This window comes from Panicum hallii, chromosome 5 (assembly GCF_002211085.1).
Source record: "Panicum hallii strain FIL2 chromosome 5, PHallii_v3.1, whole genome shotgun sequence".
Taxonomy (NCBI): Eukaryota; Viridiplantae; Streptophyta; class Magnoliopsida; order Poales; family Poaceae; genus Panicum; species Panicum hallii.
The window spans coordinates 54053673-54189067 of NC_038046.1; the positions used below are offsets into that span (position 1 = coordinate 54053673).

Sequence of the window (135395 nt, forward strand, 5' to 3'; positions counted from 1 at the left end):
CTTTTGGCTCTCGGTAAACATTTTGCCGAGAGCCCGTGGAGAAGCTCTCGGCAAAGTATCCTTTGCCGACCCCGGCTTCCCCGGGAGCCCTTTGCCGAGTGGGGCTCTCGGCAAAATGTTTGCCGAGTGCCTTTACGTCTTTGCCGAGTGCTCGGGGCACTCGGCAAATCAGCCGCGTCCGGTAGTGTATTGTCAAAGTCAGGATAATCCCTAAACTATATTTTAGTTCAATTTAGCCCCTAAAGTATATCATTTGGTGCAATTTACCCTTTAATAAAATTAATCTTTTTTATTTATCCATGCACAAGAGAAGTCTTGAGTTAAAATTTTGCAAGATGATAGCAGACATCATAACATGTTTTAGAAAAAATATGTCAATAATTTTTCATCGTTATTTTGATAGGGCAAGATATTTAATAATAAATTAACTCTGATGCAAAATTATAAAAAAATAATAAAAAATCATGATATATTTTTGACATAAATTGTGATCCCCCTCTAACCTGCAAAATCATAAATTAAGATTCCACTTGTATGTGGAGAAATAAAATAGACAAATTGTATTATAAGGTAAATTGAACTAAATGATATATTTATGGTGCAAATTGAACCAAAAGATAGTTAAGGGAGTGATTTGGACTTTTTCCAATAAAATATGGGATAGTTGAATATAGAGGGCCAAATATGAGAGGTTTGTTCAAGTTCACTGTAAAATAGGAGAGAAACTAGATGAAAGATCCTCATAATGTTGGAATAGGGATCAAAAGTAGGGGGTAACTGGAGTTGTCCCAAGGTCTCAGCCTTGGGTGATTCTCAACTCGTGGTCGCATCTTTGTTGTGTTGCTGTGTGCTGCCATGGTCGTGTTCATGGCTGCTCTATTTACTGTTTTACTTTTATGCATGCAACATCCGTCTTATCATCATGTGCTCATGTGGACCCTATGTGGGTTTGAGCAAACACAATAATGTCATGGATTTTTCAGTGGTTAATTGAGCTTGATAATAAAACGTTTCTAGGAATTAGCTTAGCTAGATGCCTTGTCGATCGTGCCATCTCATGCTTTGCCACGATACTCCTAGGAGTGCCACAGTACCATAATATCCCAGGAACCAGGATTCTATATTACTGGTCTAAATTTCTGATGGGGTTGTTCATATCTTCTGATTGGTGCATGTTTGTTCAGAATCAAACGGAATTTGAAACAAACCAGCAATGCATGGAAACCATATATTACTTGACAAATATAGAGTCCTTGATGTCACGGGAAAAAAACGAAAAAAGTCCGAGATGTAATCCTTTCCGGAAAATCAGTACTACTTATCTTATCCGCCACGATCTCCTTCGAAAACCGATCCGCTATCTCCAGGAACCCGGGCTATAAAACCTCCAGCACCGGCGAGATCTTCCTCCAAAACATCAAACCCCTCGCGCCAGCCGGGAGCGCGAGCGATCGAGACGCCGAGATGAGCATCGTCGACGGCAAGGACCGGAGGCCCGTCGCCTCGCGCTGGGACGGCCCCGCGCGCAGGCGTGGGAAGGCGAAGCGCGACCGCGACGTCCTCAGGTCGCCGTCGTACCTGGCGCTGCGTAACCATGGGGTCGTCAGCGACGGGGGGAGCGACCGCCGCAGCCGCAGCCCCAGCCCCGCCCGTAGGCGTGCGCGTCCCAGCCGCTACTTCGACGGCAATGTAGATCGTCGTCTCAGCCGCAGCCCCAGCCCCAGGCGTCGGCGCGCGCGCTCTAACAGCTACCGCAGCGAGGAGGACGGAGACGAATCAGATCGCCCCAGCCCTAGCCGTCGTCGACGTGCGCGTTCTAACAGCTTCCGCGGCGGGGACGACGAACCAGATCGCCGCAGCCGCAGCCGCACCCCCATTCGTCGCCGTCGTGGTCGCTTTAACAGCGACCTGGACGAGTACGACGAGCAAGCAGATCGCCGCAGCCGCAGCCGCACCCCCAGACGTCGGCCCGCGCCTAGGAGTTGCCGCAGCCGCAGCCGCAGCCGAACCCGCAGCCAGGAGTGCGAGGACAGGGGTTGCTGCCGGCCGAGGCCGGCAGACGACGACGACTACAGGCCGCCAGACGAAGACGACTTCTACGTGCGCATCGAGAGCCCGGACCATCTGTTCAAGTGCGTCCGGTGCCGCGACCTGCTCTCCTCTCCCGTCTACGAGGTGGCCCATCGATCCAAACCATGCCTTATTACTATTTTTAGATTTCTTCCTCATCTTCCCTGACCGTCGTGTCATCGTCGTCGATTTGCAGTGCGCCGCGGGGCACGTCACCTGCGCTACCTGCCACGACTCTGCCAACGGCGGCGGGGGCGGCGACCACAAGTGCAGCCACTGCGGCTCGTCGGACTACACCCCCAGCCGCGCCGTGGCCGACTGGCTGAGGTCCGTCCGGTTCTCGTGCCCGAACTACGGGCACGGCTGCCCGTCCTTCCTCCCGAGGCACGAGATGGAGGCCGCTCACGAGGGCACCTGCCGCTACGCGCCGATCTTCTGCCCCGACCGGAGCTGCTACTTCGACGGCTGCCCGCCGGACGAGCTCGAGCGCCACCTCACGACGCGCCACGCCTGGAACGTCGTCAGCTTCCGCTACGGCCAGCCGTTCAGCGTGCGCGTCCAGCCGTCGCGGTCCTTGCTCCGCGCCGAGGACGGCGAGATCTTCCACCTCCGCTCCGAGCTGGCGCGTGGCGGCACCGCGCTGTCCATGATCCGCATCCGCCCCGAGAACGCGGCCGCGGCGGAGTTCACCTACGAGCTGAAGACGCCGGCGGCGGCGGGGCTGCAGCATCGGATGCAGATGCAGTCGACGGTGTGGGCCACGTCGCTGGGGCACGGGGCGGAGGACGCCAACCCCGTCAGCGTCACGGTGCCGGACGACATGTTCCCGCTTGAAGGCCCCGAGCAAGACTCCGTCGAGGTGCGCGTCCACAAGGTGGCGCCTGCCCCTGCCCCTGCCAGGGACAACTAGTTTGGCCATGTTTAGCACGGATCATCTCGCATGATTCATCGATTTTTTCTCTCAATCTACACATATAGAAACTTAAATATTTAAGTTAGGTCCAGTTTGAAACACGTTGAAACTTTAAAATTTCTTCAATTCATGTGAGAATTCAAATGTCTCATCAAATTCCTATTGTGCAAATGCACACTTGTTTCAAACTTATATCAGTTTTTTTTTCCCACGTTTGTAGTTAAAAGCCAATTTGTCAAACTGATATCTTTTTTTATGTGTATTCCAATTTCTGTCCAAATTTCTTTCATCACACACTGCTAAGGGGAAAAAATGATAGTATGCCCGTTAGGATTGTTCTGGTTCTAACCTGAATTCAGAACTTCCAAATCGAAATACTGTAACACAACTACTCAAATTTCTAACATTCAGGTTGCAAAGGAAAAACTAATCATGAAATCGGAATTCTTAGCTAGACAGGTTATTCGAAAGTCTCAATGGAACAATTCTTTTCAGTGAATGAAGGATTATCTTGCCAAACAATATTTTTTGTTCCAAACCGTGTTCAGAAACTTCCAACTCTGATTGAAATATCATGAAACTTAAAACAAAATTCAAATTCCTAAATTTCGGTTGTAAGGGAAACTTAATCACAAAATTGAAATTACAAATTAGAAAGATAGAATAGCACTTCTATAACATAGAAAAAAGTTGTCTATGGTACCAACCTCATGCGTAGGAGATCGGCTTACAATATTAGAGCTACAACTTATCCATCCTCCTGCTTCGCTTTCACACTGTCAGTAGGAGGTAGGGTGACTCTTTGTGGTCTAGTTTCCACAAAAACCGACCAAACTACAATAGAATTAGCACATTTCCCACCAAACAAATATAATCTAGAACGAGGTTTAAATACCAAATTGTTAAAAATAAAATCAGCCTAGACCAATACCAGCTTTAAATCATAGACTATCCAATTCGCACTAGATAAATATATTGGTACTGTCTAATAGGTGGTCTCATGATATGGCACGTAATCTTAAGACGATCAACAAAAAATCTCTATAGTGGGTTGTCCTTTAAATTGTCACATATAGTAATTGCCCAATTCCTCAATTTGTACATAAATAAAGGAACATTATGAGTTGTATGACTAACAACACGGGTAATTGTGAGAAAGTGATGAATCCCTTCGCGTAATAACTATCTATTATCTCTTCATCCTATTTCGAAAGAGCGCAACAGCAGGTTGTTTAATCGACGATCACATACTGTCTTGGAGGTGTTGGACTATCAAATCAAAGATCCTCCTCTGGGTGCAGGCCGGCGCAGCTAGGTTAGGTTGTCTTAGGAGTGAGTAGTACTTATTGTTGTAAACTTAGGCCATTGTTCTTTGGAATCATGGAGTTTCGCCGAAGTGGTCTTGGAAGGGTGTTCCAATTTGTAAAACTTTAAAGTTTTTTCTCCTTCCGCAGCTCTCCTTCATATTCGAGGAAAAAATACTACTTACATGTATTAAAATCGATTTTTATTAATTGATATGAAAAGGTGGCAAATCATACGCGTTGGCGTGTTGTGACCAGCATCAATCCGTTGAGCATGGCGTTGCCGTCACTGGGTCTTTTAGGCTATGGCGGGCTGTGAAGAGAGGGCCATAGCCGATAAGAGGCCCACATCTACAGGGCAGCTAAGCCATTTAGCGTCAAGAGCACCAACTTGTCCGACGGGATGCTGTCGGACTCGGACTCTCGGAGGTCGTCCCGCTCGTGCTGCCCGATCCTTCTAGCCGGTGGCTAGCCAGGGGCGGCGTGCTCGTAGTCACCGTCAAGAAAGCCGTTGCCCCGGCCGGCGGCCTGATCCGGCGTGCATGCTCACGCCATGGCTGACGCGGCTCCGTCTCAAAGGGATCAAGATTTTTTTTCCATAGAGAGCTGTAGATCTTTGTTTCAAGTTCCAAGCGAGATATGGGTATCTTTGTTAGGCTCTGATGCTCTCTGAACCTGAGTTTGTGGACTTGGTATAGCATGTACGCTTCCTTTGACCGAATGTTCTTCTTGCCAAAAAAAGAGAGAGAGAGAGAGAGAGAGAGAGAGAGAGAGAGAGAGAGAGAGAGAGAGAGAGAGAGAGAGAGAGAGAGAGAGAGAGAGAGAGAGAGAGAGAGAGAGAGAGAAGAACTTCACATTTGTGCTATTTTCATGTAGTCTGTTTTTCTCCTTATAAGGCGTTCAATTATGGAAACAAAGTTGAACTATGGCAGTAAATTTGGAGCAAATTTACATTCCGCTCTCATGATCTCATCTGCAAATGCAATCGAATCTTTTCTTCGTCCACGGAATTGAAGGCTTCTTTACTCTCTTCTCCACACGCTGACACGCCTCCTCCCTCCCCATATATAATAATCAGGAAACATTCTTCCGGGCTCCCCGGCAACCCCAAACTGAAGGATCGTGCGCCGTTCGTATCGACGGGCTCATGCTCATCCAGCTCGTGCGCCGGGTGCTCAGGGGCAGTTCGGAGGCGAGCAGCAGCTCCGCGGAGAGACGAAGCAGAGGGCAGCTGCAGTGAGCGGAGGTGGAGGAAACGGGCGGCACCATGAGGAGCGGCGCCGCCGCCACCAGCGTCACCTTGGAGCTGGACGTCCTCGACTGCACCGTCTGCTGGCTGCCCTTGTGCCGTCCAGTATTCCAGTATTACATTCGTGAACCCCCAAATTCCCAAAATCTTGGTTTTCTTTCTCTTTTGCTTTTAAGTGCCGCAATCTCCTTGTGGTGCCGGTGCAAATTTTGAGTTCTTTGGAGCGTTGATTTTTTTATGAGAGTTTAGTTAGGGCTGGATTTGGTTGCTTACTGAAATAGTACTAGCTAGGCTAGACAACAATACTGTCGAGGTAAAAGCTTTTTTAATTTCTCTTTGTTTTTTAGGTTCGTTTGTGTGCTGGATTTAAAATCCCCTTTTCAGGATAGGCTCTAGTTAGACTCCAACCAACCATATGTTACTATGTATTTGATGCCGTTAGTACAATCTGCCATTGTTTTGACTTTTGAAAAGGCAACAAAATTTTGATTCATGGTTAGTTTTGATGACCGCATTATCGATGCTGCTTTAGAGTTTAAAGAATAGCCAACAATTTCAACATGTGCCAGAAACCCATGACTAATCTTTTTCTTTTTTGAATGAGCCATTCCTGTAAGAGTAACAAAAAAACATTATATTTTATACAAACTAAATACAGGTAACAAGTCTTGAAAAGAAAATACCACTTTGATTCACCTAAAGACCAATATTAGATATTGGTGTAATGCATTTTATGCTAGTTCCATATATAGCGTTTATCTTGAATCTTAAACTTAACTACTTGACCATTCAGCTACACTATATATTGCAAGTTCACTCGGGAATTGAGTTAGATGTGTCTATTTCGTCAAAAGACAGTGGTTTCAGTTATAGCAGAGAGATGTTCATAGCTCTAGCACTTCTGCTATTTAAAGTATCAACAACTGACAGCTCTATGCCTCTATTGCTAGGTACCCACTACTCCATATGACAAACATTGCCATCTATGAAATCTTTTTTTCAAGGAACTATTCTAATGCCATACTCCTACTTAGGAATATGAATGTAGATGCTCACCATTGCAAAAAAAAAAGATAAATAATGTTTTGGAGCAAATTTGTCGATTATGATCTGAACAGAATAGGAGCCATTCCAGTAACCAAATAGAGCTTACAACAAAATTCTATCTGATATGGGCACCCAGTTCCATACTTCCATGCAACTAAAGTACCAAATGTTTGCTGTCCTACTGGATTCTCAACATGGGAATAACTTTGTATTTTGTTCGTCCAAGGTGGCTGTGCATCTATTGTTACTTTATGCATTACTACATGCTTAGGAGTTAGGATGTGAGCTCATATTGTTTTATCTCCATTCATTTGTCAGTGTGCCGTGGGGCATCTCATACGCTCATCCTGCCTTGCCAAGCTCCCAAACAGGAAGAAATGCCACACCTGCTCCCGCAAAGGCTACTACAACCGCTGCTACTCCATGGAAAAAGTCCTCGGATCTATGCAGGTTCCTTGCTCCAACGCCAGGTATGGCTGCACCGTGAAGACCAGCTACCACCAGAAGCAGGACCACGAGGCGACATGCCCCCATGAGCTCTGCTTCTGCCCCGGAAGCGGTTGCGACTTCAGCGGACGATCACCCGCGACGCTCCTTCGCCACTTCACCGACCACGGCTGGCCCTCCACCGAGTTCAGCTACGGGGCCTCCTTCCGCGTCGCCGCGCAGGAAGAGGTTCGCGTCCTCGTCGGCGACGACGACCACCTGTTCCTGCTCGCCGTGGAGCCGTCGGAGCCGTCCGGCTGTGTCCTCGTCTCGGTGGTCTCCGTGCGGCCTCGCGACGCCAAGCCCGAGTTCCGGTGTTCCATGTACTTGGGCTCCTGGAAGAACCGGAGCCGCACCGAGTCCAAGTTCCAGGTGCCAAGCACGACGTTCTCTGGCGGGATGGGGACGCCACAGGACTGCGTCATGTTCAGCGTGCCCAAGTTCTACCTGGAGAAGGACAGCAAGATCAGTGTCATGTCATCATGCACAAAGACCACGGCTGAAGCCTCTCTAGAGTGCTCAGCGGTGGACCAGCAGATCAGCTGATCTAATCAATTGGGAACTAGGCTGTCATAGTATGTTTTTATTCCCCTTTTGGATGCTGATAGGCGTGTCAAAATGTCACCTCGTCTAAGCAGTAGTGTTTACTGTTTAGTTTCAAGTACACCAATAGTCAGTAGCTTGATTTTCGTGTTGTCTAACAGACAAGAAAAACCAAAATACAGATTGCGAGTTACGTCCACTTTAAATTCCGGTAGCCATTCCTGTGATCAGTAGCTATAAATACTTTACACGGCCGATTACTAGGATTTTTCGTAAGCCTGGAATTTCTTAGAATTTATTTGAAGTGGCTCCTTGTTCTTTTTAGGGAAAAATTAGAATATATAAATCTCAGATAGCGGGCCGTGTCCATCCCTCTCTCCAGCCCCACTCATCTTTTGCTTCTTGGGCTCTTGGCCCATCTTCACCTTCACTCTATACTTGGCCCAACACCAGCGGCCGACGCCGCCCGTGCGGCCAGTCCCCTCCCCTCCACCCCACCTCCGCTGCACCCTCCTCTCCACGCTGGGACGCGACAGGAGAACGGAGATCACCGCGGCTGCGTAGCCGCCACCGGATTGCCGTAGTTCCGGTGAGCAAATTCGCACATCACGTTGCGTCGCGCTACACCCTGTACTAGCTGCCGTATCCAAAAATTGATTTTGTTCTTTTTCTCCGTGGCCGTAAAAATTGATTCTTTTCCTCTTCCGGCCCTATCACCGCCGCCGTGCGTCCCGTGCCCCTCGGTGAGCAGCTCGTGCCTGATTGGTGGGTTTCGGGCGGTTGAGGGATGAGCGACACCGCCCCCGGTAAACGAAGAGCGGATGCGGAACCGCAGCAAGAAGAGAGTTGCCGCAAGAGGAAGGATGGCGCCGCCACCAGCGTCACCGTGGAGCTAGAGGTCCTCGACTGCCCCGCCTGCTATGAGCCCCTGCGGCCTCCAATATTTCAGGTGCATTCGTTGTGCCCCCCAAAGTCATCACCAGCTTTTCTTTTCCTTTGTTGCAGTATCCTTTCGTTAATGGTCGGAAATTCAGACGAGAGTTCATTGAATCTTTTGGTCTATTTGATAATATAGTGCTAAAAATGCTTTCTGACCATCTGATCTATTGGTCTTCAAAAAAGAAGACCATTTGATCTATTTGACTATGTAATTGTTGCACAAACTAAGCATCATTAGGAACACATTAATTTCACGGTAAACTATTGGTTTGAGGACTTCTATAGATATGCGGCATAATCTCCCTTTCCAATTAGGTCCTAATATTTTGAGTAAGCAGCACAACTTTGGACTGGGTAGTAGGCTTCATAACCTCCTTATTAATGGTGCTGTGCTTTGATCTTAAGATATTAGAAAACGACAAGAAGGAAAGCTAGAGTTTAGTTTAAAAAAAAAAAAGAAAGCTAGAGTTAGTAGCGTCTTTCTTTCGAACAGGCACGGCAGACCCCCTATTAATAATCCGATCTGTGAATGAGCCACTGCAGAACCCAAAGTACATTTTAGACAAATATTGAGTGCACAGATAAACAGGTCTTACAGAAAAAAAAAAATGGTGCATTAAAGAAATACTACTTTGATACACCTTAAATCCACTATTACCATTTATCAATCTTCATGTAATTCACGTATGCTAGTGCCAATGTGCCATAGCACCGATCTTGAATCTTAACTTCTTAAATGTAACCGTGTAAGTTGTTGATCGTTCAATAAATAATATATTGCAATTTCATCCAGAAGAAAAGGCTATGTTGAGTTAGATGCTTTGTGGTCCTAGACAATACTTTTAGCTATAACAGACCAGAGCTCTAGTACTTTGGCTAGGTACACATAACTGACTGCTAACTGATAGAAACTTGATTCTAACATTCTACCAAATAGAGACCACACTGCTAAATTTAGCCTCTTGAACCTACAAATTTTGTGTTGAAATTTTTCTGCTGTAATTTATGCTCCCTCCACAAGCGATGTTAGAATTCCCCACTTCTCTGTATGCCTAAACATCGCCCTTGATGAACTTTCTATTTCAAGGAACTATTCTAAGGTCATACTTATGGACCTATGTGATGCCCTTTGTTGAAAAGAACACCATACGATGTTTTAAACATGTATGCTATGATCAGAACAACCCAGGAGTATCCTACTCTCGGCTTGCATTTCTATCTTCTATGCTCATACCTACTTATTAGTTCGAGCGTATGACTAGCAGTTAAAAAGCAATGTGATGTGCTTACTGCAATCTTTTTAAATGGGACCAAGTTCAGTTCCATGCAATTTCAAGCACCTGATATTTGTCGCCCTACAAGTTTATCAACCAATAAGTGCATAATAAATGAATTCTACTTGTTCATCCATGTTGACCTTGCATGTATAGTTACTTTGTGCATTACATATATGATCTGCTTAAGTCTTCTAACTACCAACCTTAGTTACGTTGTCTCAGAGCCGTTTGGCTGTGTCATCTCGGTGTTCTGCGTGCGGCCTCATGTCACTGACCTGAAATTCCGGTGTGCTCTGTCCTTCAACTTCCAGAAGGGCAACTTGCGCCATTCCCAGTATTCAGACTTCCATGTGCCTAGCACGACCCCCTCTGATGGTTTACCAAGGGATTGCTTCCTGTTCATTGTGCCCAAGTTCTATCTAGATGAGGACAGCAAAATCTGTGTCATTATCAGGAAGGCTTGACTTGAGCATGAAAAACCTGACTCCCTGCCCTCGGTGCTCGCTGTCACATGTAATCCTTTTTTGCTTCGGGACAAGTGACAGCTATCGTAGTGATGGTTTTATCAACCACCATATCTAAACTTCTCGTGTTTAGTGGCAAGTATCCCTATTATGTACCGGTGTTATTTTGGTCGAATATTAGGCGCTCTGGTATGGATATAAAGTTGTAACAGCACAAGTGTCAGTTCCGGCTTGCTAGTGATACTCTTGGTAGAATTACGTGAAGATGGGGTTTGGTGCACAAGATCTCTATTTTATTGCATTCTTGTTTACTTATACTGTTTCCGCGAGTCGTTTATGCATGTCTTTTGTGAAGGATGAGAACTAGTAGTTCTTTGACTTTGGTCTTCTGAGCTCTGCATTTCTTCAGTTACGGCTAATTACTGAAGCAGCTTTGGTTTTGTGCATTTATGCATTTGCTCGACTTGCTCCTCACCTTGGTTAACAGGCATCTTCTGTCAACCTTTTCAAATCTTGAACTTTTGAATTGAGTAGAAACGTTTTTCTGCTCTTTCAACAAATAGTAGTTCAATGGACTGGATTCAGACTTCCAGATAATGGTAGGAAATGCAAACATGTGCAATTCAGAAAATGTGGACCGGCTAACTTGGACTCGCTGCACATAATGTTTGGAGGTGCCCATGTTAGCGGGGCAACTGCATAAACTCCGGGAGACTTGTCTAGTAATTCAAGTGATGATGATGTGCAGGAGATAGAGAACAACCCCTTGGATGTCAAGTTGTCCACATTGCAAAACAAAAAAAAGAAGAAGCGCAAGGCCTCTTCTTCTTGTAATGAAGAGAATGATGATAAAAACACAAGCCCGTTCTTGCGGTTATACAAGCAAACTTGCAGCAAGATAGAAGGAGTGGAGAAGATAACCACAAGTGTTGAAGCTTCATCAGCTCCTCCTATGCATAGCACAGTTCCTCCTATGCATAGCACAGTTCCTTCAATTGCAGAGACTATGAAGCTGTTGAAAGAGTGTGGAGTGGAAGAAAAAACTGCACTTATGCATACATCCGCGATGCTCATCATGAAGCCTGAAATTAGAGAGCTCCTCAACTCATTTGAAACGATCGAAGGGAGACTTGATTGGTTGAAGAGGGAACACGAGATGAAGCAGCTGCCATGATCCTTTATGTTTTCCCTTTTTTTTAATTATCTATCATGCATAAACTATTGTGTTTGGAACCATTGTGGTTGGAACTATTGTGTTTGGAAGTATTGTGTTCCTGATTGCTGATTTGGACATTTTGGCCATTTGGTGGGCTGCATGCAGGATATGTTGAAATATTTTGTCTCGTTTAAGCTCTTAGTAGAACAATGCTTTGTTTGAAATGAGCTGTTCATTCATGTTTAACTCAAAATGACCTACCTAGTTGTTCCAGTGTCCCCGTTCATGTTACAATTTCCAATAACCTCGTAGTAGACATGAATGTATTTAAATCTTTCATGTAAGTCGTGCCCCATAGCAACATCAATGGTGGAGGTTTAATTATGTCAATTCTAGGTTCAACTAGAGATAGAACAGGGAGTGAATGATTCAAGAAGCTATATTCAAATTTTAACACTTCCCCCCTAAATACAAAACGTAATTACACCTCGTCTTAATATTTTGGCAGATTATTGTTTTATTACTAAGGGTGGTGTAGATTTGTTCCATAACTCTGATTGACCTCAAACTTTGATAAAATATAAAATAGATAAAATTCTTTAACTAATCCAACAAGAATCACATCAGTCTGACTTAGATTATGAGATATATATCAACTTTGCAAGTTAACCGTTTGAAATTGTGATGAAAACCAATTCAGCCTATCTTTGAGATGAAACAGTAACAATAGGAACATAATAAGCAAATTAAACTTCTTAAATCGATAACGTGATGACATAGCAAAGATTTGAAGGATTAAATGAAGCATAAACTAGCTTGAATGCAAGAATTTAAACTAAACCTAAAGATTTGGATCATGAGTGGATGGAGAGGAACGAGATTATCATTCAATAATCTTGCAAAAACGTGGTCTTTATTATGAAGATAATGTCCACGTAAAGTTTCGGCCCCGTAATGGTACACACATTCAATACAAAAGGAAAAATAAAAGAAAGAGAATGAAGCAACATAGGGTTTCAAACTCATAACATAACTACCTATCAACCCGCGTTCCATCTGCGGAGAAATAGCTTGACATTGTGGCTCCTATTCTCTTATACTACAAATAAAGTCCTCAAAACTCCATCGTAGGATCTATAGTTCAGCTATGAGAAAATTCTAATCCAGAAAATAATGTAACAGGGAAACATATATATTTAATAGGAAAAAGTCCGGTTTACACCCTCGAACTATCACAAAAGTTCGATTTTCAACCTTCAACTATAAAATTGGGTAATATAAGCCATCCAACTATCAAAACCATGCAAATTTGGCCCTTTAGGTTTTATATTTTAAAAAATTAAAAAAATTCTTATTAGATCTAAAAAATAAAAAATAATCCATTTTAAATCAGAAAATATGAAACTAGTATCAAAATTTTTCTAAAAATATAGCCTATCTACTATTGCTCTATTTGAAATTTATTTATTCAAAAATAATAGGCATAACTACAAGCAACCAAATACTATGAACATAAAAAATTGGATCCGAATAACTGACCAGTAGAGTGTCAATAGATAGGTTATATGTTTAGAAAATTTTTATACCCATTTTGTATTTTTTATTAAAAATAAATTACTTATGAGTTTTTTAGTTTAAAATTGTATATTTTTAATTTTCACAAAATGAAAAACCAACTTTCAAACCACCCAAAGGGCCAAATTTGCACAGCTTCGATAGTTGGATGGCCTATGTTACCCGTTTTATAGTTGAAGGTTGAAAATCGGATTTTTGCAATAGTTCGAGGGTGTAAATCGGACACTTGGATCCACCTTTCAAACATATGATCAAATTACAAAAGGTTATAGTTTGAGAAAATATCACATATCACTAATTTGATACATCCGCACATGCTCAAAGTGAACCCGTACCAAGACCATCCACACCACGGCTCGATCGAGAACAAGGATGGGACAGATAGTGGCAGATCTACGCAGTAAGTGAATAGGCCAACATCCTCCCAATTCACAAGAGGCCGACGACAAAAAGCAAATGCTAGAGCTGTAGTTGCCTCGTTCACTTTGTTCGTCAAATTCTTTTGCGTACAGGACGAGAAGTAGAAAGGGTTGTATGCTACGATCCTTGGAACACCATTGTTGAGGCTGCTCTCTCCCTTGGGCTGCACTGCCACGCTTCTGGGATGCGATGCATGCTCATTCTAGTATGTTTGTTTTCAAATAATGTTCCTATTTTCATTTTGACTACGTGTCCGTTTTGTTAAGATATGTGGCCCCTGGCCCATCAGCAGTTCAGTTCAGCACTCTTCTCTTTAAACCGCACCAGGACGGGCCAAACGCCGTCCACACGTGTACCCGTGACGAGAAAACCAAAAGTCTATTGAATTCTCGTAGCTCTTTGACTCCTCGATTTACTCCTAGGCAGTAATTAGCACCCCTTTCTAAAAAATAATTAACCGGCTAACAATATGAAAGTCTGAATAGCTTCCATCCACCGGATCCACATGAGCATATATACCTGGAGCTCATCGAGGCTAGCTCCACACAATGCAAGCAGAAGCAGCACCAATGGAGGGAGACGGCAACACCGCCGGCAAGAGAAAGGGAGAAGCTAAGGAACATGGAGGGAGCAGCGCCAAGAGGCTCGCGTGCAGCATAGAGTCGTGCGATTACTGCGAGAAGAAGATCCTGAAGCCTCCAATATTCCAGGTAAACTCATCATATCTTGTTCTTTCTTTTCTTCCTCTGTTTTTTTTTTTTTGAAACGAGCGTCTGAGCATTTAGACTATTCATTTGACATTGTTTTTGTCTTCTCCAAAATCTGCTCTAACGCAAGTCGATCTCTGTACTGTGTGCGCTTCTGCTTCCTTCTGCTATCTAGTGTCAAGAGGGGCACTTCATCTGCTCGTCCTGCTCGCGGCGAGCTGCCAACAGAAGCGAAGTGCACGTTCAGTCGAAAATGCTCCGGCACCCTCGCGCGCAGCCACGGCATGGAGCGCGCCGTCCAGTCCATCCTCGTCGACTGCGGCCCCGGGTGCACCGAGAGCGAGAAGACCGTCTACTACGACAGCCTGCGCCACAGGTCGAAGTGTCCCTACGCGCCGTTCTAATGCCCGGAGCCCAGCTGCGGCTTCGCCGGGACGGCGGCGGAACTCCTGGACCACCTCACCGGCCATCACAAGTGGCCGTCGACGGCGTTCCGGTACCGGGTGCCCTTCGACATGCACGTCGCCGAGCCAGCTACGCACGTGTTCCACTGCAAGGACGACGGGCAGCTCCTCCTTGTGAGCGTGCAGTCGGCGGCGGGGCCGCCCGGGCGCGCCGTCTCCATCTGCCGCGTCCGGCACCGTAAGGTGGCCTGTTGCTCGATCGGTGTCTTTCTCGTGCTCCACACGCCACCGCGGCACCGCGTGGTCTCCGTTGGAGTTTGGTTGGCCGCCGAGATACATCTGTCTTGTCCCCAAGGTCTCGGGAGCACCTGACCACGCTGGCGTCGTGCTCACGATCAACATCCATAGCCTTGATGTGGATGATTTTGATGAAGAAGATGACCCGGACGACAGTAGCTACGCCAAGAGCGACGAGGATGATGACGGTATAGCTCGTGATTGGTTGGTCACTGATGGTACCTTTGCCACCGTCCAGCCGTTGCCGTTCACTATTGGGTCTCTGTCTTGGTGTCGCGTTTGGGATTTTCTTTTTTGGTCATTGGGTGGGTTTCAAGCAGGATATGTTGAGGCACCTCACATGTTCTCGTGTCAGGTAGCAGTATGATCCAGTTATCTCGTGCTAAGTACTATGCTTTGTTTCAAATACAATTGGTTTTTTGCTTAGCTGCAAAAGTATCGTCATGAAAGAGTTTAGTGATCGAATAAGATGAATCGTGTTGAAAATGGACTGAAGTTGTGCTCACACTGACTTTTACGCGGTTCCTTTCCCTGCTGTGCTTGGTGCGCTGTTCAGTGCTCACCTGGTGGATGTTTTTTAGGCTTCGTCAAATTAGGTGGGGGGTGTGCCGCGAGGTTGGCCCAGCTTGCCAGGGCGCCCACTCGCTTCGAAGCCCAAAAACGCCGGCCAGCATCCTGATGGGCCGTGCGGTTTCCTTTGCTCACCGGGATGCCAAGGCCAGCTTCGAATTGGGCCACCTGACATGTGACCCGGTGCCAACGGATCCAGCAGACGAGGTGTGATCCAAGTGGCCGCCTCCCCCCGGCCCGGCTGATCGGCGGCCCCCAACCGAATATTGCTTGCGTCACCGCCTCGCCGGCCGCTGGCTCAGGTCATGAACGCGCCCGCCTTTTAACGCCGGCAACCTGCAGCCGCTCGCTCGCTCTTGCTGCCATGATGCCGGCCAAAAGCACGCATGCCACCCGGGCGCATCCCTGCCGGCTACCGCAACAGCATAGCCGTGCCTGCGGGCTGCCTGCCTCGCCAGTCGCCATTGGAAAAGCTAGCGGTGGCGGGGCGCGCTCCTTGACGGTTGCCGGTTGGATTGGATTTGACCGCATCATGACGTCGCGGGGGCCGCCCGCCACCCAATCGCGAACGCCCGGCCGGCCGGCCGTCGCGTCGCGCACCGAAAGCGAAAGGCGGGAGGGAGAGCCGGAGAGGAAAGAAAGCAACGGCGACGCCGACGCGCTCGCCGGCCGGCACGCCTGCGTGCACAAGCCACAAAGCCTATCTAGTATACTCCTATACTAGCACCGAACAGTGCGTCTCAACTCTCAATGCTACTGCTAGCCAAGCCACCTCCATCTCCCCACCCACCTTCCTACTCCTACGGCCGGCGTGCTCCTACTAGCTACTACCACCCGCCCGGCACAAAGGACAGAGACCTGCCCGGCGCCCACACGCACCGCCTTCCTCCGTGACCTCACCGGCCTGTACGCGCACAACAGGGGCGCGCGTCGTCGTCGCCGTCCCGTCGATACGGGCGCGCCGCACGCACGTACGCGTACGCATGTCGCCGCCGCCGTCCCGTCGACCCGGCCACGGACGCATACGCATGTCGTCGCCGGCGTCGTCGCATGCTGCCGTGCTGTTGCAATCACACACGAGGCAAGTACAGACACAGTAGCACGACGTGTGTTCGACGGGGGCGGCCATGAGTGAGTGACCGCTCGGTCGACAGCGCCACGCCACGCCGAGCCAGGTTCGCGCAGCGCGGCGCGGCGCGGCGCAGGCAGGCAGCAGGGGCGTCGGTTTCTTTCTTCGTACCGCGGCCCTGCGAGGGGCGCTGCACCTGCACGTCGTAACTGTGTCGAAAAGACCTGTGCATGGCCGAGATCTCTCAAGTCCTTTTGGTTTGCTTGCTAGTTGCTACAGGGCGCTAGAGAGGCGGACGCGGCGTCAGCTGTCACGGATGGGAATGGCTACGGCCTACGGCCTAGGCCAGCGAAACTTGCTTTGCATTGCTCCAAGAAATTTTTTTTTGAAAGGCATTGCTCCAAGAATTGAGTGGCATTTCTCACGGTTTAGATCGCAAATATTTATAATATTTGAAACTTTTTGCTACTGTAGCGTTTTCGTTTGTATTTGACAAATTTTATCTAATCATGGTCTAACTAGGCTTAAAAGATTCGTCTCGTGATGTACAATTAAACTGTGCAATTAGTTATTTTTTTATATACATTTACTGCTCCATGCATGTGTTCTAAAATTGATGTGATGGAGAGAGTGTAAAAATTTGGAACTTTGAATGCATCTAAACGGGGCCCTAGACATGTTTTTCAAGGTCCAAAATGGGGAACAGATTACCGCCCATGGTGATGCTAAGCACGCTCTTGCCTTCCAAAATGACAGTGGCCTGGATTGCAAGTTTTTTTTCTCCCCTCAATCGCCAGGACTCCAATCTTGTAAGTACTCCTCTAGCAGTGACTGGCCTTGTTTAGATGCACTTCAAATTGCAAATGTTATAAATTGGAATACGCTTTGGTTTGATGTGATCTAAGCAGCCCCTTGGCCAACCAACTCCAAAAAAAATTCGTTAGAACAGGGTCTACTAGGAGTCCGGGAGAACACCAAAAAACGTAGCCTACACACGCTCTTGCAGACTCGCAGGGGCGCCCACGCTCCTACCGATGCGAACGTGACGTCCGTATGAATGTTGCTGGAGCCTAGGGTGTAGAGCTGCACGTGTTGCGTGCGGCATCTGCCTCTCATCTCCATGTGGGCACTGGGCAGGGCAGTGCCACTGTTCGGGGCTGAGCTCACTGTATATCTGCTCTGCTCACTTCAGTCTGCGGACACGCTACTACTGGGGGCGAGCTCGCGGTACTTGCTGTCTCTCTGATTGACTGACGATTGTGCACGACGAGCACGTATGATGCTACCGCAAAAATGTTTTACCTTAGGCTGAACACGAGTAGTATTAGACGATACGGTAGACAAAACCAGACACCTGACCGGCAAATGTCCAGCCATTTGGCGAAGTGCCCAGCAAACGGCATCGACGACAAACATGCACACCCTTGTATCGAGATCGAGACGAGACATCCGCCATGATGCTTCGTCTGAATCTTTGTTATCCTCAGCTAAGCCGAGACCCTCAGTCACATCGACACGGAGAGATCAGGGATCAGAGGGAGCACGACATCTAGAACCTCAGCAATCCATCCCATCAACAGCACGGACGGGACTGCCGTTTAGTACGCGCCAATGGAAACGAAACGAGCGCGCCCAGCTTCGCGCAGCAGGCAGGTATGCTCACTGTTGCGTCTTTTCAACAGGACCCAGGCACATTACCCACTCCCACTCTGGCACGCTCACCTGCCTTCCCGGCGTCCCAGATCGACACTCCAACTCTGCAACTGCGACCCTTTCAAATCACCTTCAACTCCCCGGCAACCGGACAAGAAATCAATCCGGGTTTCTTCAAAAAAAGAAATCAATCCGGCAACCAAGTTCAGAGAACCAGCTAGCTGCCCGTGCCCGGTGGTAAAAGTGATTGCTGGCTTCCTGCAGGTTGAATCACACATCACCTCTGCAGTCGACTAGCCAACCGAACCCAGAAAACAGGAGCCTTTTCCTCTGATCAAAAACATTAACTGACTAACACCAGGAGTTACCAACCATCCATGGCACGCGTTGTCACGGACGACATTCTGTGTGTGTGTGTGTGGTCCGAACAGGGGGATTACGAGAAGCCGTTGCCGGTTGCCCCGCCGCGCCGTACCACGGGGGAACAGCCCTCTGCCCAACTGTTGGCTCGCCCTCACCCCGCCTGCACGGCGAAACCGGCCCGGAGGCAGGCCGTGTCGGCACGCGCTTGTGCGGACGCGAGCAATGGCGCGGCCAACGGGGAGACGCCAAGGGCGAGCCCTGAAATACAGCACGAACTCGCTCGCTCGCTGTTGGGTGCTGTCACGGGCCCTACGCTGCACGCACTGCAAGTCCCTCTCGCTCGCTCCCCATCCATCCAGGGCCGTGCCCCCGCTCGCTTTTACCCTCCCCTCCGTCGGCTTTCACCGCCCCGGGAGGGGCAGGCCAGTGCACGCGCAAAGGGCGGCACTGCAGGCAGCCGCGTCGGCGACGGGCGGTGGCTGCGCGGCGCGAGGACACGGACGACAGCTAGCCGTCATTGGAGGCGCGGCCAGCGAGGGGCCCCAGGGCTCCTGGTGGGCTCCTGCCGGCTGCCGCCGCTGCGCCCTTTTACCCGTTGGAGGGAGCAGGGCACTGCCGATCGATGCAGGTCGAGGCTGCAGCCAGGAGCAGGAGGAGCGGCTGGCTGATCAAGGAGTTTGGATCGCCCGCCCGTCGCCGGCACGCTGCTGTGGCGCCAGTGCCGGAGCAGTGCGGCCGGCGCGGCGCCCATGCCGCCCTCATCCACTCCTAGGCTCCCAGCCGTCACGGCCTCGCCTAGTCGCCTTTGCGCATGCACGCATCACGCATGCATTGGAGTGGAGCGAAGTGGCATGGTTCTGCGATGAGTGTAGGGTTGTACACCTGGCAACCTTCACTGGAGGAGACAGTTATCCGATTCAGAAAAACTGGAGGGAACAGTTTTTTTTGAGCAAACAGTTGCGCAGCAAAAGTGGAGGATCGAGGGCTGCGCTGGGGATCCGCATCGAATTCTCACCAGAAACTCAAGTGCCTGTGTGCAATTCCTTCCCTGCTGCGCATCTATCTACACAGAAATCTTTCGCAAACCAAGGCAGCAGCGGCCAGCAGCTGCTGCCGAGAATCTACGGTTCAGCGCGGTACAGCGGCGCGGATCACGTTCGGTTTCGTTTTACGACTCCCCAGACCCAGAGCATTTAACGCGAGTTCACCGGCGTGCGCAGATGCACCGGGAGGTCGATCTCCGAGGCACGATCGATGCGATGCAGATGAGCAGATCCTTGCTGGGCTGGGCAAGGCAGTGGCAGTGGCAGTCATGACTCCTGAGTCCTGAACCCCCTGCGGCCCTGCCTGCATCTTCAGTAGCGTGAGGCAAAGATCTACGTGCAGCAGCGGCGTCGTGCCCGCGGGCGCCACCGGGGACTGGGGCGAGCGGACAGCGGAGGTCATCGTCGCGTCGCAGTTCGCTGGCTTCTGCCTCCCAGCTTTCAATTCCTCCGTCCCCTTCTTCCCCTTCCTCCTCGCCTCGCTGGAGCACCGGCTCTCCAAATCCCCTCTCGGTATTAAACGTCCCCATCGCCCACCTGCTCTCCCACCACCTCTTTTCTCTCTGTACTCTCCATGCAAAGCTCACTGCACCCAAACAGTGAGCTGCGAGGCACGGCTACTGTTCCGCGGCCGACACGTGGGGCCACGTTAGTATCCCCCGGCGTACGTGCGCCCTGTTCTCCACAGTTGCCGTCGTGCGGTGCGGACGGGACGACCTTGCATTGCATGGCTGCGTAGCGCGTACCTCCAATAAATCGCGTACTGTACGCGGCAACATGCAATTTATGGAAAATGCAGCAACTTGAGCGGAGCGCCATGGTTGTTGGCTTGTCTTTTTTGCTTTCTGAACATGCAGCGGCATCGATTTGGAGTACGGTTTTCCCCGAGGACGATGGCACGAGTCTGAAGAAGATTGGGCAGCGGCTGGCTGCTCACATCACAACACATGCTAGAAAATCTTGGTATACTGTACAATACGTTTAGCAGAAGTAACACCCTACCTAACAGTAAATGGTAGTACTGCTGTACCAGCACCATCTTCTCATCCACGGCGAGCATAAAGCCTGCGGCTATGGCAACCGCTATAGCGTGTTCTTCTTCACCGGAAGCTAGTCAGAGAGCGCCAGAAACTGCTACTGTTTGCAACACTTGCAGCTGAAAAATGCTGTATCTTTCAAAAAAAAATGCTGAAAGGGGGAAAACGTTAAAGCAACAGCAAAAGATAAAAACAATATTTTCGTTCGCTGGGCCGTGGTGCTCCGCGCTCCCTCCTCCTTGGCCTCGCTTTTCGGATACAGGCAGCGGTATACTTTTGGTTTTTGCTGCGGGAGCCCAAACTCCGACGCGCAGGCGCAGGCGCAGGCCTCCCTCCCATCACGCACACACGCGGAGACACGGCGGCAAGCCGAGGACCACGTCACCCTCGTCGCTCCCTGCGCTCTCCTCTGACGGGTTTGCCATGCGCCCACCGCCCTCTGCATCGAGCCTCGCCAGGGAGGGGGAAGGGAAGAGCGCTCGCGACGCGAACAGAGAGAGCTGGGCACTGGTTGGTGGTACGTGGCACGCTCGCAGTTTCCTCCCTCCTCGATGGCCACTTCGCAGTTCGCACCCCCCCTCCCCCTCCCCCTCCTCTGAAAGGTAGTAGTGCACTTGGAATTTCCAGGCGGGTATATAATAATATTATATTATGCAGGGGGGTCCCTAATGATGAATTAGCCTGCAAATCGCACGCGCGCTCTGGAGTGTGACCCTCGCGCGAGACAATGTCCTGGAGGGGCTACAAAGGCCAGGTTTCACCGCGCTATTCTATTCCAGCGGGAGGAGAGAGGGAGAGACAGTGGAATGGCCTGCGATATTTTCTACCCCCGGCGGTGGGGCCAGGGCAGGGAGGGCGTGAGGGTGAGGGAGGAGAAGGCCAGGCCGGGCCATGTGGGTGGGGGTGCGGGAGGGAGGGTGAAGGTCAGGGAGATATATAGAAGTGGCAGGACCGACCCCAGGCCCCCAGGAGAGCGAGAGCGAGCGGTAGAGGAGTGACCGTCACCGTCTGACCGAGCAAGCGAGGAGCGGGGGCAGGGGAGGAGCCAACCAGCCCGGCCGGGCTCCCATTCTTAAATGCGGGAGGGAAGTGAGTAGGAGTGGCTTCTCCTGCACCGCAACGGCACAACAAGAACCACCACCACCACCACCATCACTCCTCCCCCACTCCTCCACTGAGCCACCGCTGCTGCTGCGAGCTCGGCTGCAGCCCCAGGCCTCCAGCCTCCTCCTCTCCTCCTCCTCCCGGCAGCCAGAGCAATCTCTGTGGACGGTGCAGCGACTCGCGAGCAGTGCCCCGCCCGGACAGAATGACCAAAGATGAGGAGTTCAAGCTGGTCAAGATCCAGGTCTCTTTCCCCCTCCCTCCCTCCTCCCATTCCTTTCTTTCTCATGCCAACATGTGGCTTCTCGAGTGAGAGCTGACCGAACTGTTCTTGGGTCTTTGCCTTGCTTCTTCCTTCTCGCAGAACCATGTGCTGAGGGTGAACATACACTGCGACGGGTGCAAGCACAAGGTCAAGAAGCTGCTTCAGAAGATTGAAGGTACTCCTCCCCTCCACTCTCTCACATGCACACCCTCAGCTTTGCTGTTTCGCCGTGCCCCATTTCTCGGCCTCCTGCAGAAGAGCGCTCTCTCGCTCTAAGCTGGTGGTTGGTACTTGTTTTTTTTGAAGAAATTGTAGGTACTTGTTTTTCAGTTCTCCCTTTTTCTTGACACGAGCACTTTACTGGAAATTTTCTTTCTTTCTTTCTTTTTTCTGTCCTGCCATAAAAACTGAAGACTTTGTCCACTTGCAACTGAAAGCACCACCCTGTGTCTTGCTCAATGCGTTGACACGACAAGAAATCCCGGCTTTTCATGTACCTCGCACATAATGTTCAGACCAAAATCATGTCCTGCTAGTATTGTAGTTTGGAGAAAAACAAAGAACAGAACTGATTAAAACCTTGCTTGCCACTTCACCAGCTTGTGCTGATGTGCATTTTACCGATAACTGTGGTAAATAGGCCCTGGAGTTTTACCTCAGGTTGAGGTGAAATTTCCTGCCAATCTTTCAAATATGTGACATGAAAAGACTCTGGATCGCAACCCCACTTGTGGCTCACCGCACAAGCCACACATCTTGTGATCCCTATAACGTAATAGGTGACCAGTACTTGGTAATTTACCGTGGCTCACGAGCCGCCTGTGAACCATCTCTGTTGCATCTCATGCAGGCGTGTACTCGGTGGCCATCGATGTGGACAACCACAAGGTCTTGGTGACGGGGGACGTGGACGCGGAGACCTTGATCCGGAAGCTCACCAGAGGCGGCAAGCACGCCGAGCTGTGGTCGCAGCAGAAGTGCGGCGGCAACCAGGGCCACAAGGGCAATAACCAGCAGAAGCAGCAGCAGAACCACCAGCACCAGCAGCATCAGCAGCAGCAGAAGCAAGGTGCCAATCTGAGCAAGGATGGCCACAACAACAAGAACAACAATGGCGGGCAGAAGGACCAGGGCAAGCAGGGGGGAGGGGTTGGAAGCCTCATGCAGGGCCTCAAGGCGTTCAAGAGCCAGCACAACAACAAGCACCAGCTCCCTGACCTCAGCTCCGAGGATGATGACCTTTATGATGATGAGGATGACGAGTTCGATGATGACTATGAGGAGGAGCTCCGCTTCCTCGGGGACAAGATGAGCCAGCTCGGGTTCCACAGCAATAACCACCACCAGAACCAGAACAAGAACGGCAACAATGCGGCTGTCAACAATAACCATAACAATGGCAAGAAAGGTAACGGCGCTGGAGGCGGCGGAGCCAATCACCACCAGAACCAGAAGAATGCGAATGTGATCAACATGGCAGCGGCAAATGCCAAGATGGGTGGTGGCGTCCAGAACCAGAAGAATGCGAATGTGATCAATATGGCGGCAGCAGCAAACGCCAAGATGGCCAATGGTGCCCAGAGGAACACTGGTGCCATGTCCGGCATGCTGGGCCTGAGCCATGGCCTGGGAGCGGGCAATGCCGCTCCTGGCTTCCAAGGCTACACAGGCTTCAACCATCCGTCCTATGCTGCTGGCGGCTATGGAGGTCTTCAGCAACAGCACCACCTCCAGCAGCAGCAGAGCAACAACCTCATGGCGAGCATGCAGGGGTACCATCATCACCCAGCAGCGACGGCGGCGATGATGAACAATTTAAGGGGCCTGAACAGCAATATGATGATGATGCATCAGCCCCAGCAGCAGCCGCAGATGATGTACCACTCCTCTCCCCAGATCAGCCCCTACACTGGCTACTACAACCCTTACAACTACTACTACCATCCCCATCCTGGCAGCGCTGGTTACCCGGCCAGCAATGGGGATGTGGAGACCATGTTCAGTGATGAGAACACCAAGGGATGTGTTGTCATGTAGGGATGTTGCTAGAATCTAGAGGTTGTTGATGAAGGATGGTTAATGGTGATGCAGTCCTGCTACCTTTTCTTTTCTTTTCTTTTTTTTCCTTTCATTATTTTTCTGCTCTTATGGTTTCGCCTGTATCAAGAATGAATCATGGTGTTGACTTAGATGTGCTGTTGAAAGTAGGGGCAACTTGAGAGGGTGATCAAACAGTGTAATGTAATACCTTTTACTGCCTAGTGCTTTGCCCTGACTGGCTTGCTATAATTTGTATATTGTACATCTGGTGTGGACTTGTATCCTGTGGCATGTGATCGGTGATCATGGCATCAGACTAACAGTGGAGAGGTTGAACAACTGTTAGCAGTCAAACATCGGGGGTGATGTATTACTGGCAGAATTTGTCCCGCACCACCCTACAGATGGTCATGGCATTGGAGTGGAGCTGGTGAGCGTGCCATTTGAGGAGAATTTAAAGATTAACTGGCTAATTAAGCATAGATGACTTGTGAGTTTTTAAGGCCTGACACCATACTTTAGGCAGCACAATTTCCCATAGTAGCGTTTTAAGGTTGAAAATATTGGGAGAATAGACATACATATTGCAAATGGATTTCAAGAACCAAAAGGGGAAGGTTGCAAACATGTAACACTGGATGCAGTTTTCCTTGCAAAGAAATAAAGCTGTGAGCCTGCGGAACCCAAAGATGCCAACCATGATCAAATTCCATGATGAAAGTGTATGCTGGTAAAGGTGGTTGAAAATGAATGCGCATCATAATGGTTGTGGCTCACTCCATTGGTCCCTAACGAAAATAAATTCTGATTTCTCATCAGTCCTCCTTACCACTTTTGACAGACTACAGTACAGATACCATAAAATGCACCCAGACATATAGACAATTGATAACTGTTGAGATAAAAAAAATAGAAACGCTGGTACTAAAATTGTTATTCTAAAGGTCCTGGTAAGTTCGACTTCCCAGTATTATACTACAAATGGAATTTTTGTGACTGAGGTGAGCATGGCACAAAAGGTGGAATGAACAAACCTACCTGTCCCTGTATTTTTATTCTTAAGAATTCCATGGACTTTTAGTGCCACAGTTTATCCAGTTTTCAAGTACAGTTAGCTAACTGTACGAACTGCAAAAGGCAATACTTTTGTGGTGCATACAGTAGGCAGTTCGCCCACTTCACATGTATAAAGTATGTATAGGATTCTCGGAAAGGGGAGGTCGGCAGACATATGGCTTGTTTATTCTTCCCTGGATGGGTGGAATGGTTGATGTGTGTATAATATTGCAAACACTTGCAGGGGGCGTGCGGCATCTCCGCCTGCACGGCTGCAGTAGCAATGATGGTCAACTCAATGCAAGATCTTGATGGATAGTGCAATGCAACAGCAGCTGAACCTGTAAGGTGCAGATTAACCTGCAGGAAAAGGAAACACATAAACTGGACTATTGGAGTTGAAGTGCACGGATGGAAGCTGGAGTCGGTGTTTTTACCACCAACGTGGTGAGTCCGTGTTTTTACCACCAACGTGGCAAGGTAGGTGATTATTTTACGAGGGACCGTCGAATCTAAATTTAAAGGTAAAAATGAGAATACATGATACAGGTTTATACAGGTTTGGGTTGCCAGAGTATCATAATACCCTACGTCCTATTTGAAGTATTGTATATTATATCCTGCGCTTGGGTGGATCTAGGCAGTTAAGTTGACTGCCCTTCTTTATAAATCTCAGAGGGTGGATTTCTAGTTGGTTATAATATAGGAGTCTTAATAGGATTATATAGTAGAGTTCTAGTAAGATTAGAGAAATTTTAGTAGGAGTCCAACTTTATTTTTCCTGCGAGCAGCTTCCACGTGTATGAAACAAGAATTAGGATGCAGGTATGCAGCTTATTTCAGCGAAAAAATAAATATGCACGGTAACAAGCACATTGACCCAACAAGTATGCATAAATTAGTAGATCGATTTTCCACCAAACTAATCGTCCTGAATGGTTAAAGTGAAATGGTCAAGGACAAAGACATATGCGGCCACCAAACAAGCCAAACCTGGATCACCACCCAGTTTTCTTTCCGTCAGGAATGTAACTAGGGCTACGTGCCCCTTGCCGTATTGATACCCAACACACTAGCTCTGTGGAAAAGAGGTTTTTCCCCAACAGAAAAAGTTGAGAGAGACACTAAAGCAGCCAGTACATCATGCTAGTGTTAGTTGAGATGAGGCTTTTCTCCATTTCAGTCAACATCTCTCCCTTACACACACATATGCACATTGTGTGTGTGAGAGAGGTACTCCAACAGCCATGTGAGGCTGAGGCATGTACAGCAGACCTCTCAGCGAGCTTGGCAGTGAGGACTGAGGAGGGACCAGAACACAGGGAGCAGTGGACAAAAGCTGGAACACAGCTGAGGGTATGGAAAGCCATGCACAGCAAACTATAAACACAAACGATCATCTTTAGACTTTATCAAGCAGCTTTGGTATATAACTAGAATAAAATTGATGCTTGCTTTTAGTACAAGGGATTATGATGACGGGGGAAGCATTTAAAGGAAAAAAACAAATTTGTTCAAGAAAGAGGGAGCTCTGTCTGTGACGGCAAGGCCTGAGCAGGGGCACCATGATTTTTTGACCTGCATGAGTGAAGCACAGTGAAATGGTGCTTGCAACAACCAAGAAAACTTGGCCCCTGCGAGATGAACAAGCGAGCAGAGAACCATTGGGAGAGGTGATGAGATTCTCTCTGGAATGCAACATTCACCTCAACAGACATGCCAGCCTTTTGATTCAGAGCTTTGGTATTTGGGTGATGTTTCCAGTTGTATAATAGTGGAACTTCGGAATTTGGGCAGTTTAAGCAGTATGGGGACCTTAACTGTAAAAGCAGCTGCTGGGGTCGTGTCATTTCTGAAAAATTTAAGCGATAGCACTGTCCTAAAGAAGATCAGTTACCATAACTCATTACCATGACTCGAAATATTACTATATTACCAATGAACAACTGGAATTCTAAAGAAGCTCAGTTAAAACTCAGAACAAAGCTTCAACAATAAAAAATCCTTTTATAAATAAACATAAAAGAATGATTTGCAGTTTCAGGGGTACATACCTTATTTTGAAGAAAGCATTACTTGTTCAACACGAATAAACAGATCTCCTGGGTTCAAAGTAACTTGCCTTTTTGTCAATTAAAAACCATAGATGAATCCTTGCTGTACGCTATTTGTTCGCCGTCTTATTGTATACTTTTGGTTTAGCTTTATGTGAGTAAAAGTGGAAGATGAAACTTTATGTTCCCAATGAAAGAAGTCTGAAAGCCTACAGTGGATCATTAGGTTGTGGAGCCAGCCAACTACAATACTCAAAGGGAAACTTCAGCAGTGGATGCTTTTAACTTCAGAAGTGGATGCTTTTCAGACCGACTAATAGCGTTTCAGCAGTAGCAACAGGTTCAAGAACTTTAATATTGATCCGTCACCCATGCTTCCAGATAATAAACTAGCACAGTGAATCTTATAATTCTGATCGGCAGCAATTAAATATGAGCAGAGCTATAATTGAGGCGAGATGGGTAATAAAGTAAAGATTAACTAAAGTACAGCAACAAGAAGCCCACCTGCATGATCCAGCAAGAAGCTTCCTTTCCTTTGATCTTCCTGAAAAGGAGAAGTGAACAAAAGAAGGTAAATTATTTGCATGACACACTTTCATAGTCCCAAGCACTCCAGATCAAATATACAACAAGCAATCGTTTTTCAAACCTTTATGCTAACATCGCAACTTCTCATAATAAATCCTTGTGCTAGGTGGTACAAAATAAAGGATGCCATGCCACACCAAAAGTTTGATGGCTTTGTTGGCACAATATTTTGATGCAAATCTGTAACCTTTGGCTAGCTTAGTTTTGTGCTCAGTTGTGGTTGGCACAAGAATCAGATCCAGCCAGCATGATATGCAGGGTTTAGCGACCATGGATTGCTCTAGAACAAATTAAACTTTTCAATATGCAGGCTGAATCTCCAATTTATCAAAAAACAGGTTAGTGGAATGACAGCATTAGTCTTTACACGACAATTACATTAGTAATAATCTATTATATGGATTACAAATAAAGTGGGTAACCATAGATCATATTTCAGTGACCAAACATCCAAAAAAAAAATGTTGTTTGCCATAGGATCGACAATTATTGTATGATCTTCCTAGAGCATAAGCGTACTACATGGGACAAATAAAAAGGCCAAAAACCCAGTGGTAACCAGTCAGTTTGAAACAAGTCCGGAACAAGTCACTGAAGTCTAGCCAGTTACAGGTCACACCTGGATGGTAAACATTGTAAGGATGGTTTCAATTGGTTTTGACATAATCTTAGTATTAATGTTTATGAAAGACCAAACAAAAATAATATTTTGAGAAAAAGATATCATTGCATAATACAGAAGTAAACAACGAGATGTAAATGTAATTCTGCTCATTTGCATGCATCTGCACAAGTGCATTCAAACAATACGAAGAAACAAATTTACATCCATGGAACTATTATGGAAGATAAACAGATAGTTTGTAATGACAACAGAAGGGAGAAATGTAGATAGCTAGTAGGTTATACAAGTCTGCAATGTAAAGCCTGACCTCCATAATCCTCACTTCCTCAGTCAACCAACACCAAGTCAGCAAGTACTACCACAAAGGTTACTGATAAATCTGTCACTGTAATACTATAGTTGATCCCACTAACATACCCTGTGAGGCTTTCGAAGGACATTAGTTATTCGTGTCAAATGCAAGAGAAGCTATAAAAAATCAACAATTTGAGAATATCATCTCCTCCCATGTTCCAATCCATAAAAAAACGATTGACAACATCAAGATAGTCATGTGTTGAAGAGTGAAGAGAATAGAGAAACTTCAAGTCTGACATGAGTTGCAGACTAAACTCGCATCACTCGTGTGAATGGACAATCACTCCCTGCTTCTTACTGAACTTGGATAGACTACGCAATCCAGAACTTCTCTAAATCGCCAAACAGAACAGACATCAAATGGGAATCATACGAACATATATGGTATTTGTAAGTGCTTCTGCCATACACTACAGATAATACATCTACCATCTGAAGAAAGCATTCAGATGATAGGAAAAAAAGATGAATACATTACAATGTACGATGTCAGCTCAACGTCTGTCATTTTTCCTCTTCCTTGCTTTTGCTTTCTGCCACTTTTTCCTAGATACTAACTTACTCTTTGGTTTTAACTTCAACTCTGGAGAAAACTTGAAATTTGGGTCCCTCATGCGTGCTTGTATATCCTTAAAGAACTGTATATTGAGCTTTTTTGGTCCACCCTCCCGCAGCTCTGCATATTCTGGTCCTGAAACAATATTCTCAAATGCTCCAATAAGGATATCTATATCAGTGACAACATCGAATACGTTAATGTAGCGTCCATCAGGGCCTTTCTTCAACTTCTTAAGAGCATTTTCTACGGCAAGTTTTCTTGCTTGCTTTCCTGGAGACAGCTCTGGTGGTTCATTCTCTGCTTTCAACAGCTCTGAAATTGTGCGGTACTTTGGTGACTCATCAAATTCAAACACCTTATCAATATATGAATCGCTGCGTTCACTGGGATGTGCCTCGGAGGGAATATCATCCTCATCATCGTCTTCACTGCCACTCCAGAGAGTCATATCGTCTTCATCACTCTCAGGGCATATGCTTCTTAACTCATCACTGTCATCAGCATCAATAAGATTTGCATTTTCCTTGGCTTGCCTCTTTACTTTCTTAATTTCCCTCTCCAATTTTGTATCACTATCTTCCTCATCATCGTCATCTTCACTACCTGTCCACAGGCAGTCTTCCTCATCAATATCCTCTTGCCAAGCTTTTCTGAACTCTTCATCCCCCGGTCTTCTTTTACCAAACAGATCGTAGTGTGAGCGATTGTCGGCAACGTATCGTGTTCCTGGACAAAGAAGATCCCTTCAGTATAAATTATACTCCTCAAAGGTTCATTCATCCATTGACACCAAAACTACACTATGTTCATTCATCCATTGACACCAAAACTACACTATTCTAGACTGATCAAATATGAAATATCTATTAGTTGCCTCTACAGCCACTTTAATATTATCTAATGCTCCTTTTATTAAATCAATTTACCATTTGGCAAGTTATCATTCTTTAACTGAAGCAGTGGAAGATTTCAAACAAATTCCTTACCTTCTGGAGCTGTGGAGCATATGTAATGGCCAATGAATGGCAATATTATAAGCTCCTGAATTTTATAGCGCATTGCGCACATATGTACTATCTCTATGCATCAACCACCCAGTACTTCAAAAGAAATAGAGCAGGGAAAAATGCACTACCAAATAACTTACAAGCGCAGGTAATTGATATACTACAAGCAGTGTAAATCCATTTTGCCAGAAAGGAAGAAAGTGCTGAGGTTTACTAATGACGTATTCCCCATTTTAAACTTGTGATGTGCATATATATGTTCTGTTACCTTTTTTTTCATCTTGCCTGGGAAATAAGTCCAACATTCTGTTGTCTTAAAAAAAATACATAGAGTCATTTTCTCCCCAACAGGGAATGTACAGTCTAGAGTGAGAGTTTCAGACTTTCAGTTGTATAGCATCTTTTCCCAAATTAGGTAAACACAATGTAACCAACCACATAACTTCGGCATGCACTGAGCACACAGCAACTAAGCATAAAGCCCCAATCAATAGACTCAACAAAACTGATTTTCCACTACACGATTAGAGTTTAGGGTTTAGGTGGTTTTCTGTACAGAATACAGTTGCTTTTTGAAGAAAAACTATGGGGCAATTTCACACGCAGAACATCATTTTACAGATTTTTAATATGTAAAAAAGAGTAAAAGCATGTGCAGAAAAGAAAACAGAAAAAGATCAGACTATAAAATTGTTTCTAGCCATTGAAAAATCTGAGGTCTAATTTCCTCTCCAACTCAGTGCATCTGGAGCACTACTTGTTCATTGAATTTCACAACCCTACGATCATGACTAACGCTGCAATATAGATTTCCATGAAGAAAGGCAGCAGGCTAGAATTTCTAGTGAAAATTATTCCCCTATATGATTATCAGCAACATTAGTCCATTGAAAACCCAAGCAATGTGCAGGCAGTTTCAGGTGCAGGTGGCGGCAACGATGCATACGTCTACTGGTGCTCATCACACTAACTCACATGATTCATCACCACAAGAGGTTAAAGAGGGAAGAAGGTGGAAGTGGTCAAATTCGAACAACCCGCACCTTGAGGCGCCAGAACTGGAGAAGACGACGGGCCAACACAGCGCGTAATCATGCCCAGAGCCAGTGGTGGAATAGGCAGGGGCCGCGGCGCCTGCAGGCGCAGGTGCGGGAGGAAGTGGCGCGCGACGAGGCTGCGAGCCATGGATAAGAGGGGTCCTGACATCGGTACTGAAAGTGGAGGAAAATCGTGTCATGAATGGCGGACCCAGGATTTGAAACTAGGGTAGTCCTGGTCAAAAATTTCAAAGCGCAATCCAGTATAATCTAATAGCAATTCAATAAGAATACAGTATATAATAACCAAATTTACAATAACATAGTTAGAAGGGCCGCATAATATGTTCAATTCAACAGATTGGTTCGGAACTCGAATAAATTACAATATAAAGAGTTGCAATACACACCAATTCATCACTGAATGTATGAATTCAGAAGTGAAATTAAGATAGAGCAGAGAGAAAGAGGAACAATACACACAAGTGGATTTGCCGTTGTTGTCTTGCTGATTGCTATTGGGCGTGCCCCTGCCCCTCACGCGTGCCGTGTAGTACGTGCGCCTGCTGCAGTACTGCTGCGCGTCGGGGACCACTGCTCAGGGCAGGAGGCAGCAGGCGGCGACGCCGCGGCGGGAGGCGACGAGCGGCGCCGCGGTGGCACGCGGCAGCCTGGGCCTCCAGCCAGCGCGGCCGCGCAAGGCGCAGGTGTGCAACTGGGCCGGCGGCCGGCAGGTGGAGCCGCTAGTAGGGCGCAGGAGTAGGGGGAGCCGGGAGGGAAGTGCGGCCGGCGCCCGGCGGTGGCCGGCTGGTGGAGCCGCCAGTGTGGGCTTGGGCCGGGGGTGCCAGGAAGGGGAGGGCGGCTGGCGGCTGGCGGGGAGGGGACTCGAGGTCGAGCGGAGGCGACTGGCGAGGAGTGCGGTCTGCGGCTGCGGGGTCGAGGCGTAAGGCGTCGCGAGCCCCAGGGTGCGTTTGGTTAGCTGTAAAAAAAAGTGCCGCCACGCATGTATGGCGTGAAAAAGCTGACAAATTTGAAAAAGCTGCTTGGTACAACCTAATTTCAAATTTGTACTGTAGAAAAGCAGCTTTTTCAAAGCAGCTGCAGAAAAGCTGAACCAAAAGGGTTCAGCTTCTGCTTTCAGAAAGCTGAACCAAACACAGCCCAAATTGGGTTACGATTAGTTTGTTGGACTTTTTTTTGCCAAAATTTAGGGTAGTTCTGGACTATCTTTGAATCCACTATTTTAGGATGGAGGATTGGCGTAGATGGATATAAAGGGGAGCGGAGGCGTCAATCCTTCGTCAATTCTATCTGGTTTCCGGTAGCTAGATGGTTATTTGGCTTCCGCATGCTTTAAGATTCGTGCCCGAGATAGAGGTCGTATGATCCCCTTCTTCTCTTTCTCTCCTCTTCTTCCTCCTTTTCCGTGGTGCGCTGCCTCCCGCACCGCTGAGGAGTCGAGTCCTGGGCGATAGGTTGGGGGAGCGGCCGGCGGCGCCGGCCGGGGTGGTGGTCGAGGTCGGCGGGGTTAGGGTTAGGGTTTCTGGGTATCCGGGGAGGGGGGAGGGGGGCTCCAATGACTGACGGTTATAGAGGAGGAGGTTGGCGGCGGCGGCCTGGCGGTGGTGGCGGTGCGTCCGACGACGGAGGCGAAGCAACACGGTGGCCGGTGGCGGGCCGAAGATGGCCGGTAGGTTACGAAGGGCGAGTAGGCGGGCGGGGACGGTTTGTGGGCGGTCGGCGCGGCAGCGGAAGTGGGGGGGTGCAGCTCGTTGGGGAAGACGATGGGGAGACGAAGATGGGCTGAATGGGCCTAATCCATCTTCACTATTTGGCTTGTAGAAGCCAGATGGTAGCCCCCTCGATTCTTACCTAGGTTCTCCGGTAGCTTCAGGAATCAGCTGGAGAGTTTTTCTGGCGGCGGGTGGCGCTGTGGTGGCCACATCAGTCCGTGTCGGTCTACTCGTGGTGGCTTGGCGTCCGGCAGATGAGGAGGGTGGGGGGTGGGGAACAAGTACGACGTCTGACAAAGAAGGAAGGGATAGAGAGAGACGGAGAGTTGAAGACGCGCCGCAGCCCGCATGTGGCAGGCCGCAAGCTGAAGTGGCGGAGGGTCTTGGATTACGGGAAAGAAGCCGTTGGACCGATGATGATGGACTTTACCCATTTTTTTTGCTAATGGTGATGGTTTTTTATCCATGGTGGTGAGAACTTGCATACGGGCCTGGCCCATGGATAATTATCTTTTTTTCTTCTTAATCTCCCATTTTCACCATTTTTTCCCTAAGTGGAATGCAGGTTAGAAATAGCTGAATATTATGTGAAATGCTAAAATCAATTCTCGTATTCCAGCGATTTAGAAAACAAAACGATAATTTGTGTTACAAACTCACCATCCTTTAATGGAAAGATCAAGCAATGGCCGCTCCAAGGTTCCACTTTAGTAAATTCTAGAGACAATTTGTGTTTTTTTTATAGTATGTGATCTGTGTTTCTTTTGATACAAGGCTTCGTTCAGCTGCTTCTAAAAATATCCATATCGCAAACATAAAAATAGAGACAAACTAACAAGCATGTTTGTAGTGCAGAGAATTACTGGACCCATTGCTGGGAAAGTAGCAAGAACCTTGCTGTATTTATCATCTTCGATAGTTCCATCAAGGGCTAGATAACCTACAATACAACAATGCAAAAGCCCTAAATAAAGAGGCAAAAGGTCAAGACAAAATCCCAAGCCCCCATAACTATAATACACAAACATCATAGTATCTTTTTCTAAATGAAACAAACGTCACATCCTCCCATATTATTTGTCTCTTTGTTAAACTATTTAGGATAAAACGCACCAAACCAAGAGCAGGCACCACCATTTATAGTGTTGCTATAAAAAGTGACTCCTCGCGTCCCGTGAGTTGCCCATTACATGTTTATTGTTGCCACTCGTTCCGGTTGCAACCTCATTGCGACATGCTATATTAAAGATCTTAGCCATGTAACAAAGTCATCAACGTTTTTTCCTCAACCTAGTTGATGCATGTGCCTCTTATATAGTCCACTTTACTCTCATGTGACTCTATTTCCTTTTCCAAAATTAAACTATTGAATGATTCTAGTCATTCAGCAATCAGCACAACCAATCATGCTTGCATTTAGCTTTCATTGCATGCTAAATGATTTGTACAGAAACGCATAATTTTAATTAGTGAAAAAAGAGGGGCACATGCTAGCCACTTTTGAGTGCATCACGGTACAGCTTCATATAATGTATTTTTGGACAAAATCGTGTCGAGTCCAATCAATTCCCATTCCATGAACTTCCTGTCTCTCACTGAAGTGCGGGCCCACTCCTCTCGGCCCCACCTGTCATTTACAACAATAGAATTGCTATACGGAGCACATTCGTTCGTACACACAGATCACCCCGGTAACCGTATTACCACCTCGGCCTCCACTCCGCCGCTCCCGTTCCGTCTCGCGAGTCGCGACCTCAGATCACGCGAAGAAAAAGGGGAAGGGAAAAAAATGGCGCAGCTGGTGGAGACGTACGCGTGCTCGCCGGCGACGGAGCGCGGCCGTGGGATCCTCCTTGCCGGGGACCCGAAGACGGACACGATCGCCTACTGCACCGGCCGCAGCGTCATCATCCGCCGCCTCGACGCGCCCCTCGACGCCTGGGCCTACCAGGACCACGCCTACCCCACCACCGTCGCCCGCTTCTCCCCCAACGGCGAGTGGGTCGCCTCCGCCGACGCCTCCGGCTGCGTCCGCGTCTGGGGCCGCTACGGCGACCGCGCGCTCAAGGCCGAGTTCCGCCCCCTCTCGGGACGCGTCGACGACCTCCGCTGGTCCCCCGATGGCCTCCGCATCGTCGTCTCCGGGGACGGCAAGGGCAAGTCCTTCGTCCGCGCATTCGTGTGAGTAGAAACCGTAGATGCTCTTCCTGCCCTTCCACCTCGATCTCGTTTGAAGGATTTAGTGGTAGGGAAAAAAATCAACGACGCCTCCCTTTTTGTGGGATGGTTGTGATCGGGATTCGGATGCGAACATATCAACCGTTCAATGATTATAATTGGGATTGGCCGTTGCCTGGTGATCTGGCAGTATGAGGTCGTTTGGGGCATGTTTTCTATTAAGTGCTTTACAATAGGGATAACGGAATAGCCTTCGTCACCAGTAGTTCTTCTGGTGGAAATGAATTGTTTGGGCTTTTGTGAATTGGATGAGGTATTTGATGAAATCTGGCTGTTTTGATGGATTCTGCACGATCAAACTGTTTTGAGCAAAACTGGAACGTGAAACTGGACTACTGGAGCCTATCAGTTTTAGAGACCAGAGGTAGATTAGCCTCCTGCCACCCCGAGGAACGTGGTATGGGGACCGAGATTTAAATCCTAGCCGGTCCGTCCCACACTATACCAGAGACGCAACCCGCGGGATTCGAACTCTGGTCGCCAGCCTCGCACCCACGAGGGCGGACCAACCGAGCTGAGCCCCACTCCCGAGCCTATCAGTTTTAGTCCCTGACAGTTGACACTTCCATATGTTCCTTGTCTCATTTCGTATAACCTCCTCAGACCAGAAGGATAATTGTCAATTGGTTTTAGTTTAGACTATGCACGTATTTTTGTTTGTTTGAATATGATGACTTGGTTGGAATTTAGTGCAACATAATACTTAATTGTATAAAAATCCTTCCTCATAGGAACAGGCACAGGCTTCGGCCGTAACAATTTTGTCTTGTGTGTTTTGACTTGTTTTATACTTATTCAAGTTCTCTGCATTATGTAGGTGGGATTCTGGCAGCACGGTTGGTGAGTTTGACGGGCACTCAAAGAGGGTTCTGAGCTGCGACTTTAAACCAACACGGCCATTTCGCATCGTTACATGTGGTGAAGATTTTCTGGCTAACTTTTACGAAGGACCACCATTCAAATTCAAGCATTCCATAAGGTCAGTAATGACTGCTGATTCATGGACCTACTTAACAGTGTGCTGCTGTTGCTCTTCTGGCATATTTGTTTGCTTCGTTCTTCCTTGTGTTTTGCAATGAACTGGATATATTCACGTGATATGTCTTACCATACTACATTAGTTATCAATTGTGTGAATCAAAAACTTCATTTGCTTCTGTATCAGTCATGCATTCATGTCTTGACAGAGGGTGGTATCTACCAGAATGGCAGAATTACTTCTGTTCTGCATCTGCTTACAATATAACCTATCTCAATATAGTTTTACCTTTTTATTTAATTCTTTTTGTCTTGTTTTGGATAATACTATGTGATCTTTATGACTTTGCATATATGAAGCTGAGCGATTAAGAGAAAAAGCAATTGGAATCTGACAACATGTCCTGAGCACAGATTTTGATTACTGCAGGATCTGTTTTGAACACCTGTATGCTATAGCAATGTCTTTTTCCATTCATCTTTACTTCTTGGGCTATGTAGAATAGCAATTTGATTTTTGCAGCATTAAGGTTTTCAACACCTGTATGTCTGTAGTCGTGAACTGATTGTACGCTCCAGTATGGTAATTGAAGCTGATACAGTGGAATGACTGGAGTACGTAGAATTGCTCTCCATGCATTTAACGAGAATGTACTTCCTGTTGTACATGCTTTGTAGGAATAATGTTCGCTAGTTATTTCACAAGCATTTCTTTTAGTTGTACATGCATCATCTTGTAGCATTAATTACTTATAGCACTCATTGCGATATATTTCACATTTCCCTGTTCACTCTGAATTTCAGGGATCACTCGAACTTTGTTAACTGTATCCGGTATTCTCCTGATGGAAGTAAGTTTATCACTGTGAGTTCTGATAAGAAGGGTTTGATATATGATGGCAAAACTGGAGAAAAGATCGGAGAGCTTTCCGCTGAAGGCGGTCACACAGGGAGCATATATGCTGTTAGCTGGAGTCTTGACAGTAAACAAGTAATTTTATATTAATTGTTCATCTGTTCTCTGTTTTTCTTTATTGTACCATAATACTAACGTCCTTATTTATGGCGTGTCCAGATTGTCTTGGGTTCGATGTAGAATTCTTTGTTAGGCATGATTGAGGAATGACACATGAATTCAGAAAACACCCTTCCCAAAATGGCAAAATGTAACATTGTTGATGGTATAACATGATCCACCTATAAGGGTATTGGATCATCTATAAAGTATTTTCTTTCAACAGAGATATAAGAATTATCTAGCCTGTATATTACAAAAAAATCTTTGAATATGCATCATCTCATCTCTAGATGGAATTATTGTCTGCACAGCTTCTAGATTGCATGGAACTAAAGCCTTGTAGTCCCTTTTCAATGGATATTTGGTGAAAAGGGATATTTGGTCCGCGTAACCCATGCATGTCTATCTAAGCACCTTCATCCCTTTGCAATGGATGTTTGGCACAGATAACCCTTGTACGTCTATCTAAGCAACTTCATATGATTGGCGATGTGTATCCGCTTCTAATGGTTCTCTCTTCTTTTATTGGTGCGTTTAGGTTCTAACTGTTTCTGCCGATAAAACTGCAAAAGTATGGGATATCATGGAAGATGCAAGTGGGAAATTGAATAGAACTTTGGCTTGTCCTGGTACAGGAGGTGTGGATGACATGCTTGTAGGCTGCCTCTGGCAGAATGATCATCTCGTGACAGTCTCTCTTGGTGGGACATTTACTGTGTTCTCTGCAAGTAATCTGGACAAAGAACCAGTTACGTTTGCAGGACATTTGAAGACTATTAGTTCTTTGGTTTTGTTTCCTCAAAGTAGCCCAAGAACTATACTTTCTACAAGTTATGATGGTGTCATCATGAGGTGGATACAGGGCGTTGGATATGGTGGAAGATTGATGCGCAAGAACAATACCCAGATCAAATGCTTTGCTGCAGTCGAAGAAGAGCTTGTTACCTCAGGGTATGATAATAAGGTAAGTAAAATCAACAGGCTGTTCATATACCTAGAGTTTATCTGAATATTTAATGGATATAAACGCATTTTTTTATCTGGGGTTTGTTTGGATAAACAGTGATTACACTAGTTCCTTCATTATAATTGTTTTCAATACCCTTCTAATTTGAAGGGTTTTAGCTTACCCGTACCTATCTAAATAAGATCGACTGCTTCCTCTTGATGGTAATGGTATTGTAGGTTTCAATCCAAGGTGGTGATAATTTGTGTGTATGCTTTTATATGCTAGGTTTATTTAGTATCATGCCTTAGCTTTTTAGCTTATATGAGAAATTTTGTAAGAGGCTAATATGTACAAATCTCACTATTGAAAATTGATTATTATCTAACTTGGAAAGTGCTAGGCGGAAAGTGCAAGTAATACCTATGAACCTTCTGTGAGTTATCACTAAATAGTAGTAACTTGAAATAGCTAGAAGCTCTATCATTCTTTAAGACTATATTTACATGAGTGCATCTCTAGTCAGGACACGATGAGAGGTATCTAATTAGATGTTTAGCAATTTACTTTAAATCCTGTCATGAGAAGAATAGAATGAAAGTGTGTTTTTGAAGTATTATCTTATTAACACTTGCGAAATCAACTATTGAGTTTAAGCTTCGAGTGCCATATTTCCTTTTTGTTTTAATGGTTGAAACATGGTTAGACTCAGTTACTATGGGCAATTTACAGTTTTCCCTCGAAAGCAGGTGTTCAGAATTCCTGTTAATGGAGACCAGTGTGGAGATGCCGAGTCAGTTGATGTTGGAGGTCAGCCAAATGCTTTGAACCTTGCAATTCAGAAACCTGAATTTGCACTGATTACCACAGATTCCGGGATCTTACTGCTTCAAAACTCCAAAGTTATTTCTACAACAAAAGTCAATTATACTATCACTTCATCTTCTGTTTCTCCTGATGGCACTGAAGCTGTTGTGGGTGCACAAGATGGGAAACTGCGAATATATTCCATCAATGGGGATACAGTTACAGAAGAAGCTGTGCTTGAGAAGCACCGAGGTGCTATTACTTCCATACATTATTCACCAGATGTTTCTATGTTTGCTTCTGCTGATGTCAACAGGGAAGCTGTTGTGTGGGATCGGGCAAGTAGAGAGGTAATGCCAGTTTTCAACTAGTTCTTTTTTCAGTTGTTAAATAATGAATATTGGACTCCCGAATTTCTTGTTACTTATGAGTTTATATTTGGGACATGTCCAGTAATGCACTACGTAGTGTCCACATTATTTGTTTGTTGTTAGTGACTTAGTTCATTCATAAAACTTCATACTCCTGCACTGCCATTTTCGCTGTTTTTTTTCCCATCGCTTTATAGTTTGCTGGACTCCGTGCGGATATTTCTTTTGGTAAACACTCCTCATGGTTAGGTACACCTTACTGTGCTTTGTTGTGTCACATGAACTGAAATTATAGCTATCTCTTGATTATTAATTTTGTTCATCACGATTTCATAACCATATAATAGTTGCTAAAGTAAATCGAAAATTTGTTAGGCTCTTTATCTAAGGAGAGGTGGAAGGCTATGTGCCCCTCGTACGATTTTCATTTGGGTCTTTTCATTCAGTTGCATAGCAGTTGTTGTCTATTGGGATTGCGATAAGTTTAATATATAAATATTTTTTTCTTGAGCAGATCAAGCTGAAGAACATGCTGTACCACACAGCTCGGATCAACACCGTGGCCTGGTCACCTGACAGCCGTTTGGTTGCCACTGGCTCCCTAGACACCTGCGCTATTGTCTATGAGATAGACAAGCCAGCAGCCAGCCGCATCACCATCAAGGGAGCACATCTTGGTGGAGTTCATGGTTTAACCTTTGTCGACAATGATACTCTGGTGACTGCCGGTGAGGATGCTTGCATTCGTGTCTGGAAGGTGGTGCAGCAATAGGTTGCTCTTCAATCTGGTGTGCATTGAGCATGTCTTCCCTATTGATTGGAATAAATGATTTTTTTTGTTTACCTTGTTGGTATGATGCTTGTTACTCACAGGCCATAGCATCATGCTGCCTTCTTTGCATTCAGAGTTTTAAGTTTGCTGTACAATTCGTTTTGAGTTGTATTCTTCCCCTGGCTTTTCAGGAAGGTCTTCTTTGTAAGTGTATCCCTGCATCTGATTTTGTTAGAAGCTGAGAATATAGGGATACTTATTGTTGTTACTTTCGTTTCCCCCTGTCCCCGGACTAGATGTTAATAACTGACTTTTGCGGTGCCGCGAGCTTTCATGAATGGTGTGGATGGTGCTTTTCCGCTACAGATTGTACCTATACGCTGCCTCTGGGTGACCATATTTCTACTGCTATTTTCAACCATTTGCTCGTTAAAATGGAACTGTCAAGAAGGCTTTCTGCCTAGCAAGTGGAATATCCGTATTTTCCTTTTGCGTGAGAATACAGGAAAGATGTTAGCTGTGGCAACAAGTGGTGTATGGCTTTCAGCCTAGCGAGTGGAATAAAACTCTCTTTTTTTGTTCTTTCTTTCTTTTGTGTAAGAATACAGGAAAGCCGCTGTTTGCCGCACGTAAAACTCTCGTAAATGAAAGGGCAAAGGAAAGAACATCAGCTGTTCTTTCAAGAGGCTTGTTGGACTGGAAGTTATGCCGGCTTCTTTCCCTCAAAAACACCCTTCCATCCGTGCCCTTCGATGTTGCGCCAGTACTGGCCCTTCCTTCCAGAATCTATTGTCGATGTGTATTGCATAATCTGAGTTCACCTTAGTTGCACAAAGATGTGAACCTCCTATGTTGACATGACTGTATTGTCACAACTCACCACTCTTCAATCCAACGAGCTAATCTGAGCTTGTTTCTAGGGCACTACAATTGCAAATTGTAGACCGTTTAGTTTTGTTCTAGGTAAGCTTTATTAAATTTATAAAAAAGTTCACCGACATCTACAAGATCAAATTGGTGTAATTAAACCCATCATGAAATATGTATAGGTTACTACATCTATTTGGTATTGTTGATGTTAAAATATCTTTTATAAATTTAGTTAAAGTTAAAGACGTTTGATTTATGATAAAACTAAGACGATTAAGACGATCTACATTTCGGAGCAGTGGGAGCATTTAGCGGAGGAGTTGAGTGATTGTTTCAGTTGCATTATACTAGGCAAATATGACCATGCATTGTTATGGATAAAGTTGGTATAAGTATGTATAATTGCTCGTATATGAATTTGTAGGGTTCTACGTGATCGAGTCGTGGACGGAGGGCTGGTCCGACTCGCATACGAAATGGACTAAGGTCCACCTGTCAATGATATAAGGCAGACCAACCAAAAATTTAGATGGAAACCTTACTTGCTTTAGAAATAGATATAGATATAGACTAGCTACTAAAATATTATTTGCTCATTTTTCTTCACCACATTGTAGTGTGAATTCATGCCTTTTAAGGTCAAACAAACGCATTAGAATCATCGTGTACGATGCATCTGGATGTAAAATATACTCAATGCACACGAGTATGAAGCTAATTACGATTTGAGCACAGTCGATTGGTACCGGACCGTTGGCTCCCAAAAATAAACCGTCATGGTGCGAACCGGAACCAGCCAATCCGACCGGCGAGCGAACCGTTTCGTGGATCTTGGTACTCGGCCCGGACTACAGTCTCCAGACCTTTCTCCGCCCGTTTTCCTCTCCTCCCGTTTCGTGTTTTGTGCAGCTGTGCTTTCCTTTTTTTTATAATTGTTATACGGTTTCTTTTCTTTTCGTCTTTGCGCAGCTCGCCTCGCCTCCGCTTCCACCTCCTCTCTCGCCCGCCCCGTCTCATCTCCTCTCACCTAGGGCACGCGCGCCGACTCGCCGCCGCCGCAGCCGCCGTCAATCCCCGCCGCTCCGATCGCCCGAGGTCAGTCCAATCCCCTCCCCAGCTGCCTCCCCCCTCGCCCCCTCCTTATCGATCGCTTCCGGCTTGCCGGGGTTTCCCGGGGCTCCCGCCGCCCCTGATCTTCGCATGCCGGTTCGCGGGTGGGCAATCCTATACTCGTCGCGGAGCACATGTGCCGGCCGATGAGGTTTATACCCGCGTCCCGATTCGGTTCCGGCGAGTGCGGCGGTCGCCGGAGCTGGATGGATGGCCAGTGGGACTGTCGCCGCCGGCGCAGATTGGTTGCGTCACGACGGGTGGGCGGCTGGTCCCTGTGGGCTGGATTGGGGTTTCGTCGGGAACTAGATGGGCGGTTGCTTGTTTGTCCTCTTGATTCCAGCATATTCGTTGCGTGCAAAGTTCCCTAATACTTGGATTATAATTCGGCAAGGCCAATGGCGTGCCGCGTTTATGGATCGTTCTTTTGATTAGGATTGTCAAATAGAATAAGCACGAAATATATGAACCTCTGAGCTCTTCCAGTATGGGCACCTTGCTTGTAGGGGTCCTCCTTTTTGTTAGGTCGCTAGTCTCAGTTCGTGCTTTTAATGCATATTGTTGAATTATAAGCAATATTTATGGTTCCAAAGTCTTCAACTTACTTCTATCTGGTTCTTGGTGAAATACGCCATCCTTCCTCTCTATACAACTCTGCATCAGCAATTATCCAGTTCACCAATCATAGTTATAACACTGGCTATTTACATGTCTAACACTGTAATTTGAGCTTCAGTTTCTGAATCAAGAATATCCTATCCCTTTCTAATTCCCTAGCTGTAAATGTTATTTATCTTCATGAATTAAGTTATTCACATGTTTGAAGTTCAAAAGTTCTTTGATGATTAGGAATTAGGATAATTTAAAACCAATAAAGTAACATATACTACTTGCCACTGAATTATTCACTTAACTCCACTCTGTCTATATACATTGATTTAATGGATTCATGTATTATGGGAGTCAGGTCCTTGCGTATTACATCCATTCCACTGGTGATACTGTTCCTTGTGCCGAGGAAAAGTACATTTTTTTAGGAAACTAGGTAGTGTTGATCCGCATGCTTTTGTATAATTTAATGGCAGCCAATCATCGATGGGCATGTGGTTGCATATGTTATGATTTTTAATCTATTTTTCCTGTTCTTAACTGAATCATGTTTTATGTGTTTCAGTTGAATAGGCTGCTCGGTTGTTGGGAATCTACTTTTACAGTTGGCTCCAAGCATGGAAAACCTACCAAATGGCTCAGCAAATACTGCTGAGCATAACCAGGAAAACGAGAAGTCCATGGATGCTAGTGAGCCTGGAGTTCCAGATGTTTTTGTTTACAGAGAAGATGTTGTCAGCTTGAAGTCCAAGGAGGATGCCCGTGGATTAGTGTTGGAGGTCGCTGGGGAATATGATTCTGAAGGTAGCATCACTGATGATGATGATACAGATACTGAGGAGCATGAACACAAGGCTGCTCGTGGGGCTGAAAACGGTGGTGCCGATGGTGATAATGCCAGTAACGGAGCTGAAGTCGACAGCCAGTGTTCTTTGCCTGATAACAAAGTTCGCGTGTTATGGATAGATGGTAGTGAAAAGACAGAAGATATTGACGATGTAGTTGTAGTTGACAGAAGTTTCCTTCATGGAGATCTAGTTGCTTCTGCTTCGGACCCAACTGGTCAGATGGGGCTTGTTGTGGATGTCAATCTTGTGGTTGATTTACAAGTTCCTAATGGAGATCTGATAAAGGGTGTATCCTCTAAGGATTTGAGACGAATCAGGGAATTCAATGTGGGTGATTATGTTGTCTCTGGTCCATGGCTTGGTCGAGTTGATGAAGTGCTAGATAATGTTAATGTGTTGTTTGATGATGGCTCTGTCTGTAAGGTGAACAAGGCAGATCCTATGCGCCTAAAGCCAGTGTCAAGCCCAATTCACCCGGATACAGCTTGCCCCTTCTATCCAGGACAGCGTGTGAAGGCAGTGTCATCATCTGTTTTCAAAACATCAAGGTGGCTTAATGGATTGTGGAAAGCAAGTCGTCTTGAAGGTACTGTTACAAAAGTGGAGAGTGTTGCTGTTATAGTCTACTGGATTGCATCTGCACACTTTGCAGAACAGCAATCTGTTCCTCCGGAGGAGCAGAACCCAAAGGACCTGACTCTTTTGTCTTGTTTCTCATATGCAAACTGGCAATTAACTGACTGGTGCCTTCCCTACCGATACACTTCATGTGCTGATGATGCTGTAGCTGAAAACTCAGAGACAAAAGAGTTAAACTCGGATGAGCATACAGGAAACAAGAGTACATGCTCAGAAATCTCAGCTCTACTGTCTGATATTCCTGAATCTCAAGCTGATTGTAAGACTGAACAAGATGCAAATTGTAGGCAGACAGATGTTGATTCTTCTGCTGATGGATTGAGCATGTCAGATGGGGATAATTCTTGTGTAGCCAAAGAATCTGAATCAGGAACTAGCGTATCAGCCATCCCAAAGGAGAGCTCACAGGACTATAGAAAAAAGTTTAGGAAAGTGTTTTTAAAAAAAGACAAAAGAACAAAAAGAAGAGATGAGAGCTTCAAGCGAGCTCTACTCATAGCAAATACATATACCAAAGTCGATGTAATCTGGCAGGATGGGACAAAGGAATGTGGAGTAACCTCAACATCATTGATTCCTATCCACAGTCCAAATGACCATGAGTTCTTCCCAGAGCAGTATGTCGTCGACAAGGTCACACATGATGTTGATGATTCGGCTGAACCAAAGCGTGTGGGTCTTGTTAGAAGTGTTAATTCCAAGGATCGAACTGCATCCGTATCATGGTTTAAACCCACGCTACACCCAGAGGAGCCGAAGGAGATCGAGTCTCATGAAATTGTGAGTGCATATGAACTGGATATCCATCCAGATTATGATTATTGCTATGGAGATGTTGTCGTCCGCTTGCCATCTGTATCACCTCTGATTGAATCAACCAATAGTGAGGACAAAATGGAACTGGATAAGAAGTTAGATTCATCAGAAGGATTGGCTGCTTCAAATGTGGCACCCCCTGATGCTAGTGCAGATGAACAAGTTTCACAGAAGGAACCCTGTTCTCAATTTACAAGCCTTTCATGGGCTGGAAATATAGTTGGCTTTCAAGATGGTGAGATTGAAGTCATTTGGGGTGATGGATCAACTTCAAAGGTATTTCACAGCTCTCAAGTGCACGAAACCCTCATTTATGTGAACTATAGCATTAGGAGTTTCTTGCTTGGATCAACTGCTGCTGGATGCTTGTCAACATCTTTTTGCTTGGTCAATCTGGAGCTGGAGGCTTGCAACCATTTCCTTATACCACCTCACCTTAGCCTCACCTAACTATTCATGCACTATCTAACCTTGATGATCTCCTGTTATTTCAGGTTGGACCTCATGAAATATATGTTGTTGGTCGTGATGATGATGGTGGCTCACTAGATGATGGAACTGCCTCTGACGGTGCTAGCTGGGAGACTGTTGATGACAATGAAATGGATCTACTTGATGATTCTGCGAAGGTATTTTCTACTGCTGAGTGTCATTATTATTTATTATTCTGATTGGTTATCTTGGAAGCACCTTTTAGTTTCCTTTTATTCTATTTAATGATTCATGTACCCTCTTTCAGGATGATTCACAAAATGTACCCGAGAATAGTATGGAAAGGGAAAATGGTTCATTCAGTTCCCAGGATGGTAGTTCTGTTGCAACGGGTCCCCTATCTGTTGCTTTTGGCTTTATGACCCGATTGGCGAGCGATCTTTTTTCTCGAGGTAGAAGGCATTTAGACGGATCAAACTCAGATGTTATGGATGAAGTTGAGTCTCATCAATCTAATGAGGTTTTAGAAACTGGTGATGACATTGATAAGGAGAATCACGTCGAAATGGCCGAGCATACCACAGATACAGCAAATGATTCTTCTGCTGACAAGACTGTAGATGTGATTATGGCAGAGAGTCCTACAGATTTGGAATGCTTCAAACAACACTTTGATGTTCTGCAATGTCCTCCAGACCATCACTACCTTGAAAGCACAGCACAGGTGAATTCTTTTACACTTGTTTTTCTGATTGTGAAGGCAATTATTCTATCTTTTTCATTGTTAAATCCTTGGTCATAAATAGATGCCCTTTTATGTTGCATGCAGCCAAAGTAAATAAATTTTGACCGTTGGTATGTCTTTGTATATCAAAAATTAAAATTTGAAAATGATAAGTAGACTTGTCTTGAAGATCAGTACTTTTGCGATATCTTTTAAACATATTAGAACAAGGAATAGTGGCCAAATTTTTGGCAGCTTTTATTGGTATTTCACTGCTATATTCAAATATATTTCTGTATGAGGTTTATTGCTTACATATAGTTAAACAATGTTCTGACAGGGTACGGGTGGAAGAAAATGGGTCAAAAAAGTACAGCAGGAATGGGGCATACTTGAGAAGAACCTACCAGGTCTGTTGTTACTCAATACAAACGCTAAAAATGGCTAAGGACAATAATTTAATGGTTTGCTGATGTTCCTTTCACTGCAATTGCAGACTATATTTATGTCAGGGTATTTGAAGATCGCATGGATCTCATAAGAGCCGTGATTATTGGAGCAAGTGGAACACCCTACCAAGATGGCCTGTTCTTCTTTGATTTCCACCTTCCACCTGAGTACCCTCAAGTTCCTCCGGTAATTGCAATAATTATGTCATCCTGTTATGCTTTGTCTTGGTTTACATGTAAAAGCTGTAAATGAACCCATTTATCTGATTTTGCTGACATTGCTGCATTTTTCATCTGTTGTCAATTGTGCAGTCAGCATACTATCATTCTGGTGGTTTGCGTGTAAACCCAAACCTGTACGTGGACGGGAAGGTTTGCTTAAGCCTCTTAAATACTTGGACAGGCAGAGGGAACGAAGTATGGGATCCATCATCATCAAGTATTCTCCAAGTACTAGTTTCACTTCAGGGATTGGTTCTCAATGAAAAGCCCTATTTTAATGAGGCTGGGTATGAGAAACAAGTTGGTACTGTTGAAGGGGAGAAGAATGCAGTGCCCTATAATGAGAACACGTACCTGCTGAGCTTGAAATCCATGCTATATATCATGAGACGACCTCCTATGGTGATGCAACTTCCCCTCTTGAGAATTATACTGCATCTGTGCTATTACTTAGTTATAATCTAGTTTGCCTGTGCATTCCTTTTCTAGCAATTACTAAGTTTGTATTGTGTAATTCTCTCACGAAGTCTTAAGCATGTAATCAAATCATGAAAATTGCCATGTTGCATATACTGGTCATTTTCTCGTTGCATTATACCATAAAAAATTAAAGGAGCAACACCTACTTGATACTTATATATGTTCTGATTATTTAAAGCATGATCACTGCAGCATTTTGAAGATTTTGTGAAGAGCCATTTCCGGAAGCGTGGCCACTACATCCTTAAAGCTTGCGAGGCCTATTTGCAAGGGAATGTGGTTGGCACGCTCACTGACGATGCCTGCACCACCGACAGAAGCAAGGAGCACTCTAGCTCTGTTGGCTTCAAGCTTGCATTAGCAAAGATTTTACCACGGTTGATCACAGCCCTGAAGGAAACTGGAGCCGACTGCAACCAATACGAGCACCTTGGGAAAACAGAAACTGTTCGAGAAAGCTGATCTCACGCATAGTGGCTTCTACTTGGATCCTTTTTTTTTTTTTTGGGTTTCAGAAAAGATGGTGTCTCCACCACCCACCGGGGCTGTTTCCGTATAAATGTACATTCAACATTTGTTGTTTCAATTTGGACATTTGGAAAATGTGGCTCCAAATGAGTTATTCGGAACGTGAAACTGAGCTACCCTGTACAGTTGATGTTTTTGTTAAGCTTGCAGGGTTCATTTAAAGATCAGGGTAGCGGGTAGCCTATGATGGAACCAGGAGTAGACTCTCCTGGATAGAGGTTTTTGGTTTTGGTTTCTCGAATTCACACCTGTGCCAGAAATTTGTCTGGCAATTCCTTGTGACCTTATACAAATGCTGGTTTTTTTTTTGGAAGTAACCTGTAGGATTTGTTATCCCTTGCTGCCTAAATGCGCAGTGAGATGAATGTAAGGCCAGACTCGGTGGTCGGTGCGGTGGCACAACCGCGGTGGGGAACGTTCGCGCGCCTCTTTTTTCCTTTTCTACTTTTTTCCCGCCCGCCAGCCTTCTCTCCGACCGCCGGCCTCCACCCCGCCCCGCTGGCCCGCTCCTCCCCGCCTACTCCCTCTGTCCCCAGTCCTAGTTAACCATCGTCGATGATTTTGATGCTGCAAGTTTGACTCGATCGGTAGAAAATACGTGCAATAGTTGTATCTCCAAATAAATTTATTAAAAAGCTAGATTCAAATATCTATCTAATGATATTAATTGTGTACCATAAATGTAATGTTTTATATTAGTCAAAGTTGTTTCTCGAGAAGCGAAAATGACACATATTTAGGGATGGAGGGAGTACGTCGTATATGCGTTCCTCCACGCCGCTGATTTCGTTCTTTTTGCCGGATCTGCCGTGTCCTGTAAGCTATGCTGTGTGCAAGGTATGGTGGCAGCAACGCATCAGAGTAAGCTGTAATCCTGCAACGTGATTGCATTCGGGAACAGAGAGTTCAGACCGCCCAGCCCAGGCGTGGAAGAACTCCAGAACGACGGCGTGGCGCATCCGCCAGCAGACCGCATCGAGCGCCATGGTGACCTCGGCCGCAGCGTGGCGCGCGAGCTGCTCGGCCTGCGACGCCCACGCCCTCCTGGGCGGTTACAGGCCCAAAAAAAGTCACCACGACGTCTTCCGAACAAGCAGCGGAAACAGCAGAAGCCACCAGCGAACCACACGCAACAACAACCAGCAGGAACGCTACCAGGAGCGCAAAAAACACAAGACCAACTGCCTAGTGAAGCGACTAGTCAAAACTCAAAAGCAAGCAACGAGGCTAGCTAATGGAGCAGGACCACTCCAGCATCCTTCCTGCGGGTGGAAGAGAAGGGCCGCCTCTTTCAGCGCTTCAGCGGGTCGGCTCTTCTATACAGGGATAGTATACATGTAGTACTATATTTCTAGCACAATCCAGTTCTAAAAGAGAGCAAAAATCACATGACCGGTCCTCTCGCCAAGGTCGATCGACCTCCAGCATGTACACAAATCTGACCGATATGTATGTACTACGCCTTAACCGGGGAGCGCCACGATCACTGCAGGTTCACACGCACGCGTGCGTATAAACGACGCCGGAGGGCGGGCGTGATCGCAGGGCACCCATCGTGCAAGTGCTCCACCATGCGATTGTCGGGGGCGCTGTGGAACGCGAGGGGTTGGCGGCAGACGAGGCAGCGGTAGTTGTGGCCGCGGATCAGCTCTCCACCCTATCGCCACTGCCCAGAAGCTCCAGCACGTGCTGACGGCGCGGCAGCACGAAGAGCTCCGGGTGAGCACGGAGCATCATCCCCATCCGGGTAGGCGACAGCAGCCTCCGCCTCCTCGCGGTGGAAGGTGAGACCCCTCTGCAAGTAATCTGCAACTTCGAGCCAACGGCCTTCAGCAACCAGAAACTCCAGGACAGCTGTGGCTTGTTCAGGTTCCCCATATATACGCACAAGCATCCTGATTAACACATCATGGTGAATGATCGTCAGGTAAGCACGCAGTAATACAGTGGTACCGAACTCAACTGCACTAGTATATATATCAGCTAGACTAAGTTACTCATCATTCTACTTCCGTGCCTATCATGTAAGGCCAGTAACCTGCCGCATACATTTAGAAGATTCTATAAGAATTTGAAAATGACAAGAGAGAGGAGTTGTCGTGCTTCATGGCAAGACAAGAATTCTCTAGAATTAGATATTTTGCATAGTTAGATAAGGATAAGAAAAATTCTCATATTAGATATTTTGTAGAGTAGAAGAGTGTGGAAGTTGCCACATGGCAACATCACAACACCCATGAGCACCTATAAATAGAGGTTTCATGTAGGAAGTGGCATGGTAGCCATTATGTCATGGTAAGCTAGCCACGTAAAGAGTGCAAGAGACTTATGTTATACTGTTATAGTGAACAAAGAGTTGAGTTCTCTTATATAGAGTTGGTCTCCTGTGTTGATGTCTAGATGAAGGTCTTCTCGGTGTAGTGTGTGTATAGCGTCCGCAAAAGAAGTGGTATCATACTATTTTGGTATCATTTCTCGGAAGTCGGTGTTAGGATCAGGAGCACTTATTTCTCAACATAATTCATAATATAAAATGAAACCTATAGATGGATTGATCTCAGCGGACTAGATGGATGCACACATATCCTAGAATACTAGATGATGGTATGGACTCGATCGGTACATCTAGCTAGCTATTCGTAGTTGACAATACAATCTATCAGTCCATGTTGCGATAGATCAAAGTGGGGGCGACAGCATCGGCCGAGGAGGCATCCCTATCGTCAGCCATCGGTCGGAGCACTTGCGATGCGCCGTGAGATGGCGAGAGGTCGATGTGGCTCGCCTTTTTGCTTTTGGGGATAAAAAGTTGGAGAGGGATGAGAGAAAGAGAGAGAATGCAAAATGTTTTAATCTGTTTGTTTGATCTGCCAATAGCCCAAGACAAAGGCAATAATTGTTTACCATCTTCTCTCCCTCCCATGTTGTGCTGCGCGAAGCCTCTAATTCGAATGTGGGTAGCAACAAAAAACACCGTATACCTGTCTCTCTGGAATGTGGCCCCACTTTCTTGCCGACACTGAGCAGTCCAACCTGGCAGTCCGGTTCGGTTAAAATTTGTAAAGCACACTATTTTAAATTTAGCCCAAATTCCAGGGTGACCGGTCTAATCAGTTAACTTTTGAATCACATTGAAAATCTCTAACATGTGTTACTTATTACAAACGGCCATACAAGGAATATTAGCCTCCTAGTCCCTACATCCCACAAATAATAGGAAAAAGTCTATATTACTCCTCTCACCAATCCATATAATTTTTAAATTTCTCAAACAAATAATTAATATAAAAGCCAAATAACTTATATGCCCTCTAATTAAGTACGATTAATTGTCGTAATAGCACGAGTAAACTCATGGGCGGAGCTGTTTATCTTATTAGGGTCATAATAGCACCAGCTGAAGAGGGGAGGATTAGGTTAAACTGCAGAATTCGAGAACTTGCCTAGATAAGCATTTTATTAAGAAGGTTGAACTACAGAACTTCGTTAAGTGGACGAGTTCAGTGAGAGTCGAGTATCATCGGAGTTGATCGGCACCCCTGCTCCCATTCATTCCAGACGGGTGCACGTACGAACAGTTCTCACACAATGACACAAGCAAAGCAACATCGTGCCACACGCTTTGATGTAGCAGCTACGCGCGCGAGACACACACACAATGCTTCCATTAGTTAGTTAATTACATAGCTCATCACCAGCTTGTTAACAATAACCAAGGCATCTTCTGATTAAATGAAACAGTAGTACGTATCTTTTTGCTTGAGGGAGGAGCGATCGAGAGGTGACCGGTTCAACTAGCTAATGGCACGAGAATCTTGATTACTTGGAATCATCATCTTTTTTTTTCATTTCTTTTTCCCCAGTCTCAGTCTCAAGCAAAGCCGCTGCTACGCGATGAGTCTACGCGTCGCAGGTGACGTGCATGCAAGTACACACCAGCAGCTGAGGTTGCCGTGCTACAGTCCCCTTGAATTGCTTAGCCAGCCACGCGATCCATGTAGGAAAATACGTTGCGGGGGCCACTGCAATCGCACGACGGCTCCTGAGACCGGCCCACTTGCTTGGTTGTGCCTCTCGCATCGTCGTACGCATGGTTCGTTGCCCCTGCTATTTACATGGGCGGCCCGTACCTGAGCTTTCTGCAGGTCAGCCAGACGAGCTTACTCGGGCTTCTTCTTCTACCTCTACGGCTTTGCGAACAAGCATACCCCATCATCAACATCTGATCACCGGTTTGTTCCTACTCATCTAGCTAGTTGCCATTTAGTTGCAGTTTTAACTTCGTTTCCTCGCATAGATACGATACGATACATGGCGGGTGTCTTCTATATGATCATGCCATGGTGCATTGTCCAATAATTGAAAAGCTAGCTAGCCAGCCAGTGTCTGATTGATGAGATCGATGGTGCATAGGTAGTGCGCCCGAATAGACTGTTGTTGCATTGGTTCTTTCAAATAATCTGTTTGCTTTCGAGAGCAAATGAGGGTGCTGTTCCAATCATCAAACTATGATGGCCTTTTAATAGTTTGGTTGTTACGCTCCACACCATTGATTGATCACTCGCGCTAGCTAGTGCGAGCTCCAGTTCGTTACCTGACTAAGTTAAGGGCTTAAGGGAGGTGCTATATATCCTCCGATTGGCGTCTGCTCAGCCAATGCGACGTGGGCCGTCCGATCGCCATCGCGTGGCCTCCAGCTCCTCCGTCTCCAGTGCATTTTCTGCAGAGTTCAATTCGAGGATCAACGAAGTGGGACGATGCGCTGTTGCCAGACGAACAAGCAAGGAAATTAATCATCCGTTGACTCTGGTGCACGTACGTACGTACGTGATCGTACTATAGTTTATATATATTCAGACAGCTTCCTAAACAGTTGCGCCTGATAACGCTAAGAATTTCAGTCACTGTGGTGTGATGAATAGGTACGGCGTGAGTGCGAGGACGTTTTCTTCTCCAGTAAGTTTCCTCAAATCTCCTATGCTTGCGAAACAGTCAACGATATTGTGTTGTGATATGCGTAGAGATATGCAAGTCTTAATTATTATTGTGGGTCGTTGGGTCAGAGAAAAACTTGATAAGATGGACTGAAATGGCATTCCGCAATAATGGTTTAGGAGGGAAAATTATCTAGAATGATAATACTATCGTAATTATTCAGCTGACGCAGAAAACATCATTGGATACACATTTGCATGCATCGCGCAAGATTAGTATCTTGGCCACGAAGATATATAGGTCGGTCCAGTTTTTTTTCTCTCTCCCCAAGTAGCTAGGAGTACCAAACTTCTTCTTGCTCATGTAAGCCACCTGCCATCTGTGTATTCATCGATCGCACTGGTAAAAATTAAGATTTGATGCGATGTGTGGTGTGGATGTCTCCTGTGCTTTCAACTAGTTTCCCTAAGACGAGGGAGTGTGCTGTCAGCCTGTCACCAAAGTTTAAATTCTTGAGGTTGTTTTTGGTGTATCGACACCAAACCTTGTGGTAATGTGGTGTGCGAGTGCGTACTTGTTTGTGCGTCATTTGCAACAGAAAAAAAAACTTTCTGCCCTGGAAATGGATAGCACTTTCCATGGAAACACGTTATGATCTCAAAGAGACCGATCAAGCGTCTGTTAGTTGTATCCAGTGCATGTCCTACCATCATCCCTTCAAAAGCTGCCCAATTTCTGCTTGAATTGACGTGCAGATCGAGAGTGCGCTTGAGTCGGTTGTTCGCCCTTGTTTCTTTTGCTTTCCAGAGGAAGCCTGGTCACCCATAACTAGAAATGCTTGCTCCATTAGATGTCTTCGTCCATGCACGGCTTAATTAGCAAGTTCTTCTGCCCAAAACCCTAGTTGTGTTCTGCCTGTGAGTGGGTACGAACAGCAAATTGTTGCATACAAGCAACACCCAACTACCACTCTACCACTAACTACTAACTTATTAGTCAGCGTAGTGGCAGCTCCACATCATCAGACATCTGGAGTAGGAGACCACGATCTTGATCTGCAAATTTGTTGGCGCACGCGTGCATGCTCGCCAACATGTACTACTAGATCGCCGCTAGTGCTCATCCCAAAAGGTTCTTCTTTTCGCCGACCACCGATCGGCGCACGCAGAGATGGCAGCACCGGGATCCCAAATGATGAGCTCCGCGCCTCCGCGCACTAGTCGTCCTTCAATCCTTGTGCAGTTGTGCGTCGCCTTCCATTTAGACGCCATCCAGATGCTATATTAGTGTGCTCCTGTCTTGGCTCTCTGCATGCAGATCGAGGCGGCAAGCAACAGCTAGTAGCCGGCCGGCCGAAATGGTCCCGGTCAGAGCAGAGGTCGCCGCCGCTCTTCTCCTCCTCGTCGCCGCCGCCGGCGTTGCCGCGGGGTTCAGACCAGAGCCGCCGGTGTCGGAGGATACCCTCGAGAAGGTGGCCGCCTCGCTGGATATGTACGTCGACGTGCTCCCTCAGATGCCCAGGGTCCTCGGCTACTCGCTCAAGTACGGTCGCCCCGCGCCGGCGCACCTCAACATCGGGATGTACCAGAAGAAATGGGTACGCTTCATTTCCTCAATCAAACATGCTTTCGTCTCTCCGATCTCCGACGTGATGCTTCAAAAATCAAAATTGATCTTTGTGTTTGTGTATGCATAATAATCGCAGAAATTCCACCGGGACCTGCCGGCGACCACCGTGTTCGCGTTCGGCACGTCGGCGGAAAGCGCCACCTTCCCGGGCCCCACCGTCGAGGCCCTGCAGGGGGTCCCGCTGTGGGTGACGTGGGAGAACCACCTCCCCGACCGACACATCCTGCCGTGGGACCCCACCGTGCCGACCGCCATCCCCCGGGCCGGCGGCGTGCCCACCGTCGTCCACCTCCACGGCGGCGTCCACCCGCCGCGGTCCGACGGCCACGCCAACGCCTGGTTCACTGCGGGGTTCCGCGAGAGGGGCCCCGCGTGGGCGTCGCCCACGTACGCGTACCCGAACGCGCAGTCCCCCGGCGTGCTCTGGTACCACGACCACGCGCTCGGCCTCACCCGCGCCAACCTCCTCGCCGGCCTCCTCGGCGCCTACGTCATCCGCAACCCCGCCGTGGAGGCGCCGCTCGGGCTCCCCTGCGGCGACGCGTTCGACAGGGTGCTCGTGCTCGCCGACCGCAGCTTCTACGCCGACGGCTCCATCTACATGAACTGCACCGGCGTCAACCCCCGCGTCCACCCGCAGTGGCAGCCCGAGTACTTCGGCGAGGCCGTCACGGTCAACGGCAAGGCGTGGCCGTTCCTCCCCGTCGCGCGCCGCCGCTACCGCTTCCGCATCATCAACGCCAGCAACGCGCGCTTCTTCAACCTCTCGCTGACCAACGGCCTCCCGTTCCACGTCGTCGGCTCCGACACGAGCTACCTGCCCCGGCCGGCCGCCGTGACGCACCTCCTCGTCGCCGTCGCCGAGGCGTTCGACGTCGTCGTCGACTTCTCCGAGTCTCCGACCCCCGAGGCGGAGGTCGTCAACACGGCGCCGTACCCTTACCCCGACGGCGACGCGCCGAGCGGCCTCAGCGGCAAGGTCATGAAGTTCGTCGTCGCGCCGGAGAAGGTGTGGGACGACCGCTCCACGGTGCCGGCGCGGTTGCTGGAGTACGTCGAGGTCGCCAAGGAAGAGGCGGCGCAGAGGCGGTACATCGTGATGTACGAGTACGAGGACGAGGCGACGGGCAGCCCGACGCACCTGTACATCAACGGCAAGCGGCTGGAGGACCCGGCGACGGAGACGCCGCGGGCCGGCACGACGGAGGTGTGGGAGGTGATCAACCTCACGCAGGACAACCACCCGCTGCACCTCCACCTGGCCACGTTCCAGGCCGTGCGCGCGCGGGGGCTCGTCGGGCTGGAGGAGTTCAAGCGCTGCATGGAGAGGCTCAACGACGCGACCAGGTGCGACGTGGGGCGGCACGCCGTGGGGGAGGAGGCGGCCGTGCCGGAGCACGAGAGGACGTGGAAGAACGTGGTGAAGATCGCGCCGGGGTTCATGACGACGGTGGTGGTGAAGTTCCTGATGGTCGACACCGGCAGGACGTACCCGTTCGACGCCACGGCCGAGCCAGGATACGTCTACCATTGCCACGTGCGTGCCTTAGCTGATTATTACAACTCTGCAATTATACGTGCATAGTTTGATTGTTTGGATGCTGACTGTGAGTAGTGCTTGATTGTTTGGGTTTTTTTTCCTGCAGATTTTGGACCATGAGGACAACGCCATGATTCGGCCGCTGAAACTGATCAAATGATGTTTTCTCCACTACTTGGGGCACAGAATTTCAGAAGAATAGCTCAGTTTAAGAAAAAAAATTGTGGTAAGCCAAACAGGGCTTAAACCACCAAATGTAAATGGGTTCAATCACCAATGAGGAAATAGAATGTACTTCCTCCGTTCCAAAATTTAGATCATTTTGATTTTTTTTTAATTTATAGTATTTACTATATATCTAGATATAATGTATGTCTAGATGCATAATAGAATTTATTAATTTTAAAAGTTAAAATGAACTACATTGTAGAATGGAGGAAATATACTCATATTTGTCTAAATAAAAATGAAGGGTGGTTACATGAGCAATCCCATTTGGATATTTTAATATGTTATGAATCTTATTTTACCTCTAACTATTCATACGAATAAACTCTGATATTGTACACAAGAAATATTGCTAGTTGCTACAATTTTCTAGGGCGTCGCTTTTACAAATATAAGAGTTTTCCTCATGTGCTTAATTCAAAGGTATTTCTTTCAAAATCAATCATATGGTTTTAATTACCTTCTAAATCATAATTGGTTCCCTTCAAATTCATGCGCGTTTTTAAATATGGCATGTAGTCAACTAATAACCAAATAGTTTGTGGTATGGCTGAGATCAAAAGTATCTTGCTATAAAAAAAATCTTCCTGCCTTTACGGTAGATATGATGATAATTAGCCTTTTCAGTTGGAAGTTTGTTCTCCCTGGAGAAACCAACCCCGCATGCAGACTGGTTGGTAAACCCCGAATATTTCGTGTGTGCTTATTCACATGCTTTTGCCTATGCACTTGAACCAAAAAGGGAAAGGCGGTGTGCAAAATGCCTAACTATGGATAGAATAAGGTGTGCATGCCGAAAATACTAAACCATGCATATGTGTTTTTTAGTTGAGTTCATGGGTTTGTACAATACGTAATGGTTGAATGCGGTACGGGAAAGAGAAGAACCGTAGATTTAGCGGGGCGTTTGGATCCCACGGACTAATATTTGACACCTATTAGAAGTATTAAATATAGCCTAATTATAAAAACCAATTGCATAAATGGAGACTAATTAGCGAAACGAATCAATTAACACTAATTAGTTCATGATTTGGCAATATTATGCCACAGTAAACATGTACTAATGATGGATTAATTAGGTTTAATAGATTCATCTCATGAATTAGTCTCTATTTACGCAATTAGTTTTATAATTAGCTCATGTTTAGTCCTCTAATTAGGGTGTGTTTGGTTGGGCTGTGGTTTTTGGAAAAGCTGCTGTGAGCTGTGGGCTGTGGAAAAGCTGCTGTGGGAAAAGGAGAAGACCGTTTGATTAGAGCAACTGTGAGCTGTGGGAAACTGTGTGCTGTGTGTGAAATACCTGTAATACCCCTGAAGTTTTGTAGGACTGTGTATAAACCAAAATATTCATACAAACATAATATGTTCACTATTTCACACCTAGACAACCGATAAGATTGGCCAAAAATATACTATGAAACTTTTAATCATGGATTTGTGCGAAATACTCACGTCGGGGTGGCCGGGGCAGGCGCGGGCATTGAGGCTCTGGACGCCCCGGGGGAGAGGGGGGGGGGGGCTCCGGGACGAGCTGGCGCCGGGGGGGAGGGGGAGGGGGGGCGGCGCAGGCTCCAAGCGACCGGGCGGGGCGAGCGGGCGACAAGCCGCCAGCAGGAGGGGGGCGGGCGAGCAGTGCGCAAGGTAGGCGGCGCTGGCGGCGCGGGGGTCGGGGGGGGGGGGGGCGGGCGGGAGGGGAGCGGATGAGGGGAGCTCAATACAACGAACCGTTTTTTCCATAACCAGTGGCAGGTGGGTAAGTTTTTACCTCAAAAGCTACTGAAAGTAGGGGGGTGGTGCTTTTGCATTTGTACTAGGATGAAAGCTGCTTTTGGGCAAAAGTACTTGGGGCGTTAAATTTCTTTGGTTAGCTTTTAGCTTTTGCAAAAGCAAAAGGAGGTGCAAAAACCCAACAAAGGCATCCTTAGTCTCCAAATACTCTATGTGATCCAGAACTTTAAAAATTAGTTCAGGATCCAAATCCCCTTAGCATGGTAAAAAAGTAAAGGAGTAAAGGAGGTATGGTAAAAAAAAAAAGCCAAGAGAAAAACTTACAGTAGTACAATAGTACTTGTTAAGAGATGAATCCGAGATATTTCTAGTGAAAAGGTCCCTACGTTGTCTACTTTGCTCAAGAACTTGGTTTGGTTTCTCTGACCCACTGATTTTCCAATATCCGGATTACTTGCATCTGCCCTTGAAGCCGGTTTCCAGGGCAGTATTACACTGTGGCAGCTACGCCACCTCATCTTTAAATGGCAAAGTCAAAATCTAGGCAATTATCTCGATTTGGACGTCAGAAAAAAAATAAAATGATAAATTAAATCAGTAATAAAACATGATAAAAGGAAAGTTGTATAACGAAATTTGGCAGGAAGAGGCCCCCTTCCCCATGGGAACAGAGAGAAATATTGGCTGACAGACAGCTACCACTATTCCATTTTTATGCTTGAGAACGAGCCGATAATTGATCCGAGAGGAGAGCAGGAGGCCACATCTTCCCCCCCAGCAAAAGTGAAATTCCACGACCACTACAAACCAATGACACTCCCAAGTCTAAAGCGATAGCGATTCCTGCCCGGCGGACATCCCTAGATTTTTCTCTGCTCTCGTCACCGGTCACCTCAAAACCAAAAACCAGGGGACAAACAGCACAGTGCCGGACGGTGCATCCGTGTGCAGAAGCGGCGGCGGCAAATTCCGAGCTCTCCACCGAGAACCTCCCCACCTCCCCGATCCTCCAATCCCCGGCGAACTTCTCTTCTTCCTCCACACCGTCGGTGCTCCGCGTGTCAGCAATAATGGGGGAGCGGAGGTCCGCTTGCTTGCTCGCGGTGGCGATGGCGCTGCAGGCGGCGGCGGTGCTCGGTGGGGGCGAGCAGCAGAGCGGTGGCGGGGCCGCCCTTCTGGACCCGCGGGGGCTGGAGAAATTCGTGGACGAGCTGCCGGACATGCCGAGGCTGCGCGGGTACGGCGTCGCGGAGGGCGGCGCGCTCGTCGCCGGCAACCTCACCATCGGCATGTACGACACCACCTGGGTAAGCAGTGCTCGTAATCCGAGTAGGTGAAACTCGCTCGATATACTCTCTTTTACACAATTTTTTGGGTGGTTTATCTTGCAAAAAGTTTGTTCGACATGTTCTTTGGCCTTTTTGTGAAACAAGAAGATCGTCCAACTTAGTTCGTCGAAAGAGTAATACGATAGGAATAAGGGAAGGACTTTGGACAATTGGCAACGACCGACCTGGCGTGCAACTGCGTATGGACTTCTGTTTTCAAGCACTGTGCAAATGCTGATGACTCATGATGCGTACGGAAAATTAATTAGAACTAAAATTTTTTTGGTCGAATAGCTACAATAAAAACTGGATAGTTGAAAACTGGCTGAAAAGCATGGGGATCTCGAGATCATGAAGGGGCTAGATTATTGCTTCTGGAAGATAACTGTCCATTATGCCCTTTATTTATGGCCACTCTACTCTCTCATAGCAAACTTGAATAGCAGTGGTGGGTTATTTTAATTCCATGGGCCTTTTGGTCGTTTTGTAGTCCATTAGCTAGCTAGGAATAATCAGGTGATGACGGTTGACAACTCCTGCGATAGTTAGCTGGGTTTAGGAAACCTGATCTATTAGGTGGTGTGTTTGGATTAGCTAGAGCTAATATTAGCTGGATACTTCTGCTGTTTGTCAAGTCTTGTGCACTGAATCAATCGCCTTTAAAAGCATGTCTGAATTAGTAATCGAAAAGAGTGCACATACTCATACGCAGTCGTCTGAAAGGTGCAGCATGTTGACAAAGTAGCAGTGTTCTTTTCTCGGCCCTTTACAGGAAACTCGTTCTTAAGCTCATCGGCTACGGCTAGTTAGCAAATCAAAGCAAAGACTGTTAGGTGATCTCTACGAACTTTTTGTAGAAAAGGAGAGCATATTTGCATCACAAGTAAGATGACACTGTGCTGTCATGCACTACAGTCGTCGTTAGCTCGTCCTTGGAAGGGACCGGCCTCCTCTCTGGAGGTTCTGGGAGAACCTGCTGTTAACTGAACTAGTGAGCTCAACCCATTCTTCTAAGAAATAGCAAGGTCGTATCGGTTAGTCCAGTAAAGTAGCTTCCTCTGCACACACAATTTATCAGAAATTCAGAACAGGTGCTCACGTTCTCAAGCGTACGACTGTAAGAAGCACCAAGTCTCTGACGAATGGTGGAGTGGAGGCACCAGTCCGCATCGTGGATCACATTCACGGGCCACGACAATCGCTCACGCTGCTGGAAGGCAAGTCCGCCCCATCACAATCCATGTAGCTCGATCATGGGCCACGGCCCCCACCTTATCGTCAATGGCAGACAATAATTCAGACTTTTGGAGCCCATTCAACTTCCAGTCTTATAGCCAGGGCTTTTGCAGCATATCATGTGGGTTTGCCCTCAGTGTCAGCATCGCAATGCACGAAAATTTCAAAGCCATTTTCCTTTTTTGAGAGCATTTTGAAAGCCATGTCTTTTTTTGCAAGCAATTTTCTACTGTAAAGTAAGATCTACTGTCTGATTCTTTATTTTTTAGAAGAAGAATTATTGATTTTTCTCCATGTCACTTGTGTCTTGTGTCAGAAATTCCACCGCGACCTTCCGGCGACGCGTGTCTTCGCCTACGGCGCCAGCAGGGAGACGGCCACGGTGCCGGGCCCCACCATCGAGGCCATGCGGGGCGTCCCCACGCACGTGACGTGGGTCAACCACCTCCCGCCTCGCCACTTCCTCCCGTGGGACCCCACGCTCACCACCGCCGCGGCGCTGGGCACCCGCGGCGTCCCCACCGTCGTCCACCTCCACGGCGGCGTGCAGCACTCCTCCTCCGACGGCCACTCGCTGGCCTGGTTCACCGCCGGCCTCGCCGCCACGGGCCCGCGCTTCTCGCCGCCGCCCTACGCGTACCCGAACCGGCAGCCGCCCGGGAACCTCTGGTACCACGACCACGCCATGGGCCTCACGCGCGTCAACATCCTGGCCGGGCTCATGGGCGCGTACCGCGTGGCGAGCCCCGACGAGGAGGCCCCGCTGAACCTGCCGTCGGGGGAGGCGTTCGACCGGAACCTTGTGCTGTTCGACCGCGACTTCCGCGCCGACGGGGCGCTCTTCATGAACCGCACCGGCAACAACCCCGACGTGCACCCGCAGTGGCAGCCGGAGTACTTCGGCGCCGTCGTCGTCGTCAACGGCAAGGCGTGGCCGTACCTCCGCGTGCGGCGGCGGCGCTACCGCTTCCGCATCCTTAACGCCAGCAACGCGCGCTTCTTCCGGCTCCGCCTGTCCGCCGGCCTCCGCTTCGTGCACGTCGGGTCCGACTCGGTGTACCTCGCCAGGCCGGTGGCTACCGACACGTTCCTCGTCGCGCCGTCCGAGATCGCCGACGTCGTGGTCGACTTTGCGGGGTCGATCGCCGACGCGGCGGTCCTGAGCGACGACGCCCCGGCCCCGTACCCCGGCGACCCCGGCGACAAGGCGGAGACCATCGCGGTGATGAAGTTCCTGATCGAGGACGCCGCGGAGCCGGACACCTCGGCCGTGCCGGCGGCGCTGATGCCGCACTACCCGAGGCCCGACGCGCGCGAGGCGGCCACGACGCGGCGCATCACCATGTACGAGTACCAAAAGAACGGCACGGACGAGCCGACGCACCTGTACCTGAACGCGCGGTCGTACATGGACCCGGTGACGGAGACGCCGAGGGAGGGCACGTCGGAGCTCTGGGACGTGATCAACCTGACCGATGACAACCACCCGCTGCACGTGCACCTGGCGCTCTTCGCCGTGCTGGAGCAGCGGTCGCTCCGGCGCGTGGACGAGTTCAGGGAGTGCATGCGAGGCCGGAACGACGCGCGCGCGTGCGGGATCGACCGGCACCTCGCCGGCGGGCGGAGGCACGTCGTGCCGCGGCAGGAGCGCGGGTGGAAGAACGTCTTCAAGGTGCGGCCCAGCGCGGTGACGAGGATCCTCGTGCGGTTCAAGCCGCTGTCGTCCGGCGCCGCGTCGCCGGAGGAGAGCCGCTTCCCCTTCGATGTCACCACCGGTCCCGGCTACGTGTACCACTGCCATGTAAGCTATCTTGCTACGCGTCTCGTCGATCTGCCGAGCTAATTTGAGCGGTTTCTGTTCACCACTCTGTCAGTAGTCTGTCCTGAACAAGACTTCTGCCCTTTGAAAAAAAATGCAGATCTTGGACCACGAGGACAACGAGATGATGAGGCCGATGAAGATTGTGCGTTGAACGATTCCCAGCAAAATTTCATTGAGGATTCGTCCGGCAAAAAAGAGATTGAACCTCCGAGACTGAGTGGAGGATCACTTCATCTCAATTATGCTTTGGTCCATAATTGATTGAGATGAACTGATCCAGTTTGTTGAGATGTTTGCACAGTAGGAGTCACAAAAGATATGTCCTGAATCAAATACAATAATGAAGTGTGCCAGGGTAGACAGCATTTGTCGAAGCATAATTTACATTCTACAATGGTTGATTTTCTAGTATGTTGTTTATATGATTGGCGCAAGATCACTCTTGCTGCACTTTCCTTGACAAGGAAAGGGCAATGCTACATTCGAAAATATATAAATTTTAGCGAATTACTTTTCAGAAAAGATATTTAAAAAACTTCCACAATTTTTTTCCCAATTCACAAGAACAAAAAAACAAGCACAGAGACTAGACTCTAGAGAGAGGGGTCAAAATGAAATGAGACACGGAGCATTATTTGGACAATGGGGACCCACACACGCGGTAAATACATTCTTGTAGGTGTTGCATGAATTTTTTTAGGAAGGTATCTAACTGAATACTGATAAAAAAATTATGCGCTTAATTATAAAATTGGATTATCTAAGAAAGCATGCAATAATGATGGGCCTCCCACCAATCATGACGCAGTTCAGAGGTGGATATCCTCTTTCCAGCACCAGCTGGGTGCGGCACAAAACTTACAGTGGCTCCTCCTGATAGAAACACACGCGCATACAACGGGAGCGATGACTCACACCAATCGTGGCACAATTCATCGGTCGAAATTCCTTTTACAGCTGGACATCGCACGGAACTTACAAGGAGGTGCCACGGCTGGACAACTCATAAAAATAGAAAGTGTTTTTTTAAAAAAAAATGGAAAACAGAAAACGAACAGACGACGGCTGGAGTTCACGCCACTTTGACACCTCCACCTGTCCGTCTTCTGCGGCTCTACCCACACGACGCACGCATCCGACTGGAGCAGACGGGCAGACGCGTGGGGAGGCGGCGCAAAACCCTCCTCCTCGCACGCCCCACCTCCACCGGCCGCCGCCGATCGCCGGAGGTATCCCTCGCCCCTTCCTCCCTTCCCTTCCCTGCCCTTCCCTTCCCTTCCCTCACCTGCGTCCGTGTAGTGGTCTCTGTGGCGCTTCATTTCCCTACGTGTTAACTGCTAAGGATGAAAAAACCCATACGTGCCCAACTCCAAGTCGTCGAGGCGACCCCGTAGGAGGGGATCGCGGGGGAATGTGGGTTCTCTCGACGTCCCGTGTGGCGATTGGGAGCACGGCGTGGGGGGTTTTGCTTGTGAATTTTGGCATGCTTGTGGAGTTTCTCCAAATTTCCTCTCTCTAGGGTTTTCCGGAAATTGTGAGATTAGTGTCAAATACTGAGTCTTTTTGGGTGTTTTCAGTTGGAATAGTGTGCCCATGATGTAGTGAGACTGTGGTCCAAATCTCGTGTGGATCGGTTTTGATTTGGTCGAGTTTTGTGAGGCTCGGCCTGCTGCCGTTGCTCTGTTTCCTGTTCTGTTCGACAGTCGCTGGAGGCTCTCCCGGGCACAAGCGTTTCTCCGTGTCTTTGTTCTGTCGCAGCTGCAGGCTTCTCTTGTTGCGCCTGATACATAGCAAAAACTATGTATCTAGATTTTTCAAAATGGCCTAGAATTTGGAACGGAGGAGTAGCTTGCATTTATAGTTTATCTTAACTCTAACCTAAGCTACTATTGTATTTATCCTTTCATATGGTACATTGCACCAGCGTGATAGTATATATTTAGCTCATTGTTTTAATCATGCATGGCTGATGTGTACCAACAGCTTGTGTGCTTGAGTATCTTTCAGATTTGAGTTTTAGGAGCAGACCAACAGCACAGTGGAAGTAGAGCAGCACTTGTGGTTCAGAAGCTTTTGCATGCTTTGTCTAGTTAGCTTGTTTATTTTTCCACATGATTAAATAGTGCTCTTTATATCCAGTTAATTTAGAGAGAGTTTCTTAACCCGTGCTTTATCATTTGCTTCCGCGATGGTTTGAGAAATTCCTAACTTTCATACAATGTTCAATTAGTGTTGCATTATGTTGACCAAGTTAATCAAAATGCTGAAATTGTGTTCTCGTATTTGTCCTCTAGGTCATTGCACTTGTCCCTCCTCTCTGAAAATGGGCTCTAGTTCAGAAGATGATTACGAAATTAGTGATTCTGAGATTGATGAGCGTGAAGCCGAGGTTTATGAACGTTTGAAATCAGGAGATATAAAAGTGAAGGATCGTGGGACCTACAGTTGTCCATTCTGCAGGGAGAAAAGGAAAAAAGATTACAGCATGAATAACCTACTTCAACATGCCACAGGAGTAGGTTCAGCAGCTAATCGACAAGCAAAAGACAAGGCAACCCACCGTGCCCTTGCCAAATATTTGAAGGATGAATCTGCCAGGTCATCTGAGTCACAGTCGCAACCGACAATGCTTATAGAGTCTCAAAGTCTTGGAAACAGAGATGATCAGTTTGTCTGGCCCTGGATGGGTGTTCTAGTTAATGTTCCTACTGAGTGGAAGAATGGACGCCAAGTTGGCCAGAGTGGAAATCGGCTGAAGGAGCAACTTTCACGCTTCTGCCCACAAAAGGTTATTCCTTTGTGGAATTATAGAGGTCACACAGGCAATGCTATTGTTGAATTTGCCAAAGACTGGAGTGGCTTCAAAAATGCACTCGCCTTTGAAAATCATTTCGAGGCAGAGGGTTATGGCAAAAGGGACTGGAAGCTGAAGAAGTACCGAGGCTCAGAAATGTTTGGATGGGTTGCAAGGGCTGATGATCATAGATGTCAAGGGCCTATAGGAGATCATTTGCGAAAAAATGGTGATCTGAAAACTGTAGGCGATCTTGAAAATGAAGGGACCCGTAAAACTGATAAGCTTGTCGCTAATTTAGCAAGCCAGATTGAAGTAAAGAACAGGCATGTGCAAGAACTTGAATCTAAGTGTAATGAGACAACCGCATCGCTTGACAGGATGATGGATCAAAGAGAGCAGCTCCTCCAGAATTACAATGAAGGTTTGTGTTGATCTTTTACTATTAATATATGTTTTGTCATGGTTAAGTTGTCAACATATATGCAATTCTATCCTCTAATTATAACTGGAACTTCCATTAACAATCTTTTAAACTTGTTTTCTTATCAGAAATTCGCAAGATGCAGCAACTTGCCCGTAGGCATTCACTTAAGATCATTGATGACAATCAAAAGCTCCGTTCCGAGTTGGAGTCCAAGATGCAGGAACTTGACTCGAGATCCAAGGAGCTTGATGAGCTAGCTTCGCAAAGTGATTACGACAGAAGGAACCTTCAGCAAGAGAAGGAAAAGGTGTGTGATGGTTTATTGCTAGTCTGCAGCTTTCTCCTATCAAGAAATTTTAAAGTTTTGCTTTCTCTTCTTTTTTATATTTTTCTTTTTTGGTTGCAGGGATAATGTTGATTATTTCTGCACTTTTGCAAAACAGCATTCCTTTTGTTGTGCATAGCATTCCGTTTTATTGTTTTACTTCTCTTACATTTGTTTCCAGATTACATTTGCATATAGTTTATCGATAGGGGAATCAGGGTACAATGCAGGGAAGCTGTACAAGTTTACTTTGTGTCTTCTTCGAGAAATAGGATCGGAAGGATTCCCCCCCTAATTTCATATAAGAAAGCTGATAAAACAATCCACGTCTGTTTATAATAGTTACTCCTGAAAAACAACCAAAGCCACGGAGCAGGTTCACTGCCTTTGCAAGTTTCATCCAGCAGCATATGGCAAACATAGACCTTTTTATTAGACTGACTCAATAAAATGATGAAGTTCACCATCTTCAGTAAAACGGCAACAAGAAATCAGCATCCTTCAATTGTTAAATATCTGCCTCATATCAATGTTCAATCTCAAAAATTTCCTTGCATTGAAACAATTCCCATCTGTTAAACCAAAAACAAGCAGAATAAAATATAACATTAGGCTCCAGTTCTTTTCCTCAAACCAATGCCTACACCAATAAAATCCATACGAACCATGAGAAAGCTGTTAAACCATTCTCCTATCAACTCATCGATAAGCGTGCATACAATATTGATACCGCTTCCATTATGTATCTTCCTGGGATAAACCGGATGATTTGTTACCACTGCCTTATGCCTTATTGGCCACCCTTAGCAACCTACTGGTTAGTATTTTGGGGCAGTAATTTTATATTGACTGTTGTATGCTCTTTGCTGATGATGTGGTGCTAGTTGATGAGAGTAGGGCAGGGTTAATATGAAGTTAGAGCTGTGGAGACACACGCTAGAGTCGAGGGGATTCAGACTGAGTAGGACCAAGACCGAGTATATGATGTGCGACTTTAGCCCGACTAGGCATGAGGATGGGGACGTTAGCCTCGAAGGTCAAGTGGTAGCCAAGAAGGATACTTTCCGGTATTTAGGATCAATGCTTCAGAAAGATGGAGACATTGATGAAGATGTTAGACATAGAATTTTAGCCGGCTGGTTGAAGTGGCGGCAAGCTTCGGGCATCCTCTGTGACAAGAAGGTGCCACAGAGGCTAAAAGGTAAGTTCTATAGGACGGCGATTCGCCCGGTGATGCTATACAGTGCTGAATGTTGGCCTACAAAAAGTCGACATGTACAGCAACTGAGTGTAGCAGAGATGCGTATGCTGCGTTGGTTCTGCGGGCATACAAGAAGGGATAGAGTCCGGAACGAAGAGATTCGAGATAGGGTAGGGGTGGCACCTATCGAGGAGAAGGTGATTCAACATCGGTTGAGATGGTTTGGACATGTACAACGGAGGCCTCCCGAGGCGCTGGTGCGTAGTGGAGTTTTAAAGCGGGGCGATAATGTAAAGAGAGGTAGAGGTAGACCTAGACTAACTTGGGACGAGACGGTTAAGAGAGACCTTAAGGAGTGGAATATCGCTAAGGAATTAGTTATGGATAGAAGCGCTTGGAGATTAGCAATTAACGTACCTGAACCGTGACCTTTGTTACTTTTTGTTTAACCCCTAACTCTTCCTTTGGCTTGTGCCCTTTTTGTGTTTCTTATTCTTATTTTCTGTGGGGTTTCATCTCTAGCCTACCCCAACTTGCTTGGGACAAAAGGCTAAGTTGTTGTAATTTTATGTTGACTGTTCAACTAGCGAATGGGTTCAAATTTCCGTATGACCTTACCATCCTTAATCTTGGGCAGTAGAGCGATAACAAAATTCTACTTTGTTGAAATGCAGGGTGCTGTTAAAGTTTTCTTTAGTGTGATATACATGCAACTTATTTCAAGCTTTTGTGGTTGACTGTAGAACGAAATGAAAACTAAGCATCTTAAGATGGCAACAATGGAGCAGCAGAAGACCGATGAGAACGTGCTTAAGCTTGTGGAAGAACACAAGGTTTGCTTCTTGGTCAAATATAAAATATCGTTTTTGTGTTATTTCTTGAGAAACTTAATATATATGAGTGTGTTACTGTGTGTAAAATGCAGAGGGAGAAACAGGTTGCTCTACAAAAAATCCTCAAGTTACAACAACAACTGGATGCCAAACAGAAGCTTGAGCTAGAAATACAACAGCTCCAGGGAAAATTGGAAGTTATGAAGCATATGCCTGGTGAGGAAGATTCCGAATCAAAGAAGAAGATAAGAGAACTCACTGAGGAGCTACAGGATAAGTACAATGAAATGGAGGATATGGAGTCACTGAACCAGACTCTGCTTATCAAGGAAAGAAAGAGCAACGATGAGTTGCAAAATGCTCGGAAGGAGCTGATAGCTGTAAGCTACCTCATATTATATTTTGTGTGCCTTTTCAAATCAATTGACACCTATTTATGCTTTGCTTTTGCTCACATCTCATGCCATTTCCCTTCTGGTTGGTGCATGCTGCAGGGCTTTCAGGAGCTTTCTGTTGGCCGATCAAATATAGGTATCAAGAGAATGGGTGAACTTGATCTGAAAGCATTCGGAATTGCTTGCGGGAAAAAGTCATCGAAAGAGGATGCAGAAGTCAAATATGCTATGCTTTGTTCAAAATGGGAAGAGGAAATTAGAAACCCAAACTGGCACCCTTTCCGGGTTAAAGTGGTTGATGGAAAAGAAATGGTACGCCCCTTGATCACTTACAATTGCTTTCCTGCTTCCCTAAATGTCTGCTAGTAGTTCAATGCTACATTGTAGCATCTGATGGGCATTGTCTGGTGCAGGAAGTTCTTTCAGAGGAGGATGAGAACCTTTGGAAGCTGAAAGAAGAGCATGGCGAAGAAATATATGCGCTGGTCACAAAGGCATTGGTTGAGATCAACGAGTACAATCCCAGTGGCCGCTACCCCGTACCAGAGCTGTGGAACTACAAGGAGGACAGGAAAGCAACCCTGAAGGAAGCCGTCCAGCATGTCATGAAGCAGTGGAGGACTCACAAGAGAAAGCGTTGATCCATTTGGGTTCATCTGCCTACGCTCGCCTGAGCTGGGGCACCTGAACTAGGCATGGAGTCATTTAAATTTAGCCTTAGTTCGTCAGTTGAAATCAAACTCCTAATGATGATTAGCGTTAAGTTACTGGGTTTCCGTCTGGACTTCCCTAATGTAGCGTTGACATGAATGCTGCTATATTTTCAGAACGTGAACAACATCATGGATCCGCTGTCCAACTGCCGACGCAGAGGCATGTAAGAGCTTGCTGTTCATGCATCTTAGATGTCATGGGCAGTGCTTGGCCGGCATGTCCCTGCAGCACTCTTGAACGGCAAAAGTTTATATCAGGAGTTAATTAACTTTGCTGCTGCACTGCATGCTATTAAGGTTTAAAATTTCCGAGTGCTTGCACTGACCTTGCTATATACTTTTTTTTTGTGTTTTGTGCATTCTTGCTGATCGCTGATTTACACTGCTCTTCATACTACATTACTACTAGCAGAATTACTGCTGAACATAACTAGACGGTATTGACTGCATAAAAGAATAGGAAACAGAGGCAATCTACATACTGCCAGGTTACAAAGAATGCTTATACATTATTCACTTGATATAACAGAATACAATACGTGGCTATTTTTTTCGTGTACTTGCCAATCATTGGCATGATAGAAACAGTATGATGGAAATGCTTACAAAGCAATTTATAAAATGAAAATTTACATATTAAACAAATAATCATGCAATCGTAAACGCAATAAATGAATATTTCTGACCCCTTCCTCCGCAGGCAACAACTCCTCTTCATCAATCATCACCGGCTCATTGGGTCTTGCAAGTCTCTTCACAGAAGCAGCTTCAGTGGCCGGATCATGGCGTTGTCTTCGTGATCCAGGATCTGGACAGCATCACACGGTACCACGTCAGAATACTTGTTGATTGGCGACACATGAACGAAACCAGGTGGAAGATGTGGCGCTTACGTGGCAATGGTAGACGTATCCAGGCTCCGCCGTGGCGTCGAAGGGGTAGGGCTGGTTGGTGTCCACCAGCTTGAACGCCACCACCACCGTGGTCACGAACCCCGGCGGCACCTTCACCACGTTCTTCCACGTCTTCTCGTGGTCCGGCACCGGCACCACGGGCCCCACCGCGTGCCGGTCCACGCCGCACCTGACGGCGTCGTTGACCTGGGTCATGCAGTCGGTGAACGCCTGCAGGTCGAGGAGCTGCTGCATCTTGACGGCCTGGAACATGCCCAGGTGGATGTGCAGCGGGTGGTTGTCGCCGGTGAGGTTGATCACGTGCCACAGCTCCGTCGTCCCCGACCGCGGCGTCTCCGTCACGGGGTCCTCCAGCCGCAGCCCGTTGATGTAGAGGTGCGTCGACTGCCCGGACGGCGTCAGGTACTCGTACATCGCGATGTACCTCGTCTCCGACGTCGGCCCCGGCGACGCCACGTTCGCGTACGGCACCTCGCTGTCCGGCACCGTCGAGTTGTCCGGCGGGTCGCGGGGCCCGTTCGGGGCGACCACGAACTTCATCACCTTGCCATTGAGCGGCCCCGGCGCCGTGCCGGTCGGGAACGGGTACGGCGCCGAGTTGAGCATCTCGACCTCGGCCGTCTGCGACATGGAGAAGTCGACGACGACGTCGAAGATCTCGGCCGGGGAGATGAGGAGGCTGGACACGGTGACCGGCGCGGCGAGGTACGACGCGTCGGAGCCGACGACGTGGAAGGGCATGCCGTTGGAGAGCGAGACGTTGAAGTAGCGTGCGTTGCTGGCGTTGAGGATGCGGAACCGGTAGCGGCGGCGGTGCACGGCGAGGAACGGCCACGCCTTGCCGTTCACGGTGATGGCCTCGCCGAAGTACTCGGGCTGCCACTGCGGGTGGACGGACGGTGCGGAGCCCGTGGAGTTCATGTACAGCGAGCCGTCGACGTTGAAGCTGCGGTCCGCGATGACGAGGTGGAGGTCGTCGTCGTCGCAGGGCAGGTCCATGGGCACGTCGACCTCCGGCTTCTCGATGACGTAGGCGCCGAGGAGGCCGGCGAGGAGGTTGGCACGGGTGAGGCCGAGCGCGTGGTCGTGGTACCAGAGGTTGCCGGGCGGCTGCACGTTGGGGTACCGGTACGTGGCCTGCGTCCACGCGGGCCCCGTCTCGCGGAACCCCGCGGTGAACCAGGCGAAGGCGCTGCCGTCGGCCTGCGGCGGGTGGGCGCTGCCGTGGAGGTGGACGACGGTGGGGACGCCGCCGTTCCTGGGGATGGCGGTGGGCACGGTGGGGTCCCACGGCAGGATGTGGCGGTCGGGGAGGTGGTTCTCCCACGTCACCGCGAGCGGCACGTCGTGGCGGGCGACGATCGTCGGGCCCGGGAATGTGGCGGAGTCGGCGCACTGCCCGTACACGAACACCGGCGTCTCCGGCAGGTCGCGGTGGAATTTCTGCCGGCGATGAGTGAAAATTGCATTAGCATACAGTCTATGAGTCAATGTCTTAGACTCGATCCGTATACGTGTACGAAGTACTAGTGAATTTTTCGTCAGCTCTGTACGCGTACCCAGTTCTTCTGGAACATGCCGATGGTGAGGTTGACGGGCACCACGCGGCCCTGCTGGAAGCCGTAGCCGCGGATCTTGGCCATCTGCGGCAGCGGGTCCACGTACATCTGCAGCGCCCCCGCCACCTGCTGTAGCAGCGCGCTCGTCACCGGCGGCGGCGGCGCCTGCGCGGACACCGCAACCCCGGCAACCACGATCGCGGCAACTACGCGGCGCAGCATCCACGCGTGGTTCGCCATGATCTGCAGCCAAAAAGGGTAAGGATGCGATGACGAATTTGTGCAAGTAATCTGCTTGAGAGAAAGTCGAGAGACTGATCAAGCTGACCTTGCTGGAGAGGGGCATGCAGAGTGAGAGGCAGGAGGGAGACAGGGGCGTGTGGCTGGCACACGACTGATGGAGATGCCAATCTGGTCAGGTATGTATTTATAGACTAATCGAGGCGTAAACAAGCGACCAGCATCCATGCAAGAGGGATACGAGATGATGCTCAGTTAGTTCGGGCCGGCTGGCCTGCCCAACTTGATATGTTGTACTGCTTCTACACACTCCATTTTAAATAGAAGCCGTAGGCCAACAAAGCTTGGAGATAGTCAATGGGTGCTGCAAGAACAGAGCTTCAGAGCTTGCATGGGTCTGATCCATTTGGATGGATGGCTTTTCTTTGTCCTGCTGCTCGTTTGGGTCAATTTTTTCATTGCTGCTGATTGATGATGTGGACTAATACTATTACCATCTGTCCTGATGTGGACTTTAAAGTTGGCGGTGCCCAGGTAAACTGGAAGAATTGGTAATTATAGGAGTTCATCTCAAGCGATGGCAGCATTCATCAGGCTATGCTTAATCTTTGTTTGGAACCGAGAATTTTTTTTATGAAGCATATCAAATTTCATAGGATTTGAAAAGGACGCCATGCACTTCAAATGCACCCAGATGTGCGAGAGGCTCGAGGAAACAGGTACTCTCTGTTTCACGACGTATGTTTACACCCACCATTATTGCAGATAGATAAAAAAAACCAACAAATCTAAAAAATAGGCGGCTTGAATACGAGGAAAGATGAAGCACAGTTTCACGAGATGAGAGAGGAGTTTCATTCCCATAAAACTCAGCCGGCACAGTTATTAAGTTTTCAGGCTTGAAACTATTCACTGAGCCTAGCCTAAGGATCACCATAAATCTTGTTTAATTTAGATTAACTGAACTATTTTTTCTAAAAAATGAATATAACATATTTTGGAAAAACTAGCTCAATTAATTGAACTTAGGTCCGTGGTGACTCTTATGGACACGAATTGGCGGCCTTATTCAAGATAGCAATAAATCAATCCAAACAAGGTACCCACTGCTCTCGAAGCATGCAAAAACCGACCTTAAAAGTCTTGAAAGGTGAAAACATCATAGCAATCAGCATAAGGATAGACGTCCTAAAACCGACACTTTTGAGACTGTGGGCGTACATTGCAAATCGAAAAGAGCAGCGTTGAATCATGTAACCACTCAAAATGTATCATATTTGATCGAATATATATGTTGGCCAGATTAGATAGCTGGTAGCCTCCAAAATCAGGTCACACCTCCCCCAGATGACAAAAAGTTTATTACAAATACAGTGCGTACAAGTACTATAAGTCCAGGCCAATTAATCTAATAAACATGCTACCTACTTGCTAGCTGTGCTTAATCCTGACGATCATTGATGGCTTCTTGGCTTCTTTTGCGATAGACAAATGCAAGCGGCGTCGCCGGCGTGCACTCTGTGTACCAGATCTAGCTAGTTTCTCCGTCAGTGGCGACGACGGGCCAGTGGCGGCCAAGTTTCGGTTGACATTCCACTGCGATTCCGATCGATTCGCCAATAATGGGGAGGAGGAATCGATCGCACCGAATCATTGGGCGCGGCGAACACACTGATGATGGGTGATTCACACAGCTTGCTGTCCATCAGGCATGGCATGTACCGGTGACAGTGCTAGGAATGAAACCCGTTGAATCCGCTCGTGTCAGCAGCGTTTGCCGGCCGACGCATGGATGTCGATAGATGACATGTATTTGTGGAAAAACTAGTGATGGATTCGGGAGGTTTTTGTCAAAGGAGTTGTGCTAGCAAGCTGCAGGGTGCGTTCGGAAAGGAGGTGACGGTTGGTGATGAGTCTGTGGGCAACATTCCTAGTTTTAGACTCTACTGTACTTGGATGTCTATATGTTCATTTTTTTTTGAGGGGGGGGGCATGTGTTCATCTAGCCGCAGAGCACGTCATGAGGGCCGCGATTCTTGCTCTCTCTCCGAGTTTTTTTTCTTTTTAGAATTTTTTCCATAATATTTGAATTTCAGAAAGTTATAAACTACTGATATCGTTTGCGGAACAACTTATTGCTAACCGGCAAAAAGACACTTACATTTTCAGGATTGCTACAGTGCCCGAGTATTATTTGCACCACCCCCATCCGACTTTTTTTTTCTTTTACCCTCCTCCGTCTAATCCAAGAACGGGTGACCATCTTCTTCAGCTCCGGTGAGATAAGAGCTCATATTTGGATGGTTAGAATTCGGGATTGGATCTGGGGTTGGGGCTTCTCTCCATTCCTGGTCTCAGAGGGAAGGCCAGGGATGGCAAGCTAGCCTAGCGGAGGTGGCGGGCGTGGGGGCAATGAGGTCGGCGGCGGATGCGGCCGGCTCGGTCAGTGGGAGAGGGCGGTTGGACCAGGTAGGGGCGGAAGCGATGACGACAACGTTGGGCGGCTGCAGGGTAGGAAGGCGCCTGCACGACGGCGACACGCTACCGCAGAGATCCGGCAAGACCCTAGCCGCCGTGGAAAGGCTGGGGCACGCGGGGCGGCGGAAAATGAGGAGCTCGATGGAGATGGTTGTGTTGGGTGGGGGTTGAAGATGAAGGTCAACCACAGGATCTTGATCGGACGGCTGCAAAATTCAAGTGTGGAGAGAATCCAAAACACTCGGGGTACAGTGTAGACAGGCCCTACATTTTCTATTTAATATAGTTGTTAATACAACTTCTTTAAATAATTTTCTAGAGTAACTATAATTCATGAGAATTTTATTAGTATAGCTTTTCGCACAACTGTTACGTTCTCTTCAAACAGTTTCTGCATGATAACTTCACAGGATAAAGACAACATACTAGTTTTTTCTTAAAATAATTTTTCTAGAGACCAATATGTTTTCATTGTTCGCCTTTGCACAAGTAAGGAGTAAGGCACTATTTCTATTTGGATGCAAAATATCTTATGGTATTGGATATATTATGATTTTGGAAAAATAATTTGATTCTCGAAAGAAGCTGGATGTTTGCATGCAACAAACCTTCAAATTTTTAAAACCACATGTTATTGTCCAAACCGTAATCCTTTTAGAGTTTTATAAACCGTTGTCTGCACCCCTTTGGCTAGTAAAATTAAACTTTGTTATGGTGCCCGGGAGGAACCATCGGTTCCTCTCTGCCAAAAATTCTGAACCGTTGATTTAAAAGGGTTGGTTTAGCGTAAACAAGAGTGGTTTAGTACATTTCCCACCGTACCAATTTAGATCGGTTCCGAATAAAGAAATAGATCGCTTCTTCCCCATCACCTGGAAGCCGCTGCGCGCTCCTCCACCGGCAGCCCATCCAGTCGGTGCCACCGCAGTGGAGTTTGCCGGCCCGCCACTGCTGGGTAGAAAGTACTCGACGCCCAAGGTCTTGCAGCCGCAGAGGCTCGCTGTCAGGGCATCAGCGTGCTGGGGCTCTGCGCCTTGGGCCTCCCTGTGCTAGGGCTCGCCATCCAGGCGCCCTCCGCTAGGTGCGGAGTCGTGCTTCTACGCCCAGGGGCTCGCCGGCACGCAGCCGTTCTTCTCTACCCATGGAATCCGTCCTCCAACTGGCACATAGCGCACACAACACGAAACGACGTTGGTCAGCCATTGAAGAACAACACGTTAATGCCATGGCGGGCGAGATGGGCAGGTCTAGAGCTTGGGCGGCGCCGGCAGCGAGGGAGATGCAACGAAGAGAGTCCTTGATATGTGCCAGCCGTCGATCGAACATATTATACGCAAGGATTGGGTTTGGCCGATCAAACATATGAACGGACACACTAAATGAAAATACTAAAATACCTTTGCCTTATTTTTAGAGGTAGTTTCTAACCCACAAATAATTGGTTCTGGTGCATGTCTTAGGTTCTTCGTAACAGGATATCTGAGATATCTAAATCCGTTTCCATATATATTCAATCCGCTTTCTATCCTAGGTGATGAAACTGAAAGGAAATAGGAAGCCGGATATTCGAGATATCCTAATCCGTTTTCATACGTATCCGATTCAGTTCCATTCTTTTCTGAAACCTCAACGTCTCTTAAAATCTCCTAGCACCGTAAAATTTCTCAATAAAATTACTTTTTTACTGTAGTGCTAAAACTAGAGATTCAAACAAGAGCTATGTACCTGCTGATCATGACTAAATGTCTTGGTTAAGAGAAATATGACAGTAACAAGCAGAACTCCCAACCATCGAATCTGAATATCTGATAATTATTTGCGCAATCTGGGGATTAGATGGAAGTGCTTTCGTTTGCGCAGACAGGGGGAGGAAGGTAAGCAGCGATGCGAAATGCCGAAACCGTGCCCGGTGGGCTACTACTTTCCGGAGAGGGCGCCAGGTGGTGGGCTACTACTCCGGCCCAATTGAGTTGAGCGGCACAGCTAGAGCCCAGGTGGGACTCCGCGGCTCCGGCCCTATTGCCTGCTGTCCTGTTGACCAAACTGGTCGCATGACGGGCCGCATCTCCGCTCTAAGTTTGTGGCATTTGGGCTTTTGGCTAGGGGTCCGGTCGATCTATCTACTGCCGAGAAGTTGGAAAATCGACGACGAGCACCACAAGTCCACAACAGCAGGATTGGCGCAAATGCCGCCGCCGTACCGCCGGACAGCCTAGACCAGTGAAGCGCCATGCCATTGCCAAATTTGTTGCCTGAGCCTGACCGATAGATCCCGAAACTTGGGCTTTGTTTAGATTGCAAATTTTTACAACCGGTGATACTGTAGCGCTTTCGTTTGTATTTGACAAATTTTATCTAATCATAGACTAACTAGGTTAAAAAAGGCTAAAAAGATTCGTCTCGTGATGTACAATTAAACTGTGCAATTAGTTATTTTTTTTACATACATTTACTGCTCCATGCATGTGTCCCAAAATTGATGTGATGGAGAGAGAGTGTAAAAAGTTGGAATTTAGAGGGGAACTAAACAGCGCCTTGGCCAAAACCCATGTAACCAAACTACCGAAGGTTGCGCTTTTTATCTTTTGTCAAAAACGACTAAAAAAATCATAAAAAAGCCATTCAAAACGTGCAAATACATACCGACAAACAACAGCCGGTGCCAATCATTCATTAATTTGTGTACAAAAGCCACGTGTCTAATAATTTCGAAAATCACAACAAATAAAGATGAAAACTCAGCGGCACCAACCGACACCTACAGGGACGTGGAGTCATGGCGACAGCGATGCGCTCGATCTACATGAATGCCCTCATACGGAAAGGAAAACGACATGGCGGTTGGCCGGTTGGGCCGGCCAGCCGCCCTACAAGGCTACGAGTACCGGCGGTGACCTCGCCCATGTCCGCACCGTGAGCGCACGCTTGCTACCGTGCAAAAGCGTCAGCTTCAATTCTCACCTCCGCCGCGTCCCAGCCATGCCGACGTCGGCCAGGCCGCACCGGTACGCCGTGGTACGCCGCCAGCCATATTCAATTCCTCCGGCGAATCAAATTAAACCAGCTGCCGGCGGCGCGTTCGCTGCTCACCGTTCCGTTACGTACGATGCCTATATATGCTGGCAGGTCGACGCGTTCACGGACGTGCCGTTCCGCGGCAACCCGGCGGCCGTGTGCCTGCTGGAGCTGGACGGCGCCGGCGCGCGCATCCGCGACGTCGACCGGAAGTGGATGCTCGCCGTGGCGGCAGAGTTCAATGCGCCGGTCACGGCATTCCTCGCCCCCGCCGCCGCCGGCGGAGGTACGGCTGCGACGCCGCGCTTCCACATCCGGTGGTTCACCACGGTGGCCGAGGTCCGTCGGCACCATTCCGTACGTTCGTTTTTTGTTGTTCATTCACCTGGAGAGCGTCTGCTGTAGTTTTTTGTTTTTTTTCCTGTCGCGCTTGCATTGTTGCAGGTTGAGCTGTGTGGGCACGCGACGCTGGCTGCCGCGCACTTCCTGCTCACCGGCGGCGGCGTCGGGGCCGGCACTGGCGCCATCGAGTTCGTCACCATGGCAGGGCTGGTCCTGACGGCGAGGCGGCGGGTGAAGGTCGTCGGTAAGCGAGCCTGCGACGACTTTGCTGCCCATGGAGTTGATCGCGGCGGCGGTGGGTTCTGCATCGAGCTGGACTTCCCCGTGGCGTCGGTCGAAGAATGCGGCTCCGGCGAGTTGCCGGCGCTGATGCCCGACACCCTGAACGGCGCATCCATCGTCAACGTCTGCAAGACCTCCACGATCGGCGACCTCATGGTAATATAATCCCGAGCTCGAGAAAGCAAACGGAGAAGCGAGCAGTAGTTCAAGTTAACAACGGACATGCATGCATGATCATCAATGGAACGAGCTGACGGAAATGTATCCTGTGCCCTCCATGTCGCGAGCAGGTTGAGCTCTCGTCTGGAGAAGAGATCGCCCGTCTCCGTCCCAACTTCATCGAGATTCGGGAATGCGCGAAACGGGCGATGGTCGTCACAGGGCCAGCTCCAGCCGGATCTCAAGTTGACTTCGTCACCCGACTGTTCGCCCCAAATGTAGGCGTCGACGAGGTACGATCGATGGCATGCTGAAAAGGCCACCCTTTCATCAAACGTGCTGACTCATCAAGTAACCTAGCTAGTTGCTGCAGGATCAAGTGTGCGGAAGCGTGCACTGTGCCTTGGTGCCGTACTGGGCAAAGAAGCTGGGGAAGACTAGGTTGACGGCGCAGATGGTACACATCTTCTAGAATCTAGAGTCTCCATCTTGTACAGATCAATCCACTCTATCGTTGTCTGATCTAACCGCAGGAGAACGTCCGTACTCTGACACTTGCTTTCGCCGTGCATGTCACCATGGAACCTAGGCTTCTTCAAGGGGCGGGACGTTGCGCCTGGAGCTCGACGAAGATGCGCAGCGGGTGCGGATCTGCGGAGAAGCTGCGACCGTCATGGCTGGCACTCTGCTAGCTTAAGGGCACAAGCTAGCTTTTGTCGATCTGTCGGAATAGTACGATGCTGCATTATGAGAAATAAGCTTGCAAACTTTGTGATCGATCGGCAGGCATATGCAGTAATAAGTTGAATAAAAAGGGGGAGTTGATCGCTGCCCCTGATTATATGTGCGTGTATTACGAAGGCTAGATGAATAAAACTGCATCGATCTGTTCCACTTCCACGGAGCAGCAGTTCCGTAGTACGTGCATCTTTACAGAAATTGTTGTCGGATACACATCCAATTTAATTGCAATGTGACCTATGCAAGAGAGATTTGTTTACTTGTGGGGCTGTCTACTGTAAACTCGAGTGTTTTAAGATGCCTAGACACTCGGGTGCCAGATGCGTCAAAACACTTGATTTTCTCTAATCTGTATGAATCGAGTGTTGTTTGGGCACCAACACTCGGGTGTCAAATGTGTCGGAAACACTCGATTTTTTAAATCTATATAAATCGAGTGTTTTGACGTCTTTGAACACCCAAATGTCAGACTGTTTGATTACCATCTTAAGGCCCATACAATGGAAAAAAAAAAGAAAAAAAGGCCCAAATATAAAAAAAGGAAAACCCTCGTTGTGAATATGGGCCGTTGCTTAAAGAAACCCCATGAAAAATTATATAGCCGGGCATATATGAAATTCACATATCCAAATATAAAAACGGAACAAAAAAAATACTATATAAAAATAACTTCTTCTCCAAGAAGAGTTCGTTTCGATCACGTATCAGATACCGCCAATGGGACCTGTACATGAGGTGCATCTGACAGAGAAGGGCAGAAGCACAGCAAGATCGTCAATGTTCGGAGTCGCGCGCGCGCCTCCGATCTGAGACGTCACAGAAACGTTGCACCAAGGCTGTTTCTATTATTTTCGGTTCTGGAGGCCCATTTCAAGTGGATGGCCCATATAGCCTTGCACACACATCATTTCGCTTTCTCCTTCCAGAATCGACGGCTTTCATCGCTGGTTAGGGTTCCGCTCTGGTGGCGATGCGGAGGTGACATGGGAGACAATTAGTTTATCAAATCAATGATATCACTCGTTCCCAATCTATTTCTCGTTCACTCCCCGGATGCATATCTCGGTCATTCATTTTCTCTCTATTTTCTCGTTCGTTTCACAGTTGTGTGGACGTGTTTTTTAAAATGTCAAGTAGATGCAATCGATAGGTATGACAGTTTGTTTCATTTCCATTCGTTTCGCTTCGTACATTAGTTTATCAAATCAATGATATGATACTTGATCTTTTTTTTTCTGTTTGTATTAGAAATATCTGATAACTTCATGGCAATTCATTTTGTAGGGAGTGCGCATGGATATAACTAAACCAGTCACCTATTTGTAGTTACTGAGCTGTTCTATCGGTGCATAAGGTATGTTGCCAAATATACATATGTTTTACTGACCGTTTGGAGGTTATAACCAGCAAAATGCTCTCGGCAACTATTTTGCCTGTTCTCAAGTGCATATGCTAGCTTAAATTTTATGGTCTAGTTCACGACCACTTAGTAACTCAAATTTTTATGATTGCAAACAGTATAGGTAACTAGACATATGGGTGCTATTATCTTTAGTGTTTTTTTACCCCTGTGAGGACATTCATGATCCTACAGATAAAAAAGGTGATAAGGTGGTGCTTCTATATCTTAATAGGATACTTTTTTGAAATTACGTAAATCCTTATGGTGGTGTTTGAAGCTTTTATTTCCTCCTTGGATTTTAGGATGTATTTTAATTTTCTCTGTCTATATGCAATTTTTTTCATTTTGAGTTGCTGAAAGTGTAGTTCATGCTTTTTTACATTTTGCATATAGATATATTGTTCATCAATAAATATCAAGTTTAATCTTTTTTTCTAAATTTGCGCAGTACTCTTAATTGTATTGTTCTTATGTAGATTATTTCTTTTTATGCAAAATTTGGTTTACTCTTCTAGTGCATATTGCAATTCCATCCGTGAAAAATATTTGTTCCAAGTGGTCAAATTTTTTATTCCATGCAGTATAACTTTTTGTTCCACATGATTCCTATATTTGTTCCTATCTGTTCCAATAAGATAAAAATCATTTGTCCTTGTGATATATCTTTTTGTTCTCTATGATGTCTACAATTTTTCTATCAGTTGGTAACATTTGTTCCAAGTTACTAAATCTTCTGTTCCACGCCATACAAGTTTTTGCTCCACGCGATTTCTATATTTGTTCCAAACGTACAAAACATATATTCCAAGTGACTAAATATTTTATTTCTCATAATACAACTCTTTGTTTCCCATGATATAACTTTTTGTTTCCCATGATATAACTCTTTGCAATAGTTGGGAACATTTGTTCCAAGTGATTACATACTTTGTTCCATGTCATACAAATTTTTGTTCTAGCTGATTTCTACATTTGTTTCATCAGTACATATATATTGGTCTGTGCTAACTAATCAAGTTAACAAAGATGAAGTTTTGAGTAGACAAGAGAAGCTGCTACATGAAGTGAAAACCTCCTCATTGAACAGCCGTATGAGCTTTCTCTTTGTTTAAAACTGAAAGAGAACTACATAAGTTTTTGATAGTTGGCCGTTGTGTTAATTCTGTTGCTTTTTAAACTTAGATCAGTTGGTCGTTGAGTGAATTCTGTTGCTATTTAAACTTAGATCAGGATTATTTGCAAGAAGAAACAATATATTGTCAATTGCAATTTGCAAGAAGGGTCAATTTTCGAAATCCTAGTTTCTTGGAATAATTTGCAACAAGGCTAGACCTGAAGTAGTTTCAAATTTTTGCTGAAATATGTGAGCATGCACATATTTTTAAACTATGTTTCCTATTATCTATTTTTCACTTTTCAAGTGGGTAGGTGAAATACCAATTCTATCTTTTTGAACAGAACATTGGTGCCTGCTAGTTCAATGGATTACATGTACAAGATCATTTTCAACGAATTACAAGAAGCTAGTCAAAGTTTTGGTCTTTAAATATTTGCCTTCCATCCTAAACTTTTTGTACCAGATTTTTTTCATGTTTGTTGAAATTCTTATGTATATGGTTCACGTACTCAAACAAAATTCAAATGATTTAAGATTGGAACATTTTTCAGTTTCTTAGTTTCTTTTCTTTCTGTGGTCATGAATGTTCATTCTTTTAAATTTTGTTTATAATTTCAAGTTTGTAAAAATAAATGGACGTGCACAACCAGCCTGGAATAGGAATGAACATTCTTTGTTTATAATTTCTAGTTGCGCAGCTTGTCTCTAGCTAGGATAAGAATAGATAATGGACCTAAATTAACATGCAGAGCTAGTTCTCGATAGCTCCGCTTCCCATGTGCTTGCTAAAGAAACAACGAGAACAAATCTCTCGGCTCAAGTAATTCGGCCTAAGACACTAGCTAGAGCTGACGGAAACCTTTCTGCGACCGGATGAATTCTGGTCACGCGTGTTACCTAGAATAACGCCCGGTCAAGATAGCATATAGAAGACTAAAACATTCGGCGTGCGATGCGCGCCCTAACATTTGAACAATCACAAGCAAGTAACCATAAGGCTGAAAACAACAAACTTTATATAAATGTGAGAAGAGCAAATCTTGTAGATATTCTATGGCAATTTGGAAGAAACAACAAATGTGAATAAAAGCATAAAAAATTCATCAAAAGAACAAATTCATGGTAGATTATACAGTCATTTCCATCTTGCAGAGCAAACCGATCAGTGTCGGCATATTCTGACAGTATTGATATCAGTAAACGCAGTGACCTTGTATAACCTTAAATTATATAACTATGGAAGTTGGTGATAACTAATCCTCAATCATTGACATCAAGCCTTTGCACCGTGTTGCATGACATGACACCTACAAGATAAGGCAGTAACAACTTCAAGCCTAAGCCAGTAGTAGGCAGCAACCACGGATACTTATCCTTGCACTTGGAAGTGACCTGAAAATTAGTAACCACACATCTTAATCATATGTATTAAACAGAGAATTGAGAGCGAGACACCAATTTTCTAGAAAATTTGACAACAAGCCATGACCATAATCTCTATACATGTCTAACGACACTATTTTAGATGCAAAGCTACATGTTCTCTGTAAGCATATAAAGCAAGTATGCCAAACAAGTAAAATGAAGATCTTCTATAAAGCAGAGAAACTCAATTTACCTTTGCAGTACGAAGTTCTTCACCACAATTACCTAGGCAAGAAGCAAGAAAGCTAGAAATAAGCTGTAGTTAGCTGATATTAACAAAAGATACAACAAAGAACTAATCACATCGAACAAGCCATTATAGGATTATCAAATATTTTTCTCACAAAACGTAAGCTACTTCTTTAACAGCATCAGATACATTACATTTCTGTTGTATCTATTTGGCATAACTATATGACTTATGAGTACTGAGGTGAACTGCTTTATGTAGTAATCTTCTTTCAGTACATTTTTATGTTTCGGATACACACTTTTTAGACATCTGCACACTCTTTCACTTTTCTTCCAAAATTCAGGTAAAAAATAAACTGGAGCTATGTATCAATACTACAACTGTTTTGATCATAAGGTTACCATGATTTGATTAATAAATATTGTTGAATGCCCATGAAGGGTAATTGAAAAAAAATAAGTTTTCTTAGAAATTTGAAAAAAAAGGAAGAAGATACCCCCCCACACACACATGTTATCACAGATCAAGAATACTAAACCAAAATGGCAGACAAAAATCATATAATAAAGAAGAAAGTAGACTCGGACCAAATTTCTTTTCACAAACATGCCTCTCATAGAAAAACAAAAATATCTGATGCTAATTTTCAGAGAGATATATTAAACTGCACTTCAAAGCATGACAAGCTAAATCTGATGTATAACCAATGCCATCTTGGCGGTTGGTGAGCCTGAGGAAATTATAGACAACACTGCTCTTCAGCTTGCAAAGAAACCAACGGATTAGCAAATGGTACTGCTAAGCAGCCTACGCAAATGACATTTCAGTCTTCTAGGTGCCGTGCTAACATGAGATTGCTCTTATTTTGTTGCAATATAGATTGACGGGACAACCATAGCATGCCAGCAAGTGGAGGACCAACTCGCATGACATATTTGTTTCAATTATTTTCTACTACAGAATGTATACCAGGTGGAAAAAAATAATCAGGATATCAATATTAACTTCTTAGAAGGCACGGATGAAAAATACACATCACATGTATGTGTCTATACACTGTTTTTCATAATTCTAAATTGAATGACAAATTATTCTGACTTCCTGAAACCCTTACCGTGGTGTTTACGATGATGCAGGCACATAACGATTGTTTTTACAGTTATCAAGGCATGACATAACAAATTTTACATCCAGACATTTCCCTTTCAGTCACCTCAATATGGAGATGTAAGCATCTCAATCCAGAGGAGCTGAATACGTATTTACCTCCTCTGATGCTACCTAACGTGCTCGTGCTCGCCTTCCTGCTCCGGCTAGAGGAGCTCGATTCAAGGGAGGAGAGGCTGATTCGAGGGAGGAGAGGCTAGTTCGATGCAGGGAGAGCTTGATTCGTGACTCGGTGAGGTCGATTCGAGGGAAGAGGAGCTTAACTCGTGGTTCGTTGAGGTCGATTCAAGGGAGTAGGAGCTGGATTCTCTGTTTGGCGAGGTCAATTTGAAGGAGGAGCACTATTTGAGTAAGGAGAGCTCAATTCAAGGCCCAGCAAGGTCAATTCAGGAGGAAGAATGCGCGGCGCCTCTCATTGACCTTGCTGGGCCTTGAATCGAGCTCCTCCTCCTTCAAATCGACCTCGCCAATTCTATTTGTTTGTTGATGGCACCGTGCACCCGCCGGTGGCTGACCCCAATCCAGCCATCGTCTCTGGAGCTGGAGCACAAGAAGCGCCACCAAACAGCATTTTTGGCAAGCTAGAGTGGCAAGAAGCGAGAGCAGCAGGAAGCAAGGAGCAGAGTGGAGCAGAGCTGGGTTGGAGCGCCACTAAAGCGCCCTGAATGTGCTTGTTGCGTGGTGTTTAGCCGACACCGCGGACACAGACAACCAAATAACTTGGCTTGCTTGCGTTGGAAGTGGAGCCGTGGAGGCGCTGAGTGGATGGAGCGGGCGAGGCATTGGGAATCCCTCGAAGTCGAGGCCACGCCGCCGCCACCTTCGCCAAGCTCCACCCATCAGGACCCGAGAGCAGGAGATAGGAGAGAGGGGCTGAGACATAGGATAGATGAGAACTTAGGAGGGAGGAAGGAGAAAGAAGAGAGCACCTCTACATGGACCGCGCCACCATACATTCCCCCGCCGACAAGGCTGTCGCCGCCACTGCCTTCCTTCGCTAGACCGTGCCTTCGCTTCGTGCTTCGCTTGCTGGATCCGCGAGAGCCGATAAGGATTGGGAAACAATGTGGGCCTTCTCACATGAAGGGCCGAGGCGTCGTGGTGGAGATGGACCTAGACGCCATGCTCCTCCGCTGCCCAATCCGCGTCGCGCCACAGCTGGTGTTGCCAACGCACAAGCCGCGCCGGCCGTGCCGCTGGTCCTCCTCCTGCACACCCACGCCGCGCCCGCCTCCTACGCCGCGCCGCTGCTGCACGGCCTCTGCTCCTGCGCCCATGGGGCCTCTCTGCTCCTGTACCCGCACGAGACCCACGCTGCTACTACTCCTCCTCCTCCTCGCGTGCGCGGCGCCTTGCTGCCGACCACACCGCGAGCAGGCCCGCTGGATCCACGCTGGCCCTTGTCGCGCGGAGGGGTAAGGGGCGTAGAGGGTGCTGTTGGGAAGAAGACGCCAGGAGAGAGATGAGAGGAGGCGCCGCTGGGGTACAGAGAGAGAGGAGGCGGCGGGGTTGGGGAGAGGGGCCGCGTGGATCCCGCGGGAGCAGGCGGCGGTGGCGGAGAGCAGGAGGAGCGATGGTTGGGAGGGGCGACAGAGGCAGGCGGAGAGGAAGAAGGGGAGGGGAGGCGGTGGCGGGGAGGCAAAGAGCTGAGAGGGGCGGTGGCGCGGAGCCGGGAAGGAGAGCGAGGGGGTTAGGGTCTGGGGCTGCGGGAGGGGGTTGATGTATAGGTGCCTGGGGGGTTGTAAACACGATAGCATTTATCTAATTTTCCTTCTTTGTGTTGAAATAAATATTAGCTGCGTTGAAATAAACAAGGTTTTACGTGGAAAATATACGAACGTGGTTACTGGGCCGGATGAGCTGGGTTTAGTTGTGAGTTCTAGAAAACCGGAGGGTATTTTTGCAAAATAGCCAATTGCCAGCCTGAACCACACGCATCCGTTTTCACGCGCGAAGCGCGGAGGGGAGGGGGAACCAGAAGGATAAGAAGAGCCAGGCGCGCAGAGCTGGGCCGGCGACGACTGCCGAATGGGCCTATGAAGTGATGAGCCGCGAGTCGTTGGCCTTTGCTTGGAAATTTCGACAGCCTAGTAGACCGGAATGTTGGTTAGGAAGGTCTGGCCCATTTAGAAATTACATAGGCATACATCATCCACGACCCGTCTGAGTGGGCCGATCTACATACAGCCCGTGCCATGCAAATACGTCTATTTGGTACTTGTCAAAGCACGATCAATGAGTTTTCACCGAGGAGGCGAGGACGCCAGAGTGGGCTTCAGCCCGTGGCGTTGCACGGCACCTCCCTCGTGAGTCGCTACATGTTGCAAAAACTGCCACTCCGTTCCTAATTTAATTAGGCTTACGAGGGTTTTAAAAAGTCAAATTTTATAAATTTTGACCAACGACTAATTAAATTGTATAAATGCTTAGTGTACAAATGCTACACGAATAGAATCTCTGACACGGTATTGATTTTATAGCAATTGGCGATATATCACAAGAGAAAAGTGATGGTCAAAGTATGTATATCTCTAAAGATTTTTTTAGTCCGTAGCTCAGCTGGTAAGGTTTCTTGTGGTGGAACCTGTCCATCCGGGTTTAAATCTCCGACTCGGCACGGGTGCTCACAGTTTACTGAACGAGACGCATGCAGTGATTTCGTCAATTTGAAGGATCAGCTGGCTCAGTCTCTCTGAGATGCTCGTAGAGGTAGTGTTTGAAAAAACAAAAACTTTTTCAACCCTGGTCCGCCTCATGTTGGCATAAAAACTAGATAACCCATGCGTGCATGTATGGATAAGCTCAGTTGAATTTTTTTTTTTTGAAAGATCAGACCAAGCTTATTAGTGGAGTTAAACCTAACACTCAAGACTAGGCAGCGGCTTCAACAAACTTATTAGAGCATCAGCACCCATCGATACAGCAATTTCTAGTCAGCAGTGTAGGCGTGCCAACTTATCTCAAAAACGCCGCATATGATGCTACCACTGACTTCGTACTACTTCATTACAGCTGCGCCGACTACAGGATCATAGCGAAAAAGTCGCCGCTGTCCGTTATTTGGAGCAGCACGCATACTGAAATTGTACTATTCTGAAACAAGATACACTCGCTGATGATGAGAGCCATTTACAGATAGGAGTAGGACGACAACGCCGAGCCTCCTGCCAGACTCGCCTGCGCAGACGCTGCTGGTGGTGGTGGATTGCTGGCCTCTCCGGTCACGAGGAGCTATGCAGCTGCAGCGCGCTGGGGCAGCGGGGCAGGACGGAGGAGGAGAAACACGTCGTACTACGGCGATGGCGACGGCCGGGCAGATCCACTGTCCCGGCCAGCTGCAATCCAGCGCGGCACCAGTATTACTCGAGCTGCTTCGTTTCCAAAAAAAAAATTGTTGTTTGCTAGCCAACTACTCGTACTAGGCTGCTACAACTATGACGGGCGCACTCCATTTTGGACCAGCGTGCTGGATTGCCGACAAGCTAGGACGATCGTACACAGGACGTTGTATAGATTGGGATGTGGATGCCACTTCCATACCCACAGCTTAGCCGCCGCGTCCAGTCAAACACGCGTACCACGTGTCTTTGCAAAAAGAAAAAAAGTAAGGGTGTGTTTGTTTCACCCCTCTAAAATCCGAAACATCTAAACTTTAGAGGTCCGGCACCGAACAGCCCTCTAATTCAGCCTCTAATAAGACTGCGATTCCTCTAAAGATTTTAGAGGGGGGAAGCACTCTAAAGATTTTAGAGGGGTCTAATGCCAAACGAACACACCCTAAGAGGGAATCATCCGGTCTGGGATGGCCTCTCATGGCAATCATGTGCGTACGCCATGTTCCTGGATCGATCCGGACGCCCGGCCGGCCTAATGGCCTATATAAACAGAGCTGCTCTGGTGGTGAGCCTCATCGGCAGCCACGAGCCCACGACCCAAAAGAGCCTAGCTTCTTACTCCAGGAAGCTAAGCTTTAGTGTCGAGCAGCAAGCAGCGGAAGAGAGAAGATGAAGAGCCGCACGCGCGCTCTGCTGGCGCTCCTGGTTCTCCAGGCCGTCCTGGTCTCTGCGACCATGGCGGACTCCAACGGTAGGCACTCGATCCTGTAAATTTGAACCAGAGCCTTGTTTAGATCCCTTCCAACTTCTAAATTTTTACATTCTCTCTCTATCACATCAATTTTGGGACACATGCATGGAGCAGTAAATGTACGTAAAAAAATAACTAATTGCACAGTTTAATTGTACATCACGAGACGAATCTTTTAAGCCTAGTTAGTCCATGATTAGATAAAATTTATCAAATACAAACGAAAACGCTACATTACCAAAAAGTGCTAAAAGTTATAAACATTTGCGATCTAAACGGGGCCCAAATCATTCCAAGTTTGCTCGAACCAACTGACGACTGACCTGAATGCGAACACGAATACGTGCTGTGCAGGCGTGGGCGCGAGCGCGAAGAAGGCGTGCTGCTCCTCCTGCACCAGCTGGTCGGGCGTTTACACCTGCGACGACCTGCTCACCAAGTGCGCCGCCACCTGCAAGAACTGCGCCGCCGTGCCCACGGACAAGGGCACCCGCTACAGGTGCCGCGACTTCCTTCCCGAAGGCTGCCCCTGCAAGGCCAACTGATCATCAGATCGAGCGTGAGCGTACATCGCCGAGCGACGCATGCTCCGTCCACGTTGCAAAGACGACATCAATAATCCGTTGCTGTTTGCCATGTCTACGCATGTGTCTCGTCCCAGTCGAGACGGAGAATAAAGTTAAGCCAGGCGGACTAGCCTGTTAATCAGTATACTGTTGGTGACTTCGTTCTCAGTACTATTAATTTGTGAATGCTTTAACGAACAAGCGCGAGTGACCTGTGATCAGGGATGCAGAGCCCAGTGCCCAGTGGCCCAGTGTAGAGTAAATAACTAAATATTCATTAAGTGGTTGGGCCGCTAAATTTTGGTTCCGCTTGGTGTTGAACCTGCTGGGTTAACGTATCGGGCACCCGCTGCTGGGCACCCAACCGCCGGAAATGTTAGGGAGTAGATATGTTGCAGAAGGCCCACCCGCGGCCCATCGTCCGTCCAGAGAAGTTTAGGGGCTGCGGGGGATAGACTGTCTTTACTACCCTCGAATCCTCTCAAAAAAGAAATACTACCCTCGAAAAGATCGGTGTTTCCTATTACAGAGGACGATTGGATTCTATAAACACTGCATCGGTACCCTGTAAAAAGCTCCGTAAATTAAACAACGGTGCCTGTGCGGTGCCTGTGCTCCCCAAATGCAGAGGACGTCCCGAGCTCCTCCATCCTCTCTGCCTTCTCTCTCCAACGGCAACTACCATTCCTACGCGATCCTGGTTGGAGGGAAGGGAAGAGTTAGTTGGAGTTTGTTTCAGATATAACTATTAAAAATTGTATTGTGGGGTATAAAGGACATGATATAGGGAGTGTTGGTGGAGAGGATTTTGATGCAGAGGATACAAGGAGGATATAATATTGCTTTGGAGGGGGTGAGATTTAGAGGACACCAGTAAAGTTAGTCTGGGCGGTGTTGTCGGGGTCCAAGGGTGATACCAGACCTATACAGAGAGAGCGCACCGTCTGGGGCTGTCGGAACGGCGGTTGGATCGGTGGAGACGGCGCCGACGCGCGGATGGTGGTGGAGAGCTTCCGGCCAACAAATACATCGACAGCTCTTTAATATTTTGGTTGAATGAACTCTTCCCCCGTGCATGTCATGTCACATCTCCACCGTTCTGCAATTTGGAGCAGGAGTCTTCTTCCCATGACCAACCTAATCCAACCCAAACTTGTAAAAACTATTTCGCATCCAGCCGGCCAACGGATCGTCTTTCATCTCCAAGAGGGGAAAGTAAGACAGTCGCGTAGGTGACGCCATGCACCGATTCAGATGCAGGCAAAGGATATATACACACATGCACACCATGTTCTAGCTCACACCGTCAAGCCGTCAACGAACAGAAACAATTGGAGCTAGAACGAGTCAGGGAGCTCGCTAGCAAGCAAAGAGTGGAGCGAGAGAGATGCCGGAGTACTGCGTGACCGGGGGCACGGGTTTCATCGCGGCGCACCTCATCCGGGCGCTGCTCGCCGCCGGCCACACGGTTCGCGCCACGGTCAGAGATCCAGGTACGCAGCGTCTCCCATCATCAAGCTCCAGGTAGCTAGAGTTTTTCCATCATCAGTACTTGGGTTTCGATGCGTGCATGGACGACGCGCGCAGAGGATGAAGGGAAGGTCGGGTTCCTGTGGGAGCTGGAGGGCGCCGCCGAGCGGCTGACGCTGCTGCGCGCGGACCTGATGGTGGAGGGGAGCTTCGACGAGGCCGTGGGCGGCGTGGACGGCGTCTTCCACACGGCGTCACCCGTCGTGGTCGCCGGCGGCGGCAAGGACGTCCAGGGGGAGCTGGTGGACCCGATCGTGAAGGGCGCGGCGAACGTGCTGCGGTCGTGCGCCCGGGCGCCGGACCGCGCGCGCCGCGTCGTGTTCACCTCCTCCTGCTCCTGCGTCCGCTACTGCCACGCCGCCACGCTCAACGAGTCGCACTGGTCCGACGCCGACTACTGCAAGTCCTACAACGTACGTGTGAACTGACCAGCCGATCGCTCGATCGTGTTCGCGTGCTGATGATTTTGGCCGCTCGCTCGATCTGACATGTTAAATTATTGGATGGTGTACCCAGCTGTGGTACGCGTACGCGAAGACGGTGGCGGAGAAGGAGGCGTGGCGGCTGGCGAAGGAGCACGGCATCGACCTGGTGGTGGTGAACCCGTCTTTCGTGATCGGCCCGGCGCTGGGGCCGAGGCCCACCAGCACCATACTCATCGTCCTCGCCATGCTCAAAGGTCTCGATCGATCTCTAGCTACGATGATCTGCTCATCTGCAGGGCAGTAGAGTTGACTGACGACGATGGCACGCGCGCGCGTGCTATGCAAAATAATGCAGGGGAGCTGGGCAAGTACCCGAACACGACGATCGGGTTCGTGCACGTGGACGACGTGGTGCTGTGCCACGTGCTGGCCATGGAGGACGCCAGGGCGTCCGGGCGGCTCATCTGCTCCTGCGACGTCGCGCACTGGTCGGAGATCCTGGGCTCGCTCAGGGAGAGGTACCCGCAGTACCCCATCCCCACGGAGTGCAGCACCCAGAAGGGGGACGACCGGCCGCACAGGATGGACACCAGCAAGGTCCGGGCGCTGGGGTTCCCGCCCTTCCTGTCCGTGCAGCAGATGTTCGACGACTGCATCAAGAGCTTCCAGGACAAGGGCCTGCTCCCATAGTCCAAAGACCCATCCCTCGATTAATTGCATCATCGCTTACATGAAGAGCAAAGAATCTATAACTGCAGGCTCATGAATGAAATTAGTTGATAGCTGCCAATCTATCTCAAAGTCTAAGCATCTCTAATTTTCTCCCAACTCCAAGTCAAATTAGATTGATCTGTCCAACTTCATATAGAGAAGTATCAACTTTGAACTATTACTAAACTAATGTGGAATGATAAATTCACCGGTTTAATTATTTAAAGGGTTGATTTGCTTTAGATAAAGGATCTGTTTGGATCCACCAACTAAACTTTAGCCGGCTAAATTTAGCTGCTAGGGATTCAAATAGCCTAGCTAAAAGATCAGCTAAAATTTAGCTGAGTTTAACTGTTTCAACATAGATAAAATCAGCTAAATTTTAGCTGAGTTTAACTGTTTTAATATAGGTAAAGCCTTAGGAGAACTTTAAGCTGGCTAAAGTTTGACTTTAAAATTTTAGCTAGCTAAATTTTAGTTGGGTGGATCCAAACATGCTCGAAATATGAGGGATGAATATTATATTTTTATAAGATGATGAAAAATAATCACTTTTTCTTATAGAAAATACTAACTTGAGCTATAAAATCGTCGTCCATGCGCATTCAATTCCATCCATTCCTTCCTCGTCCTCGTCCGCTCCGCCGCTCCTCTCTAGATCTCGCGGTCTCGCCGGCGGTAGGTAGTACACTCCACGCAGATCAATGACGTGTATGACGACGGGTGTCGCCACCATCCGTGCATGCAGCGTTGGGCTTGCCGCACATGCATTTCTGAATAAATAAACCGGCAACGCACGCTAATTAATGAAAGGATCATCTCGATGGTCTTCTATAGTCCATGCACGCATGCGTGGCCTCCGCTCGCTAGCTGATAGCGAGTCCGGCAGCTAGCGATTAATTTGGAAATGAGTAAAATATCTCAAACTGGACTTCTAGTGTTATCTAGATCATTAAATTTTCATACTGCATGTTCAGCTCCATAAATTTACTAATTATATCACGTAAAATTCAAATTACTAATTTTAAGCCATAAAACGGAAGTACTTATATATGCTGATGTACATATGCTGACGTGGAGCTTATATGTGGCTCCAAAATTATTTTTAAATTTTTTGCTCGTCTTATATTTTTGAAATTTTCTTCAAAATTTCATGTCCGAATATTTTTTCTAATATTTCCTCCAAAATTTATTCTTTTTTATTTTCTAATTTTTACAAATTTTGACATATGGGTTTTATTTTTCTTAAAAAATTTATGCAAATCTTTTATATTTGAATATAAAGTAAATTTGTTATGATTTTTTAGTATATATATTTTTTGTATTTAAATAAATTATATAATTTTTTATTTAGCTTAAATAACTGTGATCTGAAGCTTACGTGATTAATAAGTTTAAAGTTTTAAAAATTTAGGGATCTGAATAACACCTGAACTAAATTTAAGATCCGACGATCAACGAGCTCCATGCGCGCAAATTAATTAATGTACGGCAACCAAGAGCTGGGATAGCGCGACACCACCACGGCAACACTTCGATGATCCTTGCAGGAGTGCATGTGAGGCGTCTACTACTGCTACTAGCTAGCTCCTCGGTTGCAAGGCCTGCAGGCAAGATCCGGAGATCTACGAGCTCCACGCGAACGGATTATTATACTGCAAGTCTGCAGCTGTGGTTAACTGCGATCCTCGATCTCCAATGCTGCCACTGCGTGTGTGATCTATCGCCTCGCGTGTCCATGCCCGCTCGCCCCCGCGTGTTCTCTTCTTGCTTACCCACGCAGCGTCCCCGCGCTTTCGTAGTGGTCTCGGTGTACTATTTATACGGCGGGCCTGCATCTCACCTTGTCGCCAAGAAACCAAAGACACACTACTGAGGGTGCAGCCATGGAGAAAAGGGCTCTGCTTCTCGTCGTGGTTATTCTTCTCGTCGGCGGGCTCTCCGCCGCGGCGGCGGCCGGCTCCGGCGACACGGCCGTCATCCGTCTTCCTAGCGACGCCGCCGCCTCAGGTGAGGGCGCTGGTGCATATATTTAACTTGCTACTCCGTACTAGTAGTTAGCTAAGATCGTCGTCCATATTTAAACGATGCGTACGTGCAGAGAGGCCGTGGACATGCTGCGACCGGCAGCCGTGCACCAAGTCGGCGCCGCCGTTCTGCTCGTGCCACGACACGCTCGAGCAGTGCCACGACGCCTGCAAGGAGTGCGCCAGGGTGAGGGATTCCGACCCTCCGCGCTACATCTGCAAGGACATCTACGTCGGGGACCCCGCGCCCAGGTGCCACCGGGACGAAAGGAACCAAGCCCTCCACCGCGGTAACTACTAATACCAACCTTAATTGAAGTTTTTTTATTTACTGTATCTGAAAGCTGCTCGATTTAATTTGTCTGTGTTTAATGGTAGTTCGGTTACTTTCATTAAAAAATGGTAGTTCGGTTATAATTTGCTTGATTAATTTACCGTGACTTCCCTAGAAAAATAATTTACCGTGACGTGCATGAATGCTGCTTGCATTTCAGGCCCCCAAGAGATGGCAGTTGTGAGGGGAGCCAAGAAGGGGAACGGCCAGGAGAGGCCATGGAAATGCTGCGACCGGGCCGTCCCGGGGCCGACCACGCATGGTAAGGTGGTGTGGTACTGCATGGACAAGGTGGAGCACTGCACCTGCAAGGAGTGCATGAAGCTGGAGGGCAGCCACCGCTACTACTGCCTCGACGGATACAAAGGCAGCGACCCCGGGCCAAGCTGCACCCATGCGTGACGTTGATCGTGTAGAAGATGAGGAGCTTGAGACGTCGTCCACGGCAATGGCTGCTGCCTCAAGCTCACTAGTAGAGGCCAGCAAGAGCTAGCAAGCTAGAGCTGCTAGCAGCGTAGCGTGTCTGCACGCCTGTGCGTGCGCATCGATGCATCGTGGTCGATGTGCTAGTAGTGTTGCAGTTGCCGACCTGTGATAATAACAATAAGCGGTCTGGTAGAGTCTGATCGCTTGATCGATGGCGAGGTATGCTCGCAGTCTCGCCGGTAACACTCTGGATCGAGTAGGTCTGTGCAAGTGTAACAGGTCGGATTTTTTTACTACTGTTATGCTTTTTCCCGTTTCCTGTCAGGAGAACATGAATGAAATGAGCATGCTGGGACTATAGATCTATATCCATGTTCTGATTATTACTACTTCAGTTTTATGTTTTAACAATGTTTGCTATGCTCATGCCAGCAAGACCCTATACATCTAGAGAAAACTCAATGCATCTATAAGCAAATCTGTCAGACACAAAATTTCATAGATAAACAAAGAAACAAAATCACTTTGCACATAAAACATTAAAAAAATTAAAATGTTGAAGATCATCGAGGTTCCTTGTGGCGGAACTTTTTCACCCTGAACTACACCCGAGCTCAAATCTTCGACTCTGCATTAGGGCTCGTATAAATTGCTAACTACTGCTATAGCGATACATCATGTCCTCCTCTCATCAGGTGATATTCCCCTCGCGGCCCAACAATAAGAGACGAAAGTGGACGTTAATTCGACCGTGCATGCAGTTGGGTGGGAGCCCGGAGCATCCAAAACAGGCTCATTACATCCATCAACGAAACACGCCTTTGCGGCCCAACAGAAACGGCAGCGTCGTCCCTTTCTTGACAGGAAGCTTCCTTCCTCCTCCTCTCTCTCTCTCTCAAAAAAAAAGGAAGCTTCCTTCCTCCCGCTCGCCCTCGCCTGCTTTGCACTAACCACTAACAACCTGAGGTGACCAGGGCAGATTAGCAGAGGACTTGTCGACGCGAAGGATGATCCCGACGGGCGCGGTTAGGTCGCGTCAACCCTGAAGAAACAAACAGGTGGCTGCGGACGAGCCTCCTCTGCAGTACTGCAGGGGACTCGTTCCACTTAGGCTATCTCCAACCGTCGTTCTCTATATTCTTCTCTATATCCTTCATTTACAGAATTCTCTACAAGATTCTCTCCTCTATATCTCATTTCTCTCCAACAACATTCTCTAAATCTCGTTCTCTATACATTAAACCCTATATTAGAAACGTATTTTGTTCCAAATTTTTATACGTACGTATTTATCATACCTCAAATGTTATGGACATATTTTATTTTTATTTAATTCAGTGTTTAAAACGTAAAGAAAAAATAGAGAAGAGGAGAGAGAATCTTTATATATAGAGGAAACCTATAGCGTTCTCTATTTTAGAGTACCATTTAGAGAACGCTGTTGGAGTAATAGAGAATGGAATCTTCTCTATATATAGAGTACAGAACGCTTTAGAGAATGCCGTTGGAGACAGCCTTACATGTAGCCCCAGCGCAGTAGGACCCGCAGGTCAGTGGCACCGAGTCCTGTGCAGTTCCGGAGGAGGTGGCTGCGGGCACTGACCGCACCAGAATTTTCCTTGCGTCATCCGTTCGGCGAACCAGGTGAGACGAGTGGAACCGCAACGACGAGCAAGCTGCAACGTGCAAGCCAAGCGAAGCGAAAACGACGACCCGGCTCTGCTCTACTCTACGATCCGGCTGGAAACCAACACCGCCTCCGCGCATGGAATAACATGGGCTGCGCCGCGAGCGGCCGGCCGGCCGTGACATGGTACGCTGTACGCAGATGATGAACTGGACGACGCCTCGGTCTTGAAGGTCTTTTTCTTGAACAGAACAGAGGCACGGAACGGGTCCCTCGTCCTCCATTTGCAGCAAGCTACCGCTGCAGGCAGGGCAGGAGCGGGTGCAAGCTACTAGTCAGCGACAACCCGCGCCGAGTCCCGACGACCTACGACACCTACACGCACGTCCAGTCGTCCACCCATCGCGGTCGCCGTTGGACGTGGGCGAGTAATTCCAGCCCCGCCCCCGACCTGCCTCCGCGACTCACCATTCCACGTACATACAAGCCAGGAGCACCAGGAACTAGCTGCGCCGCACGGGCAAGTGTGCGGCGCGGGTGGTCCGTCGGTCTCGGCAGCACCCAGCCGCAGCGGGATCAGGCCGCTCCGCTGACCCGCCCGCGCGGGGGTGTTCGGCTGGCCGGCTCTATTTGTTCGCCTGTTCACCCGCCGAGGCCGGAGGCCCCCTTCCCCGGCTTCGGCGGTTCCGGTAGCCTGTCTGCCGTGGCGGTTCCGTTGGTCACTCGGCTTGCTGTCTGCTGCGGGCCGGTCGGTCATGGCGGCCGCGCCGCGGTCGTGGGCGTGGGCGTGCGGGTGCTGCGTGGCGAGGAGGAGGAAGGGCGGCGCGGGCGCGGGCCAGACGGGCGGCGGCGCCGGCGCCGGCGCGTCGGGGCGGGCGGAGGAGGGCGACGAGTGGAGCCTCTTCATGGACCTGCCCGTGCTCGAGGCCGCCACGGATGGCTTCTCCGACGGCAACCTCCTCGGCCGCGGCGGATTCGGCCCCGTCTACAAGGCAATCCTCACTTCACTTTCTCTCTGCCTATGTGCTTACAGTTCAGTTACACGATTTAGCACTCGCTTAATTTTGCTTCGAAACAGTAGAGGTTTCCTTGGTTGATTTCCTGTTTTAATTATGCCGATCGAGTTGGCACGCGGCGATATTGGTTTGTGGCTGGCAGACTGGGTTCCTGAGTTCCTCCATCGTTTGCTCTCATGTTTTTTATCCTCCAGCAATCAAACATACTCTGCTCGCACCTCAGGGTTCACCTGCTTAAGCAGACAGCTGAATGCATTTTTTCAGAGTTCTGAGTAGCGACAACTGGGTGAACGTGTCCTAGATGGTTTTAAGCACCGCGTCAGTGTCAACTGTGCTGCTAATTTTCAGTTGGATGTGCAGTCATTACTCCAGTGACGTGCACGCATCAGCGGTTCAGCACTCCGTGGTGCTGCTGCAGCCTCACGAACTCGCATTCAGTTCTGACGCGTTGTTTTGTTCAAACAACATCCCCTCTAGTCTGTTCAGAATCGCCACTGTTCTGAGCAGAAGCTGGGACTACAGCACTTGAAAGCAAAAATGTCCGGTGATTGCTGTAGTAAGAGATTGGTAGCATCTACAGTGGTCTGAAACTGCGTCTCTGATCTCGCTGCAGGGGGTTCTGCAGGACGGGCAGCAGATCGCCGTGAAGAAGCTGTCGCTTGGGTCACGGCAAGGCGTGCGCGAGTTCCTGAACGAGGTCCGTCTCCTGCTCAAGGTGCAGCACCGGAACCTGGTGTCCCTGCTTGGCTGCTGCGCTTCCTCCGGTCAGAAGATGCTCGTCTACCCCTACTTCCCCAATGGCAGCCTCGACCATATCCTCTTCAGTAAGAGCTCCTCTGCCTTCCCGATCAAAATAAAAGATATATACTCCTTTGCATTTTGTTATGTATTGCTTGCTCAAAGTTGGATGTCATCATGGTATATATTGCTGTTGCCAAAGTATTTTTTTCTGGTACCATATGCACATCATAATTACTAGTTAGAGTACATCAGCAAGTTGCAGTGTGTACTGGACTGGTTCACTGACTCTAGGTATCTTTTTGTTCAAAGTTCCGGACAATAGAACTATGCAAGACAACTATCCTATAGAGATACAGGAACCCTTTTGGATCGCTCTATTCTAAAGCAGGTAGGTGAGAGGTCGAGTATGTCATGACCCATGACGAATCAAACGACATGAGGTGGCTATATGTCAACGTAATATTCAAAGGGTATTTATCTAGAAGTCATCATAACATCGAATCTGTGACTGTAATAAGTCATTCAGGTGATGTCAGGTCTTGAAGTATCCTTTGATATATCCATACAGCAGCTGTTTCCAAGTACTAGTGCACCAGACCTCAACTGCGTCAAAAAGTACTTGCTTGACTTCTTAATCGAGAAGGCTCAACATATCACATCAGATCAGTTACGAGTCATGACGTGCGTGGTCCTTGCATTGACGCTTTCTTCAAAGAAGATTTCCTGTCCTCTGAAAGTATGCGAACAGAGTATGAGTTTTCTGAACACAAACAAAATAGAGAAGTGGAAATCTTTTGTTCTGCTAAAATATACATCAATCTTTACGACAGAAACGTCAGGAAAACACAGTGAAAATCTGTAATCAAAAGCGAAACACAGTTGGAGTTGTTTGAAGTGTTCAGCTTGGGCATAACTAACTGCATGCATTATACATAGTAGTACAACTTGATAGTAAGATACAGGAGGAGAGCTCTTTTGTCTAACACGCATTGTGTTCCTTGGATACATTCAGACAGGCAAAAGAGTGTGCAGCTCGATTGGCCAAAACGATACCAGATACTCATTGGGTTAGCCAGAGGCCTCCTCTACCTCCACGAGGAGTCCCCGGTGAAGATCATCCACAGGGACATCAAGGCGAGCAACGTGCTCCTGGACGACCAGCTGAACCCGAAGATTTCAGATTTCGGCATGGCGAGGCTCTTCCTGGAGGACGCGACGCACGTGAACACATTCAAGATCTCCGGCACATAGTGAGTACATACCGTTCTGTTCCCGTCGTTTCGTTTCCGTTCACAGGCTGTGCTTTGCGCAAACACCGAGTGTGATGGATCGCAGTGGTTACATGGCTCCAGAGTACGCGATGAACGGCTACTTGTCAACGAAGACTGACGTCTTCAGCTTCGGGATCCTGGTGCTGGAGATAGTGAGCGGACGCAAGAACATCGTCCGGCATGTGGACGACGAGAGGATCGACCTCTTGAACTATGTAAGTGCGAGGATCATCTTGTCAGAAAGAGAAGCATCTCTGCATAATAACCTGCGTCATAAAAATTGACAGGAAATCAGATGTGCTTAGTTTACTGAATCTTTTGTTCAGACGTGGAAGCTGTTCGAAGAAGGACGGTCCCTGGAGATCGTGGACCCGAATCTGTCCGACCCCGACACGGAGCAGACGCTGCTGTGCATCCAGCTCGGCCTGCTGTGCTGCCAGGCCGTGGTGTCGGACCGGCCGGACATGCACAGCGTGCACCTCATCCTGTCGAGCGACTCGCTCACGCTGCCCAAGCCGGGGAAGCCGGCGATCCACGGCCGGACCGGGCGGTGGAGGACAACGACGGCTTCAGGGTCGGCGTCGGCGTCGTCGGCCTCCAACATCAACACCACCAGCACGTTCGGCACCGACACGAACACGACGAGGGCCTCTGTGCTGGCCAATATCGCCGAGGACGAGTCCAGGAACTCCATTTCCATATCCTTCACCACGGAAGGCCGGTAAAAACGATGAGCGGCGGGATTAGTATGGTGAGATGTGAACAATAGTAGTTTTGTGAAGAGTCGCTTTATTGGTAGCGGTTGATTTGTAGAATTTGATTCATATTCAGAGAATGGTAATTAGCTGATTTACCAGTTAAGGAGGCACCTATAATTTGCCAGTTGCAACAGCATTCTTCTCCTCTCTTTTCTTTTCCTGGAGCCAGAGTTTTTCTACGAAGTTCTCGTAACCATGGCCCTCTCTTGACTACGAAATGGGCCCAACCAATGGCATCAAGAAAATTTCTGGCCCAGTACTACTTTCTCTACCTGGGCTGCAAAAGTTATTGAGGGCAGGCCCACGAGTTACAAACGATTAAATTCCCTAAAAATTTTCTTGCAGATGAGAGAAAACCGTCAGCCGGTCCCTAGGGACGTAATCAGTTTCTCGGGTTAGGTTTAGGGTCTTTTCGCAGGGCTTCAAAAACACCTTCAAAACTGGCTTCGCTTGAAGTCCTGATTTTACAACAGCTCCAGATCCATATATAAAGCTGCCCATAAATCTAGAAATAGCTTTCACTGTAGAGCTGAAACCACGAATCGTGGCTCTACCAGTTTCATGAACGGCTTCCACCTCGGTGAAGGCAAAGCCGGAATCGAAGAGCCATTTTGTCAAATATTTTTCAAAATAGTTTCAACTCTAACAAAAAAACCACTCCATCAGAGGAGCCGAAATCGGAGTTGTTTTTTAAGAAGCCGCAACCATGCCAAATGTTCATAACTACAAGCAGCCGTATTGTGCAAGCTAATTTTTCAATCACTTTTATGCAAACATGCCCTTGACATATTGCTTCAGTCTATATATTCCTGCCTTCACAACAAAATCACACAGCTTGCACTTAATTACATTTAAATTGTTTGGATCCATAAGCACTCCATACTCCCACCCAATGTTACAGAAATTTCTCTTAAAGCTTATCCTAGTGCTGGGGAAGGAGTTGATGCAGCTGGTGACATCCTCCATCATAGCTAACACAATAATATAATTGAGTTAGGCAGCAATAAAAAAAATTAAGAATTAGTAGAGAGAGCACAAGGTATTGTATAATTCATTTGCAATTGCCAATTAGCACAGCTATAAAACAAAGTTATGAATGTTTAATTTTCTATACAATATACATGAATCGATGATCAATTGACAGGCTATTTGCTAGCTCAACCTATAGCTACCACAAGTGCATATCTCAAGCTAGTTACAGAACATAGCATTTTGAAGACAAACCATTAATAGATCAGAACAAATGTTACTAGCATCTCTTGTTCTCTAATTGTAATCTCTAATCTTTATTGTTTACTTTTACCAGACAAAATATGACTAGAGCATATCAAACATTCTGATAAAAGAGAAGACATTCAAGAGCAGGCATACTACAGAGGAGAAAAAAGGGAGGATGGGGGTATTACTTTAATTGCTGGAACTCGTAGCGTGCTACTGATTTGCTGTGTGCCTGCGTCCTTGCTTGCTGCCCGTTGGAGGTTGGAGCTCGATCTGGTGGCTGGAGATAGTGAGGATTGATGGGGTGGTCGGCTCCCAGGTGTTGTGCCTGCCGCTGCAGCCCCTCGTGCGCGGCCCGCACTGCATAGGCGACCGGCGTGGTCCAGCTAGAGAGCATTTTGGTGCCGATTTGAGGATGGATTAGGGAGTATATGGGGCGGATCTGAGAATGATGATGGAGAATGGAGAGTGCGGCGGCTGGTGGTGAATCTGGGCGAGCAAAGTCTAATTGGCAGGCAAGGGTGGCAACCAGGCAGCCCAAAATTTCATCCCCCGCCCATCAATTTTGAGCTTCTCCATTGCCTAAACGTCGTTGTAATCGTTCAACTCGCCGTGCAAAACCATTTTGCGACCGTGCCGTTTCAACCGTGTAGGCCGTGTACGACCGAGTTTGACCGTTTAAACGGTCTGCTCGTGTAATCACCGTTTTTATCTAAACTGTGTGTCCAGCTGGCGAGTAGCGTTTACACGCTGTTTACTCGTTCTACACGGCCGTGTAGGCGAACATTGATTACTACCAATCTCAAGATCTGGTGACATTCTCTCAATGGCGTTTATATAAGTAGGGCATGTGTTACTCATTGATGTGAGCATATGAACGTCCACATTTGTATTTTTTCTTATTAAATAAGATGTATCGTCTTGCATCATATTATGCGTACAACCATCTGTATTTATATTATGTTTTGAAAAAAGTCAAAGCAAACCTGAATGCTCCCGTAGTAAAAGATTTGCGTCCAGTCAATGAAAGAAGGCACGATCAGTCGACTGATTGCTTCGAACAGCATGAACTTTGAATGAATTATTGAACCATCGTCCACCTAGGCCACAGAAACGGAGAGTGTTTCCAATTGATCTTGGATCCATATAAGGGCCTGTTCGGTTTTTTTTTTAAAACCGGCTGGAATGAGGGGGATTGAATCTTGTTTGGGCTTTGTTCGGTTATCTATGGATTTATTCTTATTGCAGAACGAGAACGAAAGATATAATAAGAGATTGGGATTTATTCCAAATTAGGAACTAATTGCAACAAAATAGATTTATAATAAGTACAACAAGAGGCTGAGAATCAATCCATAAGTTGAGAGGTATGAATCAATCCCTATCTCTACCTATCATAAATTTTTTTATTATACCATCATTCTTGACTCGGAATAAATCCATATATAACCAAACAAGGTTTTAGGATTCAATCCCCCTCGTTCCACCCCATTCCATCCGGTTTTGAAGAAAGCCGAATAGGGCCTGAAACGGTCTCCTGCTTGCTTTTGTTCGGTCACAATCACTTGGGTGAGCAGCCACCGTGCCTTTGCGTGCGGGTATTTCAGAGATCTCGCAGCGTTTCGTGCGACCTGTCCTCCCCTTCGTCGTACAGGTACACACGGTCTTACGCCCGGGATTGCCTTGTGATCCAAGTCTCGTCTGTACTGTGCGTAGTACTATCTTGTAATCCATCAGCACGATCACTGTCAACCTGTCAGCTAGCAGCAGTTGGCTTTTCTGACCTTGCACGCGGATCAACGGCACTCTGGCTTCAGGCTTCGTTTTCTGAAAGCGGTTGATCGCGCCACTGTTCGTTAACAACAGCACACAGCATCTTGTATCTACACAGCAGGTGATACGAACGAATCAAAGTGGGGGGAAAAATGCTACGCGATATGAACGAATCCCTTTGTCGAATGCAGTTCCGAAAGTGAGAGGGTTTCTTTTTTTCTTTTTGAAATAAAAAGTGAGAGGATTTCTATCTCTTCGTCTGAGTGAGCTCTGAAGGTTCACCGCGAAGAAGGCTCACGGACAGGACTACAAGGAGTCTACCGACGTCGGTGGTGCATATCTACAGGAGCATTTCCTGACCCACTTTCCTCTCTCGGCTGCGACGGAAAATATCAAGGGTCGAAAACGAAAGGTGACATGTGCGGTAAGCCCGGGGCTCGCATGGCATCCGCTGCCAGAACAAATAAAAGCTCAAGTGGTCACAGGCATCAGGCATGGGTGGGAGTCTGAAAGGTGAAGCCCAAACATGGACATGAGCAGTGGACATCACTAGTTTCTTTAAGAGCAGTGGACTTCTCTGTCCGTAGTAGAACACGGACAGCAGCATGCGTTCTGTTGTGCGGTACAGTACATCCCAAACTGTTGCAGTCATACAGTTCGTGTGAAATACGAGACGAGATCAGTCAAATAGCGATTTTGCTGGCCTGAGAAAGAAAAAGGGGAACAGCAAACCATGGCAATCTTGTACTTTGAGTATTCATTCAGGTGGCGATCATCTCGCCGGTCGTGGTAGATGATGATAAATCTCTGAAGTACCACGGCAGGTGATCCATTTTTTTTGGCGATGATGATGGTGAAAGGATGCGGCGGCACATGCCAGCACAGACGGCATCCACCTGAATTTGAACATCCTTTTTCCGATCATTTCCAGTAGTATACGGTGGCTTGGATCTTAAGCAATTCTAAGAAACAGAGATGGAAACTGACCACACCATATCGCAACAACCGGAGCCAACGCGTTCGGCTGAACTATCTGAGCATGTATTCCCATTGTTTCCGGATCAGATAATACTGTCTGTGGCGGTCTGTATTAGTAGTTTCAGTAAGCAAACGTAGTCCGTGCGCTAACATGACAGTTTGGATCGTCCGAGTCCGAAACAGGCAGAGTGCAGCCGAGAAAGCTGCTAGGGGCCCCTGTCCCCTTTAACCAACTCTGAAGAAACGCTCGTCCTCCCGCGTTGCGTAGAGATTTCAGCAGTCCAGAACGTCAACGGCTTGTACCGTTCTACGCTCGCACGGGTCGCCAGCTGTTCAAAGCCCCAAATCTGGGATCACAGGAGGAGTACGCGGCTGACACTAAAAAGCCTGTGGGAATGCTTCAACTTGGCAGAGCTTGAACTCTCGGACGCAGAATTTGAGATTTGCACAAAAATCGTCGAAGCAGCTAGCTCTACTGCTAAATTTACGAGAATACAGTAGCACTGCTTGTACTTGTACAGTCGCCCATGCTACCTGCTGCCTGCCCGCTAGCGAGCACTGAAAGCGATTGATCTCGCGTGCCAGCGGGTCCTTGTTTAACGACTGCATCGTCGCCACATGATATCATTTGCTCGACAGGACACTGTTCATGGGCTGCAGCTCCCGATCGGGAAAAGCCGGGCGGCATGGGTACCTGCGACGTGTCTGCGGCCGGGAACGACGGCCCAGCTCAGGCTGCTCAGCAGCTTCTGCTTGCCTTGCCCGGGGAAGCGAGGCCGGCCCTCCGGCTCCGGCCGTGTCGGTGGGCGCTCGGGAGGGAGGAAGCGCCGGCGCGCCGGCGCCACGGCCGCGGGAACGCGAACCACGTGCCGGGTGCCGGGGCCGGCGGTGGTTCCGGCGCTGTGCTGGCGGCTAGCGCTGCTGGTGGTTGGCGCGTATCGGCCGTTGGTATGTATGTGGCGTCGGCAGAGCTGATACGAGGACGTAACAGTCCGTTTCGTCTCGCTCTCGCTGTCTCCGGTGTGACGGGGGCGTCGTACGGCGGGAGGCAGGCCGGCCGGTTTCGGCTCCGCTCCGCTCCGTGGTGCCCTCCTGTTGATGGCGTTGATCCTCGGACGGTGGCGGCAGCGGTTTCCTTCTTGTTATCGGTGGGCCCTTCCTCTTCTCTCGTGCCAATCTTCACGTAGCACCCCTGTCCTATTTGGATTTCGCATGCACTCTTGATTGAGAAGGGAAAGAAAACCACCATAAGCCATCTTTTTTTTTAATATATTAGGCCCATTAATTCCATCATATGCATAAGCCCCCATCATCATCATCTGCAAATCAATTATTAGACCCCACATCCCCAGCTGACTCAGCAAAAAACCGAATATAAAACCCTTGTAAAATGACAATATGAAATAGACGTTGGATCGTTTCATTGCAATTGCAGAAGCAACAAATTTATTCCTCTCCAGCAGTAAATATGCTTGGAACTTTCATAAATATGATTTCTTGTAAAAGAGGTGACATTCACAATAAGAATGGCGGAAATTTAAACATTCCCATACCTGTCCTTACGTTGGCAGACCACGGAGAGAAAAACAAATTCCCGTAATTACAGTTACAAGCATTTTAAATAGACTAAAGGCAGACCGGGAAAAAGCGATAAAGAGAAGAAGGCAAGCCGTCCCCACCCCCGGCCCATCATGCACGGCCAACGCAGCACTCGCCCCGGGTTGGAGGAAAACCGACGCGGTCAATTCAGTTGCCACGCCGCATCGGGCGAGGCGAGTCGTCTTCTCCCTTCGGCCGCCGCCCAGCAGCGGCCTCCCTCCTCTTCCCTCCCCTTTAAAATCCAAACGCCCCCGCTCCCTCCCTCCAACCGTCCCCAACCCGCCCAGCTCCCGAATCTCCGTCCCAATGGAGGACCCGCCTCCGCCTCCTCCGCCGGAGCCCGAGCCCGAGCCGGCGGCGGCCGCCGCCTCCCCGCGGCGCGACGTGGAGCCGTCTCCCCCGCCGCCGCAGCCGCGGCGGAGGCTGCTGCGGCGGCTGCGCAGCGCGGTGCAGCACTACGAGTGGGGCCGGCGGGGGGACGCCTCCCTCGTCGCGCGCCTCGCCGCCCAGGACCCCGACCCGGCCCGCCCCTACGCCGAGCTCTGGATGGGCACGCACCCCTCGGGCCCCTCCACGTTCCTCGACGACGGCGAGCTCCTCGGGGACTGGCTCGCGCGGAACCCCGACGCGCTCGGCCCCGCCGTCGCCGCGCGGTGGGGAGGCGACCTCCCATTCCTCTTCAAGGTAGTACCGGTCAACCGATGCTTCCGTGCTCTCGCTTGTTTCACGTTCCGTGCTTCTGCTGCCTGGAACGCTGGTTGACCCGGCGACGCGTTTGTGGTCGCAGGTGCTGTCGGTGGCCAAGGCGCTCTCGATCCAGGCGCACCCGGACAAGAAGCTCGCCGAGGTGCTGCACGCGCTGCGGCCTTCCACCTACAAGGACGACAACCACAAGCCGGAGATGGCCATCGCCATCACCGAGTTCCGGGTGCTTTGCGGCTTTGCGAGCATTGAGGTACGTCTCTAGAACTTGAATTGTTTACTCTCAACCGCTGTTTACTATTTTTCCTGCTTTCCCTTGCCGAGTTTTTTTTTATTCGTCTTGTCAGCCAACCGTTTGTGAAGTTTGAACTATCGACTAGTAAGTTCAAATGCACATGTCAATACCCAATGGGAAGTGCACGTTTGCTTCTTCAAATGTGGTATCAGATTACTATTCTAAAAGCATACAACTCACGTAGACTTGGTTTTGATCTGTTGCAATCAAAGATGCTTTCCTTCTGTCAGTTTGATGTTTGGGTGGCAGCTAAGGCCTAACCATCTAAGATGAAGAAAGTCCTATCATTGGAAGGTCTCGGATAAATTAGCTGGATGTTGTTGTGGTTACGTATAATCAATGGTCATAGCAAATAATGTGAAGCACTGTTCTTGATGTGCAGGTGTAACAAATACTTTGATACCCTAAGCTGGGAGTAGTGGGCATAAGAAATTTTGTGGGGTTTCCTACTTAGAAAAGAAAACAGACAGTGTTTGTAATAATAATTCTGTGGGTTGACTTTTCTAGGGAAAAAAAAGAATGTCCACTGGTTTCTCAAGTTGAGAAAGTAGATCAAAGAGGAGCTAACTTCCTAGGATTGTCCCACATAACCCTCATGACATATTCTGCAGGACAACTCTCTTACATGCTTTCAGAATCACATTTTATGTTATACTTGGGCATGTCATAGCTAAAGGGGAAAAATATTGGAAAGGAAAGAGCAACTTTGTATATGGAAAAAATATTGAATGTTCTTTCAAGTGATAAATCATAAATGCACTTGTACGCATCACCTATGGTAGTGTTTGCCTGCTTGGATATAACCAAAACCGAGATTAACTATACAACAACAACAACAACAACTTAGCCTTTTGTCCCAAGCAAGTTGGGGTAGGCTAGAGATGAAACCCACAGAAAACAAGAATAAGAAACACAAAAAGTACACAAGCCAAAGGAAGGGTTAGGGGTTAAACAAAAAGTAACAAAGGTCACGGTTCAGGTACATTAATTGCTAATCTCCAAGCGCTCCTATCCATAGCTAATTCCTTAGCGATATTCCACTCCTTAAGGTCTCTCTTAACCGTCTCGTCCCAAGTTAGTCTAGGTCTACCTCTACCTCTCTTTACATTATCGCCCCGCTTTAGAACTCCATTACGCACCGGCGCCTCAGGAGGCCTCCGTTGTACATGTCCAAACCATCTCAACCGATGTTGAATCAACTTCTCATCGATAGGTGCCACCCCGACCCTATCTCGAATCTCATCGTTCCGGATTCTATCTCTTCTTGTATGCCCGCAGAACCAGCGCAGCATACGCATCTCTGCTACACTCAGTTGCTGGACATGTCGCCTTTTTGTAGGCCAACATTCAGCACCATATAGCATCGCTGGGCGAATCGCCGTCCTATAGAACTTACCTTTTAGCCTCTGTGGCACCTTCTTGTCACAGAGGATGCCCGAAGCCTGCCGCCACTTCAACCACCCGGCTGAAATTCTATGTCTAACATCTTCATCAATGTCTCCATCTTTCTGAAGCATTGATCCTAGATACCGGAAAGTATCCTTCTTGGCCACCACTTGACCTTCGAGGCTAACGTCCCCATCCTCATGCCTAGTCGGGCTAAAGTCGCACATCATATACTCGGTCTTGGTCCTACTCAGTCTGAACCCCCTCGACTCTAACGTGTGTCTCCACAGCTCTAACTTCATATTAACCCCTACCCTACTCTCATCAACTAGCACCACATCATCAGCAAAGAGCATACACCAAGGGATATCACCCTGTATGTCCCTTGTGACCTCATCCATCACCAAAGCAAATAGATAAGGGCTCAATGCTGACCCCTGATGTAGTCCTATTTTAATTGGAAAGTCACTGGTATCGCCATCGCATGTTCGAACACAAGTCATCGCATCCTTGTACATATCCTTGATGAGGGTAATATACTTAGTTGGAACTTTGTGTTTTTCCAAGGCCCACCACATGACGTCTCTCGGTACTTTATCATACGCCTTCTCTAGGTCAATAAAGACCATGTGTAAGTCCTTCTTCTCCTCTCTATATCTCTCCATCAACTGTCGTACTAAGAAAATCGCCTCCATGGTCGACCTCCCAGGCATGAACCCAAACTGGTTTTGGGTCACCCTTGTCAATCCTCTTAGGCGATGCTCGATAACCCTCTCCCAAAGTTTCATCGTATGGCTCATCAGCTTAATCCCCCGGTAGTTAGTACAACTTTGAACATCTCCCTTATTCTTGAAGATCGGTACTAATATACTTCTCCTCCATTCCTCCGGCATCTTGTTTGACTGGAAAATTAGGTTAAAAAGCTTAGTTAACCATACTACCGCCCTCTCGCCCAGGCATCTCCACACCTCAATGGGGATGCCATCGGGACCCATCGCTTTACCTCCCTTCATTCTCTTCAAAGCCTCCCCGATCTCTGCCTCCTGAATCCTCCTCACAAAGCGTCTGTTGGTATCATCAAATGAGTCGTCCAACTCGAAGGTAGGACCCTCATGTTCCCCATTAAACAACTTGTCGAAGTATTCTCGCCATCTGTCCTTGATCTCCTCATCCTTCACCAGAAGTCGACCTGTCCCATCCTTGATGCATTTGATTTGGTTTATGTCCCTTGTCTTCCTCTCGCGGGTCCTAGCTATCCTATAAATGTCCTTCTCTCCTTCCTTCGTACCTAGCCGTTGATACAGGTCATCAAAAGCCTGACCTTTCGCTACACTTACAGCTCGCTTTGCAGACCTTTTCGCTAATCTATATCCCTCGATGTTGGTTGCGCTCTTGTCGAGGTGAAGGCGTTTGAAACACTCCTTCTTCTCCTTAATAGCCCTTTGCACCTCGTCATTCCACCACCAAGTCTCTTTCACTTCCTGCTTGCCTCCCCTACTCACACCAAACACTTCTGAGGCCACCTTCCGAACACATGTCGCCATCTTTAGCCACATATCATCTACATCTGCTCCTTCTTCCCAAGGCCCCTCGCCTAGCATCCTCTCCTTAAACGTCTGAGCCTCTTTCCCTCTAAGCTTCCACCACTTCGTTCTCGCAATCTTGGCACGTTTGTCCCGGTGGGCACGTACCCGAAAACGAAAATCCGCCACCACAAGCTTGTGTTGGGGGACAACACACTCCCCAGGTATCACCTTACAATCTAAGCAGGCACGTCTATCCTCTCTCCTAGCAAGGATAAAATCGATTTGGCTCGAGTATTGTCCACTATGGAAGGTCACTAGATGGGACTCCCTCTTTCTAAAGAGGGTATTCGCTAACAGCAGGTCGTAGGCCAACGCAAAATTCAAAACATCCTCCCCCCCTTCGTTCCTACTACCATACCCGAAACCCCCGTGTACTCGCTCATATCCTACATTAGTCGCACCCACATGGCCATTGAGGTCTCCTCCTATGAAGAGCTTCTCACTGATAGGCACGGTACTAACCATGCTATCAAGGTCTTCCCAGAACTGACTCTTGGAGCTCTCACTAAGACCTACCTGAGGGGCATAGGCACTGATCACATTCAGAGCCAAATCTCCAATAACCAACCGCACTAGGATAATCCGGTCGCCTTGCCTCCTAACATCTACAACTCCATCCTTAAGGCTCTTATCGATCAAGATGCCTACACCATTCCTACCCGAGGTTGTCCCCGTGTACCAAAGCTTGAAGCCAGAACCCTCCACTTCCTTCGCCTTCTGGCCCTTCCATTTAGTCTCCTGCACGCATAGAATATTTACACGCCTCCTAATTGCTACATCGACTAGCTCTCTTAACTTACCTGTTAGAGACCCTACGTTCCAACTACCTAGACGAATCCTAGTTGGCTCGGCTAGCTTCCTTACCCTTCGCACCCGTCGAGAGAAATGCGAAGACCCTTGCTCATTTTTCACTACACCCGGGCGCAGATGTAGCGCGCCACAGAGGCTGCGACGACCCGACCCTTGCTCACTTATCATCGTACCCGGATCACGATACGACGCGCCCCTAAGGGGAAGACGACCCGGCCCTTGCCTATTTAACACCACACCCGGGTTCCGATGTAGCGCGTCGCTAAGAGGGTTACGCCCCAACGAATTTCTTATGGGTTTCATTTCCATTAGAGTGGCTGATTTTTTTACGCTGGTTCGCCAAACCTAACACAACCCTCCACATTTTCTCATCGCGGGCTTGGGACCGAGATTAACTATACCACCTTTTAAATTCAATGTCATATTTTTGCGTGAACGGGTGCCTAGCCGGGTTGGTTAGGTGGCCTCAGTAGCACTCCTCAGGTCCTGAGTTCGACTCCTAGTGGGAGCGAATTTCAGGCTGGGGTTAAAAAAATCCCCTCGCCTGCCTACACGCCAAAGCACATGGAAGTGGATCGGCCTGGTATCGACCCCTCTCACATGGGGAATCAGTTCGGGCTATACGGTCCCCTGTGTAAGGGTGGGGTAGGGGTTCGGGGATTTTCTTGGTCTGCATGAGAAGACCATCTTCTTACTTTAATGCTCGGGGGGGGGGGGGGGCTGCCCCTCGCAAGCCGAGTTTTTTTTTTGTCATATTTTTTCCAGTGCTGACCATTGTCATCCCTTGATTTGGTCAACTGGTCGTTTGTGCATATATTCATTCACTCTCTCTCATCACTTAGAGAAAACATGTATGCTTTGTTGAAAGCAACCAGCCCTGGGGCAAACTATCTTTAACATTTCAGTGTAGGGCTGTAGACCATTTGCATAAATTTTAAATTGTATAGTAAGGTAGGGTTCTTTAAGAGATTAGAATCGTGTTGTCAGCATAATCTTTGGTTTTATAGGAGTCCTGTGTTTTTTTCTTGTTTGCAAAAGGAAATTTATCTTGTCGTCAGGTTGTGGACATCTGGTTTCCTAGTCCAGTTTGAATGGATTTATTTGGATAAATACTGAATGGTATTCACTTGATGATAGCTGGAAAAGAGTCAGCTGCTGGAGCACAGCCAATTCGCCACAGAGAAATCATTTTATCCTCCGTCCTTTCAATTTTATCTGATGTATTTTAAAAGGAAACTTTTTCTATTTTGTTTAATATTTTAGTCTGGAAAGCACAAATCCTTGCATATAAATCAACACACTCTTTATACAATGAAGGAGCTCAAGGATATCCTGAGGACTGTACCTGAAGTTGAAGGGCTAGTTGGGCATGAAGATGCTGGCAAGCTGATGAGTATGAAGGAGTATGATGGGGGCAGTGAAGTAAGATCCATTTTGCAATCAGCTTTTGCTAAGCTAATGACAGCAAGTAAAGACATGGTTTCTGAAGCAATTTCGAAACTGATCAGTCGCCTGAATATTGAGAGCAAGGTGAAAATTTTTCTTGACCTAAATTGCTGTGAGCTTCTACAGTTTTCTGTGACATCAGTTATAGTAACTTCCATATATTTTATCATATTTTATCATATTCTGGTTCTTCGTTTATGATGCATTTACTATTTCTTGATTCATGTGCCATGAAAAGGTCTTCAGGTACTCTTTTTTTTTAAATGATCAAAAAGTTGTTCAGGAGATTTTGAGTCTACCGGTCCAGCGCCTTCGTTTCTATGCCGCTCTAGAGCTATCAAACCATACAGATGGCGAAATAGTAAAAACAAAAACAAAATATACGAGCCCTTAAATTATTTGTGCGTTTGGTTGCTCCAATGCTTTCCCATTTTTCAAATGCTCCCATAGATGCTGTACCATGATATATCTAATCCGTGGAAAGGAACTACATTTGGTGGCTAGCTGCGACTTGTGATCAAGCAGATGGTAACCATTCTACATGTTAATTGGACAGCCGAGGTGGTTCCACACTAGCATTGGAACAGGGTTTGAGCCTTTGAGGGGAGCATATCTGGTGAAAACACCATGGACTTTGAAACTGGTGGAAATTCATCAAAAAGCATACCTAAAAGCTTAAAAAAAGCTGAAACTTGATACACCTATCATTTGAGAAAAACTTGCATCTATACCTGAGATTGTGATATACATCTACGCAAAAGTGAAGTTCAGACTCATCTATTTTAATTCATTTGACAACGGCAAATTTCATGTGCATATGCACTACATGACAAAATTTGTGCTTATGTAGATGACAATTTTTGTCATTTAGTGCATATGCACAAATTTCTTGTTGATATGTTCTACATGACAAAACATGCCATCTATTACATATGCACCTGAAATTTGCCATTTTCATATGAATTAAACTAAAATGAGTTTGAACTTCGACTTGTGTGTGGATGTATATCGTATGATGGAGTTTTTTCCTCATAATTTCGAGGTATGCTTTTTTACGAATTGGCACGTTTTTCAAAATCTATGGTATTTTACTATATATGCTCCGCGGTTTGAGAGTTGCACACCCTTCATGAACCCAGTGCTCCTATGTGCAAAGTTAGAAGAATATTAACTAGAAATATTTTTTGGTCGTTAGTTGTTGAAATGTTGATATTTACTTGAGAACAAACTGGTAAAGTGAAATTCTTTTCCTTGGAAAATGATGACTTCCTTTTTGGCGTGAAAAGGAAATGTTGCCTATGGATTGTTGCAGCAATACTGTCAGGAGTGGAAGTGCTATCGTCTCAAATGAGTTCAGAGTTACAGATTTCCCATCACCCAATGAAAATGAACTGATCTTTTTTTCCTCTCCTCAACTTGAGCTCTACACTGTAGGTGTGAACTTTCAGCTTACAGATTCTGCAAGTGCCAAACGTATGTAGTATAGGTTTAATGTAAAGATGAGATAATGTTAAAGTTGAACAGAGATTACAAGGCCACATGTAGCCTGCAAAGCTAAATATCATGTTGTTTCAGACACATTGCAATATTTATGACAGATGTTAACATTATGTTTCCTTGAAAAAAAAAGAAATGTTAACATGTAACCATGGCATTGGATCTAACGAAAAAAACACATGCTTAGCATAACTGACAAGTTGTCATCGTTGATCACAAGGCCTCTAATGTTGGGTATACAATATATTGCATTTGGGACAAGGAACCATTGGAAACTGCAAGCATTTACTATTAAAATGTTGGACATATTGCATTTGGGACATGGAACCATTGGAAACTGCAAGCATTTACTACTAACATATGGAAACTAGAAATTTGGTCATGCTAAAAACCACCCCAGGTTCCATTTTTATTTACATCATGCCGTTCCCTTTTGTTGTTATTACATGATTTGGATGATATTTATTTCAACATGTTTCTCTGTTATACAATAAGAAAAATTTGCACCAGTGTTCCCTATTTTTTCGTGTGACCACATATGCTTTTGAAATTTATATGACCACCTAACTTTTCTTTAGTGCACTAATTATAGTTGGAACCCAAAATTTTGGAAGTAGGTGTTAAATCTCAACAAACATGCACTAAATTGAATGTATAGTGGGTAAGCTGTCGTTTTTCGTAAGTATGGGTTGGTATTTGCAACAATTCAAATATACTATGCCCAACACAATTTGGTGTAGTTGAAAAAGATCCAAATGGTGATAACTGATAAGCAACTAGACAGACAGGCAAAGTACACATATGTCGCATCAGTATTCAGTATTCACCAATGCACCATTTGCAGCAATGGAGAAACCTTTGATTCGGTCTTGATTCATGGTTTCTTTCTCTATTCAGATTAGGACCTTAACAGATAAAGAACAGCTGGTTTTGTCCCTGGAGAGACAATATCAAGAGGATGTTGGTGTTCTAGCAGCACTTTTCTTTAACTATGTCAAACTTAGTCCTGGTGAAGCACTTTACATTGGCGCAAATGAACCGCATGCATACCTCTCTGGGGAATGCATTGAATGTATGGCCACTTCAGACAATGTTGTCCGTGCTGGTTTGACTCCTAAATACAGAGATGTGCAAACTCTCTGCTCAATGCTAACTTACAAACAGGTGAGTGTCACTGTTATTTATTGTGTCATGTATATAATGCTTCCTTTATATTTTACTTGTTCCATTCTTAAGGTTTAGGAATTCTTTATCTGGCAAGCATATCTGCCATGTTTACCATACTGCCAGTGACCTTCGCTGAGCAAATGGGTCAAAGTAGTATCCATATCCACTGGTAAAGTGTTATCCACGGGTCAATTTTCTTATGATGTTGAACATTTAAGTTAGTACCTAAGTTCACCCGGTTCACATTCTTTTTTAGTGTTAAAAATATATAATTTTTTAGAGAATCATAGTTTTTAACTAGACACATTCATGGAAACAGTGAAATGTCAAGTATCTTGTTTTGAATCAAGTAAATAAATCTAGTGAGTATGCTAGTGTGTCAAGTCAGAAGAAAAACTAGCTGATAATCTGCTCTTCCAAGCTACTTTCATGATTTTGTGATTTGCTTCTTTAATTTTATAATCTGTGGGTGTCATCACTGAGCCTACTTCATGCAGGGCTTCCCGGAAATCTTGCGAGGTGTTCCTGTGCAGCCACACGTAAGGCGCTACACCCCTCCATTTGATGAGTTTGAGGTCGATTCCTGCTTGGTACCTCCAGGTGAACTGGTTATCATATCCCCGGTGCCAAGCCCATCTATCTTTCTCGTCATGACCGGGGTAGGTGAGCTCCAGGCTGATTCTCTATCTGATGGGGGAAAGGCAAAGGAAGGTGATGTTTTCTTCGTCCCTGCATACACTGAGGTTAAGCTCTCTACCTGTGGCCTTGAGTCCATGAAGCTGTACAGGGCTGGGGTAAACAGCAGATCCTTCAACTAACTGGTGCGTCGATCTTTGATCACCTAGGGAAGGAGAGTTTAGGGGTGTCGTAAGTGGACCACACTGTAATTGTAGGGAAGAGTTCCCAGCTACGAAATATACGTGAAATGAAATGATTAGTTAGCAAAAGGTTTCATATACTAATGTATAGGGCTACAGGCCGATGAAAGAATAAACTGGTCCCTTTCATATCTTGATTGATAACTTAGTGTAAAAATGTCTTACAGTGCACTCCACATTGATGCACTAGAAAGTAATAAAAATGATGATTAGTATCAACCATTTGGCTGCCTTCTTGTTCAGAGTTCAATTGTGCGAGCTGTCCAATTTCCAGTTCTGGAACATGTGGATCATTGGAAACAAATGTTCACATGCAGAGGCATGGATGTGCCAAGCAAGTCCATTCTACTACTGAACCTGAACTTTTATACAGTTCCTCTTAGTTACCACTTACCAGGCACTTGGTAGGAGCTTAGAACAAGAGGGTTCGGATGGTATTACATTGGTACTCGGTATGAGGCCAAAGGAAACTGTAGCTAGCATCGCTAGAATTCTTTGGTCATGGCAAGAAGATTTGTCGTGCCAGGCCATGAGTATTTTGAATATTTGGCTAGGTGCTATATGGGCGAGGAAATGAGTTCAACCCGCCAGGCCGGCACTGGAGAAGGAGAGTTCACCCTGCCGTGGATTTTCTAGGCAATGTGGCAGTCATCGGTTGGCCAGATGTAATACTTGGTGGGTTGGTTAAAGGTAAACCGTAACATCCCTTTGACTTTGACAAGACCTGTATAGATACATGATTATGTTTTAGTTTAACATTGTAGAATGCTAACTATATGTGGGGTCCACGTGTCATGGACAAACCTTGAACACGTTTGCATCCCCGCCCACCCACTCACCCATCCATTTTTTTTTGCGAAATCAAATTTCCACATGAATATGATCTAAACATGCACTTCCTGCAAAAGTTTTGGTCCTGCATTTGCATCGATTGGTCGTCACCAACCTTTTTTGAGCAATTTGAGGTTGCAACCAAGCAGGCCCTAAAGAGGATGGATAACTCCTTGGAGATTCTCCTCGTAGGGTAATTATGGAGCTAACAATAGTTGCGAGGAGCCTCTGCGATGCCATCTGCAGCTCCTCGATTAATCTAGGCGATCCCGTGCGACCTTGGGCGCACGAGATTCTGCTTCTAGAGTCCCAGTCAACGTGCCCCTGCTAGCTGCTTCAGAGCTCGCGCTGCCCCATGCACCGCACATGCACCTTCGCAGCTGCAATGAAAAAAAAACTGACCTTAATTTGTCGGCACCATCTTCTACTCCCGAGATGACGAGACGTGTACATATATAAAGGGGCTGCTTGACCCAGAGAGTCAGGTCATATCGGATATTTGCATGCTAATTAGAAGAACTAGATATGAGTTAAATTTAAAATTATTTGTATAAATGGAGACTAATTCACGAGACGAATTCATTAAGTTTAATTAGCATAGCATTATCAAATCATAAACTAATTAGGTTTAATGGATTTATCTCGTGAATTAACCTCCATTTATGTAATATGTTTTGTAATTAATCTACATTTAATACTTCTTATTGATATCTAAATATTCGATGCGATGAGACGCTAGCTTCTCTCACTCACTAGCACCGCAGAATATTTAGCACGTAGGAAGTTGACTCTAGCTTATATATCAGCAAAGTACTGTAGTAGTGACAAGATGGCAGAGATGGTAAACAAAATGTACTGCAGTACTGCTAGTTATACATCATCAAGTACACGCCATTCTGATCGCGTGCACGCCTCTATATGGAAGTAGTTTTTTTTACTGTCCTTGAAAATGTGTCTAGAGGTACTAAAATTACAATGTGATGACGAGAAATAATACTCCTAGTTGATGCTTAGTTATTCTTGGGCTTGGCTCTAAGGCGCGAGAGCGCCTTCTTGAGCACCGGGCGGAACCGCTTCATGTCGAGGCGGACGTCCTGCTCGAAGAGGTAGACCCCCATGAAGGACGCCCAGTCCTTGGCCTTGATGCTCCCAGGGTCGGCGATCACGGGGTGGTCGCGCGGGTACCTGTCCACCAGCGTGCTCTCCTCCGGCGCGACCCGGTACTCCAGGTACCGGAGCCCCATGTCCCTGGACGGGCCCCGGAAGTAGCTCGCCACGAACTCGAGCGGGCCCAGCGGGATGACCTGGATCACCACCGCGCCCCTCGGCAGGAACACCATGTTGGTCAGCCCCGCGCCGTGCACGCCCACCACGGCGTCGCAGCTGTTGGCCAGCTCCGCGAACGGCGCCACCTCGTGCCCGCCCTCCGACACCACCACCTCGAACCCCACCCTCCGCGCGCCGCGCGCGATCTCCTCCACGTTCAGGAACCGCCGGTTGCGCGCGCGCGCGATCACCAGGAGCCGCGGCCGCCGCCCCTGCCCCTGCCCCGGCTGCGGCGCGACGGGGACGGCGTCGCGGGGGAGCCCGTAGGCGGCGCGCAGGAACGCGGTGAAGTCGAGCATGGAGTAGCCGTTGGGCGCGCGGCGCGGGTCGATGCTGAAGTCGTCGTGGCTGGTGAGCCCCACCTGAACGCGGCGGAAGCAGTGCACCCGCGGGTCGCGGCCCAGGTCCACCGGCTCGTAGTTGGAGAGGCTCCGGAACACGGGCGCGTACTTGCCCACCCACCACGCCTGGAGGTCGGTCACCAGCAGCAGCACCTCGCCGCCGTACTGCCGCGCCGTCAGGAACAGCGGCAGGACCACGTCCGTGTACGCGTGGAAGTAGTTGCCCGTGTACCCGCGGTCCGAGAACACCAGCGCCGGCACGTCGTGCCGGTCCGTGCAGGCTGGCGCGCCGGCGGCGGGCACCGACCGCACCGTCACCACGCGGACGTTGCGCATGGCGTTCGGGTCGGCCTTGCGCGGGTACGGCTTGACGCGCCACGACTCCTCGCGGAAGGTGCGGCCGTCCGCGCCGGGCGGCGCCACCAGGGTGACGCTGGCGTTGGCACCGAGCACGCGGACGTCGCCGTCGAGCTCGCACCAGTCGATGCGGTGGTTCGACGTGACGTCGCACAGCGGCTTCCATTCCCGCGCCGGCGCCTCCCAATCTTGCTTGACCTCTGGAGTAGGTGGAATCAGTTGGACTGGAGAGGCCTCAATTTCTGGAGTGGAAGGAGGAAGGGCCTCGATTTCTGGAATCTGGTCAGCAGGTGCCTCGATTGCCGGAGCGGGGGCAGGAGCAGGGATTTCAGCAGGATCAGATGGGAATGGAATTACGGAGGAGGAGCTGCCATTAGTGCTGCTGCTGGCACCATCATTGTTCTCGGGTGGATTAGCAGCTTCCGCTACAGCGTTCTGCACCTGGAGCTCCTGATCTTCAAGAACACCTGGACAGAAAAGCAAGAACAAACTCGCAATCATCCTACAAAATCCTGCTTTAGGGTAGTTAGTTCAGAATCAGATGGCTGCTTGCTGACCTGATTCTTGCGTGGTGTCCGCGGAATCCGATGACAGGGGAGGAAGAACAGCAACGGCGCTCGGGTCATCATCCTTCTCAGGTGCCTCATCATTGCTGCCCTCCGCGCCGGGATCCGGTGGCGCCGCAGAGGCAACAGCAACGCCAGAATTGGAAATGCCGCCGCCGGCATCCTTGCTCCCCTCCTTCGACAATGCACCTTGCTCTTGCTCGCCCAAATCTGAACCGAAGCGAGGAAGAACAAACAGGTCGCTGAATCGTTACTGAAGTCGATGTCACCGGCTAGCTACTTAGCAACTCTCGACAAGCTTGAAGGTGCCTCACCTAGTGGCTGCTTCGAACTATCCCCAGCGTTGACCGGCGAGCTAAACCCGACAGCATTCTTGGCCGAGGAGCTTACTGCGTGCGCAAACACAGAAATGAGAGAGATTCGAACAGTTAGCCAAGCGAGCAAGAGGCAAATGCAGGAGAGTGACTGATGGCGCTCTCTCGAACAGATTGTTGCATGCTTGCGGCTTACTGGGTTGCTTGCTCATGGCGATGTGGACGGCGTCGAATTTGGCGGTGGAGAAGTAGGCGCAGGCGACGATGAGGAGGCCGGCGAAGAGGCCGAGCCCGAACTTCTCCACGCTGCTGAAGCTCTTGAGCAGCTTGGTGTCGTGGTGGTGGCCGCCGCCGCCGTAGCTGTACGCCACCTTCCCACCGCCCTCCATTGCTCCTCGCGTCCTCGAGCGCACTGGCAGAGGCACCACGCAACAGGCTATGTTAAAATACAGAGTTTAAAATAAATTTTCGATGTGCTCGTTAAAAAAATTATTCTCGAATCGCCAGTCGAAGGATCTGGTGCTGCGTGGAATTGAAGTGGCATACGATACAACGGGCCAGAATAGAAGTCTTGCAGCAGCATCGGATTGGAGTATCACGTGACAGACTAATTTAAGTATAGGAGTCTTCTGAATTCTGATACTAGCAGGATCAATGGATCCAAACGAAGTTTAAAATATGTAGCAAGGTAGATGCCCCCAAGCAACTCTGACGTAAACTTCCACTCCTATTGCCCGGGGGCCGGCCTGAAATCTCGGCAGCCTTCAGGGCAGGCGGGCGATGGCGAAAACATGGCGACGTTATGGGTTACTGGTTCTCCGGAGAAAGGAGGCGGCCGGGTCAGAAATGGGAAGTATTTTTTGAGAAGAAGAAATGGGATGTAGAGGCATGTGGAAGCCCAAGCCGTGGAATGCAGGCGGCCGGGCTAGCATGACCTGGCGGCCCACTAACTTATCCCTGCCATGCCTGGTCCAGCTTAAACGGGCCATGCCTTAACGGGCTCGTGCCTTGCCATCCGTTCGGCCTTGTTGGGCTGAGTGGAGACTGGAGGACCCCTAGTAGTGATACGAGTTTTTTTTTAAAAAAGGATTAAAAAATTAAATTCGAAAAAGAGGTGCTGGTTTGGAACAATTCGAAAAATAGGTGCCTCCCGCCCCATCAACAAGCGGGAGGCGACATCCCGCCCATCTAACGGGCGGGGTGTCGAAAAATTTTTCTCAGGCCCCCGGGAGGGGCCTCTTCGCGAAAGAAAACTTTTCTTATTCGCGAAGAGGTCCCTTACGCGGCATCCCGCCCGTCCAACGGGCGGGAGGTCTCCCGAGGGGTATCCCGCCCTCCCAACGGGCGGGACGTCACCCCCCCACTATTTAAGCCCCCCACCCACCCCTAATTCTCATAATATTCAGCAAAAATCAACAAAAAAGAAAGAGAGGAAAGGAAGAGAGGAGAGGAGAGGAAGCGGCGAACCCCTGTCCATACGTCGGTTTGGAGGTATATTCTCGTTATAGTCGTATAATTATCAATTATTTTTACGAATATTTGTTAGGGTAGTTATACGTAGAATAGTTTTCAGTATTTTCAATAGTTTTTAGAAATATTTGTTAGGTTAGTTCTATTTTAAATAGTTTTTAGTATTTTCAATAGTTTTTAGATATATTTCTTAGGGTAGTTATATTTTGAATAGTTTTTATAATTTTAATAGTTTTCAGATATATTTCTTAGGGTAGTTATATTTTGAATAGTTTTCAGTATTTTCAATAGCTTTTAGAAATATTTGTTAGGGTAGTTCTATTATAAATAGTTTTTAGTATTTTTAATAGTTTTTAGATATAGTTCTTAGGCTAGTTATATTTTGAATAGTTTTTAGTAATTTTAATAGTTTTATATATATTTCTTAGGGTAGTTGTGTTTTGAATAGTTTTTAGTATTTTCAATAGTTTTTAGGAATATTTCTTAGGGTAGTTATATTTTGAATAGTTTTTAGTAATTCAATAGTTTTTAGATATATTTCTTAGGGTAGTTATATTTTGCATAGTTTTTAGTATTTTTAATAGTTTTTAGGAATATTTCTTAGGGTAGTTATATTTTAAGGAGTTTTTAGTATTTTCAATAGTTGTTAGAAATATTTCTTTGGGTAGTTATATTTTGAATAGTTTTTAGTATTTTCAATTATTTGTAGGAATATATCTTACGGTACTTATATTTTTCATGCAGATATGACGCAGACACCGGAGCTCCTTGACGCGAACACCGACGAACGGCACAGGTCGTACCTGGCAGCGGTGGAGGGGCAGGAGCTTCACGAGTTGCGCCCTCGTGTAGCAAAGGAGTTGTTGCATCTGGACGACCGCTGGCTTGACAGGTGATACTTTGTATTTTTTTACGCAACTAATGTATAGCTTGTACGACAATTGTAACCACAATGCAAAATATACAGGTTACGTGAGGCTGGTTTGCTGCCACTCGCACGTATGCTTCAGCCCGGCGACGGCCAAGACGGTGGCGCCAAGAAGCGGATGCAGCTGGACCGCTCTCTACTTGCGGTGTTGGCGGACAGGTGGCGTTCGGAGACGCACACGTTCCACTTGCCGTGCGGGGAGATGGCCCCCACGTTGCAGCACGTGTCGTACCTGCTCGGGCTTCCCATTGCGGGTGAAGCTGTTGGCCCGGTTGCCGTGCCACCTACCTGGAGGGCGGAGCTTCAGGAGCAGTTTGCTGCAGTGAACCCGCCACTTTTTGTGAACGTACCTGACGCGCCCGGCCCCGCCAAGAGTTGGGTAATACAATTTAGGGTACGTACAATTATTTTTTAATTAATTTAATTGAATCATATGTGACTACCTCTAAGCATTGAACAAATATATTTCTGGCTCAGGATCTCCACCCTCTGGCTGGGCAGTACGAGGTGTCGCGATGCCTGCAGGCATATCTGTTGTGGTTGTTCGGCTGGACTCTTTTCTGCAACTCTAGCGGCAATTATGTGGACAAGATTCTCATGCAGTACGCGCGCGTGATTGCGGATGCGGAGCCGTACCAGGTACCTGGGTGGAGCTAGGGATCGGCAGTGCTTGCTGCCACGTACCGAGGCCTTTGCCAGGCCTGTTTGAAGACGGAGAGGACTGCCGTCATTACAGGCTACCCATTTCTGCTGCAGCTATGGTCGTACGAGCGATTCGCCATAGCACGCCCCCTAATCAGCGAGGAGCCTTATCCGCCTGAGATGTATGGGATGTGGCAGAGGATAGCCCCACGATGGGTTCGCTTTGGACCGATCGACGGGTAAGCTCTTTAATTTACTGTTGTACGTTTCTGTATATGCAAAGTACCGATGCAGTTATGTAATCTTGCAGATGAGCTGGGCACATCGGCAGGTCCGAAAAGCATACCCGCAGTTCGTGTCCGAATTTGATCGGATGCGGCCACAGGATGTCATCTGGACCCCGTACACCGCTGCGGCTGTCCAGACACGTGCGCCGCATGGGTTGTCCTCCCTCTGCACGCGTGACGAGGCGTACTGGCTCACAAAGGCGAACCTAGTGTTCGATATTATCGTAGAGCCGTACTGCGCCGAGCGAGTGATGAGGCAGTTCGGGCGACGACAACACTTTCCTCTCCTACCTCGAGCGTTCCAGGCCGTGCCGCGCAACATACACGAGTAAGTTTGTGATAACTCGTTTTGTATTAATTATAGAATCATTATCATAAAATAATGTTGTCTTTCAAATGTTTGCAACAGATATTCGCGCAGGGGATATCATGCCAACGAGGTCAACTGGGTGGTCAAGCTGCAGGAGTACGTAGGAGGGTGGCTAGATGCACGTGACGATGTGTGGGATGAGCCGCAGCCACACACGGAGGCGTCTTACGGCGCATACCTCCGCTGGTACCTCCCTCGCACGTCCGTACGTCACTCTTTCATGTATTGATGACGCCGAGCATCAGCACCAGCCGACCATCTCGGACACGTATCCCTCGTACCGTGATCAGGCGTAGCGTGGCGCGGTACGTCTTTCGCAACTTGAATTATTAAATCTTTTTTATAAAAGATCGATAACAATATTACTCTATTTTCCATTACGTATGCAGATCAGTCTGATCAATTTCGCGGAGGTCGAAGCTACATCTCAGATCACGTTGCTTGAACGTGGACTACGTGTACCGGAGGCACAGTACAAAGACAGCTTGTGTAAGATTCAAGATAACTTGACGCGAGCGTTACGTGTACTGACGTGTCGCGGCAGAGACGACGTGGGGGCCTCCAGTTCATCTCATGCGTCCGCCCACGTGTACACAGCTGGCCTGTCGACCTCTGCAGCACTGCACGCAGCGTCCAGCGGTATTGCCACTAGTTTAAGCTGTAAGTACTTTATAATTGCCATTTCGATCACCTTTGATATACACGACTAATTTCATTTGTTTTTATAGTCATGCACTCGACGGCAATGGGACCTCCTCCTGCAAGAATGGAGCCTCAGACTTTTGGCGCATATGCTCCAAGAACGTCTCTCCCGTCGGGTTCGACGCCAGCTGCACCGTACTCTCAGGGCTATACTCAGCATGCATGGTCGATGGGAGCTTCTGTATACGGTGGTCCATTCGGTGTGCCGGACTGGGACGACTGGGAGGGCGGCTCCGCCACTTGGTCAGAGTTGGTGGGCGGCGGCGCCGGGCCTGACATCATTGGTCCCTCCCAGACGTATGATGCTCCAGGTGCACAGTCCCAGGATGACCCGTTCATGCCTGCACCTCCTCCGCCTCATCCTCACCATGCTCCAGATGAATTTACGTACTCGGAGGACCACATACGCCGATGGGCTAGGACTAGGGCGGGAGGGGGGGGGGAGGACGAAGAGAGCGCGAGGTCCGGGACAGGCGGGGTAGGTACTCCAGATTCGGTGGACTTTTTATATTTAAACCGTTTTTGTATGATACTATTTTCTTTTTAATTGGTTGATGTATCGTACTATCGTAATATTTGGATTCTACGTTGCAAAACGTTATCGTTTAACCATCTTCATACGAGTTTTAGATACAGTAATCTTCTTCGTAAAATTGAATTCAAATTTTATATGTATACAAAAGAGTATGGTGAAAAAATATTGTATTTGAAAAAAGTCTGAATTTCAAATAGATTGTAAAATATAAATTCCAACAAAAAATAAAAAAAATAAACAGGGGCACTTCCCGCCTACTGGCCGGATAGGATCGCGGATTCCATATATTTTTCTAGAAAGAAAGATAATGTACTCCGCACAGGCTACACCGCATCGATCATTTCTCTCATTCCCTTTTGTTTGTTTGGGGCCCCAGGTTGGTTCGTTTCCTCCTCCTATCTACGCAATTCTCTGTCTTCATTCGTCGCGTGGCAGCCCGTCAGAAGCATGCCTCATAAGAATCTTTGTAGCGACGGTCGAAGCCTCGGACGAACCTTCAATCCTTTCCAAATTATCTAATGGCTATCCCCTTGTTGAAGGGTACGGCCCTTCCCCTCTATCCGTAAACGGTATCTATGGGCAACCCTGCCAATGAAATGGGGATTTAGCGAAATACGGGGTGCCTCCCGCCCACTGGCCGGGCGGGATGCCTGCCTCAGGGACCTCTTCGCGAATAAGAAACTTTTCTTATTCGCGAAGAGGCCCTTAGGAGGGGCCTGAAAATATTTTTGGAACCTCCCGCCCGCTGGATGGGCGGGAGGTCCCCGGCCCCACTCCTCCCGCCCGATCAACGGGCGGGAGGTACCTATTTTTCCAATTTTTCCCACCCGGCACCCCTTTTTCGATTTTTTTCAGTCCTTTTTTTTTAAAAAAGTCGTAGTGATACACCATATGACTAGATAGAAATTTTTTAAAAAAGGATTAAAAAATTAAATTCAAAAAAGAGGTGCCGAGTTGGAAAATTTCCAAAAAGGGGCACCTCCCGCCCAATCAACGGGCGGAAGGCGTGGGGCCAGACACCTCCCGCCCATCCAACGGGCGGGAGGTGCCTCTTCGCGAATAAGAAACTTCCCGCGGCGGCAAAGGCATCCCGCCCGCCCAACGGGCGGGATGTGCTCTTTTTCTTATTTTTTTTGTTCGAAATTATATTTTACAAACTATTTAAAATTTATACTTTTTTCAAATACAAGATTTATTCGTCATACTCTTTTGTATACATATAATTTTTTTTTTTAAAAATCGATAACAATATTACTCTGCTTCCCATTACTCATGCAGATCGATCTGATCCACTGCGCGGAGGTCGAAGCTGCATCTCAGATCACGTTGTTTGACCGTGGAGTACGTGTACCGGAGGCACGGTACAAAGAGAGCTTTCGTCAGATTCATGACAACTTGACGCGAGCGTTACGTGCACTGACGTGTTGCAGCAGAGACGACGTGAGGGCCTCCATTTCATCTCATACGTCCGCCCACGTGTACACAGCTAGCCCATCGATCTCACCGTGCTCCAGATGCACTCCCGTACTCGAAGGGGCACGTATACCGACGGCCTAGGACTAGGGGGGAGGACCAAGAGAGCGCGAGAACCGGGACAGGCGGAGTAGATACTCCTGATTCGGTGGACTCTGTATATTTAAACTATTTTTTTATCATACTATTTTATTTTTAATGGCTTGATGTATCGTACTATCGTAATATTTGGATTCTACGTTGCAAAATGTTATCGCTTAACCATTTTTGTACGAGTTTTAAATACCGTAATCTTCTTCGTAAATTGAACTAAAATTTTATATGTATACAAAAGAGTATGGTGAATAAATCTTGTATTTGAAAAAAGTACAAATTTTAAATAGTTTATAAAATATAAATTCGAACAAAAAATAAGAAAAAGGGCACATCCCGCCCGTTGGGCGGGCGGGATGCCTTTGCTGCCGCGAGAGGGGCATCTTCGCAAATAAGAAAAGTTTCTTATTCGCGAAGATTCACCTCCCGCCGTTGGATGGGCGGGAGGTGTCCGGCCCCACGCCTCTCGCCCGTTGATCGGACGGGAGGTACCCATTTTTGGAAATTTTTTAAATCGACACCTCTTTTTCGAATTTAATTTTTTTAACTCTTTTTTTAAAAAATTCTGACTAGATAGGCTCTGGAATTTGAGTGGCGGCCTGGGGGGCCTCCCTACGGAGAAAATTAGGAATACATATGTTTTGGCATGTGCTATGCATGCGGTCATTAGCTCATATTCATCGTGCCAAATCTGTCTTCATATAAAGTACGGATGCCTCAAGTAATCCCATTCCATCCTAAACTTCTAAACAAGTCTTTGCCACTTCCGGCTATGTAACATAGTTAGCCCGCCACGCACACCAAAACCTTCCCACTGATCTATCTGTCTAGTGCATGTCAACCTCCGATTGTCCTCCTGCTATGTGCCTGTTTGCCAGTGTCGCTGACTCGTGGCTGTTCCAGCTGCTAAGCTAGCTAGTGCATGTCGATTTGCACTGCCCCGTTGCTACTTCCCTTTTGCTCGCTAGTGCGTTACTGTCAACGGCGGCAAAGGGCCACTTCGCTCCGAGGTAGTGCGCGGCCCAGTGGGCTTTGTTTCCGGGAGGCGACGGCATCCCGGCTGGGATTTGGACACCACCGGAGGAGAGGAAGAGGAGAGTTCATCTTTGTTTTTTCCGTTCTTCCCATCCTCTCCTCGTTCTGACTGGCCTCTGACGGCCCGGTCTTCTTCTGGCTAACGAAAACGCCAGCCTTTCCACATCGCGGCGTTGAACAGTGCGCATTTCGGCACGAGGCTATTTACCTCCGTCGGCGTACGTACGTGGCCGTCCCGGACCCGCATGGGAGCCGAAAGGTCTCTTTGTCGTCACAGGCCGTGTCGTCAAATCTTAGCCCCCGAGTCACTCACCCCCCCCCCCCCTTGTCCTGTACTTCACTGCTCTGACCGGTTGAGTCACCGTTGCGTAATCCCGTTGCTGTCTTGCAGAGAAGGGAGAAGGAGAGGATCGAGCTGCCCGGCCGCGTGCTGAAGCACGCCCGGTCTCGTCAAAGGACAGCAGAGACGATGACGAACAGACTCTCCCGGCGAACCACTCGCTGCCTCGATCGCCATCACCGCCGGTGTGGACGTGCGCGTAGTTTACGGTGTCCGAATGCCCTGCCGTCGCGGCTAATGACACGCTTTGCGAGAGATATCTTCTCCAAATCCTAGCGTACGTCGTCGGCTCCAATTCGTGATCGTTGTTAAAGCAAAACGTGGGGAATAATTCCGGCCGTCAGAGCCGTTGTCAAGACTGGAGAGGGAGGGAGGGAGGGAGGGAGCGAGAGAGAGAGAGAGAGAGAGAGAGAGAGAGAGAGTGTTTCGCGGGCTCAAGCAACATAATTAAGCTAGCGAGCTAACCTAGCTAGCTTTCACATCCCTTTTTCTTCCAGTCCACTGCACTTCACTCCTGAACTACCGCTGGGACTTGAACACATGATGGTTGGTGATGGTGAAGGCCGGCCAGGGAAAGTATGAGCATAGTCTTCGTTTTAAATTCTAATTTTTGTGCAATGCTTCGAGATAAAGGATATCAGTTACCTAGCACATCAGGGAGGAGAAAGCTTGGAATTTCGATCTGCTAGCTGTGTGGTCACGTCAGGCTGGAGTGCTGGACTCATGCTGTGTTTTCTTCTGCAGGTTCGTGTGTCTTGTTCCTTTTGCGTTGATGCCTAGTGATGGGAAAGCTCGAATGCTCGATCAGGTGAACTGAACCAGCCTATTGGTTCCCAGCATGTGTGGAAAGCAAATACCTTCTGGGAGGATGATCTGATCTCTCCATGGATGGTGGAGGTTGGAGATCATTGCATTGGGTCACGACGCACTACCCGACACGGACTATTCTCAGGCAGATCGATCAGTGTACATACCAGATCGAGCAGCCAGTGATGTCGAAATTATTCAAGGTTTTTTAGCTGTCCTTCTCATGCATGGAATGGAAGACAGTTCTCCATAGCTTGGCCTACAAGCATGCTCCGAACTAACTGACGCTATGCTGAAGAAAGGTATGTACCCTTAAAAGTCTGGTGCAATGCCTATATGAGATGATTATGCACGTTCAAAGTTAGGCAAGCAGTCAAGATTCACTTTAAAGGGTCAGGCAAACGTGCAGAAATTCAAGTTGGAAGCTAACATCATGTACACCTAGTACAAGTAGCATGTTCTCATGTAACCGCTGTGCTAGCACCAGCAGGGCAATGGTTTGTTTCCACAGGTTCAGTGAACATGCTCAGCACGACAATTTGACTAAGACATGACAAGAACGACTTCTGTTTTTTCTTGCATTGACTCTTCTCCTGAAGAATGTAAAGGCTACTTAAAAGTTGACACGCTTATCTTGAAAGACTCCGATCACCAAGTTGGTATGGCAGCAACAAGCACAATAGGTTACTATGGGCAGAGCTAGCTTCTGTACATGCTACTATTTTATTTTGTTTTATTGTGGGGCAAGGAGGGGGGCAAAATAGGTATTATGCGAAGCTACCTGCGCCTTTGATTGTTGTCTTAGTACTAATATACAAGTCGTTAGCAAAAGCCAAGAGCTGATAAGGAGGCCCTGCTGGGTCGTGTGGCCCCCACCGATGGGCACCTCTCATGTTTGGAAGAGTTGAGTTCAGTCGTTTCAAATGAATGCAGAATGCAGCAGCAGCCAGCAAGTGAGTGTGGGTCACAACAAGGTGACAATGAACGGTCGATTTCGGATATGATCCCGACTTGATTGGATGGGATGGTTTCCCTGTTGATGCGATGCGTGCATGATGGAGATATTCGTTCGGAATCACGCCGGTTTGTCACGTATGCGCGGGTGGGGCCGCCCACGTACAGAGAGAAAAATAATATAGTGCACATGCAAGCATCACGAAATTTGTTTAAAACCAACAAAATTAAGTTCTTTCTTTTGTTAGTTTTGGTACTTTATCTCCGTTTCAGTTTCATACTTTACTTGTTACTGCCTTTTACCGTAGCAATTTGGACCGCGTTTGTATTTTTTGTTGAAAGAATATTATAAATATATGAGTTAAAGTTTACGATACTTGTGAAGTATTTTTCATGATAAATCTAGTAATGATAAAATTCAAGTATTTATAAACTTTTGAGTGACAGAACAGACGGTCAAAATCACTACAGCAAATTTCTGTGCCAAAGTAAACTGAGCTTGCATTGCATTGATATCATGCTTTCTGTAAATAGATATTTTGATAGCTTTCACGTATCAATAAGTCGTTGGAAGCACTCATGTATATACAAATTATGGGGGTTATAGAAATTTGAACTCTGGTGAACGGAGTCATGACCCCACCATTGTATCAAGAGGTGATTACATACTTTATGCAAAGGATTGCGTACATTGTAGAGCTTGTTTTTTCTGGTCAGATACTGTTACCTCATCTTAATTGACTATACACAAGCTATGATATAAGCAATGACAATTTTCTGAAATGTGACCATATTTTGTCTTTAAACCAAATGGTCATCAGCGGTCAAATTTCTCGGACCAGCAATTGTTTGCTTGGAAAATGAGAGTTGCTAAACCAAAAGAACCCTTGCTGCGGTAGGATTGTGACGTGTGCATGACACATCCTCTGTGCATGGCTAGCTCATTTGTACCGCATAGAGTTAAACCCTTATCAGTAGTGTACATCCATACTTATTTCCGACACGTTGTGAAATGTATGCTGCACGTAACTGACCCATTGTAAAAATGCACAGTACTACTCAAAGTCAATGGTAAACTCTTCATTTTTGTTTGGAGGCTGTAACTGACTGGATCGGAACAAGCTGCCTATCCAACTTGGCATTTTTCATATGAATTGAAGATGATGGTAATGGCCGTCTATTTTATTTGTTTCATTGGACTAATTGATGTTTGTCTATTTTGTAAAATCAAAGATCTTTTTAGTACATGTAACGACATGTATGGACCTTCACATCATAAAAAATGAACCGATCTCTCAAAGATCAATCTAAAGCCAATTGAATGGCTAGGAAATCAGTTTGTAAATAAAATAAAAAATAGGCAAAAGTTACGAAAATATATATGAATATGCACAATAATTGCAGTCAGGCGCATGTTAACATCACTGTTTCCATAAGAGCGCAATACATTTTTTTTGATCATTTCTATATTTAGTAAGTCTCCAAGACAGCATATATTATATATAGAGAGCACTAGGTGCTAAGCTACCTCCTACTTGCCCTTTGCTTGCAGGCATGTGCTAAGTGGAAATGTTGACTTTATTGAGGCAGATGGATTTGATATGAAAAGGACTGGGAAATAATTCTCCTCCACTCATAGAGACCAGACAAGAAGAAACTGAAACCTGCTTATTTGTCAAAAATGAGTTGTTTCCCTTTTCTACTTCTGATTTGGGCGTCGTAGATGTCAATATATCCTGCAATATAGCTAGGCTTCAAGTCTACTAGAGCGTAACAGGGTATAATCTAACCAATCTCTATTTTTTGAACAACCAATCACTGTATTCAAAATTTGTACGTGCTGAATTTTGGTCCATGGAAGAATTTGTGGAGTACTAATTTGGAATAACAAGGATGCATATATATATATATATACACACATACACACGCACACACGCATAAATCCACTATAGCTACATGGAATTGTCTCAGCAGTGCCCTGCAAAATTTGGACCTGTGTGTTTGTCCCTGGCGGTCAAGATGAACAAGGCAGGGAGACTTGGCATGCATGGCCTGGCAGGGGGCAGGGGCTTGCCGCTTGCACCATGGCATGCCATGCGTGTAGCTGTAGCCTCTTCCGTCCATTCTGCGAACAGGGAGAATTGATGTGTGCGCGCGGAATATTTCTGTGTTCGTCAGATCGGTCCATGCGTCTAGCTCGATCGGATGACAGTACAGTCCCTCTTTCTCGCGACGGTTGTCTGTTTCCGTACTTGCTGTCGGTTCTGGAATTAACACGTACAGCTTCTTCGAAGGCGCGCCGCAGCATAGTGGATTAGTTATATTTCTTGATCCCACTCGCAGCGAGCTAGGCGATCGACGGACTCCAAACGCAGCGGCGGCCACCGAGTCCGTGCATGGTTTGCAGATGCATTGGAATGCAGCATACGAAAATACATCTGTCATCCGTTCCTCAACTTGGTAATTGGTAAACCCTTTTTTTTTATCTAAAAAACTTGGTAAACGGGTTGTTGCATGGAATTCTAGTGCCAATATATATGTTGTTTATTTTTCCTATTACTAGTATTTGCTATCACCGTCCTAAGTATGTTGTTGTGTGGTGAAATTTTGTAAAGCAATATAGTATATTGGCTATATTATGAATACACCAACCGCTTAGTATATATAGCTTCCAAATGTTGATTGAATATAGTATAAAAAATCAAATATGTTGAACAAAAAGCACGGAAACATAAATGAGCATACAAATGCTGCCATCTTGAAACTAGATATATAGTTCCACAAAAGTTCATTGTTACACTAGCTACAGTGCCCCCAAGCCTTTTCACAAAGAAATAAAATGGTATAATGATTTAAATTCAATTTTTTGTGCGTCATGACATTTATCATTTCTTTCAGTTAATAAGTGCTGTTTTGGTTATTCACTGTATCCTGAAATCTTGTTTGTCAAATTTGTATTCATGTCCTTGTTGTTCCTGAAGCTAAGGTTCTTTCCCATTATTTCATCTTCGGGAAAGGAACCTGCACTGGTTGTCCAGAGAGCTAGAAAGTGATTGAGCTTCTACCTTCTAGAATACAATCATGGCAAGATAATTCTGTGCATAGTTTCTTTTTCTTGCTCTTTTCTCGGTTTCCTCTTGCACATACTCCCTCCGTTTAGAAATGTAAGGTATTTTGCTTTGTCTTAAGTCAAAGTAGTCTAACTTTAACTAAATTTATAGAGAAAAATATTAACATCTAACACATCAAATAAGTAAATTATAAAAATATATTTTATATTGTATCTACTTATTCTCATTTGACTTTTAAAATATTATTATCCTTTTCTATAGAGTTGGTCAAACTTAGACTGTACACTCTTTTAATTTATAAAAATGGCGTGCATTGTGGGGGGCACTCTCCCACAGGTTTTCAATCATACAAAAAATAAAGGGGGAAAGGAATCCATCTTAAGTTATCATTCTCTCCAATCAAGGCCTTCCCTTTCCCATCTGATCACAACACTTTTATTTCCTTTCATCCTCTTTCACATACCATGTCCCACATCCTTTAAGAGGAAGTCTACTAGCACAGTGTGCTTGAAAGCTCCATGAGTCTTATCAAGCCATTTTTTCAAGTTGGAATCAGCTATAGGTAGAATATAATTTTCCTTTCTGCCTTTCCCATCAATAAAAAAATATTGAAAATGAAAAATTATAGCCATTATTGCAAAGTTATTCGGTCTCACATTAGATTTGGTGTGATAATATGTTACATCATTTCCTTCATCATGGTACACGATTGGCATTTTCTTAACAATGCAAGGACAATACCATGACTGAAAGGCTAACCTGTTCCCTATGAGAATGTAAGTAAAAATACGAAAAGATAATTTCGATATACTTTATTGTTAGCTAATAATATAAAATAATTCTGGTTACGGTTAATGGTTTTATATCCAAAATATGAATCTTAAAATTTACACTAACCTTCCCTACTTGTGTCAAAAGTAGAACTTTGTTAGAGCATTTGGGCACCAATTATCACTTGAACTTGATTAACACCAAAAAAGTGGCTGTGAGAATATTACAACATCGTTATAACAAGCCCTCCTTCTCTATTAATATATGCCAGACAGAGCTCGTGCCCTGGTCGTTTATGAAAAAATATTGCATCAATATTTTCACAGAGAAATGGCTGATGGTAGGCCCAAAGACAATGATGATGCACCACCCTTGAATGTTGAAGTATCTTATATCTTATTACGTGTTTGTAATGGAACGTCCAAACTCTCATTTTCAATGGGAGCTAAAGCTAAGTGGCCTTAGCTACGGCCGTGAAAAATGTCATCTAACTTCGAGAAAAAATGGGAGCGAAGTAGGCTTAGCTAGAGGTGTGCAAAAATAACCCTAGCTGAGAAGAAAGGTGGCGCTCCCAGTTTTGTGTGGAGGAGTTCAAAAACCATGCATTATTACACTCCAAATCCACGGACAGGTGCAGTCTAAAGCCGAGTGAGGTTGCATTGATCGATCCCTCCAAAAAGCAGTTGCCACCAGCTGTAGCTTCGCCACCACTGCACACGGCGATGGAGAGAATCGGTCTCGAAGCGACATGTCATTGCCCACTTTCCCTGGCGAGCACGCCGGTACGATCGAGACCATCTCCATCGCTCACGTACGTATCGATCATCTGATGATGTGTTATTTCTTCACCACCCACCACGTACACAACCCCACCAACACACGAGACCACATCGATCCATCTCTCCATCGATCACTTGAAGACAACGACCTCTCGGTACGGTGGTCTCTCCCTGATGAACACCAACGTACACGAGAGCTTTCAAGAACGAAGCAGATCGATCGATCACATGAAACCAGTGGAAGCTAGCTCCAAATGGAAATCACGCGCCATTGAAAAGTGACAACACGTGTACGCACACATACGCGTACGTGCACCATCAACAACGACTACAGCTTCTACACAAACCATGATGAACGATGATCAAATGATGAACAGCTAGCTGAATCTCGATCGATCGATCGATGGATCAATATCGTCCGAGACGTCTAATAAGCTTTGGTAATTGGTATCTCGACTACTAGCTGCTAGCTTTAGCTCCACTAGTTAACTAGTGTGGCATCCCGATCATCGCTAGCTAGCTTTAGGAGAGGCGCGTCGCAAGAAGCAACCTGCACCCATCATGCGGCCTCTAGCTAGCTAGGCTCTAGCGAGCTAGCTAGCTAGCTGCCTCTCGACTGCCTGCTTCTAGATTCCTCCTCCCCACTGATGATGATCGCCGAGCTTCCTCGCCGCCGCCTGGCAGAGCTCGTCCGTCCGCCACGACGACGGCACGTAGGCGCCGTCGTACTCGTCCATGGCGCCGCAGGTGCTGTGGGCGCCGTTGCCGCCGCCCATCATCGTCATCATGGCGCCGCCGCCGGTGCAGCAGGCCGAGTTGAGGTAGTCCAGCAGCGTCGAGTCCGGGTAGACGTCGCCGTCGGCCGGGCCCAGGTCCAGCCCGTCCAGGCCGAGGCCCCCCAGCGCCGCGGAGTCGAACGCGCCGGCGCCGGGGCCGTCGAGGTCGGCGTAGGGGCCGTACTGGTCGACCCAGCTCAGTTCGGAGAAGCAGGGCACCGGCGGGAGCGCGGCGGCCGACGTCGAGCCGGACGTCGACGTGCTCGGGCTCGGGTCCACGGGGTAGCTCTGGTGGTGGCCGTAGCCGCTGCCCGGCGCGCTAGTCGCGTCGTGCTGGCCGCCGTGGACCGGCGGGGAGGCGGAGCCCAGGCCGGTGGCGACGTGCGCGGGGTGTAACAGCGCCGGATCCACCTGGTGCGCGCTCGTGGCGGCCATCTTCTCGAGCAGGCGCGGCATCCAGTAGCAGCGGACGGCGTCGCGGAAGACGGCGCTGTTGGCGTCCACCCGGAGCTGCCGCGCCTGCTTCTGCACCCGCGTCCGCCAGTAGTTCTTGATCTCGTTGTCCGTCCGCCCCGGCAGATGCTGCGCTATCCTCGACCACCTGCCCATATGCATATATGTTATTCATTTTTTTTAAAAAAAATCACATGAATAATCCGGATCAATGTTTTACATGCTCAAATTACAAATAACAGTTCATGCTTGTTGATCATCAGTTACCTGTTTCCCCACTTGGAATGGAGCTCAAGGATGAGGAGCTGCTCCTCCGGCGTGAGATTGCCGCGCTTGATGTCAGGCTTGAGGTAGTTGAGCCACCGGAGCCGGCAGCTCTTGCCGGTCCTCTTCAAACCTGAATTGAACCAAGCAGCAGATCAGATCAAGAGCAGATTATTGCGAGGAGATGCAAGTAATAGCTGAGAAATGGAACCAGTGTGTGCATGGATGGAAAGAAATCAACAAACAACTCACCGGAGCAGCGGGCGAGGAGATTCCAGCGGCCCTCGCCATGGCAAGCAATGTAGTTCATGAGGAGGTTGTCCTCCTCCAGCGTCCAGGGGCCTCTCCTGAGCTCCATCATCTCCTCCTCATGCTTGCTGCTCGTCACTGCAGCCATGGCCCCTTTCCTCTGAGACATTATTGTGGCCTGCCTCCCTGCACCTTCTAAGGTGTTGGATGGTGATCCCCTGGGAGGGTGCAACCTACTTATAGATGCATATATATAGCCATGCACTAGCACTAGCAGCTACCTTAAAGTTGTGGGTGGGTGTGTAGGTGTAGGGGATTTGGAAAAGAAAAGGTGAGAGATGATCAGCTAGAAGAAGAAGAACACCAACAAGTTGAGGATTGGGGCCTAGCTGCATGCAGAGACAGAGAGAACTTATTGGTGGCTTCCCTTTTATAATGACTTGTGGCAATCATATGCAGGGATGTCTGATCAGGGGGCAGCTTCAGATCCCAAGTCCTAAGACTTGAGGACTCGTAGCAGAGGGTGGTTTGGTGGCTTGCTTGGCTACCTTTGCTTCTTGTGCTTGCTGAAGAGGGGAAGGAGAAGAAGGCCAGGTGTAGTGCTAGTGCAGCTACACACCAAAAGGTCCAAAGCTTCCAACTCACAGAGAGAGAGAGAGAGAGAGAGAGAGAGAGAGAGAGAGAGAGAGGCTTTGTTGAAATAGTGCCCACTCTTTAGATTCTTCCCTACATGAAGCGTGTTTGACTGAACAATTTGTCACCCTTG

The 135395-nt window shown here is 47.4% G+C and overlaps 18 protein-coding genes across 24 annotated transcripts; 14 read left to right on the forward strand and 4 right to left on the reverse strand.

Moving 5' to 3' along the window:
* Positions 1-5554: 5554 nt before the first annotated feature.
* Positions 5555-7615, forward strand: LOC112892796 (putative E3 ubiquitin-protein ligase SINA-like 6). The gene is made up of 2 exons (XM_025959909.1): positions 5555-5641; positions 6902-7615. Exons 1-2 carry the CDS (start codon positions 5555-5557, stop codon positions 7613-7615), a joined length of 801 nt encoding a protein of 266 aa, XP_025815694.1.
* Positions 7616-8084: 469 nt separating this feature from the next.
* LOC112894236 (DNA translocase FtsK-like) lies at positions 8085-11642 on the forward strand. The gene is made up of 3 exons (XM_025961876.1): positions 8085-8201; positions 8364-8561; positions 11041-11642. Exons 2-3 carry the CDS (start codon positions 8400-8402, stop codon positions 11464-11466), a joined length of 588 nt encoding a protein of 195 aa, XP_025817661.1. The 5' UTR covers positions 8085-8201; positions 8364-8399; the 3' UTR covers positions 11467-11642.
* Positions 11643-21570: 9928 nt separating this feature from the next.
* On the forward strand, positions 21571-24244 carry LOC112891925 (heavy metal-associated isoprenylated plant protein 37). Its single transcript, XM_025958929.1, has 3 exons — positions 21571-21934; positions 22055-22130; positions 22806-24244. The coding sequence occupies exons 1-3, from the start codon at positions 21896-21898 to the stop codon at positions 23990-23992; spliced, it is 1302 nt and encodes a 433-aa protein (XP_025814714.1). The 5' UTR covers positions 21571-21895; the 3' UTR covers positions 23993-24244.
* A 4781-nt stretch (positions 24245-29025) lies between these two features.
* LOC112891491 (nucleolin) lies at positions 29026-32218 on the reverse strand. 2 transcript variants are annotated; one of them, XM_025958375.1, is made up of 3 exons: positions 31765-32218; positions 31288-31455; positions 29026-29963 (listed from the first exon to the last, which is right to left on the reverse strand). In XM_025958375.1, the coding sequence occupies exons 2-3, from the start codon at positions 31448-31450 to the stop codon at positions 29173-29175; spliced, it is 954 nt and encodes a 317-aa protein (XP_025814160.1). In that variant the 5' UTR covers positions 31451-31455; positions 31765-32218; the 3' UTR covers positions 29026-29172. The 2 variants fall into 2 exon arrangements, with proteins under 2 accessions (XP_025814160.1, XP_025814159.1); XM_025958374.1 differs by having other exon boundaries at positions 31761-32218.
* Positions 32219-34725: 2507 nt separating this feature from the next.
* Positions 34726-40509, forward strand: LOC112894422 (actin-interacting protein 1-2). Its single transcript, XM_025962130.1, has 6 exons — positions 34726-35195; positions 36070-36231; positions 37035-37221; positions 37787-38212; positions 38944-39351; positions 39887-40509. The coding sequence occupies exons 1-6, from the start codon at positions 34804-34806 to the stop codon at positions 40142-40144; spliced, it is 1833 nt and encodes a 610-aa protein (XP_025817915.1). The 5' UTR covers positions 34726-34803; the 3' UTR covers positions 40145-40509.
* A 1427-nt stretch (positions 40510-41936) lies between these two features.
* Positions 41937-48184, forward strand: LOC112893198 (probable ubiquitin-conjugating enzyme E2 23). 2 transcript variants are annotated; one of them, XM_025960397.1, is made up of 9 exons: positions 41937-42109; positions 43092-43169; positions 43299-45312; positions 45531-45665; positions 45776-46192; positions 46533-46602; positions 46689-46828; positions 46954-47265; positions 47536-48184. In XM_025960397.1, exons 3-9 carry the CDS (start codon positions 43351-43353, stop codon positions 47803-47805), a joined length of 3306 nt encoding a protein of 1101 aa, XP_025816182.1. In that variant the 5' UTR covers positions 41937-42109; positions 43092-43169; positions 43299-43350; the 3' UTR covers positions 47806-48184. The 2 variants fall into 2 exon arrangements, with proteins under 2 accessions (XP_025816182.1, XP_025816181.1); XM_025960396.1 differs by lacking the exon at positions 43092-43169.
* A 5952-nt stretch (positions 48185-54136) lies between these two features.
* LOC112894789 (multicopper oxidase LPR1 homolog 1-like) lies at positions 54137-56284 on the forward strand. Its single transcript, XM_025962599.1, has 3 exons — positions 54137-54403; positions 54512-55972; positions 56082-56284. Exons 1-3 carry the CDS (start codon positions 54164-54166, stop codon positions 56133-56135), a joined length of 1755 nt encoding a protein of 584 aa, XP_025818384.1. The 5' UTR covers positions 54137-54163; the 3' UTR covers positions 56136-56284.
* Positions 56285-58787: 2503 nt separating this feature from the next.
* On the forward strand, positions 58788-62731 carry LOC112894731 (multicopper oxidase LPR1 homolog 2-like). The gene is made up of 3 exons (XM_025962532.1): positions 58788-59241; positions 60815-62299; positions 62418-62731. The coding sequence occupies exons 1-3, from the start codon at positions 59005-59007 to the stop codon at positions 62469-62471; spliced, it is 1776 nt and encodes a 591-aa protein (XP_025818317.1). The 5' UTR covers positions 58788-59004; the 3' UTR covers positions 62472-62731.
* A 696-nt stretch (positions 62732-63427) lies between these two features.
* On the forward strand, positions 63428-69277 carry LOC112891591 (factor of DNA methylation 1-like). Its single transcript, XM_025958487.1, has 7 exons — positions 63428-63549; positions 64615-65538; positions 65667-65848; positions 67811-67900; positions 67993-68280; positions 68395-68607; positions 68709-69277. The coding sequence occupies exons 2-7, from the start codon at positions 64644-64646 to the stop codon at positions 68934-68936; spliced, it is 1896 nt and encodes a 631-aa protein (XP_025814272.1). The 5' UTR covers positions 63428-63549; positions 64615-64643; the 3' UTR covers positions 68937-69277.
* A 278-nt stretch (positions 69278-69555) lies between these two features.
* LOC112895263 (multicopper oxidase LPR1 homolog 4) lies at positions 69556-71726 on the reverse strand. Its single transcript, XM_025963208.1, has 3 exons — positions 71482-71726; positions 69902-71365; positions 69556-69816 (listed from the first exon to the last, which is right to left on the reverse strand). Exons 1-3 carry the CDS (start codon positions 71719-71721, stop codon positions 69763-69765), a joined length of 1758 nt encoding a protein of 585 aa, XP_025818993.1. The 5' UTR covers positions 71722-71726; the 3' UTR covers positions 69556-69762.
* Positions 71727-77076: 5350 nt separating this feature from the next.
* Positions 77077-78983, forward strand: LOC112894681 (uncharacterized isomerase BH0283-like). 4 transcript variants are annotated; one of them, XM_025962460.1, is made up of 6 exons: positions 77077-77214; positions 77326-77571; positions 77659-77994; positions 78129-78290; positions 78371-78454; positions 78531-78983. In XM_025962460.1, the coding sequence occupies exons 1-6, from the start codon at positions 77179-77181 to the stop codon at positions 78687-78689; spliced, it is 1023 nt and encodes a 340-aa protein (XP_025818245.1). In that variant the 5' UTR covers positions 77077-77178; the 3' UTR covers positions 78690-78983. The 4 variants fall into 4 exon arrangements, with proteins under 4 accessions (XP_025818245.1, XP_025818246.1, XP_025818248.1 ...); XM_025962461.1 differs by having other exon boundaries at positions 77326-77553; XM_025962463.1 differs by having other exon boundaries at positions 77078-77214; positions 78587-78983.
* An 8947-nt stretch (positions 78984-87930) lies between these two features.
* LOC112894150 (Bowman-Birk type wound-induced proteinase inhibitor WIP1-like) lies at positions 87931-88895 on the forward strand. Its single transcript, XM_025961772.1, has 2 exons — positions 87931-88128; positions 88483-88895. The coding sequence occupies exons 1-2, from the start codon at positions 88047-88049 to the stop codon at positions 88671-88673; spliced, it is 273 nt and encodes a 90-aa protein (XP_025817557.1). The 5' UTR covers positions 87931-88046; the 3' UTR covers positions 88674-88895.
* A 962-nt stretch (positions 88896-89857) lies between these two features.
* Positions 89858-91339, forward strand: LOC112891399 (tetraketide alpha-pyrone reductase 2). The gene is made up of 4 exons (XM_025958245.1): positions 89858-90187; positions 90282-90637; positions 90741-90903; positions 91005-91339. Exons 1-4 carry the CDS (start codon positions 90082-90084, stop codon positions 91337-91339), a joined length of 960 nt encoding a protein of 319 aa, XP_025814030.1. The 5' UTR covers positions 89858-90081.
* Positions 91340-93231: 1892 nt separating this feature from the next.
* Positions 93232-94507, forward strand: LOC112895399 (Bowman-Birk type trypsin inhibitor-like). The gene is made up of 3 exons (XM_025963349.1): positions 93232-93370; positions 93462-93677; positions 93882-94507. The coding sequence occupies exons 1-3, from the start codon at positions 93247-93249 to the stop codon at positions 94121-94123; spliced, it is 582 nt and encodes a 193-aa protein (XP_025819134.1). The 5' UTR covers positions 93232-93246; the 3' UTR covers positions 94124-94507.
* A 1726-nt stretch (positions 94508-96233) lies between these two features.
* Positions 96234-99684, forward strand: LOC112896018 (putative receptor-like protein kinase At4g00960). Of its 2 annotated transcripts, none has more exons than XM_025964052.1 (5): positions 96234-96766; positions 97416-97614; positions 98544-98781; positions 98867-99017; positions 99129-99684. In XM_025964052.1, the coding sequence occupies exons 1-5, from the start codon at positions 96530-96532 to the stop codon at positions 99525-99527; spliced, it is 1224 nt and encodes a 407-aa protein (XP_025819837.1). In that variant the 5' UTR covers positions 96234-96529; the 3' UTR covers positions 99528-99684. The 2 variants fall into 2 exon arrangements, with proteins under 2 accessions (XP_025819837.1, XP_025819836.1); XM_025964051.1 differs by having other exon boundaries at positions 96238-96766; positions 97404-97614.
* Positions 99685-105308: 5624 nt separating this feature from the next.
* On the forward strand, positions 105309-115114 carry LOC112893689 (mannose-6-phosphate isomerase 1-like). Its single transcript, XM_025961147.1, has 5 exons — positions 105309-105812; positions 105916-106083; positions 111225-111437; positions 113748-114014; positions 114515-115114. Exons 1-5 carry the CDS (start codon positions 105435-105437, stop codon positions 114833-114835), a joined length of 1347 nt encoding a protein of 448 aa, XP_025816932.1. The 5' UTR covers positions 105309-105434; the 3' UTR covers positions 114836-115114.
* Positions 115115-116603: 1489 nt separating this feature from the next.
* LOC112893688 lies at positions 116604-119047 on the reverse strand. Its single transcript, XM_025961146.1, has 4 exons — positions 118827-119047; positions 118631-118705; positions 118308-118526; positions 116604-118217 (listed from the first exon to the last, which is right to left on the reverse strand). Exons 1-4 carry the CDS (start codon positions 119017-119019, stop codon positions 116737-116739), a joined length of 1968 nt encoding a protein of 655 aa, XP_025816931.1. The 5' UTR covers positions 119020-119047; the 3' UTR covers positions 116604-116736.
* Positions 119048-133161: 14114 nt separating this feature from the next.
* On the reverse strand, positions 133162-134798 carry LOC112891941 (transcription factor MYB2-like). The gene is made up of 3 exons (XM_025958951.1): positions 134633-134798; positions 134384-134513; positions 133162-134264 (listed from the first exon to the last, which is right to left on the reverse strand). The coding sequence occupies exons 1-3, from the start codon at positions 134796-134798 to the stop codon at positions 133514-133516; spliced, it is 1047 nt and encodes a 348-aa protein (XP_025814736.1). The 3' UTR covers positions 133162-133513.
* Between the last annotated feature and the right edge of the window lie 597 nt (positions 134799-135395).

What these genes read in the sequence shown, in the direction of transcription:
- LOC112891925 (XM_025958929.1), top strand. Translation starts at nt 21,896, where the DNA reads ATGACCAAAGATGAGGAGTTCAAGCTGGTCAAGATCCAG. An exon ending in TCAAGCTGGTCAAGATCCAG is followed by an intron (nt 21,935 to 22,054) that starts GTCTCTTTCCCC and finishes TCCTTCTCGCAG; the next exon opens with AACCATGTGCTGAGGGTGAA. An exon ending in GCTGCTTCAGAAGATTGAAG is followed by an intron (nt 22,131 to 22,805) that starts GTACTCCTCCCC and finishes CATCTCATGCAG; the next exon opens with GCGTGTACTCGGTGGCCATC.
- LOC112891941 (XM_025958951.1), bottom strand. Translation starts at nt 134,798, where the DNA reads ATGTCTCAGAGGAAAGGGGCCATGGCTGCAGTGACGAGCAGCAAGCAT. An exon ending in TCTCCTCGCCCGCTGCTCCG is followed by an intron (nt 134,514 to 134,632) that starts GTGAGTTGTTTG and finishes GGTTCAATTCAG; the next exon opens with GTTTGAAGAGGACCGGCAAG. An exon ending in CATTCCAAGTGGGGAAACAG is followed by an intron (nt 134,265 to 134,383) that starts GTAACTGATGAT and finishes GCATATGGGCAG; the next exon opens with GTGGTCGAGGATAGCGCAGC.
- LOC112895399 (XM_025963349.1), top strand. Translation starts at nt 93,247, where the DNA reads ATGGAGAAAAGGGCTCTGCTTCTCGTCGTGGTTATTCTTCTCGTCGGC. An exon ending in TAGCGACGCCGCCGCCTCAG is followed by an intron (nt 93,371 to 93,461) that starts GTGAGGGCGCTG and finishes GCGTACGTGCAG; the next exon opens with AGAGGCCGTGGACATGCTGC. An exon ending in GAACCAAGCCCTCCACCGCG is followed by an intron (nt 93,678 to 93,881) that starts GTAACTACTAAT and finishes CTTGCATTTCAG; the next exon opens with GCCCCCAAGAGATGGCAGTT.
- LOC112891491 (XM_025958375.1), bottom strand. Translation starts at nt 31,450, where the DNA reads ATGTCAGGACCCCTCTTATCCATGGCTCGCAGCCTCGTCGCGCGCCAC. An exon ending in TCCAGTTCTGGCGCCTCAAG is followed by an intron (nt 29,964 to 31,287) that starts GTGCGGGTTGTT and finishes TTCTTTGTCCAG; the next exon opens with GAACACGATACGTTGCCGAC.
- LOC112893689 (XM_025961147.1), top strand. Translation starts at nt 105,435, where the DNA reads ATGGAGGACCCGCCTCCGCCTCCTCCGCCGGAGCCCGAGCCCGAGCCG. An exon ending in GCCTGAATATTGAGAGCAAG is followed by an intron (nt 111,438 to 113,747) that starts GTGAAAATTTTT and finishes TTCTCTATTCAG; the next exon opens with ATTAGGACCTTAACAGATAA. An exon ending in CAATGCTAACTTACAAACAG is followed by an intron (nt 114,015 to 114,514) that starts GTGAGTGTCACT and finishes TACTTCATGCAG; the next exon opens with GGCTTCCCGGAAATCTTGCG.
- LOC112894789 (XM_025962599.1), top strand. Translation starts at nt 54,164, where the DNA reads ATGGTCCCGGTCAGAGCAGAGGTCGCCGCCGCTCTTCTCCTCCTCGTC. An exon ending in GGATGTACCAGAAGAAATGG is followed by an intron (nt 54,404 to 54,511) that starts GTACGCTTCATT and finishes TAATAATCGCAG; the next exon opens with AAATTCCACCGGGACCTGCC. An exon ending in GATACGTCTACCATTGCCAC is followed by an intron (nt 55,973 to 56,081) that starts GTGCGTGCCTTA and finishes TTTTTCCTGCAG; the next exon opens with ATTTTGGACCATGAGGACAA.
- LOC112894150 (XM_025961772.1), top strand. Translation starts at nt 88,047, where the DNA reads ATGAAGAGCCGCACGCGCGCTCTGCTGGCGCTCCTGGTTCTCCAGGCC. An exon ending in GACCATGGCGGACTCCAACG is followed by an intron (nt 88,129 to 88,482) that starts GTAGGCACTCGA and finishes CGTGCTGTGCAG; the next exon opens with GCGTGGGCGCGAGCGCGAAG.
- LOC112891399 (XM_025958245.1), top strand. Translation starts at nt 90,082, where the DNA reads ATGCCGGAGTACTGCGTGACCGGGGGCACGGGTTTCATCGCGGCGCAC. An exon ending in CGCCACGGTCAGAGATCCAG is followed by an intron (nt 90,188 to 90,281) that starts GTACGCAGCGTC and finishes CGACGCGCGCAG; the next exon opens with AGGATGAAGGGAAGGTCGGG. An exon ending in CGTCCTCGCCATGCTCAAAG is followed by an intron (nt 90,904 to 91,004) that starts GTCTCGATCGAT and finishes AAAATAATGCAG; the next exon opens with GGGAGCTGGGCAAGTACCCG.
- LOC112894731 (XM_025962532.1), top strand. Translation starts at nt 59,005, where the DNA reads ATGGGGGAGCGGAGGTCCGCTTGCTTGCTCGCGGTGGCGATGGCGCTG. An exon ending in GCATGTACGACACCACCTGG is followed by an intron (nt 59,242 to 60,814) that starts GTAAGCAGTGCT and finishes GTCTTGTGTCAG; the next exon opens with AAATTCCACCGCGACCTTCC. An exon ending in GCTACGTGTACCACTGCCAT is followed by an intron (nt 62,300 to 62,417) that starts GTAAGCTATCTT and finishes AAAAAAATGCAG; the next exon opens with ATCTTGGACCACGAGGACAA.
- LOC112891591 (XM_025958487.1), top strand. Translation starts at nt 64,644, where the DNA reads ATGGGCTCTAGTTCAGAAGATGATTACGAAATTAGTGATTCTGAGATT. An exon ending in CCTCCAGAATTACAATGAAG is followed by an intron (nt 65,539 to 65,666) that starts GTTTGTGTTGAT and finishes TTTTCTTATCAG; the next exon opens with AAATTCGCAAGATGCAGCAA. An exon ending in CTCGGAAGGAGCTGATAGCT is followed by an intron (nt 68,281 to 68,394) that starts GTAAGCTACCTC and finishes TGCATGCTGCAG; the next exon opens with GGCTTTCAGGAGCTTTCTGT.
- LOC112895263 (XM_025963208.1), bottom strand. Translation starts at nt 71,721, where the DNA reads ATGGCGAACCACGCGTGGATGCTGCGCCGCGTAGTTGCCGCGATCGTG. An exon ending in GCATGTTCCAGAAGAACTGG is followed by an intron (nt 71,366 to 71,481) that starts GTACGCGTACAG and finishes CATCGCCGGCAG; the next exon opens with AAATTCCACCGCGACCTGCC. An exon ending in GATACGTCTACCATTGCCAC is followed by an intron (nt 69,817 to 69,901) that starts GTAAGCGCCACA and finishes GATGCTGTCCAG; the next exon opens with ATCCTGGATCACGAAGACAA.
- LOC112894236 (XM_025961876.1), top strand. Translation starts at nt 8,400, where the DNA reads ATGAGCGACACCGCCCCCGGTAAACGAAGAGCGGATGCGGAACCGCAG. An exon ending in TGCGGCCTCCAATATTTCAG is followed by an intron (nt 8,562 to 11,040) that starts GTGCATTCGTTG and finishes GATGATGTGCAG; the next exon opens with GAGATAGAGAACAACCCCTT.
- LOC112893198 (XM_025960397.1), top strand. Translation starts at nt 43,351, where the DNA reads ATGGAAAACCTACCAAATGGCTCAGCAAATACTGCTGAGCATAACCAG. An exon ending in TACTTGATGATTCTGCGAAG is followed by an intron (nt 45,666 to 45,775) that starts GTATTTTCTACT and finishes ACCCTCTTTCAG; the next exon opens with GATGATTCACAAAATGTACC. An exon ending in AGTACCCTCAAGTTCCTCCG is followed by an intron (nt 46,829 to 46,953) that starts GTAATTGCAATA and finishes TCAATTGTGCAG; the next exon opens with TCAGCATACTATCATTCTGG.
- LOC112894681 (XM_025962460.1), top strand. Translation starts at nt 77,179, where the DNA reads ATGCCGACGTCGGCCAGGCCGCACCGGTACGCCGTG. An exon ending in GGCCGCACCGGTACGCCGTG is followed by an intron (nt 77,215 to 77,325) that starts GTACGCCGCCAG and finishes ATATGCTGGCAG; the next exon opens with GTCGACGCGTTCACGGACGT. An exon ending in AGGTCCGTCGGCACCATTCC is followed by an intron (nt 77,572 to 77,658) that starts GTACGTTCGTTT and finishes GCATTGTTGCAG; the next exon opens with GTTGAGCTGTGTGGGCACGC.
- LOC112894422 (XM_025962130.1), top strand. Translation starts at nt 34,804, where the DNA reads ATGGCGCAGCTGGTGGAGACGTACGCGTGCTCGCCGGCGACGGAGCGC. An exon ending in GGAGTCTTGACAGTAAACAA is followed by an intron (nt 37,222 to 37,786) that starts GTAATTTTATAT and finishes TGGTGCGTTTAG; the next exon opens with GTTCTAACTGTTTCTGCCGA. An exon ending in CCTCAGGGTATGATAATAAG is followed by an intron (nt 38,213 to 38,943) that starts GTAAGTAAAATC and finishes CCTCGAAAGCAG; the next exon opens with GTGTTCAGAATTCCTGTTAA.
- LOC112893688 (XM_025961146.1), bottom strand. Translation starts at nt 119,019, where the DNA reads ATGGAGGGCGGTGGGAAGGTGGCGTACAGCTACGGCGGCGGCGGCCAC. An exon ending in TAGTTCGAAGCAGCCACTAG is followed by an intron (nt 118,527 to 118,630) that starts GTGAGGCACCTT and finishes GCTTCGGTTCAG; the next exon opens with ATTTGGGCGAGCAAGAGCAA. An exon ending in GGACACCACGCAAGAATCAG is followed by an intron (nt 118,218 to 118,307) that starts GTCAGCAAGCAG and finishes TTTTCTGTCCAG; the next exon opens with GTGTTCTTGAAGATCAGGAG.
- LOC112896018 (XM_025964051.1), top strand. Translation starts at nt 96,530, where the DNA reads ATGGCGGCCGCGCCGCGGTCGTGGGCGTGGGCGTGCGGGTGCTGCGTG. An exon ending in CCTCGACCATATCCTCTTCA is followed by an intron (nt 97,615 to 98,543) that starts GTAAGAGCTCCT and finishes GGATACATTCAG; the next exon opens with ACAGGCAAAAGAGTGTGCAG. An exon ending in TTCAAGATCTCCGGCACATA is followed by an intron (nt 98,782 to 98,866) that starts GTGAGTACATAC and finishes GATGGATCGCAG; the next exon opens with TGGTTACATGGCTCCAGAGT.
- LOC112892796 (XM_025959909.1), top strand. Translation starts at nt 5,555, where the DNA reads ATGAGGAGCGGCGCCGCCGCCACCAGCGTCACCTTGGAGCTGGACGTC. An exon ending in GGCTGCCCTTGTGCCGTCCA is followed by an intron (nt 5,642 to 6,901) that starts GTATTCCAGTAT and finishes TTCATTTGTCAG; the next exon opens with TGTGCCGTGGGGCATCTCAT.